The sequence below is a fragment of the Rhinolophus ferrumequinum genome, chromosome 14, assembly GCF_004115265.2.
Source record: "Rhinolophus ferrumequinum isolate MPI-CBG mRhiFer1 chromosome 14, mRhiFer1_v1.p, whole genome shotgun sequence".
NCBI lineage: Eukaryota > Metazoa > Chordata > Mammalia > Chiroptera > Rhinolophidae > Rhinolophus > Rhinolophus ferrumequinum.
In genome coordinates, this window is record NC_046297.1 from 38,013,095 (window position 1) to 38,157,273 (window position 144,179).

Genomic DNA, 144,179 nt, shown 5'->3' on the forward strand with positions numbered 1-144,179 from the left:
TTTCTATGTATTTTTGATCTCTTCTTTAATTTCTTCTTTGACCTGGTCATTCTTAAAAGTATGTTGTTTAATCTCCATGTATTTCTGTTTTTTCCTCCTTTTTTATTGCAGTTGATATCCAATTTCAAAGCCTTGTGATCAGAGATTATGCTTGGTATGATTTCAATCTTCTTAAGTTTGCTGAGGCTGATTTTATGTCCCAATATATGGTCTATCCTTGAGAATGTTCCATGTACACTAGAAAAAAATGTATAGTCTGATGTTTTAGGATGAGGTGCTCTATATATGTCAATTATGTCTGTTTCTTCTAATGTGTCATTTAGGGCTACTATTTCGTTATTTGTTTTCTGTTTGGATGATCTATCTATAGCTGTCAATGATGTATTTAAGTCCCCTAGTATAACTGTGTTTTGGTCAGTTTCTCCCTTTAGTTCTGTTAGTAGTTGCTTGGTATATTTCGGTGCTCCCTGATTGGGGGCATTAATATTGAAGACTGTTATGTCTTCTTCTTGTCTAATCCTCTTTACCATTATGAAATGTCCATCTTTGTCTCTTGTTACCTTTTTCACCCTGAAGTCTGTTTTATCTGACATCAGTATGGCTACACCTGATTTTCTCAGGTTACCATTTGCTTGGAGTGTCAATTTCCACCCTTTCACTTTGAGTCTATGCTTGTCCTTGTAGCTGAGATGTGTCTCTTGGAGACAGCATATGGTTGGGTTTAGTTTTTTTATCCAATCTGCTACTCTGTGCCTTTTTACTGGTGAGTTCAGTCCATTTACATTTAGGGTGATTATTGATGTATAAGGATTTCCTGTCATTCTCTCTTTAGTTTTCTGGTAAGGCTGTGTCTCCATTGTTTCTTTGCCTTTTTGTTGTCTATTATTTCTGTGTGGTGGTATTCTATGATGTTTCCCTCTGTTTCTTCTTTTATTTCAGTACATTTTTCAGTTCTGGATTTTTTTTTTTTTTTGAGTGCTTACCCTTAAGTTTATGTAAAAGAAAGTTTGATATTTAGAGTACTACATATTCTTCAGCACGCTTACTTTCTCCATTCCCAAATTCCAGTTCAGGCCTTTACTCTCCCCCTTTTTATGTTTTGGTTGCCACAAATTGTCCCTGTTGATGGTGGTCGAATAGCCTCCTTTAGTATTTCTTGTAGTGCAGGTCGTGTATTAGAAAATTCCCTCAGCTTCTGTATGTCTGGAAAGGTCTTTGTTCCTCCTTCATATCTAAAGGATATCTTTGCTGGATATATTACTCTTGGCTCATAATTTCTGTCTTTCAATAGTTTGAATATTTGGTTCCACTCCCTCCTGGCTTGTAGAGTTTTAGCTGAAAAATCTGATGATAATCTAATGGGCTTTCCTTTGAAGGTTACCGTCTTCTTTTCCCTGGCTGCCTGGAGGATTCTTTCTTTGTCGTTTTTAGACAGCTTCAATACAATTTGCCTTGGAGAAGGCCTGTTGGGATTGAGGTAATTAGGTGTTCTATTTGCTTCTTGGATTCGAGGATCCAGTTCTGTCTACAAGTTTGGGAAGTTCTCAACAATTTGTTTGAATATATTCTCTGTTCCCTTCTCTGTTTCTTCTCCTTCTGGTATGCCCATAATTCTTATATTGCTCTTTCTGATGGAGTCAGAAAGTTCTTGTAGAGTTCTTTCATTTCTTTTAAGTTTCAAGTCTCTTTCTTCTTCTATCCGTGTCATTTCCAGGTTTCTATCTTCGATGTCACTGATTCTTTCCTCTAACTGGTCAACTCTAATACCTAAGCTGCCTATTTCATTCTTGATTTCTTCTATTGAGTTCTTAATCTCCCGAAATTCTATTTGGTTCTTTTTTAAAATTTTAATCTCTTTCATAAAATGCTCATGCTGTTCTTTGATTGTGTTTCTGAGTTCATTAAACTGCCTTTCTGTGTTTTCTTGCATCTCATTGATTTTTTTAAGAACTGCAATCTGAATTCTCTGTCATTTATGTCACATATTTCCATATCTTTCAGTTCCTTTTCTGGAGACTTTTCACTTTCTTTCTGAGCTGTCTTGTTGCCTTGGTTATTCATGGCAATTACTGATTTATTATTTCTCTTCCTAGACATCTACAGCAGTGGCTTCTGCGACAGATTGATAGGAAGAGGTCTTTCTTTTGTTTTCCAGTAGGTGTTGGTAGAATGTTTTATTTTCTCTCCAAGTGCAGCCTTTTTTTCTGTCTCACACGGTAGTGCTATGTTTTCTTTGCACTATTCCAGCTTCTCACACAATGGGGGGATTCCCTGGGAGACAGGCTTCTCCTCTGTTAATAGTTTGCCTGGGTCACCCGGCACAGTGTCCCAGTGGGTATGCGGAGAGCTTTTGAAGTTCCAAAGCTCTTCCTGCACCAGATTGAGAGCCCGTATGTTTCAGCAGTTCTGTTTACTCCTGCAGGGATCCACCCAGATAGGTGGGGTCAGGGGCAGGGTGAGTTGTGAGAGGTGGCCCCGAGCAATGGCAGCGACCACCATCACAGCCCATCCTGCTTCCACAGCTCCCTCCCCTTTGCGGGAAGTAGTTGGGCTGCAAATCTGTGTCTGCAGTCCACAGTTCTCAGAACAGCAAATATTCTATTCTTTTGATCTGAAATTGCTACTGTTCCGCTTTTAGCACTGGGCAGGTGGGTGTGGAGTGAGCTCTGGGAGCGTAGGGAGGGGGCGGCTAGTCTCAGTGCCTAAGGCTTTCATTCTCTGTGGCAGTAAGGGCTTAAACTACCGTTTTCAGCCTTCTTCCCTCAGTCTTTTCTCCGAGGTCTCTGCCGTGAGCATTGGGTTCAGCCATGTTATACGTTGTCCCCTCAGCCCTGTGGGCCATAAACGGAGCCCGAGCTCTTCCCTCTCCCGCAGCCGCGGTAGTTCCTGGATGCAGCAAGCTTGGAGCACTGAGCTAGGTCAGCGTCCTGCACCTGAGTGGCTCAGTCTCTGCCTTTCTCCCCTCCTCCCCTGCTCGTGCGATTTACCCACCTTTAGGTGAATTCAGCAGTGGACCTCTTCGTCTTGCCTGTCTGCTCTGCAGGGAGTCCTTTGTGGAGTTATAGTTGTTCGATTAGTTGTAAATTCCAGGGGAGATTTACAGAGCATCACCTCATGCTGCCATTTTGATGACGTCTCCAGACAGATTGTTCTTAATGGGAGCCCTCAGTGCAGGCAGGGGTGCAAAGAAAAGGCCCTCGTGAATTGCTTGGAGCATAAATTACTACAAAATTTTAAAAAGCAAATTGTCTTGTGAAATTTAAAAATTTATCCCCTGTAACCCAAATTGAAAATTCTGGGAATTTTCACTTCCCAGAATTTACCCAAACACCTTCCTACTCACAAAGTCCAAACCTCTCAATATGGCGTATACCTTCCAAGTTTCATCTCCCACATCTCCGAGATGACATTTGCCACTCCATCAATTTGAAACTGCCTTTTGTTCCCTAGGCATACACCTGCACTTCCATGCCTCTGAGCATTTCCTGTTTATTTTCTTCTTTTTGTAAATGTCTCCACCACCTTTTTGTTTTGGATGACTTTGCTTACTCTTGGGGAATGAGCTAATTTGTCAGAGGATCTTCTCTGACCACTCTCCAGGTTGACTTAGTTTCCCTTCTCCAAGTTTCCATAACACCTGGTATATATTTTGTATAGATAATTTACACATTTGCATTATCTATATCTATCTATCTATCTATCTATCTATCTATCTATCTATCTATCTATCATCTATCTATCTATCTCCACCATCTTGGTTTCTCTCTTTATATTCCCCATACTATGGTTTTCAGCTAGGGAGCAATTCTGTCCCCCAAGGGACATTTGGAATGTGTGGTGACATTTTTTGTTTGTCACAACTTGGAAGAAACCAGGGATGCTGCTACAGATCTTGCCATACAGGAAAGTCCCCACAAGAAAGAATTAGTCAGCCTCAAATGTCAATAGTGCCAATGTTGAGAAACCCTGTCCTATACCTACCTTCCACCTAGCAAGGCACATAAAAAAGCACACACGTGCGCGCGCACACACACACACACACACACACACACACACAAACTATAAGTAAGGGTAAAATGATTTTAAGTATAATTTCTTCTTCCATATAAAGGGTGTAATATCTATGGCGAAATTTGGCATGGAAGATTAAAAGAGACAACATATGAGCAATGTCTGGTACAAAGCTGATACTGCGTCAATATTAGTTCATCCTAACAATAAAGTGCAGAAATTAAATTGCAGACCCCAGAATGTTTTGGTGTTGAAATGAATCTTAAGGACTTTGTTGTCAAACGCCTTCATTTTATAGCTGAGGAGCCCCAATCTATATAAATGCTAATGATTTGTCTAAATCATTGGTATCATATGAGTTTTCAGTTTAATGGCAAACCACATTTAAAATGCATGCATAAGAAAGGAATTATAAACTGACTCTTGTAAAATAAACAATTAATCTTTGGGGAGTTTGGCTTGTAAATACAATTTTCATATGTATGTATAAAATTTTCTTTGAAATAGGTAGAATAGTAACAGAACAATGATTCAGTTGAATAATATTACCAGAAGTTTCACAGAGATTTTGAAATTATATTGTTGGCATTTATGCTAAAATAGGCAAATGTATTAAAATACAAAGTTAAACAAATAATACATTATTTCAACTATAGGATATAGTCAGAATCCAGAATAACTTAAATAGTTTGTCATAATACATAAGCCCCTCAAATATTAACAGGCTTTCTAGAATCTATCCTAAAAATTAACTACCTTGTAATGATTCAGTTTGTCTTCCTGGCTCAATTGCTAATCCATACAGTGAAATTCCTTAGCAAAATATAATTCAGAGGCACCATCCAATCTGAGATCTCAAATTCTAACATGTTATGGCTTTTAATATGAACACCAGTATAACCAGAATTTAAACAAATTATGGCAAATAAAACATTTATATTTTAACATCTATAGACTTTATTAGGTGTTCCTTATATAATCATCTGGTATGTTTAAAGAGTGAGCAATCAAATAAAAGGAAATATGGTCATAACTGATTGGAGTAATAAAATCCTGAAACTAAATAACATCTCATAATTCATTGCACAGCATATATTAGATTTCATTACATCAGTATATAGCTTAGTAGTAAATTCTCCTGATGGCCATAAACCTCAAAGGTGTTGTCATCCTGAAAAATGAAGGGGAGGGAGGTGGTGTGGCTACAGAATGGATAAATCTTTAATAGAGCCTTGTGGTGTACCTTTAAGTTGTAAAGTTGTAGTGCATCGCCACCCAGTGGCAGAATTTTGTACCTTATTCTAATAAAAGGACTTTTCCCCTATATTTCCTAGTTAAGTCTCATTCCCTCTTTAACTATATTCACCTCTGATACTGTAGTTCCTAATATTTATGTCACCCAAATAGTTAAACCCCATTCATTTGCACTTCAACCACCAGGCTGTCAAGTATTTGTTTAGTATAGTTTTTATATTCATCTAGCTTTTAAATTCTAAAATACTTTGGTTTTTAAATTCTAGCTTTTAAATTCTAAAACACTTTGGTTCTTTCCAAAGTCACACTTAGTCTGTTAAGAAACACCATCCTGTTTATGAATGGCTATAGAAACTTTGGGCTTTGGCCTAGTTTTTATTCTTATTACTGAATCTTTTAGGAAGTCAGAACAGTACTTACTGTGCACCAGGAACTGTTGTTTTAAGTGCTTAATGTATAATGTAGGCAGTTAAGTTTCAAAACAACCCTATAGATTCTTTCATTAGCTTCATTTTAGGGTTGAGAAAACTGAGGCAGAGAAGTTAAACCATATTTCTAGAATTACCCAATAAGTGAATGGATTCAGATCTGGGCAGTCTAACCTAGAAGTGACTCTGAATCACTCCATCATTCTGTCTACAGGATGATGAGCCAAATGGGTTATACGAACATAACACCAATTGGCAATGTATGAGATTCAAACTTATTTGAAAAGTTCTAAGAAAGGAAAGAAACTGAAACACTGGGTAGTGCTTGGTTATCTGAAAATTTATATTACCGAGTTAAGTCTAATGGGGAGGCATCTTGACACACAAATATTTACTAATCAATTGACCCTTATACATGAAGTCCCTCATTAAAATGTCCCTTAACATTACCGTTTACCAACATTATTTATCAGTTTCTTTGATTTGCAATACTGCTATAACAATAAAATTAAAACTAATTGCCAGTCAAATCATGTATCTTACAAAATATTAAACATGATAAAGAACTGCTTTCATGATGACCAAAACCTACATCAAATGATGATCTAGGCAACTTGGACCAGACAAAAACAAAAAATGACATGATTTCAGAATAGGTGTTTCAGAAAACAATCTGAATATCAGAGAAGGGAGGCTCTTAGGAAATTTAATGAAGCTTTCTAATATTTTAGCAAAATTTTAAGACAGTATGTCCATGTGGTCAAAGTCAAACATAAATGTGTGTCAACATTACATCTTATTTTGTGGAAAAATACATATACACAAAAGGTGCACACATACTTTTTATTGTTTTTGAAATTTTAACTATAACACGAAACTTGTTTTTCACACTATTGTTTTGTTCAATCCCAGACATTCCCACCACACACACCAGTGGCTTATGAAACACTGTGTAAGCTGCAAGTTCCACACAGTTCCTTCCCCACTCACTGTGGTTCCATGCTCTTTCTTCTATCAAAGAAACATTTTATAATTCAGGGGTTGGGAATGATGTCGTTACCTAATGGTTCAATTTATATTTAAAAAAAATTAGCCTATAGCCTTAAAACTTTTAACTATTATTAGCATCCAAATCTTACAATACACTTTGTAACAATCATTTCCAAAGTGGGAAAGTCACTGGGATATGGGAGAAAGTATAATTTGTCTTTATATTTTCCCCTATTTTTCTAATGTCTATTTTGTTTTGCTTCGTAATACACAGGAGCACATATATGTAACTTATACAGACCCATATTGGCGTTGGATACATAATTTTCAAAATATGCAAACAATTATGTTTGGAGAGCAGTAGTTGAAGAGAGCTGTTTCCCGATCCTAGCAAAGTCGGGGGTGAATCCGCTCTCCTTTTATTAACTTTTGAAGTCTGAGAGCCAGTCTGTTTGCTTCAGATAAAATGAAGTCACTAGTGCTTGTTTCTTGCTCCAGTCCATCCCTACAAGTTAGGATGTGATGGGGCTTCTAAGTATCTCCCTAATCTACAAAGGTAATATAAAGGTGACTATTCTACTTGGAAGAATGACATACCTTCAGTAAATTAAGAAGTTATCTAATCAGTGAAGAAAACTGATTAAAGTGGCTTCTCTAAGCATCAGTAGGCAGTTAAATACTATCTGAAAAATATCTTATACGTTTGGAAAGAATTGAACAGATAAGTGAATTCAGTAGTTATCTATGAATAAAATTTAGGACTCACTTCTGGTGAAGATGGCAGAGTAAGTAAATGCTCTGCTCGCCGCCTCCCACAACATCAAAATTACAACTACATTATAGAACAACCACTCCTGAGAATTACCTGGAAACTAGCTGAACAGAACTCCTATAACTCATGATATAAAGAAGCCACACTGAAACTGATGAGGGGCAAACTTGAAATGGGCTGGTCTCACACCCATGTGTGGCAGTTAAGAATGTGGAGGGATATGTTGGCTGTGGAGTTCCCCCCTGAGGAGAGGTCCCAGACCCACAATGGGCTCTCCATTACAAACCACCAGTGCCGGGAAGAGGAGTCCCTAGAACATCTGGCTGTGAAAACCAGAGAGGAGTCTGTCCAAGTAAGGGCAGCTGGAATCCCAGGCTATCCTCTTAAAGGGCCCACCTATGGACTTACTCACTGATGGACTCACTTGCGATGGACTCAGTTGCTCTGAACTCCAGCACTGAAGCAGCAGCTGGAAAAGCATCAGGGACATATGGGAGACACTGAATTGTCTGGTTTCAGGGCAAGGCTGAGAGGGGCAGCTCAGGCCAGCACAGAAGTGCTGGTTCAATTGCTCTTTTATTGAACCCTCCCCCTACACAGGTGGCAGGTATATGCTGGCACCAAACCTGAGTTTCCATCAAACAGGCTAACACTGCTTGCCTCACCCTGGTTATTCCGAGAACCAGCCCCCAACTTGCACAGGCCCAAACCTTCTTCAGAAATTGTACCTCAGAAGCGGTTGGCTTCAACCCACACTGCAGACTTACTTAAAAATCTCTGAAAGGTCCACAAATCCCAAACAAGCAGCAGTGTACCCTGTAGCTCTTGCTAAGTGCCTCACAGAACAGCACTAGTGGCAGCTAGCCTCAATTGGCAGCACAGCCTCTCCCAGGTGCCTGCAAACCCAATACAGGTAGCTACCAACCACAGATTACTTGATAGATCCTACCAGGTGGCCCAGCACACAGTATAGGCAAAGCTGAATTTGGCCTGCATGAGAGCCCCTCCCAAGAGGCTGCAGAAGCAACACACCCAGTGGCTGGCTTCAGACCACACCAGAGCACTATCCTATTAGCTAACCGAAAGGGGGGATTTATCAGGCACCAGAGCCACACAACAAATCCCACTCTGTGGGGTCAGCCCCCATACAATAGCTTGTCCACAGTAGTCATGGCCAGTCTTTATACCCAGTCACTCTGAGGTGTCAATCCCATCCATTGACATGCCAACAGCAATCAAGGGTCATCTACAACAAAAGGGCACACACACAGATTAGATGGAGAAGATGAACCAGAAATTTGGAAGACAAGGTAGCAGAAAACACCCAATTAGAACAGCAAAAAGAAAAAAGAATTAAAAAAAAATTGGGATAGTTTAAGGGACATCTGGGACAACATCAAGCGTAACAACATTCACATTATAGGTGTACCAGGAGAGAGCAAGGGATTGAAAACCTATTTGAAGAAATAATGATGGAAAACTTCCCTAACCTGGCAAAGGAAATAGACACACAAGAAAGCACAGAATCCAGGAAGCGCCGAGTCCCAAACAAGATGAGTTCAAACAAGTGCACATAAAGACACATCATAATTAAAATGGCAAAGGTTATAGACAGAGAGAATCTTAAAAGCAGCAAGAGAAAGGCAGTTACTTACCTACAAGAGAGCTCCCATAAGACTGTCAACTCATTGCTGAACAGAAACTTTGCAGGCCAGAAGGGAATGGCACAAAACATGCTAAGTGATGAAAAGCAAGGACCTATGACCAAGATTACTCTACACAGCAAGGCAATCATTTAGAATCGAAGGACAGAGAAAGAGCTTCCCAGATAAGAAAAAGCTACAGGAGTTCATCACCACCAAACCAGTAATACAAATGTTAAAGGGATTTCTTTAAGAAAAAAAATTAATAAATAAAAAATATGACTAAAATGGTGAATAACTACGTATCTGTCAATAATTACTTTACATGTTAAAGGATGATATGCACTAATCAAAAAACACAGAGTGGCTGAATGATAAGACAAGATGCATACATATGTAGCCTACAAGAGACCCATGTCAGATTAAGACACACACAGGCTGAAAATAAAGGGATGGAAAAAAGGTATTTTATGCATATAGAAATGAAAATAAAAGCTGAAGTAGCAATACTTACATCAGACAAAACAGTTGAAAACAAAGGCTGTAACAAAAAGACAAAGGACATTACATAATGGTAAAGGGATCAATCCAACAAGGATATAAACCTTGTAAACATTTACACACCCAACACAGGAGCACCTAAATATATAAAGCAAATATTGATGAACATAAACGGAGAGATCAACAGTAATAAAATCATAGTAGGGGACTTTACCACCCCATTAACATAAATGGATAGATATTCCAGACAGAAATCTAACCACTAGGCTGTACACTGAAACTAATATAACATTGAATGTCAACTGTAATTGAAAAACGAAAAAGAAAACTAGAAAAGAATAAGGTTTAGAATTCAAAAACTCCAACACAAATTATAATAGACATTTATTTAAAGTAATACATTTGCAGCCCAGATAATTCTAAATTGTACACTTCAGAGTTATACAACATCATAAAAATACTTTGAGGATAGCTGCATCCAAACATTTCCATTACATGATTATTTCTTTGCCCATTCTTCTCTCTCTTTTCTTTCCCGAATAACCTCTTTCAGATAGGGTTCAAGGTAGAATTTATCCTAAAGAACGAATAAAAGAAAAATATCACATGCCACCATCATATACTGATATATCCTAAATACTCAATAGGTCTTAAACATCAGAAGAAATACATCAAAACTAATTTCCAGGGCTTGCCTGGTGGCTCAGGTGGTTGGGGCGCCATGCTCCTAACGCCGAGGTCACTGGTTCAATTCCCACATGGGCCAGTGAACTGCGCCCTCTACAGCCAAGATTGTGAACAACAGCTCTCCCTGGAGCTGAGCTGCCATGAGCAGCCGGAGGTTGGTATGAGCTGCTGTGTGCTGCTGCAGACTGCTGTGTGCTGCAATGGGCTACCATGTGCTGCCATGAGTGGCCGGTGGCCAAGGTGAGTGGCTGGTGGTCAGTGTGAGTGGCCAGCAGCCATGGTGAGCAGCCAGCAGTCAGTGAGAGCTGCCGTGAGCTGCTGTGAGTGGCCGACCGACGGCAGACGACCGACTGCCTCAGCTGGGGGGAGCGCAAGGCTCATAATACCAGCATGGGCCAGGGATCTGTGTCCTACACAACTAGACTGAGAAACAATGGCTTGAATCGGATTGAGGCAGGGAGGCAGAAGAAAGGGGGAAAAATATTTAATTTCCAACTTAAGAAAAAATATTCTCAAGCAAAGAACTATCGGCCTTTCTAAAATGTAAAAACCCATAAATTGGTTGCTTTGATAGGTTATGAGAGGAAAGTCTGACAGAAAAAAAAAATGAGAGTCTACAAGCTTTTGCCTAGTTTCAATGCAGTTCAAGGGGCAGGGTTTGCTTCACAGAATCCTTCCTGGGAGCTAGAGGGCCACTCAATGGACTGATTACATGACCACCACCATTTTTTCACCTGAACAGGAAGCAGAGTGTAGAGGGAGAACAACAATAGCCTGGGAGGCAGCCAGATTCTAGTCCCTGGATCTCTATATTAGAGACTTGCTTAGTAATTTTGGAAGTCTCTTCACCTTTAAATCTCAATATGTCTGTCTCTAAATTGGAAGTAAGATTTGCTCTATTAACCTCACCATATTGATGTAAGGATATTTATTTGTTGCAGCTTTACGAACTCTAAAGTGCTACACAAATGAATGTCTGTCTGTTTATAATACTCAATCCTTAATAGCCAAAATTATTAGATACAAAGAAGCTGTTCTACCTCCTCATATTTTGTCCACTGCTCTTTAGGCAAGATCTGCTGCCTCATGGTCAGGTCCAATGCTCTCTTGATTCGAAACACCCTGTCATTATACAAGTTCTCAGGAAGCCTTCTTATTGCTTCTTTTACATCTTCATCCACATGTATTGTGTCATCGCGCATTAACCCTGTGATAGAAAACCAGAGAGTTTGGGGTGGCCAGATGGCTCAGTTGGTTAGAGCACGAGCCCACATTGGGTAGTGGGCTGAGCCCCCTGCAACTAAAGATTGAAAACGGTGACTGGACTTGAAGCTGAGCTACGCCCTCCACAAGTAGACTGAAGGACAACAACTTGACTTGGAGCTGATAAGCCCTCGCAGAACACACTGTTCCTCAACATTCCCCAATAAAATAAAATAAAAAAGAGAAAATAAAAACAAAATACAAAACAAGAGAATTGTACCGAGTATGTATCTCAAAATTCAGGAATTGAAAAATAAATAAGTAAAATATCTTTATGATTTATAAACTTAAGATGGGTGAATATCAAAAGCTAGGTATGATGAAATTCAATGTATTTCATACATAATAATGGGTTACTTTAATAGGTTATTTCTAAAATTTTACTGTGGAAACAATGTATGAGCTTTTTAAAACCCACTGCCACAAAATTCACTTTATCTAAAACAATTAAAATATTTAAAATGTTTACCTTGTTTTTAAATACACATCAATAAACCACATCTCTACTGTCTTATACTTTAAATCTGAGATCAAGGTGTTAAAGAAACTTAAAATGATATTGTACTAAGGAACCAGTAACATTTAATGATGCTTCCATCAAGCTTCAGTAACAAAAAATAAAATTCATGGCAAATTATAAAGTTCTAAAAAAGTTCAGGCGTCAGATGGCTGTAAAGATGTCAGACATTTTAAATATTTGAAAAAAATCCCTACTTTCAAAGTTCATATAACTTAAATTTTAAAATACTAAGTGGAGGAGTTGGGAGAGGGAGTGTATAATAAGAATCATGTCCAGTTAGCATATTTCAAGAACATAAATTATTTCTATCTCAAACATTTGAGAAGATATCATCCCTCTCCTCAAAATAATAAAAAGAAAATGGCTGTGATTTAACATAACAATTAAAATGTGACCTAATTTTAAAATCTTCTAAAGTACACAAGTACAATTAGTTAAAGTTACTTTTATGGACACAATAACTCTTGCAAAAACACTCCTCTCAGAAAAAGCAAAAAGAAAAAACAAGAAATCAGATACTCACCCAGTTTATTGAACCCTGCGGCATTGTAATACCATTTTCGAATACCCTCTAGCCACCGGCTTGATGCTGCAACTGATATTGTCACACTGTTAGTTGCTACAATTCACTTATATTTAAAATGAAAACATTGATAGGCAAGCAGCCACTACTCTTATAGTTACTCTGTTAGAGAATGCAAACATAGGAAGGAATTTCTTTTGAAAAGCATATACTCTATATATTGTAGATAAAAATTTCTTATTTTATCTATGAGCAAATGTGACTGCACGTAAAAACTTGGGTAAGTCATGGAAAAAAAGAGTAAACTCAAACATCTAATGGACAGGTACAATTATTGCCAATCAAGCCGCTCCAATTTAAGCATGCCATCCTTTTATGACCCCCACCACTAACAAATTAAAGGGGTAGAGTTGGGAAAAGGAACTTGGAAGTTCTCCATCATTCATTGTTTCTGAAGTAGATTACAGGAAATAGTGTAAACTTTTCTTTTCAAGGGAGTAGAGCTGTATGAAAAGAAAATTTCAGGAAAAGGATTTCAGGATAGGCTGGCAGGTCTAAACGACCCTCATTCTCCAAAATTTTTATTCTGCATTACCTGTTTTACACTTGGCTATCCTCTTTATATGTTATTTCTGGGAGGATTTTGATACCATTGGTTAGTCATTTAATATTAATATGAAATAGCAAAAGAACTCTATTTCCCTCCTCCCAAGCAGCTAACTTTCCACCAAGGGAATACATATTTGAAAATGGATAAGGAGAAAGGGGTAATGTTAAAACTCTTTACTCTTTAGGGTGTAGGACTGAACCTGATAGGGTAGCCCAGTAGTTGCTAAGGGCAACAGCATAGTGACTAATGTTTAAAGGAGAGATGTATTACAGAAGGGGAGGTAGAGCAAGTTTAAAATTTCCTTTAAATTTTTGTCTAGGGCTAGCCCCTTATAGAGGAAAGAAAAAGCAAACACTTCTCCTCACCCCTACTCCTTAGTACATCACAGATTACAAGACTTTGGTAAATATCCTCTGAAATTAAGCACCACATATAATATTGCTTCTAGCAAAACAAGTATCAAAAGAGCCAAGAGTCTACAAACATACTTGTAGACGGCAAATTAATTGTAAATATATTTACCAGTGATGATGATAATAATATTCACTGAATACTTATTTTGTGCCAAGCACTATCCTATTTGTTTTACTCACATTAGCTCGGTTTACTTACAGCACACCTGTCCTTGCAGACGGCAACAAGGCTTACAGAGGTCATCCCAGCCAAGATCAAAGTCAGCTAGTGATACAGAGTTGAGACCAGGCCTATCTAGTTCCAAACACTGCATAGAGGCAGAGTGCCTTCAATATTTGTAAAGTTAATTAAATAATGAATTCTTAAGAGTCCCCCCGCCCCCCAAAAAGTTCAATGTCATTTAAGTTAATGAATTTTTCTGGCAATCTGCTGTTTCTTAATAGCTTCACAATTGCTGGGGGCAGGGAGAAAGGGTTTAAAAAGCTACTCCAATTTACACCGACAGAGGGCAGAAATTGGCAAAAAAGAGGGGGGTAAAATTCTATTTGATGCTCACGTTCTGTTTGAAATATTCCAGCAATTTCTGCATTCTATTCAATAATATTTGTTCTAGAGCCTACAAAAAAATACAAATTTCTCCAAGTCTACAAATCAATCTGACGTTCCAGATAAGGTTAACTTGAAGATCTGCTGTAACCCTTGCTCATCTACCCCTAAATCCCAGTTTGAGAAGCGCCTAGGGATGGAATGAGGTTTCCAATCCTATATCCGCCGGTCACTTTGCCTCCTCATCAGCGTAAAAGGTAAACTAATATCCCCCTCGTCGAGCTGGCAGAACTTATCGCGTTAATGCACATGACAGAGCTCGGCTCACAGTAAGCACCCAGTTCGTTTTGGCTGAAAGTTATCCACTAATTACGTATCTGCTTGTGCCCTTGAACTCTTCTAAGGCCGAGCGGAAGGACTGCCGAACACAGGCAGCTGGAACGCCAGGGCTGTCGGAGCCATCACCCCGCACCTTTACCAACAGCAGGTCCACATACCAACCCTTAGGCGAGCCTGGCGTGGGGAGAGCAAGGGGGAGGGGGAAAGGGGCCCTTTAGGCTGGACCGAAACCACCGCCTTCCGTTACGCCGCAAAGCTAGCCAATTAGAGGGAGCAGAGGAAGAGAACCAAGTTGCTGCGAAAATAAAAGGTTGAGCGCAGCACTGCCCACCAAATAGGACATCAGTTACTTACCAGCAGGCCTGCTCGCCATTTTGGCCCGTGAACGACGCGTTGCCTACTGGGTAAGTCCTTGAGGGCGCTCTGGGCCCAGTGCGCAGGCGCCTCAGGTCGCCTGCGCAGGCGCAGTTCTGACGGCCGACGTTCGGCGCCTGTCTTGCTTGCCTCGCCCGAGTTCTATCAACGGAGTAGGCTGGGCATTTTGCGCGCCCGGTTCCAAGAAGCATTCCCATCATGTGACGTGATGGGAAAAACCTTAGGCAAGGAATTAGGAAACCGGACTATATCCTGGGTTCTGTTACTGACGAGCTGTGAGAGCTTGGACAGTATTAATTGCACCCTTGTGCCAAACAACGCGCTAAGCGTTTTATGGGCATATTAAATTTAATTCTCAAATTTAATTCTAATTCTTAAGTACTCCTTGGAGAAAGGAAGAAACTGAGACTCAGAAAGGTTGGGTAAATTGTCCAAGGATGCATAGCTAGGAAGGACCCAGGTTCCTCTTCCAGAATCTGAGAATTCAGATAAAACTTTGGGACTCCTTAATTCTAAGGCCATAGGCTACACTACTAATCCAGGATACACTAACCCTATTTGGCCTTCAGTTTCTCCAGCTGAAGATCTACTTCCAGCCATTTTAGTGGAAGGTTAAAGGTCAGTTCAGGAAAAAAATTTATTAGATCTAAGATACATAGAAGACTGTGCATGCAACTAACGTAACAGCAAGTACAGTTTTAAGGTCTCAGTTCCAACATGTTAAGTCTAAGGTGTAAAAAACTAGGGACAGAAAACAAGAGACTACGTATGACTAATGCTCATTCAGTTACTGGTGAACTTCTACCATCATTACTGTCTTGGTCAGCTCAGGCTTCCATAACAAAATACCACAGATTGGGTAACTTAAAAAACACAGATTTATTTTCTCACAGTTCTGGAGGCTAGAGGCCCAAGATCAAGGTACCAGCGTGGTCAGTTTCAGGTGAGGACTCCTTCCCTGTGGTTTCTAGAGGGCTGCCTTCTCACTGTGTCCTCACACGGCAGGGAAAGAGCAAGTTGTTTTGTGTTTCTTCTCATAAGGGCACTAATCCCATCATGAGGGTCCCACCATTATGACCTCATCTAAACCTAATTATCTCCCAAAGGCCCCATCTTCAAATGCTATCACTTTGGGAATTAGAGTTTCAACTTAGAAATTTTTTTTTGAGGGGGGACACAATTCAGTCCATAGTAACTATCCACCAATATCTTTTGTTTACTTTGGTCTTAAGCTGAGAGCTGGGACAGAACTCCATCTCACTGTAAGTTCAAAAGGTTAGATTTAATGGTCTTAGTCACATTCCAGTTCTAAAATTCTGTTGCCTTCTTCCTTTCTCCTTCTCTGTGCTGCCGTAATATCTCACATTAGTCAGTTCTGGATGCGTAACTTAATGAATGCATACATTAATGATGAATGGTTGCTCCCAGACTACACTAGTGAAAGTGAAGTCTGAAAAATGTGAAGAAATGCAATACATGTATATGTTGGCATATTGCCTTATGAGAAGTACTCAGTAAACTCTTCTCTCTTCCTCCTTACCCCTTAAGTTTCAGCTTACTGGTTATAGGGAGAAGGTGCAATAGAACGAAGAGTTTGTCAAAGGATCAGATACCCAAGACTGTCACAAAATCCAGCTCCTATAGGTATTAAGCTTAGAGAACCTGGATGTTTGCTGGTAGTCATTAGTGTTGATTCAAAAATGATTTTTGGTTTTCCTCCTGACACATGGTAGGATTGCACTTCTATGCCCCCTTAAAGCTAGGCATGGCCATGTGACGCTTTGGACAAGAAAAATGTGAGTTTTTTAAGACCAATTCTCCACATTCCTCTCGCTTCCATAGACTGATTAAACCCAATATGGTGGTGGCTCCATCAACCTCTATCACTAAAGATGTGAAGCAGTGTTTTTGGTCCCTAGTTGGACATGTATGAGATGAAAACTTGTGTGGTTTTAAATCACTTGGTGTTTTAGGACTAGTCAGTAAGCAGCACAGCTTAGCCTGTTCTGACTAACATAAGTAGGTTGTTAATAAAAGCAACACAAGGTTCTGAGCCATAGACCAGGCAGGATGGTTCCAAGCTTTGTCTCCCAGCTGTACCTTCTTCCTTCCTTCCTGTTTATTGATCTCATCCAGTAGAGAACTCCATGAAGGCACATATCTATGCCACACTCACCACGGTATTCTAGGAACTCACATGTATGTTGAGTGAATGAGTAAAATCTGTAACAGGAAGGCCTTCACCAATTACAAATTTAGTTTCTCATGAGGTTTCAGGACATCTAGCACACAACAAAATACTGGTGCACAACAAAGTACGCCTAAAGTTAGTAGTTTAAAACACTATTTCTCCCAATTCTGAACTCAGCTGGGTAGTTCTATTCCATATGGTATCTGCTGAGGCTGGAAAATCCAAGATAGCCTCTTCACTCACATGTCTGGTGTTCAGCTGGCACTGCTGGCAAAGCTGAGATTTGGCCAGGAATCTGCTTCCACCTTATTTCTCCAGTAGACACTACACCTCTTCACAAGAGGACAAGACCCAATGTGCAAGTGCTTATCAAGTAGAGGTTTGATAATGTCCCATAGACTGAATCGCATTGAGCCAGAGTTTCCTCCTTGTAGGAAGGAAACTATACAAGAGTACAAATACCAGGTGTTGGTTCCCTAGGGGCCACCAGTGTTATCATTTTACTAAATCTTGAGATCCTAAGGCAGATAACTGACATCATGATGCTTCATTCATTTTCCAAATAATCAGGCACAGAGGTTAAATCATTTGCCTAGGATTACATAGCTAATCAGCAAATAGGAAAAAAGCATCAGTTCATGCTATAAATCTTTGTGCACAGGCAGTTAAGTCAAAGGCTTTTTATGGTTTTTTACTATGTCTCATTGCCCTCTACTTACCTTCAAATTACTTTCCTCCGTATCCTTTCCCTTTCCTGATTCTCAGTAGCCACCTGTGGGTAATTTTGAAATTTGTGCTTGGGAAGACAACAGTACAGATAATCTAAAACTGCATGTGTTTTGTAGCATTATCTAAGTGAGTAGTAGATGTTAGATAAATAATATAGTATGCTCCAGAAACTCATTTAACATTTCAAAGAAAATAAAGCTATCTTGTGATGAAACCACTTTAAAAGACCTTTGAATATAAGAAGATCCTCTACTTTCTCATCTTCTCTAGAATGACAATGGGCTAGCCTATATTAAACCAACTCCTTCTCTAAGCTTCCTATATTTTTAGTTATCTCCTTCCCCAGAGGAAAGGAAATGGTTGAGTTACAGAAGAATTAAGTCACTAGGAACTTTTAAGACCTACAAGAAGTGTACCCAAATTTACAATACCAAGAAATTGTTTCCAATAACAATTGAGGTTTGAGGCATTTATTTTAAAGTATATTAATTTATTCATATATCTCTCTCTCTATATATATATATCTATATATTTCACATTATTACATTTTAACATTCATTAAAAACTAAAGAGTTTTTAAGAATTTTTCAAAGTCCTGTACCGAGGCTTTGGCAATCTCTTCACAAAATACTTCATCAGGCATTGATACCAGTTTGTCCAAAGAAATGTAGTTAGGTTTTGCTGGATCATACTGTGCTCTTCCTAAATAAGCCAGAAACATGTGTCTTTCTTTGACTTTAAACAACCGTGTATTAAATACCTAGAAAAGAAAAAAAGTTTTTAAAAAAACATTGTGCCCTGAAAGAAGAACTATTAAAATGTTTATCTGGCTAAAAATTTTTACAGTCTAACACATATTGATCACATGCTCAGTAAATATGCTAAATGTCCAGGGTTTAAACCCTATAGCTTCCAGTAAGAAATTATGATTAAAAAGGGATTCAAACCTCACAAACAGAACAATTATAAAATAATAAAGGGCTACACGGTAGGCAAAGAACATTGACTCATCCAGAGGCAGGGCAGAAGTTGTTAAAAAAGCAAATCCTCATGCTCAACCCCAAACCCTTTGAGAGTGGGGCTCACAAGTCCTCCAAGTGACTAACACCTGCCAAGCTTGGGAAACAAAGTTAGAGATCAAGGTCTATGGCATCAAAAAATATGTAAAATTTCATAATCTGTGAAGCTTCCCTATTCTTTTTTTTTTTTTAATTCCTGCTGCTCTCTGACGAGTATAAAAATGAAATGAACTTGGCATCGAGAGGAGCAACTAGAATGTCTTACTTGCCTCAGGGTTAAAACTCCTAAAGAAGAGAGCAGCGGCAACTTTAAAAAGGAATCAGTGGCAGCCTAAGTCCCTATAGCCAGCTACAAGAAAGAAGGGAGACTTGGAGATCTACCCAGACTTGAAAAAGAGCGCTAAGCTGAAGAGACATCTGTGATGCCCTGATGAGACCCAAATGAACCACATTCAGTATTATGTCTCAGGTTCTTTTCTTGGCTATACCTCAGGTACACTGAGAACACTTCACATGGCACATAACCTCTGGGAGCCTTTCCTTATATTCAAGTGGAAACAAAATAATAATAGACCACTTGGGAAGACATATGCAAAACAATTGTTGAAAGCTGAAGTACAGTGACCAAAAAAAATTTTGATGTGCTAACTCAACATGGGATTGGCTTGCTTTTGAAACAAAACATCTTTTTCTCTCTGCAAAAACAAATTATATGCTGTTGTGCCTTTATTTTGGTAACTAAATTCTTATTACTGCATTGTTACTGCTCATAAAGACGTAGGAAGCTTCTTTGACTCTTGGCTTACAAAATTATCATACAACATACAGACAAGACCATAAATAACTCTGAAGCTCCTAAACTATTAATTATAAATTTCCTAAATATAAAGACACTAAAGCAGATATTAGTTTATGACCAGATATTATGTTCAAGGTTATTATCTTATTAGAGATTTGTGTGATCTTTCCAGTCCAAAAGCCACAGTTCAGGATTGGGTTTTTCTTTTTCTTTTGTTTTTTTGATTGTTAACCACCAGGAGTCACTATGCCATAGTTAGAAAAATTTCATCCTGTTAATGATCCATTAAATTATCAGAGATTAAAACAACAATAACAACAACAACAAAAAACACCCTAAAATCCCCACCCTGGGAATTACTCTTGTCTTAATGTGGACTCCAACTCTGCCTTCACAGAAACCGACAGTAGGAGAGGAGAAACAAGGTTTTAGGGGATACTGACTATAACTTCTTTCCTTATCTACTGATTTCCTTATGTCATTATCCTAACTGCTTTTGTTATCCTTTACCTTCCATGATTGCTGCTTTGAAATGGCTAAATTATCTATACCTATTAAGTTATAATTGTTTCTCATTCTTAATTAATTATAAAATGTACGAGTATGTGCTAACAAAAACTTATTTGCATGAGAAAATTACTTTCACACCAATTTTTAAAGCACCAGCCAAAAATTTAAAGTCTATTATCAGTTTCCTGACAACCCTACTGTCAGTTAATGTATTTTCCCATTACTGAGGTGTTTTTTTTTTTTTAATCTCCCAGCAATACTACCCAGATCCTAGGATTCTGAGAGTCCCAATATGAAAGCCACAGTTCTATAATGGGGCTTCCCAGAACCTAGATTTTGGGGTGCCTAAAATCTGTGTTTTTAAATGAGTGATTTTAATACATCTGGTCAAGTTTATAGTTTCCTCTATTTACAAAGTTTCTGTCCATCTTTGATACCCCATTCAATCTACTGACAACTCAAATGTTACTTCTTAGAATGGCAGCAAATTCTAGTTAAAAGCATGTTTTTAAACTTGACTGTCAGAGTTCTAATCCCATTGCTGCCCCTTTTTACTTGGGTAACCCTAGACAAGTTACTGAATCTCTTTATGGTTACTGAATCTCTTTATGGTTACTTTATTCATTTGTAAAATAGGGATAATAGTACTTACCTCTCATATGGCTGTTGTGAGACTTAAATGAATTAAAGTAAGTAAAGCAGTACAGACAGTGCTGGCAGATAGTAAGCAAGCACTCAATAGCTGTTATTATTTCTATGATTTTCCAAAATCTCATGAATTAATAATTTTATCAGATGTGGTTAAGACTCTAACTTCATGTAAATTACATTTTGTTTAAAACCCATCTTCCACATTAGATTACAAATTCTACAAGAATACAAACCATATCTGACTGATTTTTTTTTATCTCCTTATCAGGTTCTCTTATCATGCTTTACTATAACTGAATTATCTACCAAACCTAGAAAAACCAATTGCCATTGCTGTTTAGTTGAAGATTACGTATTTTACAATTGTTCCATAAGCCAAATTTGCACCATTGCAGGCTTCTAACACTTTTTATAATGAATATATATGCATTTGATGGAACAGAAATATTCTCCATTAAGGGCCCATTCATAGTTAAGTATGATAGGTAAATAAACATTGCTATTTGTGAGGGAACTGGACCAAATGCAATCTAGTTCTGAGAGTTATATTAAAGTCATATTTCTTTTGCCCATCTTTATATCAAGAAAACATGTCACAAATGGAGAAGGATCACTTTAATGAAATTCAATCTTCCAATGAATACTTATTCTATTCACATGGCAAACAGGAAAGAAGGATGACTTTGATGAAATCCAATCACTAATTTGTTCAACAAATATTTACCTACTGCCTACTAACTGCCAGGTATAGTTGTAGGCACTGGGAATTCAGCAGTGTATATCAATCAGACAAGATCTCTGCTTTAAAAGAGTTAACATACTTGAAAACAGGCAGATAATATCACTCCTGAAGAACAGGAAAGTCTGATTAGCTTAGAAAATAAAATTATGGCTTTGGCATGATGGCAAACTGGAACTGTTTTATGCTTAGGTAGGAGATTATTACAATATGTCGTGTTAACTAGTGGACTTAGGTAGTGAATAAAAAGCACATGTAGCACTGAAAGGACCTTTAAGGGAAGTGATCTACTTCAAATTTAAATGGAGAAAAAAACAAGAGAAAATAGATTAGATTCCAATAGGCATAACAAGGAACAAACAGGTAAAGGAGAAAATAGATTCATCACTATTTCTCTTCTGGAGATGGACATGTTTGCCTAGAAGTCATAAACTTCTCATGAGCGATCCCTCCCTCTAGTCTATTTGCTACGTGTGTTTTTGATAAAAAGATGGGCAAAAGAAGTATGACTTTCACACAACTCTCAGGACTGTATTGCACTTGGTCCAGTTCCTTCACAAATAGCAAGGCATTTTCACAAGTGAATGGCACGAGACACCCAGACAGCAGCTTCAGATGGAGCAAGGACGGCTCTTACATAAAGCTGTGCACCCGTTACCTGTGGGAACCTGACAATGATGTGGTGGGGAATGCTCATCACATTGTGCACATAATCGAAAGTCTCCGTAAGTTTTCTTTTATTTATAGTTAACATCTTTGGGATTTTGGTAATCATATGTTGAATTTCATTACGTTTAAAACCTAGTTCAAGACGATACACCTAAAAGAAAGTAGAGTCATTATAAGTCATAAATAGAAATAGTTATTTTGGTACTATGCCAGAGGACACATTGATTCTTTCAAAATTGAAAATAAGCACATTAAAATCTGAAGACACCTATGCCAATGCCCTCAATGGATCGCAGCTTCCTGCTTCTGGGGTAACCTGAATTTCAAACCCCTCTCTTGAGCATGAGCTACTCACAGCATGGCGATCATCAAGAGGATCACCAAAAGGAGCTATCATAATTATGAGATGAAATGATGGTGGGTATGGGAGGTCTGGTCAGGTTGTCTGCATGGGCGCTACACCCATACAGCCAACCAAAAGATAAGTGCCCAGCCAAAGACAAGTGACAATCTGGGCAAAATATTTACAGACCAGCAGTAAGGTTTTCAAAGTGCTTTTTGAGGCTCTGCTCCCAGGTACATTTAAATGTGTTGTCTAACAAATTAGATGTCAAAATTCCAGACAGATGAAACTAAACACCTAAACGTGAGTTAGGCCCTCTATGTGCAGTCATAGCAGCCTATGCTCCCCCACCAATCCCCTGCTTTTATCACTCTGCATGCTATCCCCCACTAAACTGTAAGCTCCACAAGAGCAGCAACTCTCTCGCTAGCATAGCGTGTGGGCAGGTGCTCAACAAATATTTCTATAACTGAATACGAAACACTTTAAGCACCTCAGAAAATAGGCTTTTGATAATAATTTCAATTACTACTGCAGCTCTGTATATTAACTAGTCTGCTGCCTTTGGCTCTATGCTCTTCTCTGGAGAAAAAACAGTAAAAAGCGTCTGGTATGTTCTGTGATATGATAGACCAGCGCTGGTAGTCGGCACAGATGTTATAAGGATAGCCACTGCTCTCTTCACAGAAGTCTTCTGGATCCAGCCTCTGAAACTCATCTCCCACCTGGGGGACCCAGACTCAGACTCTCATACTGGGCAATGGAAGTAGTTTCCAGGTACCACCCAGATACCTAATCTACTCTAGGATTACAGGCATCAATGTCTGCAAGATGCTTTATATATATAACACCTCGTCAACATGTGAAAATATTATTAACTAAAACAAATTGTTTCCTAGATGTTTATTATATCATTTCCTATTTTCATCTTTTTTAGAAATAACTTCATTTATAATATAGTTTTCTTTATTATAGCATAATAGCAAAATCTATCCTCTTCAGAGGACTTAAACATTTGAAGAAAGAAGCTGATTTCTCAAAAGTTTAAAGTCATCCTACCTTCATATTTTCCTTCACAGGCTCCAGACTTCCCGTTAGTAGCCTTGGGAGACGAACTACCAGATCCCTAATCTGTAGTTACAAAACAATCTATCATTACTATACATGCATAGCCAATTATTTTGGAAAACCAAAGCATTACTAGAACTAAAAAACTATAAATTTTTAAATGACCCAGTCAGGGAAGTGCTGGTAACCCCAGAAATACATAAACTTAATTCTGTTTGAGGAAAAAAAAATACTAAAAAAAAGAACTTAAGGAACCAATTTGATGGAATATTATAGAATAACACATCTATGTTTAACCTAACAGGCGAATTCATTCTTGTACAGAAAATACCAGGCATTTATAGAAGGCATCTGTTACAAACATGAGTTTTGACAGTTACTAAATGTAGCTGACATGGAAATATAGAAATGCTCCCTCTTTCTTTACCTTCTTCACACTAAGTTCAAGTTCTTTCTGAAAAAATCCCAATCTGTTATCCAGTCTTTCCACTGAAAAATTCAGCAAAAACGGTGCATTTCTGACCATCTGTGTAATATCTGCCTTATTGAAATTTTTTGACTGTAGATAAGCCACTCTAGAGAAACAAACAAAAATACATGTACATTATTATAGTAGTGTCACACTACTTTCCAAAATACTGTTTTTAAAAAGGCACACACACACACACACAGGGGGAGGGGGGTAAAAAAACCCCCCATTCTATAAAAATGGCCCAAATATGGTTAAAACAAGCATCCATGCAACTCTAGAATTGTTACCATTTATACTTGAAAACGAACTAATTTTGAAATCCACGAACAGATTCCCTTTTCAGTTAATCTGACTTATTTTATTACTTGGTAGGAAAAAAAGAAATAGATTTGATTTAAGAAATTTTTTTTTTTTGGTCTAAAAACAGAAAAAACACAAATTAAGAAAACAGATTCAGAATTCTTTTTACAAAGAAAGACAGGTGTGAGAGGAAATTTTTTATTTTAGTATCTCAGAGACACTGAAAGAAAATATTTTATTTTAGTGCATTTACTAAATATGTATTTTCATAACTAATTTTTACTGCAGTCTGTCAATATATATTTTGTTAACGACTGAGAAATTTCCTGCTAAGTTTCTGGAAACCAAAATAAGATAGTGAAATATATAAAGTCTGATTATAAAATAACATTATTGAGTTTTAAAAATCTATAAACATAGTAAAAGTCAGTTTTATTAAATGCCTAAAATATACCAGGACATTATCTTGTTTAATTCTCACCACAAAAACAAAAAAACCTGTAATCCAGATAAAATTTCCACATTACATTTGAAAAAACATAAATCCAGAAGTTAAATAACTTGTAAGACCACCAGCTAATTAATGACAAAGCTGAGTTGGCAGGAGCGTAAACTGGAAAACAACCTGTATGAGGGATAATTTGTCAATATCTATTAAAATTACAAATGGATATATCCTTTGACCTAGTAATTTCTAGAAATCTGTCCTACAAATATACACCAATATGTATGAAATGAGGTATATACAAGGAGAGTCACTGCAGCCTTGCTGTAATAGTAAAGACTGCAAAAACCCACCATGTTTACCAGTAAGGGACTACATAGATCCACAGGGGGAAAAAAAGGAAGTGACAATAAATAGTTAAGAAAGTTGGGTGCAGAATATTATGTATAAATGCTAGCAGTTGTATGTATGTGTGTTCACGTGCATGTGTGTACATAGATATATGTGTACACACATGCTTATGTACTCACATGGTAGAACATTCTTAGCAGGTTGAACAAAAAACTTGATAATAGTAGCTGTCACCACAGATGGGTCTTGGAAGGACAATGAGGGATAGAAGCAAGTTGATGGAAAGGAGGATTACTTTTTTGTGTGTGTGTGGCAACAAGGACTGGTATCTGATTAAAACAGCAAAACTGCTGTCTACATTATGATAATTTTTCCAATAAAACATTAACATATAAAGCCCAACCCCCGAAAAAATTAATGCAGATTATTCATTTGAAAATTCTTACAAAGAATCAAATAATGTTTTTATACATTTAAATTTTTTTTCACTGAAAAGAAAACAAGTATATCAAATCAGTGCTATTACAGAAATTCTAGAAAATAAGAATGCTGTACATAAACCAGAGCCAGAGCTAAGTTCAATTAGAGCTTAGTTTTCATTGTATACCCTTTTGAGTACATTGGGTAAATTACCTATTAAAAAATTCAAAGTAATTAAAAAAATGTTCCACAGCTTAGTTTAATAGTCAGCCAGGTTTAGGAACTATTAGACTACTATCTATATGAGAATATTCCTTTGCTGTTAGGAGCGTGTGTGATCTTGGGCAAGTAACTTAATTCCTTTTAAGGTTAAGTTTCCTTCACAGAATTAAAAGTACAGAGATAGTATTGTATAGTAACCACGACTCTGGAGTTATACTAACTGGGTTTGAATGCCAGGCCTGCCACTTACACTAGCTATGTAATCTTAGGCAAATTATTTAACCTCTGTGCCTCTCCTGTAAAATGGGGTTATTAATAATAGCAGTAGGAAGCCTCTGTAATGGCCCCCAATGATTCCCCCCTCCTGGTATACATGCTTCCTTGGAATAAAATGTTGGGCAGGAAGAGCAAGTTGGTTTTTGAATGGGAGGGAATTAGTGTTTGAGGCAGCCAGGAGGAACAGATCTGGATAGGTCAGATTGACTTTCCTAGAATCACTCTTTCTCTCCCCTGTATTATTAATAGACTCTATATTACACACGACTGTAAGTCCCATGAAGGGAGAGAGTGTGACTATCTTACATGGCTCAAGTCTAGCTCAGTACCTTGAAGGCATAATAAGGACTCAAATTGTTCAATATAAAGAGTGCGATGTTTTTTTCCTAATTCGGAAAAAAGGCTATTAGACTGATGATTCAAGGAACTGCAAAGCTGTCTGAAATACAGTAAGGCTCGACATCAGTGTGAGAATAGTCTGGGGGAGAAGACTAGAGGCAGACCTGCTAGGAGACTGCTGCAGTAATCTTGATGTGAAATGATGGAGACCTGAGGTAAAGTATTCAAAGTGAAGATTAAGAGAAATGCATTGACTGACTTGAGAAATATAAAAAGGTAAAATTGATTTGGTGATTTATTAGATGTGAATGCTAAAAGAAGAGAGTCAAAGTTAACACCAGTAATTCTGATGTGGGTAACAGGGTGACAGTACTCTCATTCAGTGAAGCTGGGAATACAGGAAAGAACTGATTTAGGTGAGAGGTGAGGGTGATGAATTCAAAACTGGAACTTACAGACAGGGACACAGTTTTGTTCCCAATGCCTAACAACATTCCTATGTCACAGATCAACACTATCTCACTGAAATGATATCACAGATTCAATAAATTTTTAAATGTTGAATGAAGCATGAAGATGTTTATAGAAGTGCTATTTAAAGAAAAAAGGAACAACTAAAATAACTAACTTATGGAAATGATTAAGCAAATTTTGCAATAATCTGCCAAGAGAATATCAAATGTCTACCATCAAAAACTGGCCAGTAAAAAACACAGAAGTTTAGTCTTTCATAACTTTAAGGGATACTTTCAGATAATCCAGTAATTTGTTAATGGATTAAAAAAATATCATATTCCTATTTCTGAAAAGAAACAGTTAAGTACTGACTCAGAAAGACATTTTCATGTTTTTGTTTTCACATAAAAATAATGGGTTACTGAATCAAAAATGTATATTTTAGACACTTAATTTTGATCAAAGAAGGTCCAAATAAAACAATAACATTCATGTTCATTATCTTGGTAGATCCTCGTGCAGCTCAGACTTAAAAAAAATAACTTACACATACATTTCCTTTATAATCACTTCTTGTTATGTGAGGATTATTCTAAAAACCCTACCTGGTCTTAAGGTTTTCAAGGTCTTCAGAGAAAATAGCATAATTTTTAGTAAGGAATGGTCCCAGTTGGTTATCTTCTATACCCAGATCTTTAAGAAATAGGAGTATTTGCTTAATGTCTTTTTCAAAATCCATTCTCAGAAGGCAGTTGGCTGCATCTGGATGTTTTTCTATCTTGGACAAGTCCACTCCTATAATAAATTACAAACACTGTTTAAAGATAATTGTTTAACTTAGTTATTAAACGTCATACATAAAAGTGCACAAAGGAGAACTAATAGGCATAGAAACTTCTAAATGTTTTTAAACAAAATTGGTTGCATAAGTAAAAATAAATTAAAATGAAAATACAGCATTTATTTCAAAGCCATCTTTAGAGGAAAACAGCACATTTGGCTAAATTTCCACATAAAACAAATTCACTAAGTTATATTGACCTAGGATCATCATCTTTATCTATGGTTTCTTGAATGTTGTTTGAAGGACGCTTATGAGCCCTAATGAGTTCCACAATAACTAGTTAACTGGTAATTCTGTAGGGTAACAAACATAAATAAACTGTTACTTTCTTTGAAGGTTTTTTTTAAAATTATTTCCTTTGTTACAAGCATTATTTTAAAATATACTTATGATCCACAGGGGGAATAAAAATGACCCTATGTCTTACTCATCATTGTAATCTCCAGGTCTTTAGCACAGAGACAAGTACCTTGAAGGAGTTCAAGAAATGTCTATGTGAGACCAGGTGAACATACACAGCCCCTCAAGTACACCACAAAGCAGAAAGTATACAATATTTAACCTTCACATATTCTTATAATCTTAGGTAATCTAAGTAAATGAGGGACAGGAGAGAAAGAATAAGAAGGGGATAAAATCCAAGCTGTTATTTTAAATCATTCTGTGGTTATGAATATAATTAGAAGTCAGCATTAATTAGGCAGAGAATCAAAGTAACCCCTAATTCAAAATTCTCATTAAAACTGAGCACTTTACGCTCTCTTTTTCCCTTTTATTTGATTAAAAAAAAAAAAAAACACGAATAGGAAAGGCCTATTCCTTATCTTTAGAGTAAATATTTGAAGATAATGTTAAACCTTAATTTTACACTCAAATTTCATATTCTTTAATATATTTCTTTAGCTTGAAAATAATCTTCAAACTGATTTCTAGATGCAAGTTTACAGTCTTAAATATAAAAGCAATGAAATAAAAACATTCTTTTAAAATGGTATTCATAATTAGAAAAATAAATTATAATTTCGTATTAGATCCAAATATAATTCTAAATTCAAATTTCTTATATTAAATAGGTATTGTTATAAGATAGTCACAAACAGAAAAACATCACACACACAAACACACATACACATGGTATGAAAACTAGAAACAGATCCAGGATGAAGTAAAAATCTGGCATACAATAATAATGGCATTTCAAATCTATGGGGAAAAAGGACTATTCATTAAAACATAACAGGACTACCACCTACACAAACACTTGAAAAAAATTAAGAATTCCTTTTATACCTGAAACGAAAATTAATTTCAGATAGATAGGAATTTAAATGTGTGCTAACTCTAAAACCACTAGAAGAAAACACAGAATTTAAAAAATAATATTATGTTTTACAACATGAAAGTATTAAAGCTAAGTACAGCTTTCTGATTGATCTATATTTGCAAAGAAAACGATCCGGAAAGCTACTTAACAAATTGATAATGGTGGTTACCCTTGCAAAGTGGAACTGAAGATGCAGAGAGGGTAAGAGTTTTTTCTTTTGTAATATTTGTACTTTTAACAACTAGATGTAATTCTTTTATAATTTAAAAATAAATAGAAAAATAAACAAAAATTTTGAATGGATAGATAAATAAATTAGAAACTAATTCCAAAAATCTGGGATAAATTCAGGAAGTTATGCTTTAAAAATAACATGAAAGGTTCAGAGTTCAAATATGACTATGTATTACAGCTTACAAGTGTGCTGAAGTGCCTTGCTCAGCATGAGCTGTCATACCCTGACTGCTGAAACAGAACTCCTGAAAAGCTGCGTTTAACAGCAATAGGAGAGCAGAATCTCATCAGGAGGGCACACTGCTGTGAGCACAAATCACTTGGGCTTACTCACAATTTCATTAACTTGAAAAAATAGTCACTGAATTCCTACTATGGACCAGCCACTTCTAGTAGGCTCTGCGGATATAAAAAAAATGAATACTACATAATTCTAACTTCTAGGTGACCACAGTCTAAGTTGGCTTTACCCCATTAGTTCAGTAACTGCGAACAGTACTGCTGTATTCAGTTAGGGTTACACATACATGCATACCATGTTTCCCTGAAAATAAGACCTAGCCGGACAATCAGCTCTAATGAGTCTTTTGGAGCAAAAATTAGTAAGACCCAGTCTTATTTTACTGTAAGACCGAGTCTTATAGTAAAATAAGACTGGGTCTTATATAATATAATACCAGGTCTTATACTAATTTTTGCTCCAAAAGATGCATTAGAGCTGATTGTCCGGCTAGGTCTTATTTTCAGGGAAACAGGGTACTTCCTGGAGAGCAGTGAGCAATATTTATAGTCATAATGTAATCGCTGACTAATGATTTATCTAAAACTTGTTAATATAAACATATTGGGAGAATTGAAGAGAATCAGGGAAAAGTATGTGTGTATATACAAGAGATCAACCAATTTCTAAAACTGATGAACCAACCAAGAGCACTATAAATAACTACAAAAACATTTAGAGGTTAAATACAAATAGAAAGAGCTATGTAAAAGTTCAGTAGATACCTCTAGGGAATGGGATGCAAGGTGCAAGGTCAGGAAGGATGTAGCAGAGTAGTTTTTCACTAGAAGCCTTCACATTAGTTGATTTCTGTTAATGTGCATGTACTACTTTGATAAAGATTAAAAATGCTAATTTAAACAAAGTAAAAAGAGAAATTAAGAGCAGACTCAAGAAGTACTTGTAGGTTACGCAGACTTACCTAGAAGCACTAACTTCTGCAGAGTCTCAGAATGATCCACATAGTCTCGAAGTGTGAATGAAACGGGGGGCAATGGGGGATCTGCAATAATCTGAACAGCCTCCTCCTCGGAAATTGGCTGCAATGGAGACAGTGGAGGCACATTGTCCAGTCCTTTGAAGCCAGCCATGTAGAAAGAGAGAAGTAAGATAGCTCTCCAATTTGTATACTTAAAGCTATTTCTACAAAGACAACCTCTTCCCTACTTTGCTTCTTTCTTGGGATCATTTCAGGATTAAACATCTAAGAAGTCCCAATATTTTCTACCTTCTAAGAGGAAAGGTTAAGACTATTTAGAGAGATCAACTAGTCTTTCTACAATATAAGAAATTTCTTGGTACATTTCTATTCCATAAGGAGAAGTTCTGTGCAAAACCCTGTCCCTTTCCTTTCCTTTTAATCAACAGTTAAGAATTGTATAGACTGACCTTCATTTTGAGAAAGAGATAGAGTCTACCATAGTTTAACTTGGTCAAAAGTAGAACATCTTCTACTAGCCTGAATTGCATGGATTAAAAGTCATCACATCCTGAAATGTCTTCATTTTGATCTAATCCCCTTTTCTCCAAGTTATTCTCAAATATGTATGTCTTTAAGAGAACTTCTGTGTGATTGTATTTCTACCACCTGCAGTCCTTTGCCAAGTGACTCTCTCTAGTACAGCCTTTATTCTGAGGTTTTGTCTTAAATCAAACGCAGTATGGAAAATACTTGAAACTGTAACATACCTTAAGAAATTGGGACTGTGACCTTTTGTTCAAATGTTTTGCTTCTAATAACTACACTTTCTCATTTCTTATAGCCAGCCTCTCCACCTAGCCTCCTATCCCCCACCCCAGCTTCCTTTTATATTCTACTTAATCTAATATTATCTCATTTGCAGTGAAATATTCCTAGAATAGAAAGCAGAGGAAGGAAGAGGACTGAGTAAAAAGTGACATGAGGGAGATTTTTGGGATGATGTAACTGTTCTATTTGTTGACTGTGGTGGTCGCTACACAACTAAATGCATATGGCAAAATTCATAGAACTGTACACCCAAAAAGGATGAATTTTTCTTGATATAAATTATACCCTAATACATCTACTTATCACCAAATATTTTTTTGGGAATCTAAATAACAAAGTATTTAGAAAGAAAATGCTGTACTTATAGCTATAATCTTACACATATTAATATACAAATTTTTCTTCTTAGTAAAATAAGGATATAATAGAAGTAAATGAATAGAGTTGCCATTGTTACTTTTCTTGCCTGGTACAAAATAAGACTTGAAATGGGCTAGTAATGTAAACAGGTAGCTTGTTCAAACTACCAAAGTGAGGCAAAGGAGACATTTCTGTAAGTTCAGAATTACCTTCTAGAGACAGCTCAGAATCAAAGTTGGGTATCTTTTGTGTCTTCAGTGACTGTTCATTTACGGAAGGAAGCATAGTGTTTTGGGCAGAATTAATCTCTTGCCTAATTGAGATGGTAGACTGGGAACTATTATTCCAAATGGAGGAGGTCCTGTAAGTCTTAAATCCCCACTGGAGAAAGAAATTATCAGAGGACATCCGAGGCTGAGCAGAAAATTCATGCAATAATGTTTTTCCAGGTCTCGGAAAACAATTTCTGAGTTGTGTAGAAGTAATGAAACTATTCAATTTAATTGAATTGAACCACCTGGGTATCCACTGGGTCAATAGGGCCATTTTTCTTAAAGTAGCCTACAAAGGAAACATATAACCATTAAAAAAAGAGAGAAACTTATTTACTCACATGTGTAAACCAAAAGACAGGAACTTCTAAACTGGAAAAATAAAGACATGCTTTATAATTTAAAAACAAAAAGCAAAATCACTGGAGAAAAACATTTAAAACAAAAATCTGTAAATGTTCAAATTATACCTGAACCCAATAATCTCTATTAATTTAATAATTTAAAGAAAATAAAGTAATACAATTATATTCTTCAAATTTGATTTGAAGGACATTTAAGAAACAGATTGCTTACAATGGCACTCCCATAAGACTATAAGCTGATTTCTCAACAGAAACTGCAGGCCAGATAGGATTGGCATAAAATATTCAAAGTGACAAAAAGCAAGGACCTACAACCAAGATTACTTTACCCAGCAAAGCTATCATTTAGAATCAAAGGACAGATAAAGAGCTTCCCAGACAAGAAAAAGCCCAAGGAGATCATCACCACCAAACCAGTGTTACGAGAAATGTTAAAGGGACTTCTTTAGGCAGAAAGAGGAAAAATGTGAAAAATAAAATAGCAATAATTATGTACCTATCAACAATCACTTTAAATGTTAATGGCTTAAATGCTCTAATCAAAAGATACAGGGTAGCTGAATGGATAAGAAAACAAGACTTATAGATATGCTGTTTACCAAAGGCCCACTTTAGATCCAAAGACACACACAAACTGAAAGTAAAGGAATAGAAAGAGATTATTTCATGCAAATGGAAACGAAAAAAAAAGCTGGGGAAGGAATAGTTATATCAGACAAAATAGACTTTAAAACAAAGGCTATAATAAGAGAAAAAGGACATCATAATGATAAAGGGATCAATCCAACAAAAGGATATAACCCTTGTAAACATTTATGCACCCAAGATAGCAGCACCTAAATACTTAAAGCAAATGTTTACCAACATAAAGGGGGAGACTGATAGTAATACAGTCATAGTGAGGAACTCTAACACCTCACTGAAATTAATGGATAGATCTTCCAGACAGAAAATCAACAAGGAAACAGTGGCCTTAAACAATACATTAGAACAGATGGATTTAATTGATATTTTTAGAGCATTTAACCCCAAAGCAGCAGAATACAGTGGTACCTCGGTTTTCAAACATAATCCGTTCTGGAAGACCACTTGAGTTCTGAAATGTTTGAAAACCGAGGCACAGTTTCCCCATAGAAAGTAATGTAAAATGGATTAATCCGTTCCAGACCTTCAAAATCAACCCTTAGAACAGCAAATTTAGCACGAATTTTACTATCTAATGATACCATAGATCCATAATATTTACAGCATTCATAAACCAAAATGTTCGTCAATGGAGACGTTCGAAAACTGAGGTACCACTGTATACATTCCTTTCAAGTGCATATGGAACATTTTCTAGGACAGACCACATGTTAGGTCACTAAACAAGTCTCAATAAATTTAAGAAGACTGAAATCATATCAAGTATTGTCTCAGACCACGATAGTATGAAAGCAGAAATCAATTACAAGGAAAAAAAACAACTGAAAAACACATGGAAGATAACATGCTCCTAAACAATGAATGAGTTAACAATGAGATCAGGGAAGAAATAAAAATATACCTTGAGACAAATGAAAACAAAAACACATGACCCCAAATCTATGGGACACAGCACAAGCAGTCCTAAGAGGAAAATTCACAGCAAACAGGCCCACCTCTAGAAACAAGAAAAATCTCAAATAAACAGTCTAAACTTACACCTAAAGGAACTAGAAAAAGAAGAGCAAAGCCGAAAGTGAGTAGGAGAAAAAAAATAATAAAGGTCAGAGTGGATATAAAAGAAACAGAATCTAAAAAACAATACAAAATATTAGAAACCAAAAGCTGGATCTTTGAAAAGATAAACTACTAAACCTTTAACCAGACTCAAGACAAAAAGAGAGGACCAAAATAAATAAAATCAGAAATGAAAGAGAAATGACAACTGACACCACAGAAATACAAAGGATTACATGACAATATTACAAAACAATTATAAGCCAACAAATCGAACAATCTGAAAGAAATGGATAAACTCCTGGAAACACACAATATTCCAAGACTGAATCAAGAAGAAACAGAAATTCTGAAAGACCAATTACTACTAACGAAATCAAATCAGTATCAAAAAACTCCCAACAAACAAAAGTCCTGGACCAGATGGCTTCACAGGTGAATTTTACCAAACATTCAAAGAAGATTTAACACCTATCCCTCTCAAACTTATCCAAAATAGTCAAGAGGAGGGAAGGTTACCAACCTCAATTTATGAGGCCACCATTACCCTGATTCCAAAGCCACACAAAGACATTACAACAAAAGAAAATTATAGGCCTATGCTCCTGATGAACATAGATGCAAAATTCCTCAACAAAATATTAGCAAACCAAATTCAGCAATACATTCAAAAGATCATAAACTATGATCAAGCGGGATTTATTCCTGGGAGCAAGGTTGGTTCAATATCTGTCAATGAATTAACCACGTAAACAAAACGAAGGATAAAAATCATATGATCATATCAATAGATGCAGAAAAAGTGTTTGACAAAATCCACAGCAACCATTTATAATAAAAACTCTCAGCAAAGTGGAAACAATAGGGAACTTCTGCAATATAATAAAGGCCATAATGACAAACTCACAGCTATCATGCTCAATGAGCAAAAGCTAAAAGCATTCTCCTTAAGATCAGGAACAAGACAAGGATGCCAACTTTCACCACTTTGATTCAACATAGTGTTGGAAGTTCTAACTACAGCAATCAGACGAAAAAAAAAAAAAGAAAAGAAAAAATTTTACAAAAAGAAATAAAAAGCATCTAATTTGGAAATGAAAAACTGTCATTTTTTGCAGATGACATGATACTGTATATAGAGAATCTGAAAAATTCCACCAAAAATCTATTGGAACTGAGAAAAAAATTCAGTAAAGTAGCAGGATACAAAACTAATATTCAAAAATCAGTTGCATATTTATACAACAACAAATTATCAGAAAGAGAAATTAAGAAAACAATCCCATTTATAAGCGCATAAAAGAAATAAAATACCTACCGTGTTTCCCCCAAAATACGACCGGATCTTATATTATTTTTTGCTCCAAAAGATGCATTAGGGCTTATGTTCAGGGGATGTCATCCCGAAAAATCATGCTAGGGCTTATTTTCCGGTTAGGTCTTATTTTTGGGGAAACATGGTAGTAATAAATTTAACCAAAGAGGTAAAAGCCTCACACTTGCAAAATTATAAGACTTTGAAGAAAAAAACTGAAGATACAAATAAATTCATGCATATACTATGCTCATGGATAGGAAGAATTAACATCTTAAAATGTCCATACTACTCAAAGCAATCTATAGTTTCAATGCAATCTCTATCAAAACACAAATGGTATTTTTCACATAACTAGAATAAATAATCTTAAAATTTATACAGGGCCACAAAAGACCCTGAATAGCCACTGCAACCTTGAGTAAGAAGAACAGAGTTGGAGGTATCATGCCACCTGACATCAAACTATCTCACAAGGCCATGTAATCAAAACAGCATGATACAAGCATAAAAACAGACACATAGATCAATGGAACATAACAGAGAGCCCAGAAATAAACCCACACGTACATGGTCATTTAATCTATGACACAGGAGGCAAGAATATGCACTGTGGTAAAGACAGTCTATTCAATAAATGGCATTGCAAAAACTGCACAGATACATGCAAAAATAAATAAATAAATAAAACGAATCTTCTTACACCATATAAAAGAATAAACTCAAAACGGAGAAAAGACTTAAATGTAAAAAACGAAACCATAAAACTCTTGGAAGAAAATACAGGTAGTAAACTCTCTGACATTGCTCTTAGTGATACTTTTTTCTGATATATCTCCTCCAGCAAGGGAAACAAAAGAAAAAATAAACAAATGGGACCACATCAAACTAGGAAGTTCTTCACAGCAAAGAAAACCACCAAAAACCAGAAAAGACAACATACTAAATGGGAAAAGATAGTCACCAATGATACATATGGTAAGTGGTGAATATCCAAAATTTATAAAGAACTCATGCAACTGAACACCAAGAAAAAAAATCCAATTAAAAAATGGGCAGAGGACCTGAACAGACATTTCTCCAAAGGAGACATATAGATGGCCAATAGACATATGAAAAGGTGCTCAACATCATGTCACTAATCATCAAATACAAATTAAAACCACAAGGAGATATGACCTCACACCTGTCAGAATGGCTATCATCAATAAATCAACAAACAACAAGAGTTGGCAAAGATGTGGAGAAAAGGGTACCCTCATGCATTGTTAGTGGGATAGCAAATTGGTGCAGCCACTACAGAGAACAGTATGCAGCTTCCTCAAAAATTTTTAAATGGAGCTGCCTTATGAGCCAGCAATTCCACTTCTGGGTATTTACGTGAAGAAATCCAAAACATTAATTTGAAAAGATATATGCATCCCTATGTCCACTGCAGCATTACTTACAATAGCCAAGATATGGAAGCAACCTAAATGCCCATCAACAGATGAATGAATAAAGATGTAGTACACATGTACAATGGAATATTACTTGGCCATAAAAAAGAATGAAATTTTACCATTTGTGACAACATGGATGGGCCTGGAAGGTATTATTCTAAATGAAATAAATCAAAGAAAGAAAGACAAGTACCATATGATCTCATTTACATATGGATTCTAAACAAAATAAACGAACAAAACAAAACAGAAATTTTTTGACATAGATACAGAGAACAAACTGATGGTTGCCAGGCGGGAGGGGATTTGGGGAGCTGGGTGAAAAAGGTGACGGGATTAAGAAATACAAACTGGTAGTTACGAAACCGTCAAGGGAAGGTAAAGCATAGGAAATATAGTCAATATTATTAAAATAACTATGTATGGTGCCAGGTGGGTAGAGAATAATGGGGGGGATGAAATCACTTCATAAATTATATAAGTGTCTAACCAGTATGCTGTACACCTGAAACTAATACAACATAATACTGAATGTCAACTGTAATTGAAAATAAATAATTTAAAAAAGATACAGATTGATGATCAAAACAACGAGTTATTCAAATGTATTTTATGTATATACAGTTGAACCTTGAACAACACAGGGGTTAAGGGTGCGAGGTCCCCGCTCTCCGTCAGTCGAAAATCTTCATACAACTTTTGACTCTCCAAAAACGTAACTATTGCTGATTAGAAGACTTACTGATTTTTAACATAGTTGATAAACAAAAATTTAGTATTTATATGTATTATATACTATATTCTTACAATAAAGTAACCTAGAAAAAAGAAAATTCATAAGAAAGAGAAAATACATTCACGGTACTGTACTGTATCAGTACCACAAGTTTACATCGTTTGTTTACAAGATGAATCGTCTATGTCAGTACCAACATCAATACTGTCTTACGTGATATAAAACACTGTAGATGTCATATGTATTACTAACGCTAGACATAAAAAATAAAAAGATAACAGGAAAAAGATTCATATTTATTAACAGGTATAAAAGTTCATGTATTGATCATGAAGAAGCATCAATATAATTGTTTTATGGTAGCCTAGCATATAAACTAACAAATCGTTATAAAATTTTTATGACATACAGTGTGACAGTTATATTCATAATAGTATTGGAAACATTGTTACATTAAAAAAAAACCCACTTACCTGTGATAATAGGCCGATAGGCAGTTTCTCCAATTATGGGAGAGGGAGAGGGAGCGAGGCAGGCATATTGAATGGTAATATAATTCTTTGAAAGCAAAGTTATAAAACAGTAAGAAAACTAACACATTATTAATTTTGTATTAAATAATCACTCTCCATATGGCTATGTAAGGATAGGCTATCCAATTCCATAAAAGCCTTGCACATGATTATACATGATGAATACTTAGGCGATGATAAAACAAAAATGTCTCATACAATTCTTGCTGAAGAGTTATTAGGTTTTCACAGGAAGACACACACATACACAACAGATAAGTTCATTAACTGAACGGCATGATGATTATTTACTGTTCATTAAGTTTAAATAGATTATCATAAAGGTCTTCACCCTTGTTGTCCTCACGTTGAGTAGGTTGAGGAGGAGGAAGAGGAGGGGTTGGTCTTGCTGTCCCCGGGGTGGCAGAGCTGGAGAAGGTGGAAGGGGAGGCCAGAAAAGCAGACACACTCGGTGTAACTTTACGGAAATACATTGTAATTTTTTACTTTTTTGCTTTTTCATTTCTGTAAAAATGTTTCTTTGGGGTACCAATCCTTCCACCAATTGCTTTAGTTTCAGTGCCCGTGTCATAGAAAGGTCCACGTCGCAAAAAAAGTCAAAAGCAGTCTTGAATAATCGGAACACTTCTGCCAGATTGTCTATTAGTCAGTTTGTTTTCTGGCTCTGCTTCTTCTATGTCTTCTTCATTGTCTGGCACTGGTTCGGAAGCACTCATCTCCATCAAGTCATCTTCATTCCTCTGCTGTGGTGTCTATTAGCTCTTGAATTTCTCCAAGATCCGTATCTTGAAACTCCTTATCCCTTCTGTTCCTTATTAATAAATGGCCTTTGTGGCATTCTTTTCCCCCCAAAACAGGGCACTTTCATCTGCATTAAAAACCTGTGTAAGCAGATATCCTTTCTCCCCAATTATTTTCTTAATGACATTTGGGAACTTGTGTACCGCCTCTTGGTCAGCAGATGCTGCTTCTCTTGTTATCTTGACATTTTTTAAGCCAAACCTCTTCCTAAAATTTTCAAACCTTTTTGCTGGCATTAAATTCTCCAGCTTTAGATCTTTCACCTTCCTTCTGTTTTGAGTTGTCATATGATGCTTTTTCTTGAATCATATTAGTTGATAGGTATGCCTTTCTTAAACAATCCTGTACCCATGTAAAAGCTGCATTTTCAATACAAAATAAAAAGGTAGTTTGCAAAAAGTGCAAGGTTTTTGTACCTGCTGCGATGGCTTCACAAATTTCCTTTTCTGCTTGCAATTGTCCTTATGCTGGATTCATTTATCTTCAAATGCCGAGCAACCGCAGCTGCTCATCTGATACTATGGCACATATTGAGCAATTCAGCTTTTTCTTGTAATATCATGATTTTCCTCTGCTTCTTGGGAGCACTTCCCGTATCACTAATAGCACTTCATATGGGTTCCATGGTGTTATTAAAGGTTTATGATATTGCACTAAACACAATAAAAATACCCGAGAATCACAAGAGATCACTTTTTACTACGATATGAATTTATTGGAGAGATGAACTACCCATGTGGAGACGATCAGTGTCACATGTTTTAAGTGGATACTTGCAACACTTGAGCTAATCGTAAAGCAACAGGAGGTGGCTATGAAATTTTTACAGTAGTAGTTTGTACTATAGTTCATTTCATGCAGTTATGATTTAATACCACACCTTTACATTTGTTTACATTTCTCTTGACTGTGACTACGAATGGCACTATGTGCCCTCTATAAGTATATCTGTGTGCACAAGTTTTGATAAATTTCAAATTTTTATAATAGATTTGTGTATATATTATTGTAGTAAATGATAAAATAGACTAGTATCTACATATATTTTATGCTTTCATGACATAGCTAAAATTTTTCCCAAATTTTTTTTATATTTCTAGGCTATGTGGTTAGCTTCCGAGTTTCTTCAAATTGTCACAAATCTCCAATTTTTTTTCAATATATTGAAAAAAAATCCATGTATAAATGGACCTGCACAGTTCAAACCTGTGTTGTTGAAGGGTCAACTGTACGTTCATTACAAAATAAAAAACAAGAAGAAATCTACTTTTCTTAAATGAATCATCAAAATATTATCATCGCGATCTGGTAAGTTGTTTCTTGCTTCATCCTCAAAGCCAAATAATGTTGATTATTTCACAGATAAAGCTGTTACTCAAAATGGCATTGAACAAAATGAGTTTTATCAAATTGTTTGTAGGGAAAAGGAAAAAGAAAAGCCTTCAAAAAAAAGTCATAGGAAAATGAAGTGAGAGAATACATAAGCAATCAGCAATGGGTGCATGTATATTTTTTTATGGAAAAGCAGTTGCTTTTAAGACGATTTTCATTAGGAAAGGCTGTCACTACTTTTATTTGATTAAAAAAAATTATATTTAGCCAGCTTAATTAGAAAGGTAAATTTGATGCATATACTTTCACATTAAGATAATACATAAAAAACAAAACCCAGAGTCTAGCATATTAAAAATGCTCTACAAGTGTTAGCTGTTATTACTATTGATTACACAAGCAAATATCAATGAATTGCATGTAACTTTTTACTGTTTTTCTCTATACTGGAATTCAGCTTATTTTATGCTCTGAATTAGACCAAATACTTGAGAGTCTAATCTTCTCTTGGAGATCTGTACAGTTGATCCCTGAACAATTTGGGAGCTTGGGGCACCCATCACCGTGCAGTGGAATATCTGCACATAACTTAAGCTCGCCATTCACATACACAGATTCTTGAATCGAAAATATGTAGTTAGAGAAGTCTCCTAAAAGGGATTTAAAAAAGTGAAAGTCGTACTGACATTCTGAAATGGTTTTAGAAAGGAAAGAAGTATTCACAATAGCCTGTGAGATAGGTGATTTTTATTAAATCTTGGTAGGAAATGAGCCTCCAAACCTGTCAAGTTTTTCCTCAAACATAAAACATTCATTCTTTGCACAGCAAAGTCATAAAGGCACTAAGTTGGAAGCCAGAAGACCTCAGTTATGCTACCTTAACAAGACTAAGCTTCTTGTGGTGGTCTAGCACAATGTATCTATCGCCCATGAAGGGGGTGTTCAATAACCATTCTTTAAAAAACAAAATTTTAAAGGTTACAGGTACAATAAGATAATTCTTAAAATCCCTGTTAGTTGTAAAATATTTTCACTTCCAAGTTTGTGTAAGAATTTCGTCGTACTTCAAAGCAAATTCCTGAAATCCCAAATTCACTCAGAAGCCTTTCCAGCCTCAAATTAATACTCCTCCCACATAAGGCAGATTAACTTTTGAATTCTATCCAGATTCATCAAAATACCTTTATGTATACAATTAATATTTATCCTATTTTTTATTTACAAGTGCACTATCTTATTACATCATTTCATTGCTGTGTATACTTTTTAATAATTAACTGTTAGTTCACGAGAGCAGGACTGCGTCTCATCTCTGGTCCACCCTCCCAGTGATTCTCCATTAGTCTTGCACTGCTCCACTGTCTGTTGGACAGAAATATTAATACATCAACTGCAATTACGGTTAACTCATTTGCCTACGCAGCGAATAGGACATTCGCATATGTGTATAAAATACTACTTAGTGATGTCTTATAACACGACTCTTCCATCAGGAATATTAAAGAAAAAAAAGCCTTAAAGAATTATTTAATCCATTAAAATGTCAAGTACTAATTCTCAACTATGTGCCTTGACAACATGCTAGGAATAGGAATAGGCACTGAAATACAGTTTTTCGAATATTCAACGTCTAACTCTGTAAGGCTAACACATGAAATCAGGAGATGAAAGGCTGCTGGAAGACGGCTTCATAAGTCATAGGGGCTTCTCGTCTCCTATTGCTCCACGCCCTCCCTAGGCCATTGTATTAATAACAAGACCGTTTTAGTTCCCCATATCGAACTTCCGTAGGAAGCCAGACTCTGGGCTTCCGTGTCCTCCGCAAAGCGCGCTAATAAGAAAGGTTTTCGTCTCATCAGCCAGGGGTAAAAACAAAACAAATCACCCTCGACTGGCCCGCGAAGACCTAAACGCCATGAGAGGCCCTGGAACGCAGATTGGACAGCTCCCCTCGCTCTCCAGCAGCTTTCCCTTTACCTGTGGTGAGGCATAGGTTTCGCGGCTTCTTTTGCGATGGCCGCCAGGCTGCCAGGCCGCGATAACTGGCCCGCGAAGCTGCACCTCCGCTCATCCGACTGCCAAGTCCGCGCGCCGGCGCTGCCTCGCCCTCGTGGGCTGCGGCCGGAGTGGGCGAGACCATCTGAGAGACTAGGCGGGGGGAGAGCGGTCGGCACGCGGGGGAAAACGCGAGCTAGCGGCCACAGCTTCCCTTCTCCCGCTCGCCACTTCTTTTAGTGCTTGTCCGCTGGGAATCTGAAAACATCAGGAGTCCACAGAGATGCCTCTTTCAAAACACCAATTGTGGCACGGCCGGCGGCGTCTCCCACCCGAGGCCGCGTTGGCGCCGACGCGATCCCGCCCTCCCGCTCCCGTCTTTCCCTTGGTTCTCAGCCTGTGCTCCGCTCCAGACGCGGCCCTGCTGTTCGGCCGCCTACCCACCGCGGCTCGGCACCTCCGGGGTCCCAGCCTCCAAGGGCCGGGGCCGCCGCCGCCGCCGCCGCAGGACGGGGAGGCGGGCCATGGCGTCCTGCGTGGGGAGCCGGACCCTGAGCAAAGATGATGTAAACTACAAGATGCATTTCCGGATGATCAACGAGCAGCAAGTGGAGGACATCACCATCGACTTCTTCTACCGGCCGCACACCATCACCCTGCTCAGCTTCACCATCGTCAGCCTCATGTACTTTGCCTTCACCAGGTGAAGCGGGACCGCCGTGCGGGCGGGGGATGGGGAGGAAGGGGACGCCCTTGGGTAAGGGAAGGGGCGGGTGGGAGGCCCTACGGGGAGCGTTCCCCGTTGTGGCTCCGGGTGAGGAAGCGGGCTGGCTGCTGCTCGCATACTCTAGCAGACCCCCCCGCCCCCCGCTCACGCAGCTCCTCCGCGGTCCGGATGTCTCGCAGCACACCCATCTCCTCTGCAGCTTCCTTGGATCGGCGTTCGCCCCTACCCTCCCGCCCCCACCCTACCTCTGTCTATACCACCTCTCCCATACAGCTCCTCAGACCACGTCAGGAACATTCCTGGGGCATCTAGCATGATTCCCTCCTACCACACTCAGCATCGCTCCCCACACACATCACGACACCAGCCGCTTCCTCTCCAGTCTCGCTTTCTACCCAGCACATCGCATGAATCATCTCGTGTGCACCATATCATTCAATACACACTGAAAACACCCCAGTCCACAGCGTCTCCATGCACCATACCCAGGTCCAGAACACAACCCAAACTCGTTCCTATGGAACAACTCCAGTTTTCAGCACTACCCGCCATTTAAAAAACATGCACATGTGAAGTGAGGTGCACTACAGACTTTCCCGTGCAGCACCGCCACATTCACTGCACACAAATCATGTAGCATATCCCTTCCCTCAGCCTTAAACCTTACCATCTATACCACAATACAAACTGCCGCTGTAGACACACACATCATGGTCGACCTTTCCCCTTCTAGCACAACCGTACCCATCGTATACATTGCTAAACAGACACCAGCCCATCACACAACACAGTGCACAGTCTGCCCTGCTAATCACCTAATATGCTTGCTGAAATGAGGTCTTGTCAAGCAATTATAACAATACCTGGTGCATAGTAAACACTATGGAAGTGTTAAAACACGTAAACCTAACACTGTGTAGCACAATTCTTATTCTCCTGAAAACACACATGTGTGCACAAATACATACACACTCTAATATACACCTGTGCACAGGAGCTACCCAGCCCAACTCTTGACACCCACATCTTGTAACTGTTCCTCACTGAACAAGTGGCTCCTCAACCCCAGCCCAGGGAACTTAATTCACCCCTGGTTCATAACCACACTCACCATGGATCCTACTTACAATGATTTCTATTTTCTGAATGAACCTCAGTAAAGAAAGGCATGCCTACCACACCATTATGGCTTAAACAACCCACCCAGAGAAGTGTGGTTTTGGAGTCACATGGTTGGTTTCAAAACTGTCTGTGTGTTCTTGGTTATTTAACCTTTCTCTAAACCTCAGGATCCTGTTCTGTAAAATGGGGATAAAATACATACTTAACCTCATAACAGCGTTATGAAGAGTAACTGAATATGTGTGAATGCACTTAGCAGAGTACCTGGTACATGATGCACAATTAATATCAGTTACTTCTCCTAGTATTTTTGTGCAACAATCAGTGGTTCTCAGTCCAGGTCAGCAGAATATGTACAGGAGTATATTCAGTGGTCACAAGCTTTGGGGGAACTTCTGGTATTTAGTGGGTGAGGGTTAAGAATGCTAAATGTATTATAACGCATGGGACAGCATTGTACAAAAAGAATGAATTGTCCTCTACACATGCATGTATGTGTACATAAACGTGTGTACACACATGCACAAAGTGCCAATGGTGCCTCCCTTGGGAATCATTGCAATTTTTCAGATTTTCATAAAACTAATAATATCTTCCCACATTACACTTGTTCTTCACCTCCATAATTCATTTGATTCTTGGTTCTAATTTCTTATGTGTTGATCTACTCACATATATCTGTTTATCTAAGGGTATAAAGCATATGTAACAATTACATACTCAATGATTGAGGAATACTGCTATTGTAAAGTCTTCTGCTAATCTCTGCTGTGGGATAAGACCAGACCTTTCCAGTGTCCAAGCAAGAACACATTTCTAGCTTTGGAGAGAAATCAGTTTTGTCTCTAAATATGGTTACTCTCAAATACTTTATCCTATCCTCTGATTTTACCACTTAATAGCTGTGTGGCCACTTATTTTTGCTAAGCTTCAGTTTTCTTATCTGTATGTAATATGAAAATGCCTAGCAAAACCATACCTGGCTATCTGTCATGAGGATTCAGTTCATTTTTTACAGATAATCTGTGTTTAGCTAAGTGCATGACAAATAGTAAGTGCTCAATAAGTGCTGTTATCATTACATCATTTCATTGTATGTTAATACCTTCTAAATTATATTCGTTGTTGAGTGAGGATGTAGTCCTCCATAGTTGAGAAAAAAGATAAAGGCATTGGAAAAGTGGATATTGCTTTGCTTGGATAACATACGTTCCTGTTTCATATTAACTTCAGTTTAACTTCATCTCATGTGCAGGTTGGCAATTATGGAATTAGTGCAGGAGTTTCTTTGGAAATTAGAAAAGTAATTATGGTATTTTAATTTAAATAATGAGAAACAAGAATGAGCAGTTTGTTTCAACCTTTTATCTTTAATATTATTCTAGACCCTTTCAGAATAGATCTTTATTCCTCTTTTCTAACATAGGAAGTCATATTCTTCTGGAATTTCCCTTTTACAGCATATTCTGCCAAAGCAGTTGATAAATTGCAGCAATGAAAATGTAAGAAATGAATATGAGTTTTAACAGCTTTTCAAAAGTAATAGAAAAGGCATAATTTGAATCTCAAACAATGACCTTTTCCAAAAATGATAAAAATTTTATTTTTTCCACTAATCTTATAAAGAGACAGAAATCATACATTGAAGAACTAATTAATATTAAGTTTCACCTTCTGTAAAATCATAAGAACATTTAATACAGTTACTACTTACTATATCTTACTCATTTTTTGTAATGATTTGTGACCCTTTAAAGTGGAACCTTACAGTGATAGCTCTATCTTCCTCCATAAAGATTGAAAGTAGCGATTTCTTAAATGAAAATTATCCATTCTGTGCTCTTTTGTAATGATTATTTCCAGTACCTGAAACTTATTTTGAAACGGGATTTTAGTTGCATGACTGTTAACTGCAATTCTTTCAGTAAAACTTTAAAAATATGTCTTGAAGTTTGTTTTGCAAAGACTGGTAGTCTAAGAGAATAGGAGATAGAATACTTTTGGGGTATCATATTACCAGTGTATGAACAACAGTACCTGTGTTATGTCACATGCTCCAGAGGCACAGCAAGAATTTAGGATTGTGAAGGATAAGATACCTCACACAGGAGTCTGAGACAAGTTTGGATTTGTCAGGTGGTTCTTTTGTTCAGTAGCAACTAGGCCTACTTACTGTTAAATCATAACAATTAAATCTCCTGTCCCTATTGCTGTCATTAACAGTAAATCCAGATGCTGTCAAATCATTCTCCCCAAGATTTGGAAAAGCTCATTTTGCCACTGTTTAGAATAAATACTTTAATGAATTAAATGCTTTGGCATATATTTTGTAAGTTTGTTCAGCCAGAGTGGGTCAAGGAGAACCTTTGTCTTCAGCTCAGAGTGTAATAATTACTGAGGTGCCTCATATGTGCTCTGCTTTCAGAGGTTTGTAAACTTGGAAATGTTGAATGGCCTTAGTTTTAAAACCTCAAGCTTTAGATTTGAGATGCCAAAATCTACTAAATCACTTCCATAATGGATATCTGCCAGCCTTCCCTGTTCTTTCCCTTTTAGATCCTACAGGTCCCATTAGAAAACATCTCTGATACTGCTGATTCAATTTTCTTGGTCCTTTTTCCTTTATATACATCATATTCTTTCTCTCCCAGTAACAGGCCTGGATGTCCTTGTTCCCTGACACCAGCTACATTACGTGATGGTCCATAGGGGCTATATACTGGGATTAAACCAACCTCTGAGGTGAACAGAGCACATTGTGTTAGGTAGCACCCTCTAAAGAGGTCCAGTAAACAGTGATCTTAACATTTCTCTTCCCTACTTCCTATTTGAATCATATTTTTTATTGGATTTAAATAAGCATCTTTTTTTTCATCCTTTTTTATACTTATTTCTGGTATTTTATGTCCTAATAAGATTATAAATTTATTGAAGGAGAAAACATGTTATATATTGCTTTTCGGTCTTCTGTAGTAAATAGGCACCTGAGTAACTTCAAATATTTATTTGGTTTAGATGATGCCTTACCTCAGAAAGATTACATGCCTAGCAACTGGTGTTTAGGATTTTAGGTGTAGTTCTGTTACCAAGTGTAATACAATTATGACATAATCACTGTAGCCTCAGATTTCTGTAGGGAAATTCGAATTTTTCAATCTTGACAAATCCAGAAGCCAGGGTTGACCAGTCAGACAGGACTGCTTCCTCAGCATCTGGTTAAATTCATTTCAACAATTTAACAAGTCATGTTCCATCTAGCCCAGGTCCCCACCATCCTGGAGTTCATCTAGTTTTATTCACCAGGTCTAACTGGGCCGTGTAGCTTTCAGAGCTGTTTTCCTCTTCCCCTGCTCAGGCCTTAGCTTAGCAAACACTCAATGCCTTTGGATAACGCTCTACCTGCCTCAACTTCATCTCCCTTCAATCCATTCTCCACAGGGAGTCCTTCATGACCTTTTAAAGACAAAAATATGATCCCATCTGTCCCCTGTTTACAGTTTTTTGTTGGATTCCTGTCACCTGTAGAAGTGCTAGCTGGACCCTAATGTTAGACTAGGTCAGCTTCCAGCCCCTCCTTGTACACAAGCACACACAGCAAGCCCAGACAGTTCACCAGCCCCTCACCCAGTGCCTGGCCAGCAGCTCACTCTCTGAATGGAGACACCTCCCTGCACTGCTTGCTTACCCATGAGCCCTTGGCATCCTTCACAATCCACCTGGATGGTCCCTCTCCCAGACACCTCTCTTTTATATACCTCCAGACACCTTTTATTATTATATCTCTCATACTGTAATATTTGTTTCTATACCAGTTTCTTGAGGCCAAATATCTTAATCTTCCCAGGATACACACCCAATAAATGCTGAATGAATTAAATACAAGAAATAGAGTTATCCAATAAGAACTTTAAAAAATATAATTCTTCTCCTTTAGTTAATTTCTCAGCTGTAATTCTTGAGAAGGATCATAACTTTGTATAAAATAAAATGAAAGTTGTCTTCAAAGTTAATACCAAAGCTAGTTAACATCTGTCTATGTTGTAACCTGGGACTAAGTTTTCCATTAGGAGAGAGGATCCTTAAATAGTGACTAGCCTCATAAACATGACCTTACCTTTGTGTCTCACTTTCAAGGACTCATGTTATTTTTTTAATGGGGATGTTTGTGTTCCTATAAAAGTTTATTTGCAAAAACAGGCTATATGCAGTTTTGACCTGCCTGCAGGCCGTACTTTGCCAATTAATAATTTAGAGAAATAAGATCACAGAAAATACCAATTTTTCTTCTTGTCTATGTCTGGTACTAAATATTCTAAACATAAGCCTATAATATCTATAAACTAAAACTATCTCAATTCAAATCTTGGACGAAAAAAATGAAACAAACTTCTTTAAAAATGCACAAATAGTAAAATGAAACAAGAACTTGCTATCTGAACAGATAGATATCAAATAGAAATCACTCTGAGAAATCAAAGTAAATGTTACCCAGTTAAATAATGTCATTACAAGAAATAAGCAAAATACATTATTCTATTCTAAACAAAGTTGATTAGAAGAATCCCACAACTAGATGTCATAGTCAGATTTCTCAGGTTTACAGAAAATGGAGCAGAAAAAAATCTGTAATCATATAATCAGGGGAAAAAATCAAGTTACAGGAATAAACAAAATTAAGTTAATGTTCAAAGTTTTCTACATTATGTCATAAGATATTGAAAAACTATAGTGTTTTATGGAAACAAGTTTATCAATGGATTAAAAAACATAAGGCCAGTTTATAATTTTTGTAAGACAGTACTGTGTATCTAAAATGGGATGGGATTTCTGGTCAGGATGGCAGAGTAAGTAAAGCTATACTTATTTCTTCCCTCAACCACATTAAAATTACAACTAAACCACATCACTGAGAATTGCCTGAAGTGTAGCTGAACAGAAGTGCTATAACTAAGGAAATACAGAAGAAGCCATGTTAAGACTGGTAGGAGGGGCAGAGATGTGAAACAGGCTGGTCCCACACCCGCATGTGGCAGTTAAAAATCAGGAGGGGTAACCCATGAGGAGTGAAGGGTTCCAGCCCAGAGTCCAAATGCTGGGAAGAGAAGTCCCCATAACTTCTGGCAGTGAAAACCAGCGGAGATTGTGGCTGAGTGAGACGGAGAGTGGCTGGCATTCCTCTTAAAGGGCCTATGCCTGGACCTATTCGTTGATGGACTCACACGCTCTGAGCTCCAGTGCTAGGGCAGCAGCTTGAAAGGTGCTTGGGACATGTAAGGAGGAACTGAATTGTCTGGCTGCAGGGCAAGGGCTGGAGGAACAGCTTTCTCAAGGACTTATATTAAACGTAAGGGAAGGAAAAGATGAGAGAGAGAGAGAGAGAGGGACAATCAGCTTAGCAGTCTTAGGAGTCAGGATAAACGTTGGACTTTCTTGTCTGCCCAACCCAGGGATACAGCCTGATCTAAAGATTGTAAGTGAGTGAATGGAGTTTGCTGTGGTTTCCTGAAGTCTCCTCACCCCACTGCCTAACTGACACAGAATCTGAGTCTAAAATTTTTTCTGAGTGCAACCTTTTTTTTTGTTCTTTATTTTTTAACTCAGGACTTTCCTTATATTTTCCTGCTTTTAGGACAGTCTCTCTTCCCTGGGTAGTTCCCTGTACTGATTGAAACGGTGTTTGGACAAAAGGAGTTGTGGTGTTTGAATATTTGATTGGCCACTGAACATCAGGACAGGAAAATCACTATCAGTGGACCCTGTGGGCTCAGGCTATGATTCATCCTCATGTTACCTGAGTCACGGGGCCAATTAACCATAGCATCTCACGCTTTCTGGCACCCCACTATGTTGAGTATGCTTGCTATGTACCAAGCATTGTGCTAGGCACTGGAGGTACCTGGGAGGTGTGAGATGGGACCTCTGCTTTCTGGAGCTTAAATTATGATTTTGTTGTAATTTGTTCATTCATATTTTCACTGTATGTCGTCAGGGATACCCAGCATGCTTCTGGAGCATCTCCTAAATTTAGCAGAGAGGAAAAAAGGAGCTTGCGTCCCTAAAGTGTCTGTTTGTATCATATTGGTCAGTGTAGCAGTCTTGACCTAGAGCCAGCATTCTAGAAGCCCTGGCTCCTACTTCTGCTCTGCCTGGATCTGTGTTGTGTATAACTATAGGCAAGACAAAGCAAGAGCTTCATTTTCGAAATTCTTCAAGTAAAGATAATACCTCCCTCCCCCACCCACCCAAACTGTAGAACAGTTAAATAAACTGGCAGTTGGGAAAGTTCTTTGAAAAGTTCAGAACATCAGAGACTGAGACAGTTGTTAGGAACTGTAGTAGACCTAGGACTTGAGAAGTCAGGGAGCTGTCACAGCTTTACAACTGAAAGCTTGAAGTCCTTTTGGTTTGTTGCTGACTTAGTTGAGCGAGAATCCTGAGGTCAGGAAAAATCAAGATAGGGATCAGGTACCCCTGACTGCAAGTTCTTCCCTGGAAAGTGGGAACCTGATTACCCCCTCCAAAATCCTTATGAACAGTAACAGCCCCATGAACGGGGCCAGTCATATTGTGAACAATCGAGTAGTGCTTTTTTGGAGGGTTATCAGGTTAATTAGGGATAGTTCCAATAAATACAAAAGAAAACTTTTCTCCTGGGCTAAAGGTATACTAAGATAATAATTTAGTTTTATGTTTCATTGCCCCCTTTCATTGTGATTCTCAAGAAAAAGGACCATGTCTGTTCATCTCTGTCTTAGCCCCCAGAATAGTACCTACTCCAATGATAGGTGTTAGCTAAATGAGATGAGTGGACATACATGAAAAGCATTCAAACATAGTGAACTAATAACTGACACTTCCTCTGTGCTAGGCTCTGTTCTAAGTACTTTACACATGCTAGGTTATTTCTTTCGCACAACAACCCTGTGAGGTGAAACTATTATTATCCTTGATGTACTAGGGAGGAAACTAGGGCACAGAGAGGTTGCGTAATCTGCCCAAGGTCACACAGGCCGATGAGTGTTGAAGCCAGAATTCTGGCACAGACAGTCTGGCCCCAAGCCTGTACTTCTGGTCACGGACCAAAAAATACTTGGTGTTTGGAGCCAGGCCCCTTAGGTAAAATACAGATTATGATCATTTCTAACTTTCAGGGTGTTATAAAGATTAAGAGAGCTAACGTGTAAAGTAGCTGGTGTTCCGAGTGAGGCACTGATATGATGGATATCCAGAACTGTTTCTTATCCCTAATTTGGGGTTTCTGGAGTCAGTGGTATGGTCCTGTGCCCTTTGTAGCCAAGTCGCTTTTCATGATTAACTATGGAAAGTTTCTGTATACCTCAGTGTATGGTTATGTCTCCGGATTACTGGGAGTTTAGAGAGGATGAACTCACACCAGGCCTTAGAGAATGGCCATGTGTGGTCAAGTTGTCAGGAGGTTGGAGGGGCAGGTTGGGTGGCCTCATCAGTCATGCATTCAGTTCTTTCTGTGTACCACGGTAAGAGAGTGTGGCGACACAGTCTCCATTCAAGAAACTCAGAGTGTGAAGCTGGGGCTACTAGTCTGATATGACTCAAATTTCTTTTAAGCTCAGCCAGCTGCTCTCCAATCTTTGATCACAGATGTTGATCTTTCTGTTCTGTGTATTTTCAGTTTATCTAATAACTTCGCTGTCCATCTTTGATACTTTTTTTCTTACTAGACAAAATATAAAACTTCCAAACTTCAGACTCACTGCTATTTTATTCAGGTTGCTTATTTTGTTTTCTTTTTTATCCTGAAACTAGCCATCAATTTGATCCTCTCTAATAAAATTGCTCAACATTTACAAAATTGCCATTTCATTGGTTTTATATCCATATTTATTACTGATCTTAAGTTCTTATAAATTTAATGTTGATATGTATTTTCAAGCATTTTTGACTAGTAGATCATTTTAAATAGAGGATGATTTACCATAGCAATTTATTTAAAATTAATTAACTTTTTTGAAAAGAATAATGGATCCACATTACTTGAAATGCAAGATACACCAAAAGGTATGTTGTGAAAGGTCTCCCTTCTGCTCTTTTCTCCTCTTGAGAAAACCTGCATCACTGTTTCTTGGGTAGATTTTGAGAGATATTATTTGCAGCTGTAAGATTTCCAGAGACATTATTTGCAGCTATAAGCTCAAGTTACAAGTTATATACACACATTAATCAAATAATATGGTGAATGTTTAAATAAAAAATTATTACAGTAAAAGACACATTGCCATTAATCCCCTCAAAATACTCTCCCTCGTTTCGAAAACACTTATCCCATCGTTCTTGCTACTTTCTGAAGCAGTTCTGGAAGTCCTCTTTCCGGAGTGTTTTTAATTGTGCTGTCATGGCTGTCTCCATGTCCTGAGTCATTTTGACTTTGGGGAAGAGCAAGAAGTCCCAGAAGTCGCCAGATCCGGTGAATAAGGTGGATGAGGACGCGCCATAATGTTTTTATTTGACAGAAATTGCCGTACCAGAAGCGATGTTTGACAAGAAGCCTTGTCATGATTGATGGAGGATGATTTATGGCACACTTTAAAACATACCTTCTCTCAGCAATAGCTCACACCCAACTGACTGCACCGAACAAGTTGAAACTTGTCACACACTGTTACTGAGGTTCCTTGTGCCGCTTCCCGTATTGAAGATCCCTGCCTTTCCATTGGATGGCCCTTGGCAGCAGCATTAACCATATTTTGTGATCACAACGGAAAGGCTGTTTCACACATTGCTTCTGGTATACAGCAATTTCTGTCAAATAAAAACATTACAGTGTGTCCTCATCCACCTTATTCACTGGGTCTGACACCTGCGACTTCTGGCTCTTCCCCAAATTCAAAATGGGGGCAGCCATGACAGCACAACTAAAGATACTCAGGAAAGAAGACTTCCAGAACTGCTTCAGAAAGTGGCAAGAATGATGGGATAAGTCTGTTCCAAGTGAGAGTAGGGGGTGTTTAGAGGGGGATCAATGGCAATGTGTCTTTTACTGTAATAATTGTTTTTTAAATTTAAACATTCACTGTATTTGTTGATCACATCTCATACATGCCCCCTTTTTTGCACAAATAGCTGTTTACTATCCCCACTGTTCTATAACTTGCTTTTTTTTACTTCATGATATCTCTTAAATTGTTCTGTATCAGTTAATTCATAAAAAGCTTCTTTTTATGGCTCCCTAGTATTCCATTATGAGATGGGGTAATAATTTATTTAGCTGGTCCCCTTTTGGTGGACATTCAGCTTGTTTATAATCTTGGGCTAATATGTATAATGTCCCAGTGAACAACCTTGTACATATGTCGTTTTAGCACAACTGAGGGTATATCTGTGGGATAACTTCCCATACATGGCATTGTGGAGCCACAGGGTATACGCAATTGTAAATTTAATATGTTGCCAATGGCCCTCCATGAAGGTGGTTTAAATTTATACTACCACTAGCAATGTGTGAGTGCCTGTTTACCTGTTTCTTTGTATACTTACCAGCTCAGTCATTCAATTCTGACTTTGTCCATAAGGTAGATAAAAAATGGTCCCTTAGTGTTAATTTTTCCATCTCTTACCATGAGCGAGGTTGAGCACCTTTTCACTTGTTTGAGAGCCATTGGATTTCCCACTCTGAACTGTGTCTTCATATCCTTTGCCCATTTTTCTATTTGTTTTTCTTTGACCATTTGTTGTTCTTTCTGTTAATTGATTGGGGGGTGCTTTGTGTGTTAGGGAAATTAACACTTTGCCTTGATCTGAGTTGCAAGTAATTTTTCCAAGTTTATCACTTTTTCTTTACTGATTTCTTTGCTGTGCAAATTTATTCATTTTTTCCTTTATGACTTCTGAGTTTTGTGTAATACTTTAAAAAGGTCTTCCATACTCTGAGAATGTTGTGTTTTGGTTTTGATTTTTTATTCTCCCATTGTTTCTTCTAGAAGTGTTTTTTTGTTTTGTTTTTTTACTTTTATTTTCTTAATCATCCAGAATATATTTCGGTATAGAGTATGAGTTATGGAATCAATCTTCTTTTCCCAGGCAACAGTTGCTCATTTCAGACTTGCTTTTACTTTGTAACGTACAAATTGTGTGCCCTATCAAACTCTCTGATACTATCCCTGTGCATCTAACGTGAGCCACATTGATGTAGCATGACATAATTTTTCAGGAGGCAGCTTGGCATGAAGAGCATCATCTTCAGCGCCTGTCAGACCTGACTTTGAATGCTGACTTTTCAACTTCTTACCTACACAACCTCGGGCAAGTTATATAACCTTTCTGCACATTTGTTACCACATTTGTAAAATGTGGTTGATAATACCCCATTTTGCAAATGGGTTATGACAATTAGAGATAGTGTTTATAAACTGCCTGTTTCAGTGCCTGGTACACAGTAGATACTTGATAAAAGAAGACCTATTATTATTGTCATCATCATTACCAGTATCAGTAGTGTGATGTTGGTCTGAATGAGGACATTGTGTCCTACCACTCTCTGTGTGTAGCCATTCTTCAGTAGAAGCTGTTTTCCTTGAAATTGGATTTGGGGATTCCCTGCCTAAGCCAAAGGGCATCACAAGTACCCTAGTAAATATTTGGCTGATATTTTTATCAGGCTGGCATTCTTAGGGCCATGTTCATAACTTCTGGGCAAGTTGTTAATGTAGTTGTTAATTTGTTAGAGTGTCCATCAAAATAAGATTGTACTTCACTGCAAGAGGATGGCTGACTCTGTAGTTTGGTTTTGTAATCAGATCTGTACAAAGTTAACAGTCAAGCATTGTTTGTCCAGGATCAGTCTTAGTGCTGTTTGGCAATATGAAGATCTAAGAAACATTTATGACCTGTATGATCTCTTATTTTAGTACCTTATGTTCAATCCTGTCATAAGTCTGGAAATTATTTAATTGGGTGCAGAAACTTAGTCTTAACAGAAGTTGATGTATAAATTAATTTCTGTTTTTAAAACAATATCCCAGGATCTAGTCCTTAGTTATGTCATTCATTATTTTTTCATTCCACACCTCTTCATGTATTCTGATCTCTAAAATGTTTTTCTATGGTAACTTCGTTTTCTAAGTTTTTTTTAACATCTTTCTTTTCCTTTAGTGATGATTAACCTTAATTTGATATTTGTCTTTTGAAAGTTCCTTCCTCAGGTAAACTTAACTTTTCGTATTCATTTTTAAATTTATTGTTACTAGTCTCATCTCTAAAATATTTCCTTCCATTCTGTTTCATCTCTTATTTTCTGTCTACACACCCTACATATTTTTAAAGTGAAACGCTGAACTCTCTCCCAAGCGTATCAGTACTTATCAATTTAGAAAATCTTACTGTTATATTTCTGTTTTCCCTCCTTTGTTTGCTTCTGTTGAGCCCAAATATGTTACTAGATTCCTTTCCCTCCTCCTCTTCCTCCTTCTCCTCTCCTCTTCTTCTTCCTCCTCTTTCTCGTCCTCTTCCTCCTCCTCGTCCTCTTCCTCCTCCTCCTTCTCCTTCTGTTTATGTAAACTGTCAAAACCTAATTTTTCTCCATCATCAATGTTAAGAAATTTTCCATTTGGGAAATTTTACTTGGTTTTAAACAATAAATTTTCTCCCTACTCAATAATTAGTCCACAAATCTACTTAGGGCCTACTATGTGCCAGGCTGCAAGGATATAGTGAATAATTCCCTGCCTTCAGAAGTTTACATTCTATAGGGAAGACAGACAACATATAAACCAACAAATGGAATCTTTTCAGTTACTGGAGTTATAGAGGAAATGAATACAGTAATAAATTAGAAATGACCAGGAATGAGAGAAAGGAAGCTCATCTCTTTTCTTTACAATTCTTTGGCTTCTGGTCTAATTTTAAATCTTATAGTTTGTTTTCTCTTAACAGTTTTTTTTTTTTTTTTACTGGTACTTTCTTTCTACTCCACATTCCCCCTCTTTTTATTCATCCCTTAGATAGCCAACTACCCACTTTTAAGAATTTTGATATAATTTCATTACATTATGCCCTTCTTCCTTATAATCTTGTGATTCCTGAAAAATTTCTTTGCCACAGTCTACATCATCATAAAGGTCATCTTTACTTATTCTTGAAACTAAAAGGCATTTCTCCAAAATGACCTTATCTTTTCACATTCTGGGTATATTTTTTAAAACAAGAACAGTGATCTCAAATGTTTTTCTGACTAGAATGTGTGTTGCTGTGTAAAGTTGATAATTGCCTTTCTTGTAAGAACTGCACTTTATTATGAGATTGTATTATTTTAGGAAATTATAATGAATAGTAAGTATGTGTGTAATGACTTTGCTCAGCAGAATAAATTACTATAGCAATCCCCTAGTTTTTATAACATAGAACTCTGAATGCTGGGTTTAGATTTGAAAGTGAATACTCAATGTTCTTTTTCTGTTTTCAGGGATGACTCAGTCCCAGAAGACAACATCTGGAGGGGTATCCTCTCTGTTATTTTCTTCTTTCTTATCATCAGTGTATTGGCTTTCCCCAATGGTAAGTGATGTGTACTTTATCACATTTCTCCTGTGTATTATGCCCTTTTGGTATTTTTGAGATGCATGTCATCTGGAAGATGAAAGTGAAAGGTGAAATACAAAAATAATCAGAGTTTAGTGTGGTAGTTAGGGGAATAAGCTCTTGAAGCAGACCGTCCATTCAGCTACTTCCTAGCTCTGTTGTCTCTTTAAGAGTGCTTCAGTTTCTTTCTATAAAATAGAGATAACAGGTAGGGACTGTTGTAAGGGTTAACTCAATACATGTTAAATTCTTTGAATAGTACCTGACAAATTACAAGCTCTCAATGAATGTCATTTGCTATTTTTGTTATTATTAGCTGAGTCGTAAATACTCAAGTATTAGTTACTCCATTTTGCTAAGGATGGGGATTAGTGCTATAATGAATATTACTTAATAATTTGTTGTCATAGTGATGTTTTTTATCACAGTAAACTTTGCTGATTATACATTTGGGATATGAATTTTTATCAGCAGGTAAAAAAAGACAATTATTAGTATGAATTTTACCCCCCATTATGATTATAGAGTGAGGCAAAAACTTTGTTTAAAAAATTAGTTTGGTATTCTGCCATTCATCTTTTCCTCTCAGGTGTCCCTTACCAATTGCTTTAATTTTTCTTATTCCCCTTCAGTACCTTCTCCCTAGAATAGTCTTATTCTCTGTAACCATTTCTAAATGCTCATTTTTTTGTATCCTGTTTCTTTTACACTTGCGATATTTTGAAATTGTTTCAGTCTTTCTTATGAGTTATGCTCCATAGGCCCCAATCAAGTTTTAAATATGATGTTTTAAGATGTGTTTCTTCTCTATCTTCCTATGTATTCAGTAGACTATATGTGTAATATATGAAACTCATTATGAATGTTACTGATTGCTACCTGGAAATATACCATGGTAATAGGATTCTAGTACCAATTCCAATGTGTGTGTGTTGGGGGGCGGGTGGTGGGGTTCTTCCCATACACAAGCAATGCTCTGACCACAGCTGGGTGTCCTACAATTCAGTTCAGTTCTAACACTATCTACCCAGAGACAGCATCAGATCCCACAGCTTAGTTCCACAAGACTGTCCCCATTCCACTTCAAAGGCCAATTGCAAGTCTAGGTTGTTACCTGCACTTACTCATATGATTGAATGGCTATAAATCAGAGGTTCCCATGACCCCCTACTTGGGTTCCATTAATTTGCTAGATAGGCTCACAAGACTCAGGAAACCAGTTTATTCACTAAATTACCCTACCAATTTGTTACAAAGGCTATTCATCAACAGCCAGATGAAGAAATACAAAGTATGTGGAAAGGGTGAGGAGCTTCCATGTCCTCCATAGGAGTACTGCTTTCCCGGCATTTACACAGTTTAGCAACCCAGAAGCTATGCAAACCCCATCCTTTTGGGGTTAATGAAGGCTTTATCACATAGGCAATACTGATTAAGTCATCGGCCATTGGTGACTGAAGTCAATCTCCAGCCCCTCTCCCCTCTCCAAGGCCTGGGAATGGGACTGAAATTTCCAACCCTCTAATCCAATGGTTGGCTGCACTGGCGATCAGTCCCCATATTTAGGTGCTTTCTTGTAGTCACCTCATTAACATAACAAAACACTTTATTGCTCTCATCACTTAGGAAATTCCAGGGGTTTTAGGAGCTCTGTGTCAGAAACAGGGAAGAAGACCCTGTTCCAAATACATGTTTCTTATTATAAATCACAGTATCACACATGGCAAAGCCTTCCAGATTTCCAAGATGGTGGCAGTGGAATTTTGTGCTATATTTTTGCTGATCTTTCTGTAGCACTATTTGGTTTTTTATGATAGCACATTCCAACCAGTAAAACCAAGCCTGAACGCTTAAGGGAATGAATTGTTGTAGATAGCCAAGTTATTGGGGAGCCGCGTTTAACTCTCCAACCACTTAAGCTTTTAGATTGAAAAAAATTTTTTTTCAGTGAAAACCTTTCAAGATATGGAAATCTGCTGTCCTAGGCAGTGCAGGCTGCTCTAACAGAATATTATAGACTGGGTGACTTAATAGAAGATTCATCCTGAAGCAAAATTCCTCTCCTGGAGTGAACCTGTGAAACCAGACAAGTTATGTGTTTCCAGAGCACAGTGGTGGGACAGGCACAGGATAGAATGTGTTTTGGAACACATTCGTGTTCCAAAAGGAAGAAATAGGAAAGGAAGGAGGAAGGGGTGATGGGTCACATGCAAGTCCAAAACCTCTGTGTACGCATGCTCTCACTTACCACTCATCTGAAGGCAGAACATGCCCCAAACAAGGTTTCAGACAGACATGGAAAGGGACCATAGCAATTCAGTATTCTCTGTAAGAAGGATTAGGATGTTAGGAAAGGGAGTGCTGAGAGGGAGTCTCCTGAAGCCTTGTGTACATAGCAAACACATTGGGTCTACCTTGTTTTCTAAAGATCCATTTATTTACATTTTATGTTAAGATTAGTTTTCCACTTTAAAGAATGTTATTGAATATTTTTAAGTTTGGGGTGGCTTTCGGAAGTGCCATAGAAACGATGGGGGAATTGGCTGGACCACTAGGAAATGGTGCTTCTGAGCTGTGTGCTTGTCCTCTCCCAGAGCCAGCATTCAGATTTCAGGCCAGTCCAGGCCTGAAGCTGAATGACTGCTTCTCTGAGTGGAATATACATGCCCCTACTTGCTCTAGTCTTGTCACCTCATCCTGTTTCCCCAAAATAAGACCTAGCCGGACAATCAGCTCTTATTTTAATATAAGATTGGGTATAATATAATATAATTATCAGGTCTTATATTAATTTTTGCTCCAAAAGATGCATTCGAGCTGATTGTCCGGCTAGGTCTTATTTTCCGGGAAACATGGTATTTTCTGTTCTCCCCCACCCTTGGCACATGTTCTCAAATTAAGTAATGAAAATGAATCAGAGAAACAGAGCCCAACATTTGTTTTCTCCTTGAAAGGCACTTTTTTGGGAAGTATCTGCAGTGGATAGCATTCCCAGAATGGTTCTGTTTTGGCAACTTCAAAGGAATTTATCCTTGACCTAGTAAAAACTGCCATGCATGCTTGAGTATAGGCCTAAATTGATTGTGTCCATATGTCTCATATGTGTGAGTTTATATATGCTATCTGTGTGGTAGAATTGCTTAACTCCTACAGGAAGCGGTCCTATGATTATTTTTGTACAGAGTCTAAATAACAAAGAAAGCTCTTGATTTTCTCCATAGGGTTTTATAATAGGATGCTTTTGGCGACAAGCAATAGGAAACCCATTTCAAAATGGCTTAGAGAATAAAGAAAAGTTTACTTTTGTACATTATTAAGAAGTTTCTGAGATAGAGTAGTTCCAGGGTTGGCCATCTACTCAGTATCTCAGTGACGTGAGGACCCCAGTTCTTTACCTCTTTCTGATCCACCGTCTTTAGCATGTTGGTCCTACCCTGTGCTTTGCTTCCCTAATGATCCTGAGGTCACTGTTACAGTGCTGGACATACAGTCCAGAACAATGCCAGCAGAAGGAAAGATCATTTCTTTCTGTGTATTTTTTTAAGCATGAAGAAACCTTTTTTAGAAACCCTCCAGCAGACTAGCCCTCAGTTCTCTTTGTCTAACATTGGGCCACATGCCTCTCTCCAACCAGAACCCAGGACAGGAATTTATAGTGTCTAGAGGAGTAGGCACATAGTAGATTGTTAGTAGGTCTCATTGACTGAATAAAAGAACAGGATTATCTCCATCAGCTTAGAATTTACCCCTGAGTTTTATGGGATAGGACTGGACACTCAACAAAATTTCCTTTGCCAATCAACAGGATGAATAACAGGCTTAGGTTTAAGAGGTCCTTTCTTCAGTCCTATAAATAGACATGGAGAGAGAGACCCTGAGATGAGACTGGGTAAGGAAAGGTTCTGACAACCACTTCATACTTCTCTTCTGTCGTTGTCTCTTCTCCCATTCTCTTTTGGTCCCCTTAACATTTTTTTTTTTTTAATACTACCTCCATCTCATTATAGCAACTGATCTTCAAGTGTATCACTATATCCCTGGAGTGAAATTTAGAAATCTATTTCAGTCTCCAGTTGGCTTTGAGATTTCTTTCAACAGGTGACCTTCTAGTATACTTTTCTGGCTTCTGAAGGCTTCCTTGAACTGTTCCTCCCCCTCCTACCCCACCTCACCCAAACTTTCTCTGTACCCCCAGTGCCTGGCCCACAGCGGCCTCTCACTAAATATATGTTAATTAAGTAATGAATCTGTCAGCAAAAGAGTTCACAGAATTAGTCCTCTTTTTTCCTTCACTTACCTGCAAGAGAAACACCGTTCAGAACTTCACAGTATTTTGAGGAGAGCTAACTAGTAGTTACTTCTTGATTTTCCTGATATTTATCCTTCTTTGTCCTTTGGGCTCATTTTGCTTCTCTGAGCTAAAGATGGTGCTAATTACATTTCTTTGAGGTTTGAAGGTGATTTGGAAGGTTCTGCTGTCTTCTAAATTTTTTTGTTGTTGTTTGAATCTTGAGATGATTATGCTAAGTGAAATAAATCACATAGAAAAAGTCGAGAACCACATGATTTCACTAATAAGTGGAATATAAAACTGAAAGCAACAAAGGAACAAGAAAACAAATAAAGAAACAAAAACTCAGACAATAGTTTAGTGGTTATCAGAGGATAAGCGAGGAGGGGAGTGGTAGATGAGGGTTAACGGGGTTAAATATTAATATATAGTGATGGAAGGAGAACTGACTGGGTGGTGAACACACAATGTGATATATAGATGATTGTACAGAATTGTACACTTGAAACCTATGTAATTTTACTAACCATTATCACCCCCAATAAGTCTGAATTAAAAAATAAAATAGAATAAAATTTTTTAAAAAGTTCTTGTCTCCCCTCATTCTCTGTCTCCTGTTCCACTACTTTTTGTTGTTTAAAAAAAAAAATTCTTTCTTAGGTTTCAGATTTGCTCATTTGAAATAATTTTACCTTTTCTAGGTTTTTTTTCTAGAGACATTTAAACTTTTAAAATAAAAATAATCAAATATTTTTGTCAATTATACCTCAGTAAAGTGAAAAAAATAAGGGAAGAAGCAAACTAAGAGGGCCTGAGGACACAAATGTAACTTCTAACTCTTGTTAAAAGAATTATACCTCCCTAAGGTTGGGTCCCTTAAACTTTGTTATTCATAGGTATAACTGTTGCTGGCAAGTCAAGCAATGACCTTATTTCCAATTTCTGAGGTAGTTTTTTCAATGCTAATTAGCTCTTCTCATGACAAAGACATTTGATTTCTGTTTCTTTTGAAATTAAACTTGCTCTTAATATCTGATTAAAATTATGTACTCTAGATGTAGGGACTGATGAAGAAGGTAAAACATGCAGTTTTTAAATGTGCCTCGTAAGAAAACACAACCCAAAACAAAAACAGCACTCATTTCTTCACCACGACTCTAAGAAGCCTTCTGCATTTCTCTGCATGATCAAGGAGAAGAGTCCCTGAACTAGACATCCAGACTCTTCCTGGCAGCTTTTATCAGATTAGAAATAAAGTATAGGTAATAAGCATACCCTGAGATGGAGCACTTCAGAGGAAGAGAAGGAATCCTCCCTTTACTGGAACACTTATAAACAATTGGGAGTAAGATGTGTGGTAAAACAAATGTTCGGGAAGGCTATAGGTAGTGCGAATATGCCTGGGTAGATGCATGCTGAGGAGAGCATGGCTTTGAAACAGGTGACTTGATCGGAGTAGTCAAGTGCAGGTGATCTAGTGAGCATAAATACCAAGGTTCATTAAAGGAAAAGACCAGCCTCATCCTAGGTTTTTAAAAAAGTATAATAATACTTTTAGCAGAATTACTCTCTGATGGTAAAGATGGTCCCCTTAATGAGTAATGCTATTAGAATGCACTTCTAAGAGGTGGGCAGATTTGATGACTCAAATAAAACCTGGATTTGGGTTTTGAAGTTCACTCCTGGAAGGGTCACCTTACATTCCAGGGCTTTACCTCACCTTTTGTAGGTAAAAGATGTAGCTGATTCCCACCTACCTACTTCAGGACAGAGACCTTGGTACTCCTCTGTCCTCTTCTGAAACCCACCACATCAGATTTCTGAATTCTTTTTCAAATCCAATGCATTTCAATTTGCAAAGCTGAAAGGACATTTTTAAAACTTGTATTTTTTGAGAAACATTGTGATATGATATGATGTGTAAGTGGGAAATCTAGAGAAAAGAGGAAAGAATTCATTTAGGGATAAGTCAAGATAAGGCTTTAAAAAAAAAAATCAAACAGCACTGCAGTGAGATGAAAATTCTCTTTTCAGGTTCTGGAACAATGTGTGCCTGTCACAGGGCATCACAGGGTGACAGAGAAAGACCCTTGGGCTGAAGCAGTTGTATGCTAGGTTAAGGAGAGCTGTAAGGCCCCCTCAACCCCAAATTCCTCAACCGCCCCATCCTCTTGTTTACTCTAGAACACACTACTTAGGGTCAGATAAACAAGGGCCGAGTCTGCTTTCAGAAGGCTTCACTTAAAGTAACTGCAGGTGGAAGAGGACTTGGGAGGCCTTTCTACTGGTTGCTACAAGGGATCTTCCATCAGTTCCCTGCCTTTTCCTTGTCCTTCCAGCTTTTTCCTGAACGTTCTTATCAATTCCAGGTTACAGCAACTCAGTACCACTCACCAGCTTTCTCCTCTCCCTGCTCTCCTGGCCCTGACACAGTCGTAGCTCAGACCCTCAGCTCCCCCTCTTGAGCTGGCCCAGGCCTGACAGAGTTGATGGGAAAGTACATATGCGCTCTCAGACCGGAATGGAGTCCTGTGAGCTGTGTGACTGGGCAAACCCCTTGAGGCTCAGTGTCCTTCTCTGTAAATGGGGGTGATGGTACCACCATCATCACCCAGCGGTCAGGAGAACTAAGAGATAATGTGTGGGGTGACTCAGCTCCCAGCCTAGTACACAGTGAGTGCTTAGGAAAAATACTGCTGACTATTTTAAATTAATATGATTACTCTTGAGAGTAACATTACTTATATGATTTTAAGTGTTGTTTGGTCATGGAATTTTATTGCAAAGGAAATAATAGGTCATAAAATTTTAGAGTCGGACCTTGTAAGACGAAACCATTGAGAAAGCTGGGGTCCCATGTTAGGTCTGAAAGGTTAATTCAGTGGTATGGATGAAGTAATATTTTCAAGCCAGACAGCCATCATAGTACAAAGGTCATTTATTCATGATGACAAGTCAAGAGACGTCAACCAAAAATCAGTGAAGAAAAGTATCAGGAACATAAAATTACTTAAAAGACGGCATTTTTAGCCATCAGTTTTGTAATTACTTTTGAAGAAAGTTAACTGCATTCTGTTACCTAAAAGAGGATTCTAGTTTCTATGCTTCATTGTTCTTTTCTGAGAAAGGAGCTGTGGGGACAGAGCCCCAGACAGCAGTTTCCAGGCTCTCGGCCTCATATGGAAAGGTGCTGGCTCAGGTAATAGATGGTCCTCAGCTGTGACTTGTTGGCCATCGGCTGTTACCCGTTAGCCATTAGCCACTGATATAACTGCCGTGGCTAAGCTAGCAAAGTGTGTGGCGTGGTGGTGTGGAGTCCTGGCGTGGCATGGCGTGGCATGGCGTGGTGGAGTGTAGATTATGGATTGCAGAGAGGCGGATTGCAGCCAGCAAGTGGGGTTGGTTGGCAGAGACAAGTGGATGGCGGGTTGCGGATCGTGTGGCTCCTGCCTCCTGTGTCTCCAACCCAGCCGCCAATGAGACTATAGTGGTGTGACTCCCCTATCTATGACTCCGTGTGTGTTCCTTTTTGGCCTCACCATGTCCTTCATTCTTATGTGGAGAGCGGGACCAGAGACCCCACATGACACCCTGCGTGACAGAGCAGATGATTAAAAAGACCACAGATATTCCTTGCTGTCTGAGCCCTTGCTATCGGAACCCAGATAATAAACAGATTTGGATAAACTTTTAAATAAATCCCTCTCTTGCCATTTAAAACTCAGACACCAAATTAATTTTGATAAAGCAGAGTCTCTCAGGAACCTAACCTACCTTCTGAACTCTTACCGTCTAAAACTCAGGAATGAAGAGAATTGGATGATGGGGATACTTGTAACTGATTTTCCTGGTATAAACTTGATTCATCAAAAGAAAGCTGCTAAAATATGGTTCAATGTAGTCTTTGTTAGAAGAGATAGATTTTAGAGTGAGTTTCAGGATAAAAATTACAGTGTAATGTTTGCTTCAGACAGGATTCCAGGTTGTAAGCAACAGAAGCTGACTCTGCTGATTAAAAAGCCTATTTTATAGGATATTGGATGGCTCTAGAAGGAATCATAGAAGGCTAGGAAACTAGGTCCCAGGCAAGCTTCTAAAAACTGCCATGTCACTCAGAACTGGCCTAATGAGGAAACCCCAGTGAGCATAGTCTGTCCCACTGTCACTTCTGCAGCAAATTCTAATGGAACTGCTACTGCCACAATCACCAGTACCGCCTTCACCAGTGTGAGCAGCGCCACCTCCCCCACTACTGTCCCTGCTGGCCAGGGCCTGAGAGAAAAGGAGAGAGGAAAGAAAAGTTGTGCGTATTGACCTTTACTATCGCCAGCTCCTGAGGTCAAGTCTGACATGTGTACAACTGAAGATCTGAGCGCTAGTTATAAAGAAGGCTGGGCAGCAAGCTCTGGCATCTCCCCTGGAGATACGGGATCCATAATGCTGGAAATTCTCCAAGTGTAGGAAGGCTGTCTCAAAAGTGTGGGCAGCCCCAGATAGGTCAGATGCCCATGGCAGTGTTCAACCTTTGCAAGTTGTAACCTTCAGTTGGTGATAAATCAATGTGGCAGACCAAGGCCCAGCTTGCTTGTTTTCTTCCACTTTTTTTTTTAATGAAATAAAAAATAAAATCTATCGGTGTATCACTTACAGTAAAAGTTAATTGTGTGGAATCTGCATCTGTGTAGAGGAACTTGTTTGCCAGGTAAAAGGTATTTTGTTACCACGGTTCATGATCAAAAGCTACTGCACTAGCATGTTCAAGTGCTCAAAGGGTTTGTTTTCAGTCTCACTCCCACCTCACTGATTTTCAAAGCACAGTAGTTCTCTCTGTTTCATTTTCAGAGTCAGAGTCCGCCAGTCCACCCATCTCCCACCACAAGTACACACAATGTCCAGAACCTCTTTCCTCGAGCTCCTGGGTAGCAGGGAGATTTCACTTGTTAAGTACAATATGTGTTACAAACACTTAAAGCTAGCCTGGTAACCTACTACTCACTGTTATAACATTGTTTCCGTGGGAAATAATGGTCTGAGTCTAAAGAAAAAATTTAAAAAACAAACAAAAAACCTATTGTGGAGATTGATGCCTGTTATGACTTTGGCTATGGTTGTTACAATATGGATAAAACATTTCAACCTAGACTTTGACTTCAAAATATCTGTAGAAAAAGAATTTTAACAGTGAAGAACTTTTTATTATTTATGGAGATTGGCAACATATTCTTGTCTCGGTTTGAAATCATTTTGTTCTAACTTATAATGTTCTCTCCATAGGTCCATTTACTCGACCTCATCCAGCCTTATGGCGAATGGTTTTTGGTGAGTTACCCATTAGATTTGAAAATATATTCTACTTTAAAAAATCTTTTTCTGTATATCATCAAAGCAGTTTTATTTGCCACTCTACAGTAAAACTTTATAGCTTTTTACTTCTTGGTGTTCCTAATGTAAATTTTGTGTTAAAATCTTTGCCACAAAATGAAGTACTGGTGATAACAAAAATTCTTATACATGTGAACTGTTTCAACTCCACTTAACCCCTTTCTTATGCTGTTGTCTCTTAATATACACAGGATTTGACATAGGGAATACATAAGGCTTGGTTTTCTTCATGCATCTTCATGTTTCTCTTTGCTAGTGCAAGCTCAAGTGCATCCTATGAGCACGTTGGTCTCGTCAGCACCAGGAGGACTGAAAACCCAGCAATCTCCTCAGTTATGAATGAGAAAAAACTTGGAAAAGGGAGAAGTCTTTAGACAAAGAGCCCTGATTGAATTAAGGTTTAGTGATAAGCATCTAAAATAAATATTGGATGTCTTATTTTCATTTGATTTCTAGTCTAAATAGTCAAATCACCTGAATGGATTTTAAAATAGATCCTCAAAACTGTAGCTATTGGTTTCATCTTGCCTAAATAAGATATCAAATAAATTATTTTAACTTATGAAAATGTAGTCTTACCCAAAAGGACCCTAAAGATGGACATTTTTGCTCAAGATTGCTTGTTTTTCTTTCAATATTCAGAGATCATAAGTAAATTTCTTTGAATTTAGTGGTCAGTCTTCATCATTTGCTCAGCAAGGGTTCACTGAGTACCTCTGTGTGGCAGGCTGCTCTGGCCCTGAGGCTGCACAAGAGGGCCAGACAGCCCAGGAGTGGCACTTGCAGGCTGGAGGGGCTTCAAGGAGGGGAGACAACTATAGCAAACAAACTTAAACAAATCAATGATCAAAAATATCAGCTGTTGCTTAAATGTTAGGACATTTATTAAAACTGTATGAGGTGATAGTGACTGGGTAGCTGCTTTTGCGTGACAGGAGGCTTGAAGGCAGGATGCTTAATCGGAAACTTGCATGCAAAGAAGAAGCTAAGCATGCAAAGATGGGAGGTGCGAGGCAAGGCCAAGAAATTGCTACGAAAATGGTCCCTAGCTAGAAAAAGCTTCATGTGTTCCAGACATGGACCAGTTCCAGACCAGTGTGGCCAGGGCATTGCAGCTCCCCCAGGAATAGTGAGAGAGTGGTCAGAGTTGGGTGTAGATGGAAGCCTATGGGCTTGTGGGCCAGTAAGGATTGTAGATATGAACAGTGGGAAGTCATGGGAGGGTTTTTTGCAGAGAAGTGACATGATTCATTTACAATTTTAAAAAGATAATCCTGGTTGAATCATACTTGCATCGTAATATTGAACTTAATAGTATTGCTGATTGAAGTTAAAAGTTATTTTCAGCTAGTTGACTACATCTGAGTTTTTTCTATTTCAAGTGGTCCATTATAGGTAATGAGCAGTTTTATTTCTTACCTGAGATCTTTTTGGGATTATGGAGCCCTTTGATAATTTGATAACTATAGACTCACACACATACACACACACATGCATGCTCTCACAGACAATTCTGCGTATTATATCTGGGCTTCACAGACATTGAAGCCCAACCATGAACTCCAGTTTAAGATCCTCTGCTCCACAGATACTTTTTTTCTGTCTTAAAGTAATTATTTTGAAAGGATTATAATAAAAAGGTGTAGTGGAGGGCATTTGAGGTGAAAATTTGTAAAAATAGCTGGTACATAAGGACAAACTCGAGGAGGACTACGTACCTACGTGCCTAAAAACGTGCTCCCTGTTCCCTGGGATGCATGACTTTGTGGGCTGTGCTACTCTCAGGCCCCTGTTCCCAGCTCTCCAGGGACCAGGAGCTCCCTGTTGGAAGGCCTGGCATGGCAGCCATTAACAGGGCATTCCATTCCAGCCACGGGTAGTCTCTCCTCTGGAGTGGCTCATTGCAGATTAGCGCTGAGCCAAATTTGGATGGGGTGCTGTGATCCAAGGTCATTTGTATCACAGTATCTACATGTCTTACATTAACATTTTCATTCAGCAGGTTCGACAGTAAGAGAAATGAGAAAGCCACTGGTGGTTGGTTTTTAAACCTTTCTAAAATATATTAACAGGCTTTTGCCTTCTTAAAGTAGATTAACTTTATTTTTAAATGACGTGAGATGATTAGGATACCAATTATGATATGATGTGATAGTAACATAATGTCTGCAAGGGCTAATATCAAGTGTTAAGATGTGGATGAGTGGCCCTGGGCCACCTCTCGCACTTCACCCTGGTCACTACTGAAGTGTCCCCCAGACTAGGCTATCCACACTCAGCCTTGCCGACCTCCATCCACCCTCCACACAGCAACCAGAGTCAGCTTTGTAAAATGTTACCTAGATCATCTTATTTCCCTATTTAAAACCCATCAGGTGCTCCTTGTTTTATCTGACTGTCACTTCAGTGCCACTTTACTGCCTTCCCCTTTCTGCCGTCACCCCAGCCACATGCCAGCTCCCAGACATTTCTCTTTCCAGGGACTTACCTACATACCTTTCTCTGCCTGAATGTTGCATCCGCCCGTCCATCCCCACCCACACACCCTCTGTCTACCCGTCCTTCAAGTCTCAGCTTAAGCATCATTTTCTCATCAACTATCACTGACCCTCTCAATCTGAATTAGGACTGAGTATCAGACTCTCATCCAAGGGAATACAAGATTGTAATGAGGGTTTCAACACGTTGTGTTACAAATCAGTTGTCTGCTTTAGCCATAAGTGATTTGAGTCTAATGTGTTTTGTGCGTCTGACACCTGGATCTTCCTCAATGTGAGGTTGTTTCTGCTTCCCTCAGGACTCAGTGTGCTCTACTTCCTGTTCCTGGTCTTCCTCCTCTTCCTGAACTTCGAGCAGGTGAAATCCCTAATGTACTGGCTAGATCCGAATCTTCGATACGCCACGAGGGAAGCAGATATCATGGTATGTACTTGTCGGTGGTCTCAGAGAAATTGGTGGGCTCTTGGTTGTAGGAGGAAGTTGGTTGTACATTCTAAATTGTTCTTTTGCCATATCTCTTGTGTTGATATATAAAAACCAGGTCTCTGGGCAGGTTGATGAGGTGCGTGATATAGTCAGGGAAATGAAATCCTCACTTGGAGCTAAGGGGGATGGTAGGAAGAGTGGGCATTTCGTCAGATGGCCTTGGGTGTGAATTCTGCCTCTTGTTAGCTGTAGGATTTTGGGCAGCGCACTTGTTAGCCTGCTCTCTTTTTAATAAAGTGAAATAATATTTCTTTTGGGAGTTTACTGTGAATGAAATGAAGTAACATTATCTACGAGGCCCAGCATGCTGGCTTGCACACACCAGGTTTTCAGTGATGGCAGCGGCGGCTGCTTCATCATTGTCACCCTCAGCACCTCTGTTTCCCACTCTGGCCCTTATGCCATGATCCTTCCTACCTGCTTGCATGAAGGGTCAGTTGTAATGATTTAGTCCACTGCACTCATTATTTTTATTAAACCACAGAAAATAACTATTCTTGTCTAAAACTACTGGCTATTTTATACTATAATGCTGTTCCTCCCCCCTTGCCCTCCCCTGCCCCCTGGTAGGCTTTTTTAATGCCTAACATTTGGTACAGTTTGAACAAAAAGCTAGTGATGCTCAGAAAAGGAGAACATGCTTTTGGGCCATAAACAGGCCCTTGTTCAACAAACAAGAAACAATGGGAAGGGACTTAATAAAAGGTCTGAGAAATAATCCTTCCACCGTAGTTGAGATTGGTCAGACTCTTGGAATGGTGTTTCCAGAATTTTTTCTTTAACTTTTATAAAAGACGTGCTATAGCCAAAAATAAAAATGCCAAAAATTACTTTAAAATCTCAGGGAGAAAAGTCTGTTGGGGTTTCTTACTCTAAGGAAGAGGCTGGCGCAGGGTGACTTACAGCTTCTAATGATAACAGTAACAATTATGACGGTTATGGTGAAGACAATAGCAGTGATTGATTGTGGGTTGTCAATTCTGCCAGGTGCTATGCTGGGCTTTATATTGAGTTTGTATAAGCTTCCCACATGCATGTCCGGCATTAATATCCCCATCTCACCCCTGAGGAAAGAAGCTTAAAAAGGATGAGTATTTCACTCAGAGCACAGGCTGGTAGGATCCCTTTGTCTCTGAAACCCGTACTTTCCCTTTGGACTGATCTTCAAGTATATAGTTCATGTATATAGTTATAATCCTAAGTGCTTTGGCGTTCACACAAGTCTATGAAATAGAGATTAGGAGAAGGATACCTCAGATAAGATATTTTCCCTCACAATTTTCTTGGGCTTTTGAACAAAGTAAACTGACTTGTATGTGGATTTCCAGGTGAGTCTCTGTTGATCCCATTCTCACAGCAAGGTGGGGAGGTTAAATCTAATAATGCTTTTGACATGTAGCTTCCTTAGGAATTTGACACCACAGGGACATCCTATTGTCACAATGACAGCCCCAAAAGACCTGAAACTGGCTTTTGAAATCTAGTTTTCAAGTATTGGCAAATTCTTTCTTGCTAAAAAATCAAAGCATGAGGCTGTTTTCAGCTTTTAGGCTTCCAGCTGGTGCTAGAAAACCTCAGTCTTTATCTCTAATATCTAATCACTTTCTACTACTTTAAAGTAATCTCTCACAGTTCTAAGGACTGTGATGGCTCTAGAGAAACACCTTCCCTTTGATAGAGTTGTGGTAAGGAGAAATATCTTCATGCAAGACAGAGAGTCTGTAGTTCCCTGGTTTCCAGGATCATCTACTCTGCTCACTTCTTTAGTGCTGCTACCTACTGCTAATCTTGATAGGTAGGCTCAAGTCCTTGCCTGGTACCGCACGTTGAAATTCAGACTCCCTTTTCCCTTACAATTACATTATAAAATAGGATTTCGGGGGTCATTGAAACCTTATTAGAGGCAGTTTGGGTGTGTGTCTGTATAATTGTCTGGAAAGTTTCCTACTTTTCTAAATATTAATCCTACTCAAAAATATGTGTTCTAAGCTTCAAATAAGCTTTCAAAGCACATCTCATTTGTAAACTGGGTTGTCTGAAGCAGCAGTCTTCTATTTAGTAAATAAGCTTTTCCTGTATGGTAGACACCATGCTGGTGGTAGTGGGAAAAAGTGTAGGAACGTTCCGTCCTCTTGAAGCTTAGAGCCTACAAGAAGCAAATGGAGCAAATATTAATAATTGTTGGCTCCTTTTCTTACACTCAAGATAACTTCAACACTTTCAAAAAATTTTATCAACACATTACCTAATCGTATTTCATTATTACCCCTCACATCTTGGATTATTTTGAAACAGTTCTCAGATATTATATCTAAGATATAGGGACTTTTTTTTTCTTCAATATAACTGCAGTGCCATTTTCAGTTGCTTATCGGTTAACAGTATGCAGTCAGTGTTCACATTTCCCCAATCACCTCATAAAGGTTTTTCACAGTTGATTTGTTCAAAATAGGATCCAGACAAGGTCCACACATTGCATTAGCTACAGCTCTGAAATCTCTTTTTATCTATAGTCCCTCATCACCTCTTTTTACCTTGAAGTTCATTTGTCAAAGAAACCATATTGTTTATTCTATAGAGTTTCTCACATCTGGATTTTGCAACTTACATTTGCAGGGTATCATCTAACATATTTCCGTGTCCCCATATTTCCTGTAAACTGGATGTTAGATGTAGAAGCTGATTCCAGATTCCAGTTCAGTTCTATGTTCTATGGTGGGACTACTTCATAGGTTGTGCTGTGTGTCACACTAGGAGGCACATGCTGTCTGGTTGTCTCTCTTTTCATGACATTAATATTGATCATTGGGGGTTAGGAAGTCAACATTAATTTTAAGATGTGCCATCAATTATAGGTATGGCTTTTGGGAGGGGGAAAAAAGAAACCTTATATTAAATGCACCAAACATTGTAATATATTGGAATTTTCATCCCAATTCTTTAACTGTTCCAGTGTGTAAAGAATGTGTCATAGAACCAAGAAAGCATGATGTGTGCAGTACAATAAAGGGAAAGAAATGGGTGCTGTTAGAACTTACAAAAGGGACCTAATCTAGTCTGGGAAGTCAGGGTAGGCTTCCATGAAGATCTGATGTTTAAGCTGATAACTGAAAAGTGAATGGGAGTTGGCCAAGCAAAGTGAGGGTAGAGGGTTGGGGCCCTTATTCAGGAAGGGAGTATAGCCAGTGAGGAGGCCCTTATTCGGGGGAACTGAGATCAGTCAAGAGCTAAAAGAGAGTAGAAATCAAGAAGCAGAGGAGGGCGGTTCCTGAGGCTGGCGAGATTCAGAGAAGGAGTTTGGATGTTATTCTGAATGTAATTAAAGGCCGTAAAAGGCCATGGAAAGTTGGTATTTAGGACGTCAATTAATAATAGCCCCATCTCCAGTGGAGTTTGGAAACAGAAAAAGTGCAGCATACTGGCTTGATTTCTTCCTGGAAAAAGCACAGTGGAGCAGATAGCTTTAGACTTGGGCCATGTGGCCTTGCTAATACAATCGCCTTTCCACCTGAATTAGTAAGGCTTCTCCTCCCCATCCTACTGGACAACCACAAGCTTTTCCCCAAAAGGAGGGAGCAGACAAGAACTCTCTGTGGCATGTGTAGGCAAATAATGTCCAAAGACTTTGGAGTTCATATGTTCTTCTTCCACGGTTACCAACCTTGGAAATGACAGAGTGAGTGAGAGAGTGGGGGCAGGAGGCCTAGAGCGTGTAGTATGGAGATCCTGCTACACTGAGAAGGATGCCTTACCCAGCCCCCGGCCCCCACAAACACACACACACACACACACACACACACACACACACACACACACTCAAAATGATCTGATTCATCATCTGAGAAATCATTTTGTTCATAGAGAATCAATTACAGGAAGCAAAAGTGAATACAGAGACCAATTAAAAATCTCTATAGTCTTATGATGGAGGTGGGTACTCAGGTACTTATTAGAACATCATCTGTACTTTTTTGAATACCTGAAACATTTCATAATTTTCAAAGCTATTGTGGACATCTAAGCAAGGAATAATAGTGTTGGTGAGATGGAGAAAAGAAATGCTTGGGGAGGTAAACTGAATAGGACTTGGTATTGGGCTAAGTGTTGGGCAACGGGGGTGAGGATGGAGCCATGGAGATCAGCCCTCAGACCAGTTGGGAGGTAGGCAGAGTTTTCCTTTACCTCCATTAAATAATGTTGATTTTAAATTGCTTAAGGATATATTAAAAACAAAAAGATATTAGAAATGGAACCAAAATTCCTAAAAGTTGTGTAATTTTTTAATATTTGAATTATGTAATGTTTGATACATTTTGGAGTTGGGGTCATTCTGTTTTTTCTAGTTTCTGAATTTGACTGCTTCAGCTTTTTTTCGTATAAGCATTTAAGGCTTTACACTTCCCTCTAAGTTCTGTTTAACTGCATCCCATCATTTTTGATAATACGGTATTTTCATTATCATTTAATACCGAATATATTTGAAGTTTCTGTTATGTTGTCTTCCTTAATCCATGATATTTAGAGATGTGTTTTTAAATTTCCTAACTTGTTGGGATTCCACTTATTCCTTTTTTACTGGCATTTTATTATGTTTTTGTTACTGGCCTTAGCATAGTTACCTTATGGTCAGGTGACATAGCTTCTTTAGGATGTGTTAAGCCTTTGTAAAATTATTTTGTTTCTCATTTTAACCCAGCTTTTGCAATTCAGAGCAAAACAGTTCTAATTTATAAGTTCTAACACTTGTCCATTTTTCCTCAAGAATCTTCAGTTATTAAATTTTTTTTATTGGGCAGGACGACATATGTTAGTTGTCAAAGTTCCCATTTATTATCAGAATCCTGGAAGGAAGTTGATTTTTAGAGTATCATTAATTATTTTCCTTTTTACTTTAAACAGGAGTATGCTGTGAACTGCCATGTTATCACCTGGGAGAGGATTATCAGTCATTTTGATATATTTGCATTTGGACATTTCTGGGGCTGGGCCATGAAGGCCTTGTTGATCCGTAGTTATGGTCTCTGCTGGACCATCAGTATTACGTGGGAGCTAACTGAGGTAAGGAGGGATGTGCCATTATCTAGACCCTGTAGTGTGGATAGTCTATATGTAGGAAGAAGAAAGTCTGTTAGTTAACAGTCAGGCAGTCCATTCTCCAGCCCCTGTGGTACGAAACTGTATTTAAACCACCCCTTAGGAATATTTTATAGCTTTCTGAGAAAAAAAGTAACTCCTTGTTAAAGTCTGCTTCTATCTCACAAATCTTAAAGAGAAACAAGTGAAGTAAAGCTAAAGAATGAAGTTGAAATCACAAGTGAGACAAATAAAGGGTACGTAAATGAGATCTGCTTAGAAGTAAATAGTAGTTTACCCACTAACTGGTTTCCAGTTTGAGATAAATAGGATTATGGTGTTTAGGAATTATAGAGGCACCCATGATACTTTGTAACTGAAAAATGGATTCCCAATATAGCTCTAATATCTCAGTAATTGAAAGTATTCTCATTTATTGAATGAAAGAGATATATTCTTGAAAAACTATTAGCAAAATGAAATTTGGGGAACTAATTCATTTATTGTTGAGTTATTCTTATTCATTCCCAAGGAACAAAATTTGGCTATGTGCACAGTATATTTCTCAGTACCAGTCATTATCCTGACCCTAACTTAGAGAAGCATGCCACTTAGATACAGCTTTTATTAATGTGCCTCTCATGGCCCTAGAGTCTAGAATTATAAGTTCAGGATGTCAGCAGGTTTGGTTCCCTTTGAGAGCTGTGAGGGAGAATCTACACCAGTCTTCTCTCTTAGCTTCTCATGGTTTGCTGGCCATCTTTGGTGTTTCTTGGCTTATGGCTCATCACCCAATCTGTGCTTTCCTCTTCACATGGCATTCTCCCTGTGTGCATTCACATGGCGTTCCATTTATAATGCCACCAGTCATATTGGATTAGGGGCCCACCCTATTCCAGTGTGACCTCCTAACTAATTACATGTGCAATGACTCTGTTTCCAAATGAGGTCATATTATGAGGAACTGGACGTTAGGACTTCAACATACAGATTTTGAGGTGACACAATTCAATCCATAACAGTGCCCATCATTGTACATACATCATCCTAAATCCTCACCATAAACCAGAAAAGCCAGTGTATATGCCCCATGTACACCTGAGGGAACCAGAGCTCAGAGGCTTGCTTCATGAGGTGAGCCACGATTGGATTCCGGATGTGTAGCCCATGTTCATCCTCTGTGACTTCCAGGCACCTTCATAACCTGGCCGCAGTGTGACCTAGTGCAAAGCACTTGGCCTTTCACAGCTTCCTCTTCCTCTTCCCTCACACTACAGTCTAGGCCTTCTGCACCTTCCTTTGCCTGCTCCTCAGTGTCTTGTCATCCCAAGTCCTATAGATTCTCTTTTCTGAACACCTTCCAGTCCATTTAAGTCTTTCCACACCTTTGCTTCTACTATATTGAATCCACTCTTGTCTCTTGTCTGAATTACTTGTCTCCTCCCTTCATATTATCTTTTGACAAAGTGACCCTTTTCAGACCTCAACCCAGTCGTGTTCTTGTCCTTCTAATAACGCTTTAGTGTTTTTCCATTACTCTTAAGACAAAATCCAAACTTGTTTTTTGGATTGTTACCCAGCCTACAAGGCTTGATGTTAATTGGCCCCGGCCCACCTCCCCATCCTCCTCGAGACCCCTCTCCATCGTGCTCTCTGTGTTCTTGCCATCTTTGCTTTCTTTGTTTCAAAGACTGTGTACTTTCCTCCCAGAGAGCCCTCCTCCAAGCTGTTACCTCTCTTCCCTATTCCCTCCACTAGCTATGCTCCGTGTTGGTATACCAGAAATAGAGCTCCTGGACCTTCTCCTTTGAAATGCTCAGCACATTTTAGATCAGGGGTGTCCAAACTTTTTTCAACGTTTTTTACCAAGGGCCATATGTGGTAAAATACAACACAGCTGGGCCACTCACTCGAGGTGAAGTACATATTGCCTCACCTGGTTTATTTAAGTAAACTAAATATATTTTTGGAATTTGCTGCGGGCCAATTAAAAATGGATTGCAGGCCGCAGTTGGCCCGCGGGCTGCAGTTTGGACACCTCTGTTTTAGATACTTGAGAAGTGCCTCTTTTCTGCTAAACATTATGCCTTGAGAGGGCAGGGCCCATATCTGCATAGTCCCAGATGCTCTGCCTATAGCATGGCAGATAATTCCCAAATCCCTCGTGAAGGAATGAATGCTACTACTACCTCCAGATCCTCCTACTCAGGTCTCTTACGGACCCATCTCATCCTTAGAATCTGGTACTTTCCAGGAAAGCCTCTTAGGTGGAAGTATGTCCACCACAGCCCATTCCCCTGCATAGCTGCATTTCAGCAAATATGTGTCATCAACTCTTGCTGAAGTTTCTTTCTTCCCTAAGGGCAAGAGTTAATGCTCCATCTCATAGCTGGGAACTTGAGACTGTATCTCATGGGAAGTGACTGGCCCACCTGGGGTCAGAACGCAGCTGCAAACCATCACATGCAGTAGCTGTTTTGCATCTTTTGGTCAGCAGGCATGTTAAGAAGGCAAACTCCTCATATTTGTAATGTTTTACAGTCTACCAAATCCTTTCATGAATAGTTTTATGTTGTAGTGTTCATTATATTACTTCAGCCATTTGTAATTACGGGTTGCCTCTTTCTAGAGAACTCCCAGGCGATGTCTCTGTAATTGCAGACCTTAAAATGAGCCTTCACACAACAGAGCATTCTGCTCTGTACATAGCTGTTAGGCCCTTTGTTTTGAACAAAAGGATTTCCATAATAGACTTCGGTGCCACCTTTGATCTTACTGTTCCCCTTTCTGGAATGTCTTCATCTCTGTCTCTCGAAACCACTCATTTCTGTCCTCAATGATCCCACTCCAATATGTCTTCCTTCCAGAAGCCTTTTCCAATTGCCATCTGTCAGAATGAATCTGTCTTGTCCCCACTGTGTTCCATTTATGTCACCATTGTAATACTTGCCACAGCCTACCTTATTTGGTGGTTCTGGATAACGATCTGACTCTTGCCCTTGAGATCAAGAATCTTGACTTCCTTTTTGTCTCACCACCTAGCACATCACAGGAGCTTAATAAAAGATTATTATTATTGTGAATTGGTTAGTGTGAGATTTGCTATTAAGCTATCAGTTTCCTACATCATGTCATCAAGACCTAACCTTTCTACTTTTATAGCTTACTCACTGTTTTACCCAAATATCTTTGGAATATTTCTATAATGCACAGCTTGAATATAAAGCTGATAACTTTGAGTATTATGCTTATGCTTTGTTGGTAGGTATGAAAACTTTTCTCCTTTTCCCTTCCTTGGTCCTTGTCATGTTGTCATTAGCCAATGTAATTCATCAGTAGAATTTTTTAAAGAGGGACCTTCATTTCTTTAAAGCCCTATGTCAGAAGAAGAGCTGTTTGAAAGAAGTTGAAGAAGTACTGTTTGCAAACCATCCACAATATGAAAAACAAGAACCAGAATACAGACCATGCTTTTTTTTTTTTAATACATTAGTAAAACCTAGTATGTCAACAACTTTTCCTAAAACAATATACAGAGGGTGTCCAAAAAAATGTATACACATTTTAAGAAAGGAAAAAACTATTAAACTTGTGATACTCAATATATATCGATAACAAAAGATGAATACAAGCCATGTATATACATTTTTTTGGTATTATTAAAAGGTATTTTAATACCTTTTGGTATTATTAAAAGGAAATTTATCTTTTCATGTGGTATCCCAATTTTTCTTTTTACAACCATAATCTGTTGTGTTTCTCAGCTTTTCTTCATGCATCTTCTGCCCAATTTTGCTGAGTGCTGGTGGGATCAGGTCATTCTGGACATCCTGTTGTGCAACGGTGGCGGCATCTGGTTGGGCATGGTCGTTTGCCGGTTTTTAGAGATGAGGACTTACCACTGGGCAAGCTTCAAGTGAGTCGTCTTCTTTCTGGACATCAGTCACAGTTTTTCACACTGTATATATAACTACTCTAGTAGCATGCAACGTTAGTATGGTCTTCGATGATAAAGAATAAATTATGCGTTAGTAATTGAAACTCATAAATGATTATAAACCTAATTTCAGGCATTCATTCAGAAAATGCTAAATCATTACTATTTTCTCAAATCCATCCCCTCCTTTTTATTCTTATGCCTCACCTGCATTCAGGATTAATTAGTCCCCTGTCCCCAGATAATCCCTCAAAGCCTCACACCATTGCTTGAGTGATCTTTTTAAGAATGTCCGATTCTTAGTGACGTCATAGGAATGGCGGCAGCAGGGCGCACTTTCTGAGTTCTCCTCCGGATCTTGTTGCAAACGGGAACTATAACCCATCGAGGGAATTTTCGCTCACCACACAATATAGTGGAGAGATTCGTGGATTGCTTGAAGCTAAGAAATTCTTGGGGGTAAGCTAACTGGACGGAGCAAGGAGAGGAGGAGGAGAAGCGGCGTGGGAGCGCCCGGCCGGCAGCGGCGGGAGAGCCCAGCCCCCAGCGGAGCCTCAGCTGGCGGGGGCGAAAACCGAAAACCACGGAGCTGGGCAAGCACGGGATCCCAGGCGGAGCGGAGAGCGCAGAGACCGGGGGTAGGCCCTTTCCCTGCTCCCACGGCTGATTTCTCCCGCCGGGAAGGCGGCGCGCCCTGCGGCGGTCGGGGGGTGCAGTCTCCATACCTGGGCCCCTCCCCCCCGCCCTGCTCTCCCAATCCTACCCCGCCCTTCCAGAGACTGGGACTGGATACCGCGGTGCAGCCCCGCTGTGCCGGGCGCGCACAGGAGCCCAGGCGGAGCGGAGAGCGCAGAGACCGGGAGGCGGGCTCTTTCCCTGCGTCCCGCGGCTGATTTCTCCCGCCGGGAAGGCGGCGCACCCTGCGGCGGACGGGGGGCGCAGTCTCCATACCTAGGCCCCTCCCCCCCGCCCTGCTCTCCCAATCCTACCCCGCCCTTCCAGAGACTTAAACCGGCCCCTGAACCGAGAAGTGGTATCTAAGCCTCACGCTTTGGGAAGCCTGACGGGCAGCCCTGACCCAGGCAGATTGGGCAGTGTGCGTGATTTTGGCTGCGCTAGGAGAGAAGAGACGCCTCCACCCCCAGCCACCACCTTTTCTGGCCTGCGGGAAGAGGGCGACGCACGGCTGGGCTGGGAGAGTGAAGACCCCTCCATCTCCAGCCCCCACCCTTCCTGGCTTGCCTAGGGTGGGGTGGGTGCAGCGGCCGAGACACACCCGGAGATCAGCAGTGAGGCAGGCACAGCTCTGGGCTTTCAGCAGATCAGAAATCTCCTGCCCGCACTCACACACACACACTGAAGAGGTGCCTTAAGACTCAAGAGTTTTGGTCACGTATCTGGTGGTGCCATTCTCAGTGTGCATTTGTGCAGGCAAGGGCAGAAACTGCACTGATATTGTAAAAACTATCATCCAGACCCCTCAGGCCCACGCTTTTAAGTCTGCAGTCCCAAAGTCTCTCTGGGCACCAGGTGACCGGCTCTGCCTGCGCAATAAGCAGGGGGCTCCTTGGTACAGCAGAGAACAACCTGGACATTGCTTGGTGGGCTTAGGCCGAGACTGTCGCTGCTTTTTGTATTGCTTTGTTTTGTCTTGTTTTGCTTTGTCTTTATATCTTTGATATCTTTGCCTCTGTCGAGTGGGGTTATCAGGTGGTTTTGCATGTGAACGTATTTGATATTTTTCTTTGTTGTTGTTGTTGTTGTTGTGCTTGGTGATTTGCTTTGTTCTGAAACTGCCCTGCCGGGGCCCAGCTTGTGAGGCACGGTCAGCAGATCAGAAATCTCCCGCCCGCACCCATACACACACACTGAAGGAGTGCCCTAGGACTCACGAGCTCTGGACAAAGGACTGGTGGTGCTCCTCTCGGTGTGCATACGTGCGGACAAGGGCAGAAGCTGCACTGACTTTGTGGAGACTATCATCCAGACCCCTCAGGCCCACGCTTTTAAGTCTGCAGTCCCAAAGTCTCTCTGAGCACCAGGTGACCGGCTCTGCCTGCGCAATAAGCAGGGGGCTCTTTGGTACAGCAGAGGACAACCTGGTCATTGCTTGATGGGCTCAGGCCGAGACGGTCGCTGCTTTTTGTTTTGCTTTGTTTTGCTTTGCTTGGTTTTGTTTTGCTTTGTCTTGTATCTTTGATATCTTTGCCTGTGTCGAGCGGGGGTTATCGGCTGTTTTTTTTTTGTTTTTTTTTTTTTTTTCCTCTTTGCTGTTGTCGTTGCTGCTGTGCTTGGTGATTTGCCTTGTTCTGGGACTTCCCTGCCGGGGCCCAGCTTGGGTGGCACGGGACTCGGCATATCTGGGGGCCAACTCCAGACCAAATCGGAGTGCAGCCGGGTTTGACCTGCAGGTCACACACCTAGAGGGGGTTCTCGGCAGGCTCTGGAGCCCATAGAGGCCAAATCACATTGGGGTGGTCAACCCTCACGCAGCAGAGTGCCCTGCGGGGGGCAGAGCCAAGTCTCACGGCAGGTCAGCCCAGGAGTTGACCCCACCTGCTCATTAGCGGGAAGCAATTAAAGATCTTCTTGAACGGGGCAGTGTACACAACACAAGACTCACCTTTGGAGCACACGCAGAGAAGGACGACGTGGTGCGAGTCAAATATAAAGGACACATACTACATAAGATAACCTAGCAAGAACTAAGAACTCTAGGGGATCTACCTAATATATCAAAATAAACACAGTCAGCCAGAATGGGGAAACAAAGATACACGTCCCAAATAAAAGAACAGAAGAAGCTTCCACAACTGGAACCAAATGAAGCAGACATAACCAACCTCTCAGAGACAGAGTTCAGAACACTGGTGATAAGAATGTTTAAGGAGCTTAGAGAAGACATAAAGAAGGATGTAGAAATCATAACAAACGAGCTTAGAGAAAACATAAAGAAGGATGTAGAAATCATAACGAAAAACCAGTTGGAACTAAAGAACACAATTACCGAAATTAAGAACTTACTTGAAGGAATTACCAGCAGGCTAGATGAAGCAGAGGATCGAATCAGCGACTTAGAAGACAAGGTAGCAGAGATCACCCAAACGGAACAACAAAAAGAGAAAAGAATAAAAAACAATGAAGATGGCCTAAGAGACCTCTGGGATAACATCAAGCGCAACAACATGCGCATCATAGGAATACCAGAAGGTGAAGAGAGCAAGCAAGGGATTGAGAACATATTTGAAGTAATAATGTCTGAAAACTTCCCCAACCTGATGAAGGAAACCAACATACAAGTCCAGGAAGTGCAGAGAGTTCCAACCAGGATTAACCCAAACAGGTCCACACCAAGACACATTATAGTTAAAATGGCAAAGCTTAAAGACAAAGAGAGAATCCTAAAAGCAGCAAGAGAAAGACGGAGGGTTACATACAAGGGAACTCCCATAAGACTATCAAATGATTTTTCTACAGAAACATTGAAGGCCAGGAGGGAGTGGCAGGAGATACTTAAAGTGATGGAAAACAAAGGCCTACAACCTAGATTGCTTTATCCAGCAAGGCTATCATTTAAAGTTGATGGAGAGATAAAGAGCTTTCCAGAAAAAAATAAGCTAAAGGAATTTATTACCACCAAGCCAGCATTGCAAGAAATACTAAAAGGTCTTCTGTAAATAGAAGAAAGATCAAAACAACCTAACTACAAATTTAAAAATGGCAATATCTATGTACCTATCAATAATCACTTTAAATGTAAATGGATTAAATGCTCCAATCAAAAGACATAGGGTGGCTGACTGGATAAGACAGCAAGACCCTTGTATATGCTGTATACAAGAGACTCACCTCAGAACAAAAGACACACACAGGCTGAAAGTGAAGGGTTGGAGTAAGATATTTCATGCAAATGGAAACGAGAAAAAAGCTGGAGTTGCAATACTTATTTCTGACAAAATAGACTTTAAAATGAAGAACATACTAAAAGATAAAGATGGGCACTATATAATAATAAAGGGATCGATCCGACATGAGGACATAACCTTAGTAAACATCTATGCACCCAACATAGGAGCACCTAAATATATAAAACAGGTACTGACTGACATAAAGGCAGAGATCAACAGTAACACTATTATAGTCGGGGACTTCAACACACCTCTGACCACAAGGGACAGGTCTTCCAGACAGAAAATCAATATGGAAACAACAGCCTTAAATGATACATTGGACCACTTGGATTTAATCGATATTTTCAGAACATTTCACCCCAATGCTGCAAAATACACCTTCTTCTCAAGCGCACATGGAACATTTTCCAAGATAGATCATATGTTAGGCCACAAAACAAGTCTTGATAAATTTAAGAAAATTGAAATCATACCAATTGTCTTCTCTGATCACAATGCTATGAAATTAGAAATGAACTACAGGAAAAAAACGGGAAGACACACCAATTCATGGAGGCTGAATAACTTATTACTAAATAATGAATGGGTCAAGCAGGAGATCAAGGAAGAAATCAAAAGATATTTCGAGATAAATGAAAATGAAAACACGACGACCCAAAATCTATGGGATGCCGCGAAAGCAGTCCTAAGAGGGAAATTCATAGCTTTGCAGGCCTACCTAAAGAAACAAGAAACATCACTAATCAACAGTTTATCTTCACATTTAAGGGATCTGGAAAAAGAACAGCAAAATAAGCCCAAAGGGAACACAAGGAAGGAGATAATAAAGATCAGAGCAGAAATAAATGAAATAGAAACCAGAAAAACAATACAAAAGATCAATGAATCCAAGAGTTGGTTCTTAGAGAAGATAAACAAAATCGACAAACCATTAGCCAGACTCATTAAAAAAAAGAGAGAGAGGACCCAAATTAATAAAATCAGAAACGAAAGAGGAGAAGTGACAACGGACACTGCAGAAATACAAAGAGTTTTAAGAAGTTACTATGAGCAACTATATGCCAACAAATTTGACAATTTGGAAGAAATGGACAATTTTCTAGAGGCGTACAACCTTCCAAGGCTAACTCAAGAAGAAACAGAAAACCTGAATAGACTGATTACCACCACGGAAATTGAATCAGTAATCAACAGTCTCCCAACAAACAAAAGCCCTGGACCAGATGGCTTTACAGGTGAATTTTACAAAGCGTTCAAAAAAGAATTATCACCAATTCTCCTCAAGCTCTTCCAAAAAATCCAGAAGGAGGGAAGACTCCCAAACACTTTTTACGAAGCCACTATCACCCTGATCCCAAAATTAGACAAAGACACCACAAAAAAAGAAAACTACAGGCCGATATCTTTAATGAACATAGATGCAAAAATCCTCAACAAAATATTAGCAAACAGAATTCAGCAATACATTAAAAAGATCATTCACCACGATCAAGTGGGATTCATCCCTGGTATGCAGGGGTGGTTCAACATCCGCAAATCTATTAATGTGATACACCACATTAACAAAATGAAAAAGAAAAATCACATGATCATATCAATAGATGCAGAAAAAGCATTTGATAAAATCCAACAGCCATTTATGATAAAAACCCTTAAGAAAGTGGGAATAGAGGGATCTTATCTCAACATAATAAAGGCCATATATGACAAACCCACAGCTAACATCATACTCAATGTGGAAAAGCTAAAACCATTCCCCCTAAGATCAGGAACAAGGCAAGAATGCCCATTATCTCCGCTTCTATTCAACATAGTTCTGGAAGTTCTTGCCACAGCAATCAGACAAGAAAAAGAAATAAAAGGCATCCAGATTGGTAAGGAGGAAGTAAAGTTATCATTGTATGCAGATGATATGATACTATATATAGAGAACCCTAAAGACTCCACCAAGAAGCTATTAGAGCTGATAGATGAATTTAGTAAAGTGGCAGGATACAAAATTAATATTCAGAAATCAGTTGCATTTGTATATACCAATAATAAAACATCAGAAGGAGAAATTAAAAAAACAATCCCATTTACAATCGCTCCAAAGACTATAAAATACCTGGGAATAAATTTAACCAAAGAAGTAAAAGATCTATACTCAGAAAATTATAAGACACTGATGAAAGGAATGAAGGAAGATATAAATAGATGGAAACACATATCATGTTCATGGATAGGAAGAATTAATATAGTTAAAATGTCCATACTGCCTAAGGCAATATACATATTCAATGCAATTCCTATCAAACTGCCAACGTCGTTTTTCACAGAAATAGAACATATAATCCTAAAATTTATATGTGACCATAAAAGACCCCGAATAGCAAAGGCAATCTTGAGAAATAAGAACAAAGTGGGAGGTATAACAATACCTGACTTCAAATTATACTACAAGGCTACAGTAATCAAAACAGCATGGTACTGGCATAAAAACAGACACATAGATCAATGGAACAGAATAGAGAGTCCAGAAATAAATCCACGCCTATATGGCCATTTAATCTACGACAATGGAAGCAAGAATGTACGATGGAGTAATGACAGTCTATTCAATAAATGGTGCTGGGAAACCTGGACAGACACATGCAAAAAAATGAAGTTGGACCACCTCCTTACACCATATACAAAAATAAATTCAAAATGGCTTAAAGACTTAAATGTAAGGTCTGAAACCATAAAATACCTAGAAGAAAATATAGGAAGAAACTTCTCAGACATTACCCGGAGTAAGATTTTTACTGATATACACCCTCGTGCGAGGGAACTAAGAGAAAGAATAAACATGTGGGATTATATCAAACTAAAAAGTTTTTTCACAGCAAAGGAAACCATCAATAAAACAAGAAGGGATCCTACTGAATGGGAAAAGATATTTGCCAGTGATATATCTGATAAGGGATTAATATCACAAATCTATGGAAAACTTACTCAACCCAACTCCAAAAAAACAAACGATCCAATTAAAAAATGGGCAGAGGACTTGAAGAGACATTTTTCTGAAAAGGACATACAGATGGCAAACAGACATATGAAGAAATGCTCAACCTCGCTAACCATCAGAGAAATGCAAATAAAAACCACAATGAGATACCACCTCACCCCAGTCAGAATGGCTATCATCAATAAATCAACAAACAACAAGTGCTGGCGCGGATGTGGAGAAAAGGGAACGCTTGTGCACTGTTGGTGGGATTGCAGACTGGTGCAGCCGCTATGGAAAACAGTATGGAGGTATCTCAAAATTCTGAAAATGGAACTACCTTATGATCCAGTAATTCCACTCCTAGGTATCTATCCGGAGAAATCCAGAACTTCAATTCAAAAATCTCTATGCACTCCTATGTTTATTGCAGCACTATACACAATAGCTAAGACATGGAAACAACCAAAATGCCCATCGGTAGATGACTGGATTAAGAAACTGTGGTACATTTATACAATGGAGTATTATGCAGCCATAAGGAAGAAAGAAATCTTACCATTTGCAACAACATGGATGGATCTAGAGAACATTATGTTAAGTGAAATAAGTCAGACAGAGAAAGATAAGTTCCATATGATCTCACTTATTTGCGGATTCTAAAGAAAAGAATAAGTGAATGAACTAATCAGAAACTGTTTGGGAGACAATGAGGAAAAACTGAGGGTTGCTAGATGGGCGGGGGGAGTGGGGGGTGGGGGGGAGGGTGAGGGGATTGGAGGGCAGTCGGTGACCACAGGATGGCCACGGGGTTTGAAAATTAATCTGGGGAACGTAATTTGGTGGTTACCAGAGCGTAAGGGGGTTGGGGGGTGGGGGATGAGGGTGAGGGGGATCAAATGTACGGTGATGGAAGGGGAGCTGACTCTGGGTGGTGAACACACAGTGTGATTTATGGATAATGTGATACAGAATTGCACAACTGAAATCTATGTAATTCTACTAACAATTGTCACCCCAATAAATTAAAAAATAAATAAATAAATTAAAAAAAAAAAAAGAATGTCCGATTCTTCATGTCGTTCCCCCATGATGGCTTCTCATGGTCTTTAGGACAAAGTGTACATCTGTGGTCCCTTTCTCCACGCTCTCCTGAGCCCGTGTGCATACTCTTTTATCTGAGTTTGACCTGTGTTCCCATGGGCCAGGCTGGCTGGTCCTTTTCTTTCCTGACTCAGGTCACTTGTTAACTCTTCAGGTAGTCGTCTCTGATTTTATAAACTAGCTGCATGTTCCTCCTCTGCTTCCATGGAGGACAGTGCGCACCTCCATCATTCTTTATCCTGCCTTTCTGAACTTGTACCTCACTTTGACTGTGGCAGGAACCCTGCCATTGATAAAGAGGAAAAGAACAACGGTAATGATAATGAAACTAGTAGTTGTTTTTATTGTGTTTAAATCTTTGCTTATGTATATAACAAAGTATGAGCATTTCCCAACATTTAAATGTTCTTCTAAAACATGATTTTGAAGGGTTTCATTGTGTCCCAACCTATGGATAAATGATAACGTATTTAACTAATTCCCTAATTTTACAGCAGTTTAGTTGCTTCATAGTTTTCACATTTGTAATGAAGGCTAGAGTGAACATTCTTGAACATCTATCTTTGTGTGCATCTCTGATTTTTAAAAAAATAAATTCTTAGAAGTACAATATGCCAATTTATATTCTCACATGCATACACCAACGTATATATATGTTCATTTCACTATTGCTTTGAATTTTATTTTTAAACCTTTGCCAGTTTTATTACACATGAAATTGTGTGATATTTGTGTTTAATTGTGTGAATTTCATTTCTATTTCTATTGAATTCTTTCATTAGTAATTTTTTTAGATTAAGGATATTTACATTTTGTCCTAAATATGACTTTATTTTTTATTTTGTCATCTCCTTCTAATTTTGTTTGTGGTAGGTTTGCCATTTAAACTTTAAAAGCTTTAAATTTTTTTGTTTAGGTAAATGTTAACTGTATTTTCTTCTAGTTCTTTAATGGTTTAGTCTTTTTATTGTTAGTAACTTATTTAATTGATCTCAAATTTATTTTGGAATATGATGTAAACTGGAGATTTTAGTGTTTTTGCAGTTTATTAACCAGTTTTCCTCATCCGTTTTATTAATAATTCTTTCTTTGGCTAGTCACTTGAAAGCATGCTTTTAAATATATTTAAGGCAATATAAAATGTAAAAAAAAAATTGTAGCTGTGCTGGATATTACTCCAAGCAAGCTCTATAATAAACGGTATCTCATTTGAGCCATATATCAATCCTAGAATCGACACTATTCTCTTCCTTGTAGGGATGAGGATACTGAGACTTAGGTTTAGAAATTTGCCTAAGCTAGCAAGCAGTTAAGTCTGAATTTGCATCAGACTGTCTGGTTCCTTGAACACTGCCATAATGCTTCCCTACTTTCATATATTTATGCTTCAAATTTGATTTGAGAGTCATTTTGTCAGGTTACCAAGACAAACTAAACTAATAAACAGAAAATTCCATTGGTGTTTTTTTTTTAAGTTACATTAAATGTACAAACAAATATAGTTTAAGTTGAATCAACCTCTTCATTCTATTAAAATATTCCAATTCTCGATCGTGCTGTATTTCTCTGTTTATTCCCATCTTTCTCTACCTCTTTCCATGAAGTTTTGCCATTTTTTAAAATATAGGTCCTTCATAGTTCTTGTTTATTTTGGGGTAGTCTGTATTTTTTGTTTTTGCTTTTCTGCTTCAAATCTACTTCCTGTGAGATTTTCTCACTACGTACTTGTTGATGGGTAGGTGAGTGAATGAAGGAACGAACCTGGTTTCCTTTCATTCCCCTCTCCTCCCCGCAAAAAGAATAAAAGACCTGGCTTGTTTATACTTGTGCCTTCAGCACTTAGCACTAAGACATAAAGTTCCTTAATATAAGTCTTTGTTGAATTAAAGAGTCTTTACAGTTGTTAAATGCTGTTTACCCTGGACTTCGGCTCTCCTGGACTAGTGACAGGGCTGGAATGCACACCCAGCTCTGAGGCTTGCCAGGTGAGCCTGCACCAACCAGTTGTTCTCTCTGAGCCTAAATATTCTCCTTTGTAATTTGTGGGCTGTTTGTGTCTATCGTGAGAATGTGAGATTTTTTAATTGAGTCATTTCTAGGATTAAAACTGAGAAAGGTTAAAAATCACTGTTCATCAATCCAAGCTGCTCACTCTTCTGAGGAAGAAACAGGGTGAAGGAATGATGTGGGAGACCTCAAGAGTGTGTATTCTCTGTTTTACTAAAATGCTCTGACCTGGGAGGCGAACAGTGAGTGGGAATCGGATCCTCACTGGCACCCTTCTTCTTCCTGGCCTGGTTCCAGATGGTTGTCTGTAATGCCTCTCAACTTCTTTTGTCACCAGTTTGCAAATTAAGGCCTCTCCTGGCTCTGTAGTGACCTGAAGTCTGTGCTGTGCCTGTCATCCCTGAAATTCCCCAACGAGTGGACTGCTTTCTGTGCTTCTTCTCCTGTGAATAGGGACCATTGTTGGAGAGATGGTTCAAATAGAAAGGAATCTTTTTGTTCGGAGTATTGGTTGTAAAATAGTCAATGCACAGGTTTTGTTTCGTTTTGTTTCTTTTTTGTATATATTTTTTCCCCTTCCTTATCTCTTTGGATTTTCAATGCAGCTGTTCTCTTCTTTCAGGGACATCCACACCACCACTGGGAAAATCAAAAGAGCTGTGCTCCAGTTCACTCCTGCTAGCTGGACCTACGTTCGATGGTTTGACCCCAAATCTTCCTTTCAGAGAGTGGCTGGAATATACCTTTTCATGATCATCTGGCAGGTAATTTTTTAGATATCCAGAACTAGAAAAAGACTAAAAACCACCCAGGAATTTAGAGGTAATGCTAGTTCACATTATTTACCAGCTAGATGCTTCAGAAGATCTAACGTTCTGTAGCTGATATACAGGATAATTAAGCAGAGTGATGTTATTACGCCTAAGGTCTTGCTTCATCAGAAAGGCATTTTAAAATATGGATCTTTGAATTACAAATAAAAAATAAATTAAAATTCCCTGAAAAAGCTCATGTCAGCATCTGTTACCCAGTGAGTTGGGCATTGGATTGCTTTTTAGAATGATCATTTTCATGACCAAAGGAACAAATGCAAGGCTATTTTTATGTTACAAATTCAATGTTTTATTTTTAAAATTGTGCCTCAGCTGTTTCACTTTGGGTAATTTGTAAAGAACTAAATAAAGAAGCCCTCTGCTACCTGTGGGAATTGGCGTCCCGGAGGACATGGGTCCTGCAGAGTGGTGTCTGCAGTGGAGAGAAGCTCTTGTCACAAGCAGACCATTACATGATTAAGGTACTTCAGATAGTGAAGGGTTTTGGAAAAGGATTATCAAACATCTCTGTTTTCCAGAGACAGTCCTTTTTAATTGATCCTCCTTGCCCCGGCTAATTGTTCCACAACTTTAGAAGACTAGCTGAGGGAAACCAGCTTTTTCACCTGATGAGTCTTTCAGAATCACCAGAAATTATAATTTGAACACATATACACAAAATACTCCCCACATAAGGAAAAAAATCAGTATGTGTCACTTTCCAAAAAGACAATCCTTGTCCACACATGGCGAATAATAATGCCCATCTTAAAAAATGGAGTTTTTGGATATAGAAGTGTATGTAAGTAATTAGTCATCATGGTTTGGGGAAGTCAGTATGTATAAAAATGGTAGTGTAAATGGACTCAGATTAAGTTTTACCTTATCAGGGCAATGTATAGGAAGGTATAGGTTTTCTTCTGTTACAAGAACTGAAGAGGATTTTGGATTTGTTCAGGAAAGATAGCAGTGTGCTCCTAGAATGGAAGCATTCCACAGGGTACACCTTCCCTGAGTGTGAGCATTGTGGTATGAATCAGCTTTCCATGTGTGGTGTTAATTAATGGACCATTTTTTATTCTATATCCTTGAAGTCAGTGCTATGGGAAAAGACACATGTTTTATGTCACTGAAATGAACCTACTGGTCCATATGATATATTCTTAAAGTGGTAACCTTTCCTAGTCTCTGCCTATTGCTTAATGTGGAGGGGCAATGTAGGCTCCAGGCTCTGGGCATTGAGCTTGTCCCTGCTGAAGTCTCTTTTGTGCTGCTAAGGACTCTTCTGTGAGCTGTACTTGGATGCTAACCTCAGGGGAGATACCCACTACCCCGAGGTGCAACTTGGACCAGCCCTTCACACCCACTTCTAAGAGCTGCCTTTGGTTGAGGATCTGCTGGGTCCCAGGCATCCAGGATTGTGCTGAACTAGTCCACAGTCATCCCTCAGTGACATACCTCAAGCTTCTTTTGGTTATTAAAGATTTACTTTCCTATAGTTGCAATTCTTTTAGACCTGGCCTGACTTCTGTAAGGCTGTGTAAGTTTTCCATGGTATATACAAGTACTTGTTTTCATGATTTCTGCAGTTTTTATATCATGTCTTTCCCAACCATCCCAGCAGATCACACATATGACCCAAGTGACAATTATGCAAACCAGGAAACATGACAACAGCTGGTGCTTTTCCCACCACCCCCGTACCTCCTCCTGGACCCCTGATTATTTGGTGCCCATATTGTACCGACTTTTACCAAGTTTAAATAGCAGCCCTTGGAAGATCCAATGTATTTTCTAAAAATGCCTTGAACATACCAATTATTTTTAGTTGTGGAATATCCATTTAAGGGAATATATGATTATGACTAATGCCTCCTTCTTTTTTAGCTGACTGAGTTGAATACCTTCTTCCTGAAACATATCTTTGTGTTCCAAGCCAGTCATCCATTAAGTTGGTGTAGAATTCTGTTTATTGGTGGCATCACGGCTCCCACAGTGAGGTAATTCTATTTAAGTTTGACTATCATTTGAGCATGTTAGCCTGCTTTGTATTCTCCTGTTTAGCATAAGGGAAGTCACATACACTAGCAGATTTTCCATGAAAATATCATTCTAAAGAATTATATATCCATAATATGAAGAAAATGTTTAGCTCTGAGACCTCAGTAACATGAAGTGAACAATCAACACCACACCATTATTTTCAAACCCCTTTACAATCTTTGCTGCTGTTCTTTTTTCCCCCGTAACATCCTATTAAAAAATAAATGAGTGAAAGTGATGCTGAAGTTTTTTCTTAATGAGAGCATTAAAAACTACAAATGTTTTTATGGTGGATCGGAAGTCATAAATGATATTATTTTTAGAGTGAGACTTTATTACCTTTTTTAGAGCCAATTAAATCAATTTCTTTTAAAAAATGTCCTTCCTGTGGTCCACCAAGACAATGAAATAAGCTTGAATTTTCATGCTATTATTCCCCTGGATTCTTGTAGTGTCATAGAGATGAGGCATTATCCACTCCAGATTGTCCCTTCACATTGACTGATCCTAGTGAACTTCAAAGCAAAACATTGTCATTTTTTCCATTTTTTTTCTATTTAGAACTGGTATTGATCAGTAGAAGCACCAAAGATCTCTGCATAGCTGATACAAATACAAACTAAGTGGTTAAAATGGTTAGCTTTCAGAAGCTCTAGGGTAACTTAATTTATCATTTTTAATGTGCTTGTAGACTACACAAATAGAGGCCTCGCTTGCCAAGGAGAATAGTGTTTTCCTTGGTCAAACATACCCCTTATCCCCATCCAGCACCTCTTGTTCTCATCCATTATTACAATTATATTTGTAATATAAGATTTGGGGATGAATAGATACATATATATATACATATATATATATGTATATATATATATATATATATATGGAGAGAGAGAGAGAGAGAGAGAGAGAGAGGGAGAGAGAGAAAGAGAAAGACAGACAGATAGATAATCTCTTTATATGTAACCCCAAATACTGGATTGAGCAAACCAAAGAAGACACAGTGGGTCTTGTGGAGTTAGGTCCAAAATTCCATTTCTTCTTTTTGTGTGTATTTTGAACCAAACAGGAAAGTAACAGTTGGTAAACCAGCAGCCCTTGAAGTAGTTATAAATGCTGTTTTTCTTTGGTAGATTAGAGCCTCCCTCCCTTATTTAAAATTTAACCTAATTTGAGGCCCACGGTTATTTTCAGGAACATTCAGTTTCTTCATAAAATTAGGAGCAACCAGTAAGTCAATAAGTGGGGAAAGAAATCTCCTATAAAACAGTAACAAATCACATCTGATTTATCACGAAATTTCAATGTTGTTAAACATTTCAAAACAACCAGAGACTGAAAATCCAAAGTTTTGACTTTTGAAAGCTCTTCAAAATTTTTGCCAAACACTATGGATTTCCACACGATTCTTTTTTGTGTAAAAAAAATTAGCTACTTTCTGTGTTCTTACACCATTTGAGGCAGTTCCTATGTAAGGAGATGCTTTAACAAGCTTCTTGGGAAAATGGAAATGCTCTAATCAGTTTTATCACATCCATTCCAGTTAGCAAACAGCAGGCCCTAAAGGAGAAAAAGCTCATAGGCTTCAGGATAAATCATTCACAGCACGTCTCCATTTTCTTTCTTTTTGGTTAGACTTCATACGAATCTGCTTTGAGAAAATATAACTGCGAGCATTCTTTTAATCTGATAATATAAAGTACAGCATAAGGGGATGGAAACATTAGAGGGTAAAGTAACTGAATTGGTAAAAGCAAAGTAGGTAATGAAAATGTGAAGTTAGAGGAAAACCTGAATTCTTTATGGATAGAATTCTTCACTGGGGTCTTTGAGGTGAGGAGGCGACCATTCATGGATGAGCTTTAGGTATCTGAATCTCTTGAAGATTAATGCAAAGTTTTGTGTGCGTGTTTTATATGCCTTTATCATAGCTTTCATCAAGTCCTCAAAGGATTCTGTGACCCCAAAAAGATGATGAGCTCCTGGTTTAGATGCTACTTCTGAAGGGATGGGTTGAGTTTCGGGGTAGTCATGAGACTTTAAGCCTGCACTATCCTATATGGCTGCTACTCACCACGTGGCTGTGAACACTGGAAATGTGGTTAATGCACATTGAAATGTGCTATAAGATAAAATATACACCAGATTTAAAAGACGTAGTACAAAAACAATATAAAATGCTTCTTTATAATGTTTTTAATATATTAGAATAAGTAACATATTATGAAAATGAATTTTATCTGTTCCTTTCTACTTTTTTAACGTGGCTACTGGACAATTAATTTTAAATTGCATTTGTGACTCATATTCCTTTTGGGTGGGTGCTCTTCTAAGCCTTTCAACTCCATGTCATTGCCTCTTTTTTCCTATCTTGTCAGTAACATTCAAAGTCATTGGCATTCACTGACAGTGAGGTGCCGGTGGGGACCCCTTCCAGTTTCTGAGAGCCAAAACTGTATCTTTCTTGCCTGATTACAATCAGCAACCTTTGTCCTGGAGAGAGAGTCAGAAGAGACAGTTACTGACAGTGCAGATGACCCTCGAATTCACCTCTAGAAAGGGAGACTGAAGTACCAACTTGGCGTTACATTGGCACGAGGCTTTGGGAGCCTGTCCCTGAATCAAGACCGCCTTTGCTAATAATCTGGCTCTTTAAACCATGCTCCTCTCTCTACAACACAGCCTGAACTCCTAACTTGTCACAGGAATGTTTCAGCAGGCACCAGCTTCTTAGTCCCTTGACTAGCACTGGACTAGGCAGCTCGAGTATGTGAAAGAAGGCAGGACATTTTTTATACTCACTCTGTGACAGTAATTGAATTCTGTATTGATTTATTGGTCTTACAGAAGCTCTCAGTGAATTCCACCTTTGTCCTTTCAGACAATACTACGCTTACCTCACCGACACACAATGCAAACGCGTGGGAACACAGTGCTGGGTATTTGGGTGAGTAATCTATTATTGTGGAGTTTAAGAAACACTTAAGCCTCCAAATTTCTTTGGTTATTTCTTGACCCTGTATTAAGTACCTTTCAGTATAATTGTCCTATGAAGCCTTGCTGGTGTTTTGATATGTCTTTCATTTTTAACATCACCTTTTCTGATTTAAGTCTATTAAAGTTTAGAATAGTTAATTGACAAATTATAGAGAGTACAGAAACTGTTTTTTTTAAAAAAATAGTATAGACCCTGTTATATGAAATAAAAATTAGATACAAAATGGATTGTTCAAATTTCCTTGAATTAGTTTGGGATATCATCTTGTGATGGGCTTACGCACACTTCATGTTACTTTCGCATGAAAAAGACCCTGCAAAACAGTTTCTTGCTATATACCAAGGTATAATTTTTTTGTTCCAAAGAGAACTAATACATAGCCACAAGGTCACAATTTATTGTCTTGTTACGGATACAAATGTTGTATCTGAATTTACTATTAAGTGATGAAAGAAACCATAGGTTATCTGATTTATATCCCCTCATATGGAATATGAGACAGTCTTCAGTATGTCAGGTAAGTGGTTCTGCTTAAACACTATCAACAATTCACCATGCCATTTAGCAACCAAAGTTCCAGAGACGACTACAAATCCATACACAAAGTTCAGTACCTTGCATAGTTTAGATTCAAGATCTAATCTAGGTTCTAAATTGAATGTGACTATGTGTAGAAAATTTGATGAAAACTTGTAGTAGGGAATAAATTACTACTTTCAACAGAGTTTTAAACAGAATAACATTTTTTCCAATTAAAAAGTAATACATGTACATTGATAAACAGTTCAAGAAGAAACTAAAGATCATCCAAAAAGACAATCATTTAGAAATAATTGCTGTTAACATTGCAGTGTCATTCCCTTCAAACATTTCTCTCTCTCTCTCCCTCTCTCTCTCTCTCTCCGTTTCTCTTTCTTTCTCTGTCTCTCTCTCTCTCTCTCTCTCTCTCTCTCTCTCTCTCTCTCTCTCTCTCTCTCTCTCTCTGTCTCTCTCTCTCTCTGTGTGTGTGTGTGTGTGTGTGTGTGTGTGTGTGTCCGGCTCTCATTCCAGATTTTGAGGGATCATTCAAGTTAGATTTAGGCAAGTCCACTTTTGCCTAAAGACAAAGGGCCATTGTCACCTCTAGAAAGGGAGACTGAAGTACCAACTTGGCGTTACATTGGCACGAGGCTTTGGGAGCCTGTCCCTGAATCAAGACCGCCTTTGCTAATAATCTGGCTCTTTAAACCATGCTCCTCTCTCTACAACACAGCCTGAACTCCTAACTTGTCACAGGAATGTTTCAGCAGGCACCAGCTTCTTAGTCCCTTGACTAGCACTGGACTAGGCAGCTCGAGTATGTGAAAGATGTCTGTGATGTAAACTGATTTTCTTACCTAAAATGATTTCAGCTTAAAGGGTGATAAGATGGATTAGATTTCTGTTTAGTGATCTATCAGGAGAAAGAATGTGCACATCTGCAAGATTTCTACTATACTGAGCAAAGGCCGTGTGAAGGCACAATTGTAAAGTCATAGAGGGAGGCAGGTGGGGACTTTCTTCTTGTCTTTCGTTATTGTCTTTTCCAAGGAGGCAATGATCTTTCCTGAATTTGAGCTCTTCACCACTTACCTGTTCCTTCCCCTTGCATATTTCTCTTCATATTTAAAAGTGCTTGGCAAGATCTTACTCTACTGTGGAGTAGATATGTTCTCCACAGAACTATCTGTTTACATGTTGTGGAAAAGGAGATGTGGATCAGAGAGAGGTAGTGTTACAGTAAAGTTTGTTTCTAATAGAGCAGTCAAAAAATATAATCCCTTGGAGGGAGAAGTGGCGAAGATAAACTAGGCCAGAGTGGCAGAAAATGCTGCTACAGAAAGTTGCACCTTGTTGAAAAGTGATAAAGGGAAATGCAGAGGAGAAATCATTTGGCTAATTTAGTATGTTTTATTGAGAATTGAGAACTCCCAATCTAGTGATATCAAGATGAATGAATCTTGAGAACAAGTGGGCCATGATGAAAAAGAAGATTCCTCTCCATAAATCACATACAGCAGGTCCACCTGGCTGCGTGAACCAGGGCTGCCTGTGCACGGTTGGTGAAGGGGATGCAGGAGGCCTGAGTCTCTAGTCTCTCGTCTCTGAGTGTTTGCCCCTGGGAGCCCACCAACTCCCCTTTTCTGCCCCATCCTTCCCCCACCTCCTTGTTGCCCTTATTGTGTCTTTTTCCATCTCCTATCAAAACAGCAAACTTTTTTTTTCAGCAAACTTTTAAATGTCTGATTTCCTTTAATAACTAGTAACTGATTTACAGCTTTTTTCACTAATTTTGGAGTAATTCAGCCTTTTGCAAGGTGTGGAGATGTGGGAGTACAGAGCAGGAGCGGTCTATCTAGTGACATTCAAGTTTTGCCTTTGGGGAGCTTGCGGGGGGCGGGGTGGGGGGGAGGTCAAGCGGGACCTCCTGAGGCGTCTTTCCCACAGTTCTACATCTTTTTCTCCCATAGAGGGCAGTTTTCTTTTCTGTAAATGTTATACCCTCAAAAAGTTTGTATTAATTACTCACTGATGTAACTAAATACAGACTTAACAATGTAGTCCCCTACAGTTGTGCCAGAGATCTGAGCTTTTAAGCCTTTTATACTTAAACATGCTGTGCCCAGAACAGATAGGACTCTGTCCAGCTAGGGAATGGGGACCCACCAGGGAGAAGGCAGTAGTGTGAAGAAGTAGGCTTCTCTCTTTAGAAAGTCACATCCCATTACTTTAGCTCTGTGGGAGTATGAGGGCCAAACCGATAGGAACAGATCCCCCTGGTATGCTCTTTATATTGTCTTTATCTTCATCATTCTCCCCGTTCCACCCTTGTTATAATTGAGCTTCTGTGCCTGAATTAGCCTGGTTTATAAAGAAAAGCTGTTTGATTACTTGGCCCTAGAAGGAAGGCATCCAGGCTTTGGCTTTAGTGTGAGCGAGTGGCTTTCTTCCTTCCTGAAAGTTCCTGAGTTAGTCTTTCAGGGGTTGGGTAAGTATGGATTGTGCCTGGGCGCCGCCTCGCTGTCAGAACTGCCCTTCATCCCATGAGTTTCCTGGCCTCACGTCATCCCAACCCAACTAGTACTTCCATCACAATGTGTTTGGGGCCTCTGCTGCTCTAACTTGTTCTCTCCCAGCTCAGCTCTAAACCACCAGGACCTCTTTCCATCCTCACCTCCCCTGTCTTCCCCACAGTATCTGCCATCTCACAATTGTTCTCTTCCTCCTGCAGCAGTTGCCCTGGTTTCCTCCTACTCTTCTGTTTCTTCTGGGTTTCCTCTTTTGCCTTCCCATTCCAGCCCCTTCTCCCCTCCACAATGTCCTATAATTGTTATTCTTCTTCCAGGCTTTTTTTTTTTTAAAGGATAAACACAGCCATGTAGCACAGGGTCCTTCCAGGAGGAGTGGAGTAGGAGGTATCATCCAACTCTTGACGTTTCTCAGCACTACCTGGTCACCATCTTCCCATTGACCTTTGCTTCATAGCCTCTCCGGCCTGCCCTCGCCTGCCCTCCGTCGGTACACATCTCTGTTTCAGGCCCTCAGCACCCACACTGCTAGGGTAGCTTTATAGCCGGTTTTCTTTTCCTAGCACCTTCCCCTTCACCCCGTCCTCCTCTGTCAGGATTGTTCTTTCTTTATCCTGCCTCTCCCTGCTCCTGTGCTCAGAAACAGCTCCCTGACAGCCCCAAACCTCTGGCAGTCACTATTTTTAGCAGCTGAATCCATTTCCTCAAATGACATCTTGCCCCCAAACCTATTAATAATATATACATCAAAACAAGTGATCAGAACTGTACTGGGTATCCCACCCATGACCCTTTTGCCCTCTTCTCACCCTCCCCATCCTGCCCAAGGGATTCTTGGGAAGTCAGAAATTTCCAGGAGCACAGTTGAAAGTTTTTCTTATCTGGTAAGTATAGCTCAGCTGTCACTTCCTCCAAAAAGGCATTTCTGCTTACCCTAATCAGAGAACTGGACTCACTTTGGAAGACTTCCTGGTTACCTGTGTGATGGCATAATAGTTGTGTCACGTTATACACGTCTCATTTCCACTGTTGGAGGGACATCTCCTGGCTGGCCAAAGAGTGGCTCACCCACGCCCGGAGCTGTCCCATCTTGTGCAGCTATGGGGCAGTGTTTGTGCGATGCATGCTAGCTGTGGCATCCTCAGAATCCAACAGTAGGTTTTGTTGGCAAACTGAAATCTTCCTCTGCTTGTACACCCAGTTTACACACACTGAGCCTAAGCTTCCATGCCTCGATTTCTGTAATAACCCTGCTTACATTCTTGTTCCACTCACCCAGGAACTCCTTACTCTGGGCTCTATATGAACATCTTTATTTCTACCCTGTCTCTGAAGAGCAGGCTCCAAAGTGTGGGACCTGAGAGTTTGTGTCAGCAGCCAGCCTCACAACCAGGCAGAAGTACCTCAAGCAGCTCAAAAGTTAATTTGACTTCTAACCTTGGTAATTCAAGATAAGAATGGCCACAGGCATCAAAGGGAGTAGCAGCCCTGACTGAATTCCATCGAACCACAATTTGGCCATCTCCTCAGCCTGGTAAAGATCAGAGAGATATCAATTTGCACTGAGTTTAGGTACAGGGAACTCCGCCCCCCACCACTACCTCTCCCCAACCAGGGTTAACAGCTCTCAGTTAACAGCTTCATACAAGTTCCCACCATGCCCAAGCCTTGACCTCAGCCCTAAAGTAGCAGCCATTTGAGTCTTATACAAAAGTAATGTGAACCTTCTATAAGGACATTATTTATAGGACTCCCTCTGGGAGCAATGGATGGTGGTTAGAGTCCATGTGATTGCTGGGTTTATTGCCTCCCAGTTCACACCGCTTCTTGTATTTCCACAGCTACTTCCCTGGTCCTCTCTCTGCATTAGAAGCTTCTACTTCTGCTCTTGCCTCCTCACTGTCAGTTCTCAGTTCAACCGCCAGAACCATCATATTAAAATGTAAATTAAATCATATTAAACCCTCTACCCATATTAAACCCTCCAGGGGCTCCTGGCTCCCTCAGAAGAAAAGCCAAGACCCAGGGTGGCCCTTAAGATCCATGTTACTCTACGATTCAACTCTGCCCCATCCCCTCGCTCCAGGCCCCCATATCAACCCTGCCCCAGGAGTTTTGCTCAACGGTTGCCTCACTGAGAGTCCATGCGTGGACAATGGCTTAGCTAAGATTCCTCAACACGTAAGAGCAAAGTATATCCTAAAGTTGCTGGCTGAAAAGCTCTGGTCTTCAGAACAAACTTCAGGTCATTATGAAGTCAGCTGGGTGGGTCCTGACCAACATTTCCTTAAAATGGAATAGAATAGAAAAATGTCAGAATAAGGGGACAAATTATTTTGTGAAACTTTTCTTTCAGTTGTGTGTGTGTGTGTGTGTGTGTGTGTACTGGGTCACAATAAAAAATATGTTTCATGCCACGTCTCTCAGATCACAGAAGTTTCAGAAACAACTCTAGTCTACTGGTCACCGTGCTTTTTGAAAGGTGACTTAATTGGCTTGACTATCCAGAAATCTCTCATAGTAACTTACTCCAGGTGTTCTGTCTGTTTTAAGGGCACATAGGCACACTTATTTCCTGGGCTTAACATTTTTTGTTGTAGTTCTTCAAGAAGTCCCAGCCAAAGGGATATATTTTTATATCCACTCACAGGCACCCTTCCCCTCACTGTACAGCCTGGAAATAACCAAAGTTTAGCTGCCATCTAGTGTCGGCTCACAGTCTGGACTTCAGGATCACAGTGCAACTCAGACATACGCATATAAGCCTCCTGTGTACCCCAGCTAAAACAATGCTTTCTCTCATGTGCCATGCTTTGCTTGGGGGAGGGGGGAAGGAGGTCTTTACAGATTTAGGCCAACCACTCCTAAGCCATTTGTGATTAGGGCTAGAGGAAAAGATAGCCCCAAACTCTCTAAAGATACATTAAGGAGGTATCCTGCTTTGCTGAAGTGGTTCTGTTTCGGGCGTCCAGTTGTTTAAAGCTATCCACACATTTGATGATGGTAATGACCTTTGATCTGCCAGTGGGTAGAGGGATCAAGAGCCTACTGGGCCCCTTCTTGCCTTTTTAGATATTTTCTGTGCCCCCTATCCTTGATTGTCCAGATTCCATCTCAAGCAAGGAACACTAACATGGACTTGTCTGAAATCAATACGTATTCTTCAGCAGTCTTTGGGATCACATGACTAGGTAGCTGTGTCACCGTCTCCTCATCCGTTCTTTTCTTATGTTCTAAACCTAACAAAGGTCTGATTTTTACATTCATAAATGAAAATGTAGAACACATGAGTGGCTTTTATTCTTCGATGTTTTAATTAAAGGATAAACGACGAAGGTTTTGTGTTTTTGTTTTTAAGATTTTTGTGTTTAGCAAAATTACTTACAGATCAAGAGAAGATAAAGGGTTTATATTGTCAGCAAGCATGGGAATACTGAAATTCTTAGAAGGCTGAGAAGGGATGTGACTGCTGCCTTCAAGTTATTGAAAGATTCACTTGGCAGGCTCAAACTCACCGTGTTCAACTGCAGAGGGCAGACTTAGGGCCCATGGGTAGAAGGAGGCAGGTACCAGCCTGAGACGAGGAAAAACTTCCCAACAGCGAAAGAGATTGAATGGCAGAATGAGCTGCCCACAAAGGTAGTAGGTTCGCGGTCCCTGAGAGGGTTTCAATAGGTGGTGACTAGCTACACTGGTATTAGACCCTGAGTTAGATGATACCAGGTGCCTCCAGCTATTAACATGTATGAGCTGAGGTTTTGGTCTTGGAGGAAGCAAGAAGCATAAAATAGTATTTTGAGGGAGGGGCAGAAGGATGCATAGGCAGAGCACAGAGGATTTTTAGGGAAGTGAATCTGCTCTGTATAATTCTATAATGGTGGATGTATGTCATTATACATTTGTCCAAACCCAGGAGTGACCGCTATTGTAAATTATGGACTTCAGGTGATAATGATGTGTCAATGTAGTTTCATTAATTGTATGTAACAAATGTACCACTCTGGTAGGGATGTTGATAGTGGGGAGGCTGTGCAGGGGGTATAAGGTAAATCTCTAACTTGCCCTCAGTTTTTCTGTGAACCTAAAACTCTAAAAATGTGGTTTTTAAAAAGAGGTAACAGTAAAATAAACTTTTTATTAATAGGTACACACACACACATAAACACACGTGCGCTCGTATGTCTGCAGTTGACTCCTGAACAACACAGGGGTTAGGGACAACAACCTCCTTACCCCATGCAGTTGAAAATCCGCATACAACTTTTTTTTTTTTAATTATTGGGGTGACAGTTGTTAGTAAAATTACATAGATTTCAGATGTACAATACTGTATTACATCATCTATAAATCCCATTGTGTGTTCACTACCCAGACTCAGTTCTCCTTCCATCACCATATATTTGATCCCCCTTACCCTCATCTCCCACCCTCGACCCCTCTTACCCTCTGTTAACCACTAAACTATTGTCTGTGTCTATGAGTTCCTGTTTCTCATTTGTTTGTCTTGTTCTTTTGTTGTTTTTGGTTTATATACCACATGTCAGTGAAATCATATGGTTCTCTGCTTTGTCTGTCTGACTTATTTCACTTAGCATTATACTCTCAAGATCCATTCCTGTTGTCACAAAAGTTCCTATATCATCTTTTCTTACCACCGAATAGTATTCCATTGTGTATATATACCACAACTTCTTTATCCATTCATCTATCGAAGGACATTTTGGTTGTTTCCATGTCTTGGCTACCGTAAACAAAGCTGCAGTGAACATTGGAGCACACGTGTCTTTATGTGTAGGTGTTTTCATATTTTTGGGGTAGATACCCAGGAGAGGGATTGCTGGGTCATATGGTAATTCTATTCGTAATTTTTTGAGGAACCTCCACACTGCCTTCCCTAACGGCTGCACCAGTCTGCATTCCCACCAACAGTATATGAGGGTTCCTTTTTCTCCACAACCTCTCCAACACTTGTTATTATTTGTCTTGTTGATGATAGCCCTTCTGACTGGGGTGAGGTGATACCTCATTGTGGTTTTTGTTTGCATTTCTCTGATGATTAGTGATGCTGAACATTTTTTCATATGTCTATTTGCCATTTGTATGTCCTCTTTGGAGAAATGTCTCTTCAGGTCCTCTGCCAATTTTTCAGTTGGGTTGTTTGTTTTTTTGTTGTTGAGTTTCATGAGTTCCTTGTATATTTTCGATACTAGTCCCTTATCGGAGGCACTGTTTGCAAAAATCTTCTCCCATTCAATTGGTTGCCCCTTTATTTTGTCGATGGTTTCTTTTGCTGTACAGAAGCTTTTAAGTTTCATATAGTCCCATTCGTTTATTTTAGCTTTTACTTCCATAGCCTTTGGAGTCAAAATCATAAAATGCTCTTTGAACCCAAGGTCTATAAGTTTAGTACCTATGTTTTCTTCTATGCAGTTTATTGTGTCAGGTCTTATGCTTAAGTCTTTGATCCATTTTGAATTAATTTTGGTGCATGGTGATAGATAGCAGTCCAGTTTCATTCTTTTGCATGTGGCTTTCCAATTCTCCCAGCACCATTTATTGAAGAGGCTATCTTTCCTCCATTGTATGTTTTTAGCTTCTTTGTCAAAAATTATCTGTCCATATTTATGTGGTTTTATTTCTGGGTTCTCAATTCTATTCCATTGGTCTATGTGTCTGTTTTTCTGCCAATACCATGCTGTTTTGATTATTGTAGCCCTGTAGTACAAGCTAAAGTTAGGGAGTGTGATACCTCCAGTATTGTTCTGTTTTCTTAAGATTGCTTTGGCTATTCAGGGTCTTTTGTGGTTCAAAACAAATCTGATGACTTTTTGTTCTATTTCTTTAAAAAATGCCATTGGGATTTTGATGGAAATTGCATTAAATCTGTATATTGCTTTGGGTAATATGGCCATTTTAACTATGTTGATTCTTCCAATCCATGAGCACAGAATGTCTTTCCATTTCTTTGTATCTTCTTCAATTTCTTTCAAAAATGTCTTATAGTTTTCAGCATATAGGTCCTTCACATCCTTGGTTAAGTTCATTCCTAGGTATTTTATTCTTTTTGCTGCAATTGCAAAAGGAATTGTTTTTTGTATTTCTTTTTCTGTGATTTCATTGTTAGTATATAGGAATGCAATGGGCTTTTGTACGTTGATTTTGTATCCAGCGACTTTACTGTATTCGTTGATTGTTTCTAATAGCTTTTTGGTGGAGTCTTCAGGGTTTTCTATATATAGCATCATGTCATCTGCAAAGAGTGATAATTTAACTTCTTCATTCCCAATTTGGATGCCTTTTATTTCTTTCTCTTGCCTGATTGCTCTGGCAAGGACTTCCAACACTATGTTGAAAAGCAGAGGTGATAGGGGACAGCCCTGTCGTGTTCCTGAACGTAGAGCAAAGGGCTTCAGTTTTTCACCATTAATTATGAGATTAGCTGAGGGCTTGTCATATATGGACTTTATTTTGTTAAGGTATTTTCCTTCTATACTTATTTTATTAAGTGTTTTAATCATAAATGGATGTTGTATCTTGTCAAATGCTTTTTCTGCATCAGTTGATATAATCATATGATGTTTGTCCTTTATTTTGTTTATGTGATGTATCGCATTGATGGATTTGCGGATGTTGAACCATCCTTGTGCCCCGGGGATGAACCCCACTTGGTCATGATGAATGATCTTTTTAATGCATTGTTGCATTCTATTTGCTAGAATTTTGTTTAGGATTTTTGCATCTGTATTCATTAGAAATATAGGTCTGTAGTTTTGTTTTTTTGTGTTGTCCTTACCAGGTTTTCGTATCAGGGTAATGCTAGCTTCATAAAATGAATTAGGGAGTACTGTCTCTTCTTCAATATTTTGGAAGAGTTTGAGCAGGATTGGTATTAGATCCTCTTTGAAGGTTTGGTAGAATTCACTAGTGAAGCCATCTGGTCCCGGACTTTTGCTTTGGGGAAGGTTTTGAATGACTGATTCAATTTCGTTACTGGTGATCGTTCTGTTTAGATTTTCCAGTTCTTCATGGTTTAGCCTAGGAAGGCTATATGTTTCTAAGAACTTGTCCATTTCTTCTAGGTTATTGAATTTGGTGGCATATAGTCCTTCATAGTATTCTTGGATGATCCTTTGTATTTCTGTGGTGTCTGTGATAACTTCCCTTTTTCATTTCTGATTTTGTTAATTAGTGTCTTCTCTCTTTTTATCTTAGTGACTCTAGCAAAGGGTTTGTCAATTTTGTTAATCTTTTCAAAGAAACAGCTCTTTGTCACATTAATATTTTGTTGTCTTTTTGTTCTCTATTTCATTTAGTTCTGCTCTGATTTTTGTTATTTCCTTTCTTCTGCTGACCTTGGGTTTCGTTTGTTCTTCTTATTCTAGTTCTTTAAGGTGTAACATGAGGTTATTTATTTGGGATTTTTCTTGTTTCTTGAGATACTCCTGTAATGACATAAATTTCCCTCTTAAAACTGCTTTCGCTGCATCCCAAAAATTTTGGTAGGATGTATTTTCATTGTCATTTGTTTCTATGTATCTTTTGATCTCTCCTCTGATTTATTCTTTGACTGGTCGTTCTTTAAAAGTAGGTTGTTTAATCTCCATATGTTTGTGTTTTTCTGCTTTCTTTTTGCCGTTGATAACCAATTTCAAAGCCTTGTGATCAGAGAATATGCTTGGTATGATTTCAATCTTCTTAAGTTTGCTGAGGCTGATTTTATGTCCCAATATATGGTCTATCCTTGAGAATGTTTCAGGTACACTAGAAAAGAATGTATAGTCTGATGTTTTAGGATGAAGTGCTCTATATATGTCCATAATGTCCCTTTCTTCTAATGTGTCATTTAGGGCTGCTATTTCGTTAGTTGTTTTCTGTTAGGATGATCTACCTATACCTGTCAATGATGTATTTAACGTCCCCTAGTATAATTGTGTTTTGGTCAGTTTCTCCCTTTAGTTCTGTTAGTAGTTGCTTGGTATATTGCAGTGCTCCCTGATTGGGGGCATAAATATTGAAGACTGTTAGTCTTCTTGTTGTCTAATCCCCTTTACCATTATGAAATGTCCATCTTTGTCTCTTGTTACCTTTTTCACCCTGAAGTCTGTTTCATCTGATATCAGTATGCTACACCTGCTTTTCTCTGGGTACCATTTGCTTGGAGTGTCAATTTCCACCCTTTCATTTTGAGTCTATGCTTGTCCTTGTAGCTGAGATGTGTCCTTGGAGACAGCATATGGTTGGGTTTAGTTTTTGACCCAATCTGCTACTCTGTGCCTTTTTATTGGTGAGTTCAGTTCATTTACATTTAGGGTGATTATTCATGTGTGAGGATTTCCTGTCATTCTCTCTTTAGTTTTCTGGTAAGGCTGTGTCTCCATTGTTTCTTTGCCTTTTTGTTGTCTATTACTTCTGTGTGGTGGTATTCTATGATGTTTCCCTCTGTTTCTTCTTTTATTACAGTATATATTTGAATTCTGGATTTTTTTTTTTCAGTGCTTACCCTTAAGTTTATGTAAAAGAAAGTTTGATATTTAGAGTATTCCATATTCTTCAGCACACTACTTTCTCCATTCCCGTATTCCGGTTCAGGCCTTTACTCCCCACTTTTTATGTTTTGGTTGCCACAAATTGTCCCAGTTGATGGTGGTCGAATAGCCTCCTTTAGTATTTCTTGTAGTGCAGGTCGTGTATTAGAAAATTCCCTCAGCTTCTGTATGTCTGGAAAGGTCTTTATTCCTCCTTCATATCTAAAGGATATCTTTGCTGGATATATTACTCTTGGCTCATAATTTCTGTCTTCCAATAGTTTGAATATTTGGTTCCACTCCCTCCTGGTTTGTAGAGTTTCTGCTGAAAAATCTGATGATAATCTAATGGGCTTTCCTTTGTAGGTTCCCGTCTTCTTTTCCCTGGCTGCCTTGAGGAGTCTTTGTCATTGATTTTAGACAGCTTCAATACAATGTGCCTTGGAGAAGGCCTGTTTGGATTGAGGTAATTAGGTGCTCTATTTGCTTGTTGGATTCGAGAGGATCTAGTTCTGTCCACAAGTTTGGGAAGTTCTCATCAAGAATTTGTTTGAATATATTCTCTGTTCCCTTCTCTGTTTCTTCTCCTTCTGGTATGCCCATTATTGTTATATTGCTCTTTCTGATGGAGTCAGAAAGTTCTTGTAGAGTTCTTTCATTTCTTGTAAGTTTCAAGTCTCTTTCTTCTTCCATCTGTGTCAATTCCAGGTATCTATCTTCGATGTCACTGATTCTTTCCTCCATCTGGTCAACTCTAATACCTAAGCTGCCTATTTCATTCTTAATTTCTTCTATTGAGTTCTTAATCTCCAGAAATGCCAGTTGGTTCTTTTTTAAAATTTCAGTCTCTTTGGTAAAATGTTCCTGTTGTTCTTAGATTGTGTTTCTGAGTTCATTAAACTGCCTTCCTGTGTTTTCTTGCATCTCATTGATTTTTTTCAGGACTGCAATCTTGAATTCTCTGTCATTTAACTCACATATTTCCATATCTTTAAGTTCATTTTCTGGAGACTTTTCACTTTCTTTCTGAGCTGTCTTGTTACCTTGGTTATTCATGGCAATTACTGATTTATTATTTCTCTTCCTAGACATCTACAGGAGTAGGTTCTACAACACGTTGATAGTAAGAGGTCTTTCTTTTGTTTTCCAGTAGGTGTTGGTAGAGTGTTTTATTTTCTCTCCAACTGCAGCCTTTTTTTTCTCTCTGACACTGTAGTGTTATGTTTTCTCTGCACTATCCCAGCTTCTCACATAGTGGGGGGATTCCCTGGAAGGCGGGCTTCTCCTCTGTTAACAGTTCGCCTAGGTCATAGGGCGCCACATCCGTGTGGGGATGCAGAGAGGTTTTGAAGTTCCAGAGCTCTTCTTGCACAAGATTCAGAGCCCGTGTTTTTCAGCAGTTCTGTTTACTCCTGCAGGGATCCGCCCAATTAGGTGGGGACAGGGGTGGGGTGGGTTGTGAGAAGTGGCCCAGAGCAATGGCAGCGATCACCACCACAGCCATTCCTGCTTCTAAAGCTCCCTCCCCTTTGCCGGGACTAGTTGGGCTGCGAATCTGTGTCTGTGGTCCCTAGTTCTCAGAACTACAAATATTCTGTTCTTTTGATCTGACAATACTACTATTCCGCTTCTAGCACTGGGCAGGTGGGGGCGGGGCGAGCTCTGGGAGGGTAGGGAGGAGGCAGCTAGTCTCAGTGCCTAAGGCTTCCGTTCTCTGTGGCAGTGAGGGCTTAAACCTATGTTTTCAGCCTTCTTCCTTCAGTGTTTGCTCCGCGGTCTGTGCCGTTGTGTACAGCTGAGCTATATGCTGTCCTCTCTGCCCCGTGGGCCATAAGCGGAGCCCTAGTAGTCCAAGTTCTTCCCTCTCCCTCCACTGCGGTAGCTCCAGGATATAGGGAGCTCGGAGCCCTGAACTAGGTCTGCGTCCTGCTCCCGCGCGGCTCTGGCTCTACTCTTCTCCCTTCCCTCCTCCCCTGTTTGCGCAATTTGCCCACCTTTAGGTGAATTTAGTAGTGAGCCTCTTTGTCTTGCCTCTCTGCTGTTCAGGGTGTCCTTTGTGGAGTTATAGTTGTTCGATTAGTTGTAAATTCCAGGGGAGATTTACAGAGGCTCACCTCACACCGCCATTTTGATGACGTGTCCACATAAAACTTTTGACTCCCCCAAAAGTTAACTGCTAATAGCCTACTATTGACTGGAAGCATTACCAATAACATAAACATTTGAGTAACACATATTTTCTATGGTATGTGTATTGTATACTATATTCTTAGTCTAAAGGAAACTAAAGAAGAGAAATGTTATTACAAAAATTATAGGAAGAGAAAATACATTCACAGTATTTATTGAAAAAATCTGTGTATAAGTGGACCCTCGCATTTCAAACCCCCACAGTTCCAGGGTCAACTGTATATTATTTTTGAAGAAAGTGCAGTTGTGCTAGAACAATGTCATTTTGTGGGGGATCCTCTACCAGTGGTTGCAGCAGAAATCTTATAACCAGTTGAACTCTTTGATGGAATAATGCATATTTCTGTTAATGTGTATGCTCTGATAAGATAAATTGGTATTTGACTTCTTGTTCTCTGTCAACTAGGGTCATTGGTTTCCTGGAAGCTATTGTTTGCATAAAATTTGGACAAGATCTCTTCTCTAAGACCCAAATACTCTATGTTGTGCTTTGGCTTCTTTGTGTGGTAAGTCATTACTTTTTCACCCAAAGGGTTGGCTAAATTCCCCATTGTGTTTAAAAAAAAACGAAAAACAAAACAGCTCTTGTGCACCAAGCTTCATTAGAAATTCATAGACAGGACATTCTATTTGAAATAACCTGAGATTGGTCACTACTCTGAAGTTCAAGAATAAATACATAGGACCACATGGCATCCAGAATGGGTCAGAGGTGCACCATACACGCATTTATTTCACTTAACAGGAATTCATCTGCTCATGCGAAGAATTTCAGGCTTGCCATGAAGTGAAAAGGACAATTACTGTTCCCTGTAACGTACATGTAACAAACAGTAGTATGAGCGTTTATGTACAAAATGACAGACTATAGTTTATAGGCCACATAAGATGTTTTCGAAGGTAATCAGACTGTGCAGTTTCTGCCCTGCCAGCCAACTTTCTAGGCCAAGTCTGGGTAGGGGGAGCTTCCTTTCTGAAGGGCAGAGCCCTGGGGTCTCCAGCTCTGTTATCCTGGGACTTTTCCCTCACCTTTAACGTGAAGTAAGATCTTACCTAGCTTACACAGTCTGTGACTACCCTTAATTTAATTGTTTTATTATTTTGGAGAAAAGTCTTATTTTACATTTAAGCTTAGGATTCTTTAATTACTTGGTCCAGAAAATTAATTTATAATTACAGAAACCTTTAAACATATTTGAAAGTACATAAGGGTAGGTGACCCCTCATGTACCTATTACCCAGTTTCAACAATTACCAACTCATAGCCAATCTTGTTTCCTTATATTTCCTACTCAGTCTTTACCCCAAATTATTTTGAAGCAAATGCACCTGTAATATTTCAGGATATAGCTCTAAAAGAACACAAGAATTTTTTTTTTTTTAATTTAACGCAACCACCATACTATTATCATACCTGAAAAAGAATTGACAGTAATTCCTTAATATTATCAAATATCTAATCAGTGTTCAAATTACTAACATTTTCTTAAATGTTGTATTTTTTAACAGTTTACTTAAATCAATACCCACTTTTTGCAATTGTTGGCATGCCTTTTAAGTCTCTTTTAATCTATACTATCCTGTCTCTAGTTTTCTCTCCTTCACAATTTATTTGTTGAAGAAATCAGCTCTTTTGTCCTGTAGATTTTCCCACAGTCTGGATTTTACTGATTTCATCCTGTACTGTAATTTAACAGATTTCTTTGTCCTCTGTATTTTCTGTAAATTGGTAGTTGCATCTAGAGGCTTAATCAGATTCAGGTCTATGTTTTTTTTCTTTTGGCAAGACTAAACTTTGTATTTTTAAAGTGTTTTTTATTGCCTTTCACAATGCCTGTTTTTAGGGTTATTGTTAGGAACTCTAACTGTACCAGGGCACCTTGAGCCTTTTCTGCCCTGTTTTATCTTGAACAGTAAAAGGGAATAATGATTTCCTTTGTACTTAAACTCCAGAGTTAATACTCAAATGTATTTTTTTTTCTTTTTTTTGGCCTGGTGAGACTAGATGTAAGGGTTGGTTAAGGGAGTATGTCAGATGTGTCTGGAGATTTTAACCAACTGCTTCTCACATTGCTATCTGGCATGTGCCCCTTAGGTGTGTGAACTGTAGTTTTAACTACTGCCTCAGCTGGTGCCAGAGGGGACACTGAGAGGTGGAGGCAGGCGGGACTACTGGGACATGGGCAGGTGCCCTTCTCACAACAACCCATAGCAGGCTCCCAGCCATCTGTGCACAGCTTCCATCTGGGGCATCAGTGGCCAGAACAGTCTTCTCAAGGCCATGTCAAAGAAGCCCTCTCTTGTCAGTCCACCTGCAGGACACGGCCAGTCTCTCTTTAAGTTTTGGATACTTTCTGTTTTACTTATTTGACACTTAGCATACGTCTTCTTATGTTGGTGATTTTTGATTTGCCTTTATATCTGTGATTATAACCTCATAAGGACATGAACCACATCTTGTCCTCCCATCAGTCTCTCCTTCAGTCACCATGGTCCTTTGTACATGTGGTATTCCTTCACACAACATTTTCTGAGTGCTCTTCAAATTTATACCTGATACTGTACCCCCCACAGATAGATGATGGTGATGATAAGATTTATTAATGCTTACGATGTGCCAGATACTCTTCTAAGCCCTTCTCATGAATTGCACATTTGATCTTTACACTTTTCAGGGAGGTACTTTATTAGCCTTCTTTTATCGATGAATAAATAAAGGCACAGAGAGGTTCACTAACTTGCCCCCTGTTACACAAAGAGTTAAGTGGCAGAGGCAGGGTTCAAACCCAAATAGTCTGGCTAGAGAGCTCCTCCTCCCCTTCCAAGGGTGCCCCCTCCAAGGGTCTCCACATCCAGGTAGGAATTATACATGCAAAGGAATGATATTAATATGTGATAAGGATTAAGGATGTGTCCATAGAACTGAAGGAGCACTGGAGAGAGCACCAGATGAGATGGGGAATTGGTGAGGGCTCCCTGGAGGTAATGAGTGAAGAGGACTTTGAACAGTCACAGTGATGGCTCTCTCATCCTTCAGGTGCCTCAGTTAAAAACCTGAGAGACTGCTTACCGCCCTCTGTCACTCTTCAACTCAGAGGATCATTAGGTTTTAGTCATTCGAACATTTAGCCCAGCTCCACCCTCGTCTCCATTCTCACTGCCTTTGCAGCTGTCTAGACACCTATTTTCTCTCCATCTTGCCCTTCAGATCCACTCTCTACACTGCTACCAAAGCGATCTTCCAGGATTCAGATCTGAATCTCTTTTCCCTTCTTAGAATCATTCCCTTATTGTTGCCTTGGGAGAGCCCAATAATACAATATTTTTCCCCACTGAAGTTCCGAGTAATTAAGACATAGGCAGGGTGGGAGGTGCTTCTGGAGATCAGAATAGCATCTTTATTACTGAGAATCCACATTGTTCAATATCAGCTTTAGATGCATGGCAATGAGAGGCGTCTGAATAGTGAACCCCAGAATTTGACACACTCTCCAGCCCCAAGAAGCAGGCCTCCCCACATTGTGCTGGTGGCCTAACACCTGGACAGAAAGACAGGAAATGCCCAGCTTCCTTCTCGGATTCACCAGTCAGATAGCTCCTCCCCAGGGAAGGAGTGAGAGGTGGGGAGAAGCTGCAGTATTATACCATGAAAGCTCTCCCTCCCTGTAGAAAGAAATACCAAGAAGGATCCCCACCACAAAACCTACCAGCTGAAATAGGAAAGCTTGCGTGTGTGGTTAGGTCCACCATTATCTGGATCATTCATCATACCCATTCGTGTGTATTCTACTCAGCTACCTCAGACTCCTTAGTTACCTCAACAAGTCATCCTTCCAGACTTATCTTGCCGTCACCCATGAAGCTTCTTTTACCTGATGTGAATGCTTTCTCCTCTTCCTCTACCTAGTGAATCTTATATCAAGACCAGACTTAAATTCATGCCCTCTATGACCTGCAAGGCAGACTAGAGGCCAGTCGCAGTTGGTACATATTTCTTTGAGTTCTAATTTGAGTGTAATGTAATTTGCGGTATTTATATCTGTCTCCTCAACATTACATTCTTGCTCACAAAGAATAAGTTTTCATTGTCCTTTTGTCCCCACTGACTATAGCACAGTACCTGATACATAGGAAACACCTCACAAACACGTGGAGAATAAAGGAATGAATTTGAAAGACAGAGACCAGGAGATGTACAGGCAGCGGGAGGAACGCACATGTGCAAAGACATGAAGCTGTGCCAGTGCCCAACGTTCTTGGGAAGATGGCTCCATGTTTGGGGAGCTTGAGTGAGGAGAGCGAGTTGGAGGTGGAGAGGATAGGGGACATCTGTAGTTAGCAAGTTCCCAAGAAGATTTTTCAGTGGGAAACACTGTGGGTGGGGGGAGAGTCTAGAGGGATTGGAAGAAGAGTTCAGTCTGAGGGTGTTGTAGTGACAAATAACTGAAGCTAAACCAAGGCAGTGGCCTTAAAGATGCAGAGAAAAGGCTGGATTTGAGAGGTCAATTCACAGGACGCCATCCCCTGTGAGAGCTGGGAAGGGATTGAGCATGACTCCAGGGTGTCTAGTTTGTGTCTTTGGGTGGCTATTGGAGATGGTAACAGAATGGTGGATATAAAAAGCCCCATGAAAGTAGATGAATTTGGTTTGGGGCATTGAGGTTTAAGGGACCCTTAGAACTTACAGATGAAGATGTCCTGTATCATTGGAAATTCTAGTCTGTCCAGTAACACTGGATAGACTCAGTTGGCGGTGGAGATGAAAGAGTTGGGGCTATGGGTATGTCGAGCATTGCTAGAACCATTGGATTAGTCTGGGGACAGCATTGGGAAGAGAAGCTAGTTGAGGATGGAATTCTGCATAGCAGCCACTTAGAGGCCAGGCCAGTCTGAAAACCAGCTCCTGGAGAGCAGGTCTTTGAAGACAAGCAGAATTCCCCAATTGGTGTACCAATGATGAGTGCCATGGAGGGGGACCTGGCCCTAAATGAGGCCATTGGCTAGGATAAAGAGGGATCCCCAATGCCTTGCACATTTACCAGTTGAAGAAAAAGAATACAAACAAGGTGCCGGTGCTTTTTCACATTTGTGGTCTTTATTAAAGATGAAGATTGACCTCAAATTCAGGAGTGAAGCAGACATCATTCAGTAAGGGAATGTTAAGCTACACCATGCCTCCCACACCACTCAGAGACAAACCCCCTAATTATTCTCCTGGTTCAGTAAGAGAACATATCTGGAACTTGAGATAATTGCGGAAGTAAAGATCCGCATGCTAGTTAATAAGCTTCTTCAACAGCAGTTGTCTGATCAGACTTGGTAAATTTGAATTCTCATTATGATGTGAGAGCCAAGCCAGTTTTACCGCCTTATTGCCGACACCCATGCTTGTGTACTGCCTTGGTTCTCATCCCACATGTTTTCTTTCACTTTCTCTTTTTCTTCCCTTTCGTAAACACAATCTGTACAATTGCTATTTTAAATCCAGGCCTTGACATTTTAAATGGGTACTTACCTAAATATCCACAGGTGTGATTGCAAACCCCAATTACAAGCTTTTGTCTCCTGGGACAAGTATGAAATGGATCTTTTGTACCCAGGTGAAGTGGTAGATTTGGCAGCCACACCAGGCCCTTTGAGTGGTGGTTGTGATGATAAGCTCACCACCTGCTGGCTTGTCCCCTGGTATCCTGCAGAGCTGTCTGCCTGGTTTTCCTGACCTGCCCTCCCAGGGGTGGGGCTGGGGAAGGAAGAGGAAGAGCCCCACTCACCTGCCCTCTGGTGGGCAGAATTCACAATGACAGCTATTCCAGCCCTCACTGCTCCCGGTTCTATTGGAGTAACCGCTCTGGCCAGCCTACCCACCACCACTGCACAGCCACTGACTGGCCTAAGGAGGTGGAACCCGTCCTCCCTAACATCGCCGTCCTGTGAAACCTAGGATGACCTATGTTGCTCTTTGTAAAGGACCTAACATATATATATAGGCTAACACGCTGCAAATTCTAATGTTTCCCATTTTTTCCATGCCGTGAAAATGGTACATTTAGTGGGTAGTGCATGTTAGAAATCTGAGCATGTACCAGAGTTTGGTAAAAGTTAGAAGTAGTTTTCATTTTATAATTTTAATATATTCATTGCCTAATTTTTTCATGGGGGTGTGTGTGAGCTTTTTTTCCTTTAAATTTTTAATCTATAGGTGGATACCAGTTTTCATATGGACTTACTATAAAATGAACTAGTGATCCTCTGTGTTTCATGTTCTCTCTCCACCATGCTGCTATTCTGACTTCATTGATGGAAGAAGGCCAGTGGGAGCACTCAGACTCTTCTTTTTTGACACTTAAGACGATGCTCTGACCCAGCAGACACTTAGTTAATATCGTTGACTTAAAGGAACTTGGCCAGAGCTAGATTACCAGCCATGGTCCTGAGAATTCCCAGCAGCCACGGTGCCACGCTGCAGACTGGGGGCCGTGCAGAGCATATGAGCCTACTGGCTATTGCTGTGATGCTTTTCTTCGGGGCTGGACGAGTGGATGGATGAATGGATAGAGATGTGAAGATATATAGAAATAAAGTGAATATTTATCTCGATAGCCATCCCTAAACCTTGTATGCAGGGACATCAAGAGACCTGTGTTCTGGTTCCAGTTTTGCCACATACTAGCTGTGTGTCCTCGACAGGGCCATTTTCATTCCTGTGAAATGGTGAGAGTTGAAATTAATGATCTCTCTGGTGACCTCTTTAGATCTAAAGTTATGAATCTTAGAAAGAATGAGAATTATTTCCTCAAGGAGAGAAGGTTCCACTGTGATTTCACACTTCTTCCCACAGTTGAGGCAAGGTGATACATCCTCAACAGGAAATACAGTGGAAGAGGTGAAGGTTAGCGAGGATGGTGTGTGTAAGGATCTTCCTAAAGCAAAGCATTCTGAAGAAATTCAGTCATTTTGTTTTGGATGATTCACCTACAGTCAGGAAGGTAAGGCCTAGCTGAAGGACCTTGCCGAGAGTTATCTGTCCTCACTACTGTCACATGCTCTCCCTCCCTTCTTTACTACTCAGTGTAGGCATCCAGGAACTTTTTCCCTGACACGTTTTTAGACTTTGGGTTCTTCTAGGCCAGGGGTGTCCAAACTTTTTTCAACGGTTTTCACCAAGGGCCATATGCGGTAAAATACACAAACAGCCGGGCCACTCACTCGAGGTGAAGTACGTATTGCCTCACCTGGTTTATTTAAGTAAACTAAATATATTTTTGGAATTTGCTGCGGGCCAATTAACAATGGATTGCAGGCCACAGTTGGCCCGTGGGCCGCAGTTTTTACACCCCTGTTCTAGAGGCTGTTCTTCCCTCAAATTAGAGTATAATTTAGGGCAGCGGTGTCCAAACTGTGGTCCGTGGGCCAACTGTGGCCCGTGATCCATTGTTAATTGGCCCGCAGCAAATTCCAAAAATATATTTAGTTTACTTAAATAAACCAGGTAAGGCAATACGTACTTCACCTCGAGTGAGTGGCCCGGCTGTTTGTGTATTTTACCGCATATGGCCCTTGGTGAAAACCGTTGAAAAAAGTTTGGACACCCCTGATATAGGATGTAATGCAGGGCAGGTAGGGATGCTAGGGGGGAAATAGAGGTTATCCCTACCTCTGGGTTCCCATGGACCATGCTCTTCTCATTTTACTCAGGGACTTACATAGCATTTTTATTTTCTCTTTATTTTCTTATCTACATAAACAAGAAAAACAAAAGCAACCAGAACTGGGGTCAGGGTGGGGGCGACTGAGACTAAAAAGCAGTAAAATAGTGCAAAACCAGGGGCAGTAGTGTCCTGCTGTGTTCTGACACTGACACAGTGGGTATTTGTCCTGAATGCCCTCCAGCCCCACTGACTCAGACTGAATGAATCTGCTTTTTCATTCAGAAATCCTCTTCCTCACAGAAGCTGATAAACTGTCCTTATAACTCTCCCCAGTGATGGGGGAAGAGGATGGGCCACAAAACCAGAACCACAGTAGACAATCCTGTATGTCCTCTTGAGCAGAATCTGCAAAACCATTCAGAAAATGCATCCCACTTGTCCCACTTCTAATCATGATCTTGTATTCTGATAGAGTCATAAGTAGTAACTGCGGTTTTATCAACTCTTCTTATCAAAAGTTTTGGGGATATTCCCCCCACTCCTAGCCTGGGGTTCATCTCCACCACATCCAGCCATTTTTTAACTGGTGTCCTAGGACAGATAGCAGAAATGCATCGAGCCATCTTGTGTGAATTCCCATTGAGACCCTGAAGTTCTGGAAAATGGAATTTGTGCAACATCATTTATAAAATGTGCTTGTTTTTCTCTTCCAGGCTTTCACCACCTTCCTGTGTCTGTACGGCATGGTGTGGTACGCAGAGCACTATGGTCATCGAGAAAAGGTACAAGAGGGAAGGCAGAGATGGCCTTTATTTAAAGTAACCCTTGCAGCTTGGAGCTTTAACCCAGAGCATGTTTGCATGAGAATATGGTGTGGCCGGTTCGTGAGAGTGGGCTTCAGTCTCGCTATGTAGAAACTTAACCAGTTCAGAATTCATTCCCTATCCATGGATGTCCATGCTTGTGACTGCCCTGTTCAGTAGGTCACTATATTTATCCTCCCTTTTTAAGAGGTTTAAAACCTAATTATTTATTTGAAACAAAACTTGTGGGGAGAGCCCTGGACCAGTTTTTGGAAGGCTAGGTCTTATTCCTGGCCCTTCCACTTCGTGCAGACCTTTTCCTATGCCCCACCCAGCCTGGAGGCCCCAATCAAAAAATTCTTTCCCTGCCCACTTCGTAGTAGATACGAGTATTAAAGTAGAGAATAGATGTGTACAGGCTTAAAATGCTACAGCAGTCTTGTCCACTGTAATTTTTTAAGTAAAAAGAACAGCTTTCATCCTTTATTCATACCTTGAGTCTAAGAATCTAAAGTGCTTTCTAAATTTATCATCTGGGAGATAGCCTTGGTTTTATAGCTGAGAAACATGAGTACTGGAAGGTTCTGTTACTTGGTGGTGGTGATCCCCAGACTGGGAAGGGCAGGACAGAGCATCTCCCTTGTTTGCCTGCTACCCCTCCTGGGGAGTACTTGAAATTCTGTCACTAAGCCTGCCTCTCTCCCTAGACCTACTCAGAATGTGAAGACGGCACCTACAGTCCAGATATCTCCTGGCCTCACAGGAAAAGTACAAAAGGTATCTCTTTCTTATTTATTGTTTAAAACTTTACTGGGTCCTCTCCCTTCTGAGGCCCAGTAAGGAGATTTAAAATCAGTATTTCTCCTCTGTATCTTGATAAATGTATGTTCTGAAGAGTCTCAAACCTACTCATCACATGACTCCTGTTATTATTAAGAAACATGCAAAGTGCTTGCAGAATCTGTCCAAAGGAACTTTCTTCATAAGAAGAGGCACCATGTAGTTCTGCCATTTCTGAGACAGGAAGATGTAAGGAGGCCCACATGTCTCAAGCACCCTGATGGGAGTGTTCTCTCTGTCTTGGCTTTTATCATGAGTGAAAGGGGTTAGGAAGAATTGTATACCAGGAGGAAAAGCCTTTCAAAGAGGTGGATTGATTTAATCACGTTTATTCAAGAGGCAAACCAGCGTAAGGGATTTCAATCCTTTGCTCCAAGGGAGGAGCATTTTGGAAAGATTTGCAGCCACCTGGTTTTTTTAAAGAATTAGGCACATGGAATAACGACACTGAGAAGGCTCCACTGGACAGCAGTTTCTTGCATATTCTTAATGAGCTGATCGGAAGGCTTGACTAAAGGGAGAGAATTATGAATGCTAGAGACCATGAATTTTAGCTCACAGGATTGCTCAGAAGAACAGTGGGCCTAGGGAGAGGAAAGCACTACTGTCGCAATTGCTCCCCTGAATTCTTTTGGGGTCAAGCTTCTTAGAGCTCTACCTGGGAAAATACTAGTGTTCACTCTGCTGAGTTGCCATTCACACCTTTTTTAGATGGTTTCTCCTGAGTCAAGGAGTGTATCAATAGTCTATTTTGGAATGCTGATAGAAGTGGGCAGAGTGGTTCCCCAGAGCTCCCTGGTTCGCAACCATCCCCTTACATATCAGTCCTTGACGCTTCTGGGCCTTCTCCATTGAAAAGACTAAAAGAAGTAAGCAGTGTAGAGATATATTTCAATGAAAGGTAGATACACTAGTAAAAAGAACAAAAACGAAAGAAAAAATCTTTAGAGTGGTAAAAGAATCTCTTGGTGGACTAAGCCAAATACCACTTATAATGGAGACCAAAACTCTGAGAACTTTTTTTAGTGGCTATCTTGGGTAGAGATTTCCTCTGGGGCTGGGGCTGGATCTGAGCCCTGGGGCAAACAAAGTCTTGGCTTGGCTGCTAGGCCAGGGGTTGGCCATGTACTTAAGAGCAGAGCTAACCCAAGCTTTCCACACCTTTACCTGGAATGCCCACCCATCCCCCAGCTCCCCTGACCCCACCCTCCACCTGGCTGATGCCTGCTGATTGCTCAGCTGATGTAGAAGTCTTTTTCTGAGTTCCCAGACAAATAATATAGTGTGACAAATGATGTCCCTGTAGACTGAATGTCTTGAAGGCATGTGGCATCTTCAGTGTGTGCCCCAGCGCTCTTTTAAGCAGCCAGGACCTGATTTGTAAAAGTGACCTCCAGATCAAATGATAGAGGGCATGTGATAGCTTTAATTTTGTAAAGTCAGGAATCTTTCCCAATTCAGGGATTTGGAAACTCTGGTATGTAGCAGGTCAAGGTTGGAAACAGGTAATGCATTCTTTGGTTGACACCCATGTGCTTTACGTTTTAATTGCCCCTCCTTTGTGCTTTGATTTCATTTGTACACTAACTTTGGTTCCCATCACCATGACCATGATCCACCCTACACAGTGTGAATATAAAATTTTTTCAGGACCCCCACAGACTGCATGGAGCCATCAACTTGCATACCCAGGCACTGGCTGCCTGTCTTAATTTATTAACGAGGCCACTAGATGGCGCGCGAGTATCAGTGGAAGAGCCTATACTTTGCGGGCAGGCCTAGGGAGGCTGGGCAGGGATCTACAAATCTGAGTGAGCCTGGGAACCCCTCAGCCCATAGTGATTGTGTGTTCTGATTCCTTTGGCCAGGTTCTGAGGACAGCCCACCCAAGCATCCAGGCAACAACGAAAGCCATTCTTCCAGAAGAAGAAATCGACATTCCAAGTCAAAAGTCACCAATGGAGTTGGAAAGAAATGAAAGACCCTGGTTAATCAAAGATGTTCCAGAGAGTGCCTAGAACTGAGGGGGAAATGGAATCATTTGGACCTACCTGCTAGGAGGTTAAAACATACAGTGCAAACAGGAAGAGGAGAGGGGACTTTGGGGGTGTCATTATTTGAGGGTGTAAGTCTGGTTTCCCACAGACATGGCCACATCAGGCAGACTACTGCCTGGGGTCCTTCACCAATGTGGGGTCTGTTCTAACGTCAGCACTTGGCATGCGGTCACCAATAACAGTACAGTGTGTTCAAAGGAAAAGGTAGCTATTTACTCACAGTTGCCAAGAGCAGCTTTGTACTTGTGTGTGTTGTGGATGCCTGTTAAACATCTTCATTTGGACAGGGCATTAACTGTACAGTTAATGTACTGTTCACCAGTACTGTTTTTTATGATTTTGCCTTTCCATTTGATTGGTTTACGTTTAGGCTGCTTTTCTGTCTTTTATTTCATTGTTGTTATTTGTTTTTAAGTTAGGGTGTTTAAAAGCCTTCAAAAACCCTTTCTTCTAGAAAAACAAAGGGGAGAGCTTTTGTGTTACGGATTAGCAAACCTCATACCCTTTTTAGGACCTTAAACCCCATAGCAGATGTAAACCAGTCTGAGGAAAGGTTAGCTACCCACATAGGATCCTGGGCTTCAGATCAGAACCTTTTTTTGTACCATTCCGAATGTCACTGTCCAGGCTTATCCACACACAGTGTACAGACATGAACCTGCTCGAGAGGCAGTGCACACCACGGCTTCTCCCCCAGCCAGGTGCCTTTTACATTTTGTGTTCCTTCCATGATGTGTTGCTGACATTGTCTTTTAATCCCATGTGAGGTGCTGGTGAGTATTACCTTTCATCCATGCCATGCTCTAGAATGTTTACTTGATAGTTTTATCACTTTTGATGGCTCCCTGTTTCAAATAAAACAATTCACATTAAAGCCCATCAAAGATCTATCTGTAAAATGCTCATTTCTCTACATCTTATTGATATTTTCCACTGCTGGTAAGTAATCACTCTACTTTTCAAGTGACTTTAGGGTACTAAGAGTGAATGTGTACGTGTTTTATACAGTGAAAAGAAAAAAAATATGTGTCTTTCAGAGTTCTTACCAATACATATGTCCTGTTTCCTAACCTTCCCAAGTGATTAATAGGAAATGAACAAGACAGTCATCTTTTTTTTTTTTTTTAAGTATGGTAATGGTTACATCAACCTAGTTGGATTTTTTTTCCTCCAACAAGTGGCTGGTACCCATCTGATTGGCTTATAGATATAAACTTGCTGAAAGCAATCCTTTTGCTCGCTCATTTCACAGAACACAAAAGTTTTGATGTTTTTTTTCTCCCTTTAAGGAAATCATTAACCATACAAATGTCATGTTTTTCTTTTTCTGCAAAAGAATTCCAGGGTGAAGGGGTTAAATAAATCATACAATCCAGGGTCACATCCTGTGTACTGGGCCTCTGGCAGTCACTTGGCTGAGAGCCTCACAGACTTGCTCCAGCAGCTGACTTGTTGCTAGTACAGAAGGATCCGTAATCGTCAGCTAGCACAGTGACTAAGGGAGCAGACTGAGGGGCCACAGCTCTGAGCTTTCACATGCTGTGCAAGCAGCAGCCCCATCCTTCCCATGGAAGCACTGGAGAGAGGCAGAGTGGTGCTTGTTTCATAAACCCACTGTACTTTTATAACCCATCAAAGAGGCCTTTTGAAAACATAGGCACAACGTAAACATTGTTACTTTGAAAGTAGGTGAGTTTGGTTTGTTTCTCCCTGGATTTTGCTTTTCTGAGTACTGAGTGCTTGTGTATCTCCTATACATGTCTGCCTCAACTCATTCTTCATGCCTGGGCCACATCTGTGAGTGTTTCCAAGTTCATTTTCTGGGAGAGTTGGGTCTACCACTTTAAAGCTCTTCTGAGTAATAGCTTGGTCTAACTGATGAAGCATGGTCCCTTTCTCCCAGGCCAGCGGAGAGGGAAGCACCTGTTTAGCATGTGGTAACTTACTTTCCTGTGCCATACGGAAAAAGCAAAGTGCACACGAGACTATTTTTTCTTCTGTGGCTTTGTGCGAAATGGCCAGGAAAGTTCTCAGATACTTTCCATGCCCCTTTTTTGGAGTTTAGACTTTCTTTTTTCCTTTTAGTAAGAACTCTTGACTATGGTGTTTACAAAACCAGCGCTTTCCATGACTGCCCAGACCCACAGCTGCCATTCCTCCTAGAAACTATACTGCTGGGTTTAGCTTACTTTTCCCACCCATTTCTATGGAAATGGACCTCATTTTGATTGAAATAGAATACATGTTTCAGAATCCTCATTTAATACTGGAAATTACTCATTTGCAAATTATCTCACATCCACCATTCATTACAAACTGCCCTGTTAAAAGACACCATTATTTTGGAGGTAATACACGAAGAATGATTTATGTATTTTTCTCCTTAAGTACCATTATAGTGAGATGATACTTTCCCCTTTTTGTAATTCTTGGTCTTTCTATGGTCTCTCCCTGCTTTCTGTGTCTGTTTTCACCATTTGTAAAAGCCTTGCCCAAAATGCTCCCACAGCGATGCTAGGACATTTCATTGACCCGTGAAGCATTTTGATGATAAAAGACATCTTGTAAATGACAGTTTTATTCTTACTGGGACAGCTTCTATGGTGAGCTCATGAGTAAAGTACTCATCCAGGAGAAATTAAATAAAATTCTTTACCAAATGCTTCAGGTTCGGACCTATTGGTCTTCCCCCCGAAACTACTGCATGGCATCTCTTAAGTGACGCTTCTTGTCAAGGCTCAGAATTTGTGTTGGACCCTCTTGTTTTATTTGTTTGTAGTAGTGCACTTGGTCAGGCCCTTACAGGAAAGATTGGTCACAGAAAGGGAGGCCAGGCACAGGGTAGAAAAGAAAATCTAACTATTGGAAACCAGACAGGTGAGCACTTCAAAAACAGGATTTAACTTGTATGCTCTTTAAATTCTGCTCAATGATTGCTGCAAAATTCCTGGTCCCACCATGGTGTTCACCAGGTAGGCTTCGTGTATTGCTTTGTTATGAAAACAAGGAATCCCACAGGTAGGCTATTGGAATCTTCATTTCTTGTTTATATGATTTTTTGTTTATATGATGTATATTTCTTGTTTGTATGATTGAAATCAAGATGTAAGGAGAGCCAAAACTTCTCTTTATCAGTATTTCATTTGCACATCCATCTCTTTCCTTCATGTGTGTGCATCGCAAGAGTTAGATGTGAGATTTGGTTCTTTGCAGGGATCAGGGTTAGTAATGGCTAAGACAGATACACAGCACGGTCTTGTTGCCAGCCCATAATAATTAGATTATTACGTTTCCCTTCACATTTTCATCTAAACCTGATGCTACAACTATTACAGATGAAGATTGCAGAAATTTTTTAATTGAACTTTCATATTATCTTTGATGCAGTAAGTACTTACGACTTTTTTATTTTGCTATCTTCCATGAATTTAAAGGAATTATTTATTGATGTTTACCAAAGAAGGGGAAAAATAGTTGGACATGAATTTTTTTAGTTTGTGGGAATGCTATATTGTAAAAATCTTTGTCTCTTAGGTTTACTAAAGACTATCTTTAATCCATTTCAGAAATTCATCTGTGACATTCCCTACCCTGACATTCCCTTTCTTGCCTCTGTTGGGTGGATTTTGAAGCTGTCTATCCTATGAGAAGATGTTTGTTGTCACAGTCTAACACTGTCAAAGATTTTCTGTGGGTCCAAGTAGCTCCAAGTCCTCACAGATGTAGTTTATACATTTTGATGCTTGATTGAAAACTGGTCTCTATACAGCATACCTGGCTGGCTGGAGGGGTGGGTGACAGGCAAGCTTCCTGCTCGCAGTGCTGGTGAAAGGGACTCCTAACCCCTCAGCATTGTTGTCCTCTTGGAGTAGGGAGACTGGTGTTGGCAAATCTATCCCCTTCTTATAAACCCAGTGAGGACAGGAACATCATTCAGAAAATAAATTTTCCTGAAAGTTTTGCTTTCACAGCTCATGCAACCAACCACCCAACCTCCTTAGCCATTCTGGATTCATGCTTGAACTTTATATGCCCCAGGTAGTAATTATTTTATATTTGTTACTGGAATGCTTTGAAAACATCATACTCCGAGGGCCTGCAAATTGTGGACATGATAATGCCCAGTGATGGCAGGTTTTCTTAGAGCTGCTTTGCCTCCTGCCCCTCCACATAGTCTTCCCAGGGCCTCAGATACCAATGTTCTACATGGAGTGTGGCCCCTCTCTGGATGCTGAATAAAGGGGACTCGTGGCTTTACAAACCACAGGAAATGAGGTGCGTTTGCCTTTAAAAAATAGAAAAAATTTGGGACTGAAAAGCCAAAATACTGCATTTTCTTGTCTAACGTACACGCACAATAGCCTTAATTATGGTGTTGAATTGCAGACAGGGTTTATGTAATGATCTATACTGGAAAACCTGGATGATAAACCTAACTATTCCCATTCCCCTGACAAAGAGCTATTTTTGTCTCATTCCTGTCAATCTGACTGTATACATCATGGAGTTATTAGGTACTGTATTTTACAGGTGCAACCTGGTAAAGTTTTAAGAAAGATCTCTAGTTTTCAAAATGTTTAGAATCCTCCGCCTTCTCAGAGTGGATGAAATCCAGATCAGGAGCATGGGGATGAGTTCATGAGGGACACTGCTAACAAATCTTCTAGACAATGGCTTTAGGAGCACTGGGAACCTTCGAAAGAGCTCTGGTTGGGGCTCTTGGAACCCCCCTCCCTCCCCAGTCTTCCTAGCGGCTACATTAGCACTCAGCTGACTTTGCTACAGAGATTTCCAGAGTGGCATTTCTATTTCCAGGGGAAAGGGCATCCCTGAGACAACCCATCTCCCCACCATGTGTTCAGCACCAAATGTGTGTTCTTGAATCCTGTGATTTGCTGTGTTATCCCCATTGTCTGCAAGTCTTGAGACTTAGGGAGGGTTAAGTACTTGAACAAGAGAACACAGCCGTTAGGGGATGTCAGATCAACCCAGAGCCTAATGCTCTCTCCAACACTCCAGGCTCCTTGTTTTGATTCTTGTGCATGTCTTATGCCCCTTTACTAAACCAGTGCCTCCATGAACCCTCCCCTACCTCACCCCCGGCCCAGCTTCAGCAAATGGATGGTGAGTCATGCTTTGTGTCCCCTCAGGACGGAGAGTCAGTGTGACTTAGGTCCAGGTGCTCACTCTGTTAGGGATGGCCAAACCTCCAAACCACTCTCCAGATGTTGACCCAGGGTATGATTTTGGCTGGTTGCTTGGTGTAAGGAATAACTGATGTCAGCCTTTTGTGTCTCATGCTCCCTTAAAGCAGGGTCCCATCCCTCCATTTGGGTTTTTTCCTGATGTTTTGATGCATGTTGGAAACTGTTGGAAAGGCAATTCCTGCCGCCTGTAACAGCTCCCTCTGCCCTCAGGAATCTGATTTACGATCTGGTGAGGCCATAAATGTCTGCTCTTCACTTCTGAAAAATAACAAAGTATGGGAAAGAATGTAAATTATAAATCCTGAATTCCTATGTTCAGCAATAATGTAATGGCCTGGGTTGTTGGTTTTTAAATATGGTGTACATATGGCTTTAATTTCTAAGGAGCTAGGTTCCCTTGCCCCACACCATATTTCTAGGGAAACAGATAACAGTGAAATGTCCCACTGAGATACAGTATTTTTTTTAAATGAGAAATAACATTTTTTTCTGATGACTCACTGGCCAAATAGTTTGAAATACCACTCTTCACAGAAAGGAATGGGATAGTAGGTGACTGTGACATCTCTACACTTGTCAGCCTGCTAAACTGGTGTTACGCTGCTCCAAACCAACCCCTGGTGTTCTTACTCAGCAAGCATCCCACCCCCACCCTCCATCCCGGCAATTTTAACTTTCGACGAGGAGATTTTCCTGTAAGATTTTTGAAATTCTCTTCCTGTTCCTCTTATCAGTCAAGGTTCTGCTTACTAACTGGGAACAGACTTACTGCTGCCGAAAGTGGTAAGGGCAGCCACAAAGTCGTCCTGAAGACCAAAGAGTAGCATGGGTTTGAATTTTCATTCCAGTGGCGTGTCAGCTCCAGGCTTAGATTTCACAATCTGGGCAGAATCAGCTCTGTGCTCTGCTGTGGTGGGAGGGAGCCTCTGGTCACCACGTGAATTCCTGCTGCCTTCATCGACCACAGAAGCTGCTGCCTGAGAGTGCTGTGCTGGTGTTCAGCATTTTTCCCCTAAAGCCCAACCTCGTCCCAGTTCAAACTGATGGGTGGGTGAAAGCTGAAAAAACACCCAGAGTTTCAAATTTCCCAAGCTACTGTGGTAAGAGCCTGTGTCTGCTAGAGCATCTACCAAAGTCGATAGGATTGTGTTTTCCTTTGTGTGTTCAGTGTACACTGACAGAACAGTATGCATGAGAATATGTTGCTTAAAATCACAAATGTGTCCACCCACAGCGATATATAATCTCACAAACACCTATTCACTCCTGTACTCACCCTTCATGTCTTCCTGTGGTTTTCTTTGGACCACATTTGATTCACAGGATGCCAGGCTCAGCTCTAGTGTGGGACTAGCCAGACCACACATAGGGCACAGAGGAGAGGGCTATGGTTCTCAGAAATGTCCAAAAGAATGTATACATTTTGGCCACCTGGATAACCTCAGCTGCAGGTACATTTTCAATGTTGTGTCTCTGCCAGAAGTTTCTGTGTATACATACCTAAATAATTGCAACAGGAGAAAAGATAAGTTCAAAAGTGATGGCCATAGAAAATGTATGTGTCAGAATGATGGTTAATTTTATGGGCTCAAGGATGCCCAGACAGCTCATAAAAAGTTTCGGGGTATTATCTGTGAGGGTGTCTCAGGAAGAGATTAGCATTTGAATTGATAAACCATAAAGCCCAGATGACCCTCACCCATGATATGTGGTGGGCATCATCCAATCCATTGAGGGCCTGGATAGAACAAAAAGGTAGAGAAAGAGCAAATTTGTTCTCTCTGCTTGAGCTGAGACATCCACCTTCCCCTTACTTCAGAAATTGTTGCTCCTAGTTCTCGGGCTTTCAAACTCAGATCAGGACTTACACCCTGTGACCCTCATACGCCTGGCCTCAATTCTCAGGCCTTTGGACTCAGACTGAATTACACCATCAGCTTTCCTGGTTCTCCATCTTGCAGACAGTAGATTGTGGGCCTTCTTGATCTCTGTAACTGTGTGAGCCAATCCCTATAACAAATCTCATATGTGTAATATATATACAGAGGGTGCCAAAGAAATGTATACACTTGACTTGTATTCATCCTTTGTTATCCATCTTACTGAATATTACGATTTTAATACAGTTTTTTCCTTAAAATTTGTATACATTTTTTGGCACCCTTTGTATATTTGTATACAGTTGACCCTTGAATAACACAGGTTTGAACTATCAAGGTCCACTTATACATGGATTTTTTTCCAGTAAACATGTAAATATATTTTGCTTATAATTTTCTTAATAACATTTTCTTTTCTCTATCTTACTTTGTTGTAAGAATACAGTGTATAATACATACAACATACAAAGTATGTGTTAATCAACTGTTATTGGTAAGAATTCCCAGTCAACAATAGGCTATAAATAATTAAGTTTTGGGGGAGTCAAAAGTTACATATGGACTTTTGACTGTGTGAGGGTCAATGCACTCCTAACCCCTGAATTTTATCTGTATATCTATCTAGATATATAGAGATCTGCTATTGGTTCTATTTTTCTGGAGAATCTTGACTAATATAGCCAGCCTTTTACTTGGACTAAGGTTTATAAGTTAAACTTATAAAGGGAAATGACAAAATCAGAGTTCTTGGGAAGTGAATACTCCAAAATGTGATAGTGGCATGTAAATTGATTTGTATTATAATTGGTTTTTGAGATAACATTGCTGTGTTCAGCAGAAGTACCATTGAAGTTTGGAACAATGGTATAAATACAACTTCCCATAGGCTGCTGCAGAGCTGGCCAGTGTCACGAAATCTACCCCAAATGAGTATTAATAAAGCTGAACAAAGGACAAAAACAAAAGTCTGCATCATATGCTGGACACACTGCCTCTACCTTTCTCACTTGTTTTATTCCAACCCTTGGTTTTTAAAAAATTATTGCAATTAGTTGCATCTTGTGTAAGAAAATCTTTTAATATCCAGCTGCTTAGACTGGAAAAAGGACAAAGAATATTCAGGTAAACCAACATTTAGGCTAATAATGTGCCAGACACCATACTTGGTGCTTTCGACAGGTTATCCGATTTATTCCTCAAAAGATCCTCATTGGTGTTGCCCCCACATTACAGGTGGGGAAATGAGAAGTTTGAAAAGGTTTGACTCAGGTCATCTATTTCCAGAATGCAATGCAATTTTTTGATTTATCCGACTGAGAGGCGGTAGCATAAGAACTCTGGCTTGAGTGCCAGATTTCCCCAGTTCAGATCTTGTCCCTAGCTCTTCCAAGCTCTATGACTTTGTGCAAGTTATTTCATTTCTGTGCCTCAGTTCCCTCCTTGATAAAATGTTGCTAAGAAGATTTAATAAACTCATTCTTGAAAAAGCATATGGATCAGTGTCCAGCCTGTCATAAGTGCTCAATAAATATGTACTATTTTCATTATTATGCTGACTGCCCCTTTAGCGGCAGGGGACCATAAGCAGTTGATTGAAATTAACTAGGCAGGAGCTAGTGAGGACCTGAACTAGGACAGCCTCAGGATGGACAGGCGGGGACAGATTGGAGAGTCTGTACAGAGAGAAGCAGTGGGGATGGATACCCAGAAGAAAGGAGTTAAGGATCAAGTGCACGCTTCTTGGCATCTCAGGTATCAGCATGGTCCGACCAGCATCAGCTCTTGCTCTTCCCCTGCACCCCCCTTCACCCATGCCCCCCACTTATACTTAGCACTATGGAGGCCCTGGCTGTTCCCCACAACCAACCAAGTACACCACATTTCAGGCTCCTTAGCATTTTTTACATGCCTGGAGCATGTACCCCTGGCATTCTGCTTGGTGAGCTTCAGTCATCCTGCAACTCTCAGCTCAAACATTCTATGCTCTGTGAAAGTCCCCGATCCCTGGCACACATGGGTGTGATGTAATCCACCTCTTCTATAGCAATTATATCTTGGGTCTCCTCGACTTGGCCCAGGCTCCTCAAAGTGTTCATCCCCAATACCTAGCCCACAGCAGGTGCTCAGCAAATGCTCTTTGAATGAGTATATAAGGTATTTTGTCCTGTTTTAACATTGCAAAGGTTTTAGACACAATATGTGCAAGGCAATTTCTCTGGCACGGTAGCTCTAGCTACATTTATTATGTTTTTATGTTCATAAGAAACCATGAAACTATCTTCCAAAGTGTCTGTACCATTTTTTATTATTGCCAGTAATGAATGAGAGTTCCTGTTGCCCCACATCCTCACCAGCACTTGGTGTGGTCAGTGTTCTGGATTTTGGCCATTCTAATAGGTGTGTGGATATCTTATTTTAATTTGCATTTCCCTGATGATATGTGATATGGAGCCACCTCCACTTCAGCTGGCACTTTTAACTGTCCATAGTTTCTACATCCTGGCATTTCAGAGGGCTGCCTTGCTTACTTTTTTTGTTAAGACTTCCACCGATAGTGGAAATTGATATCACCCCTTTGGAGTGTTAATCAGAAAAATATTTTCAAGTTTCTTAGAACATCTGTTATTTGAAGGTGATGACTGAGGACCACTGCTTGATTCTCAGCACCAGGGCCGGGACAGGTGCCAAAGGCATCTACTCTCCTCCCTCTAGTACCCCCTTTGATAATGCCACATCCAAGAATGCTATGACTTTCTCCCTTGGATGTAGGTGCATGGGTGTAACTCAAAACTCCAGATTTTTGTGGAGCCTTCCATTTGGGGTTCACAATTTTAGAGGGCCTTTCTAAGAAAAATAACATAAAAATATTTACTCTTGAAATTTGATAAAAGCAAATGCCACATGACCTTGATGCTAGGCAACCTCCAGAAACTTGGAAGAGACCAAGGTTAGTGAAGGGGGGGACTCAAAAGCATAAGCTTCATTAACCTCACAGTAAACCTGCCTCTACTAGAACCAGTACAATTGCTTCACCTGCTGGGGTCTCTGTTTGAGCCACATCTTGGGTTCTTCCAATTAATTGCTCACATCCTGAGATGCCATTACCAGCAGGAAGTGTATCTTTTTCCCCTTGAGCTTTCCCCACCCCACCCAAATTCTCTAAAAACATTAGGGATCTGTTCCATGCTCTGAAGCAGTTCCATCAATCCTGAGCACTGTGATTCAGGTGCTCAACCAAACAGGGCAGTGGACAATGCCATTCTGCCATGGCACTTTTTGTCAGTCCCCATCCCACAGTAGTGGTGTCCCAGCTTGGGTGGCCAGATGGTACCGTGCCTGAAAGTCATTCCCATAGCACAACACTGTACCAGGAAGGGGAACTACTGAACATTCAAGCCTCAAACACAGTCTGGTCCAGACTCAGCTCCTGGCCCTGATAGAGCCCAGTTAATCAGTCAGGCACCTCCTTCTCTCTCAATGAGTCTTCCTTTGGGGCCTCTGTATCCATTGCTGCCAGGACCAAGTTGATCCATCCAGGACAGTCCCATAGCACTGTACCACCAGGAAAGAGTGGAGCTTTCAGCCCCCCTCATGCCCTCTGGCCTCTCTGTGGCTCTGTCACCGCCTGTCTGGAACAGCTTGTTGATAGAGGGCATTGCAAATGAGTGCCTGGCCAGATCACAAAGACAGAACTATAGAGCTCTGCTGCAACACGCCACTTTTGTTTTGTGGTCCTCTGTTGCAACAGGACACTTTTGTTCTGTGGTCCCAGTTCTGTGGTCCTTTCCCCATGAGCTGACTAGATCTGCTTTGTCGGATCTGACAGTTTACAAAGGAGTTTCTGCTCCCATACAAGCTGATATGTTCCTGACAAGACTCACAGACCCTATGTTTTTCAGATGGTGACAGCAGTGTTCATGCGGGTTCTTTCTGGAGCCACAGCGTCTAGGCTGCCAGGGGCTGCATCTGCTGTGTGTCTCCAGAAGATGTTCTTCCTTCTGCACCGTGTTTCCCCCAAAATAAGACCAGGTCTTACATTAATTTTTGCTCCAAAAGATGCATTAGGGCGTATTTTAAGGGGATGTCTTATTTTTTTATGTACAACAATCTACATTTATTCAAATACAGTCATGTCATCTTCTAGAACATCGTCATAACGTACTAAATGTGTCCGTCTGGCTGATGATCTTAACTGGAGCTTATTTTCAGGGTAGGTCTTGTTTTCGGGGCAACATGGCATCTTGCAAGGCCTGTTTACTGCTTTAAAGAAAAAACAGCCCCAAAGGAAAGGCACTTCCATTGGTGATTTTTCCCAAACTGAAATAATTAGCTTTCATCCTGCTAACTTTATCCTGCTGTGACCAGTTTAGTTTGGGGAACTATTTTTGCTTTGAACGCAAATTTTCTTCTCTCTAGCATCTGCTCACCACAAGCAATGACAGACCAATGAGTAAAATGTTTTATCCCCTGAACAAAGCACTTATGTGTTTTTCGAAAATGTGTTTCCTCAAGAAAGCCACCCCCATGTGCAAGATCCGCCTTTCCAAGCAAGTGTCTATATGAATCTGACTTCTCTCTGGGGTTAACTGAGCCCAGAATGAATCACTCAGCTTCAGGGAGAGACCAACCTGATGTTCTGCAAGATTACAATCCCGTAGTCAGCCTACTGATCCCTTCTGCTGATTGAAATCAGAAGACTGGGCTGTATTAAAAATGGCTGAGGAAATGACATAGAATAGCACATTTTCACTTCCTTCTGATCCAAAGAGAGTTGTTCCCAGATGCTGTTTCTACAGTCCACTTCTGACTTGCAAATCATTCAAGAAGGAGGTTGTGACCTGGATGGCAAATAGCCCTCATGACATAATCTTCTCTTGTAGCACATACACATGCAGACAGAAGAGATATTTTGGAGGAGGGGGCCCAAAACCCCTCCTCCCTACAGTTCATAGGTCAAGACACCAAGGTTTCCCTCATACCCATTAGGATGGCTATTATCCAAACAAACAAACAAACAAACAAAAAACCCAAGATAACAATTGTTTGTGAGGATGTGGTGAAATTGGAAATGTAATAATATAAAATGGTGCAGTTGCTCTGGAAAACAATGTTGTGTTTCTTCAAAAATTAAGTATAGAATTACCATATGATCCAGCAATTCCAATTCTGGGTATATACCCAAAAGAATTGAAAATAGGACCTCAAAGAAATTTGTATACCCATATTCATAGCAAGTTATTTACAATAGCTAAAATGTGGAAATAACCCAGGCCCATTGACAGATGAATGGATAAATAAAATGTGGTATATACATACAATGGAATATTATTCAGCTTTAAAAAGGAAAGAAATTCTGCAATATGGTACAACATGGTTGAAGCTTGAGGATATTAATCTAAGTTCAATAAGCTAGTCACAGAAGGAAAAATACTGTGTGATTCCACTTATATGAGGTAGTCAAAATCATAGAGACAGAAAGTAGAATGGTAATTGACAGGAGCTGGGGGAAGAGAGAGAAATAAGGAGTTGTTGTTCAATGGGAATGGAATTTCAGTTTTATAAGATAACAAGAGTTATGAAGATGGATGGTGTGCAATATTATGAATGTATGGAAAACCACTGAACTGTACAGGTGTTTGCAAAGTGCTAAAGATAACTTTTAAGAAGGAGGTGGGAAGAGATTTCAAAAGTCACATACAGCACAAGAAGGGGAAACAAAAGACTGGTGTCCACTGTTTGGAAAAGAATTCAATGTGATTATGTCTTTCCCTGCTGCAGATCCTTCTGTGATTTCCCTTTACTTTTTACCATGGCTCATACGTCAAGCTCTGGCCCTCCTGTGTACCCTTTCCCCCTCTGTATTCCAGCCATTTTGACTGTTTTCATTACTTGAATATTTGTCAGAGTCTTGACATTTTGCCCCCACTATTCCCTTAGTAAACTTTTCTGCATCCTTTCATTCTCAATTAGAACATCACTTCTGTACGAAGATCTTTATCCACACTCAGACTCCTCCATAGCACCATCTATCCCCTTTTGCATCTCTTAGTTCCCATTCAGTGTCTATCTTCCCTGTTAGGTTATTAATTCCAAGGCTGTTTTTGGTTTGTACACTCTCAGACACCCAAAACCTAGCACAGTAGGTACTCAGCAATTATTTATTAGATGAATGAATTCTTTTTTTAATTTATTATTTTTTGATAAATTAATTCTTTAATGAACACATGATAAAGAAAAGAGGATAAGTCAACACATGCATAGCAAAGGGACAAAAGAAGAGAGAGAGATATGGTTAGTCAGGAAAGACTTGAATGAAGTTAGGGATCATTTAGGTAAGTCTAGAAGGAAATGATACAAATTGTAAAGAGAAGTCAGGAAGCCAATGGGAAGCAGTGGGAGAAGCATGAACATTGGAGACAGGGTCAGTTAGGAATCTGTCTTGACCTTGAGGCTGAGTTATTTAGATTGCATTTATACAAGGTATGATAAAAAAATACGGTGAATGTTTAAATAAGAAAGTGATTACAGTAAAAGATGCATTGCCATTAATCCCCCTCAAAGTACTCTCCCTTGCTTCGAACACACTTATCCCATCATTCTTGCCACTTTCTGAAGCAGTTCTGGAAGTCCTCTTTCCTGAGTGTCTTTAGTTGCACTGTTGTGGCTGCCTCAATGTCCTGAATCATTTTGACTTTGGGAAAGAGCCAGAAGTTGCATGGTGCCAGATTCAGTGAATAAGATGGATGAGTACACACTGTAATGTTTTTATTTGACAGAAATTGCCGTATACCAGAAGTAATGTTTGACACGGAGCATTGTCATGATGGAGGATGATTTATGGCACACTTTAAAACACACTTTTTCTTAACCGTAGCTCACACCCGACTGATTGCACTGAACAAGTTGAAATTTGTCACACACTGTTACTAAAGTTTGACACACCACTTCCCATATTGAAGATCCCTGCCTTTCTGTTGGATGGCACTGGGCAGCAGCATTCACCATATGTTTATTACAGTAAAAGACACATTGCCATTAATCCCCCTCAAAATACTCCTCCTCACTTTGAACATACTTATCCCATCGTTCTTGCCATTTTCTGAAGCAGTTCTAGAAGTCCTCCTTTGTGAGTGTCTTTAGTTGCGCTGTCATGGCTGCTTTGATGTCCTGAATTGATTCAAAACGTTTACCTTTCATGGTCATTTGACTTTGAGGAAGAGCCAGAAGTTGCATGGTACCAGACCTGATGAATAAGGTGGATGAGACCACACCCTAATGTTTTTATTTGGTGGAAATTGTGGAAAATATACCAGAAATGATGTGTGACACAGAGTGCAGTCATGATGGAGGGTAATTTATGGCACACTTTAAAACATACCTCCTCTCAACCGTAGTGCACACCTGACTGACTGTACCGAACTAGTGAAAACTTGTCACACACTGTTGCTAATGTTCAACGTACCTCTTCCCATATTGAAGATTCCTGCCTTTCCGTTGGATGGCATTCAGCAGCAGCATTCACCATAGTTTTTGATCACATCTCATATGTTCTTCATTAACAGAATGATTGATATTCAAATGGAAAAAGGCAGAGCATACATTGATAGAAGGGAATTGAAGCCCACAATAGGACCTAAGTGTGTTAAAAATGTTGTCTCTAGGTAAATATATAAATATCTTGGTGCTGAATTTTAGAGTCATTGTTGGTTAAACCCTGAAAAACAAGAAAGTGTCTTCAGAAAGGAGAAGGAAATAGATAGATTTTGAAAGCTTCAGATCAACAAGCTTCGTATTAATCCACACTAAAATTCTACAGCAGGTTACTAAAGGTGGTCTGTGACCCTCCTTATAGAAGAAAACATTAATTACTGAATATTGGCTGAGACTCACCAAGAATAAGCCATGCAAGGCTAGTGTATCATTTTTTCACAGGATTAGCAGATTGGGAGGTCAAGTGAATACTATAAATGGGCAAATCTCATAGTATAAATCTGACCTAAGCTAAAGAAGAATTAAAAAAAAAAAAATCCTACCTCAATTTTGAGAAACCCAGTATGCTATTATAGCTCCTCTTGGAGAATCACAGTGCATGTTAACACATCAAAGTTTCTGAGAAGTCCTGCACCAAAGAAACCTTTTTAACATTACCCCACAGAGCTAGTGTTTCATAGAACACACTTGGAGAAAGGATGGCTTGGGCAAATTTCAGCAAAGTGTTTTGTAAAGTATTTTGTTATATAAACTGTGAAGAAGGTAGCGAATGTGGGGTTAAAAATAGCTCATTGGAATCACAGTTGGCTAGACAACTGTACCTAAAGAGCATTAATTAATCAATTAGTAGCTACTCTATGGGAGGTCTTTAATAGACTGTCTCGAGGCTCTGCCCTGTGTCCTGGCATGTTCAACATTCTCACAGTGACTTGTATCACAACACTGAGGACCTACTCTTAAAATTTTCAGATAATCTAAAGTGAAAACAGCAGCTGACATGCTATATAACACGTTGAAATACTGTCTCAAAACTAAGCGAAATCCAACAGAATTCCCCTGAGGTTTGTTAGAATCAATAGCGTAGTAAAAGATAGATGAATTCTGACTTGAAACCAGCTCATACTCATATGTAAAAGAGCTGGGATCATAGCTAGGCTAGGACAGATGCGTGATATGGCTCCTATGCTTCTAAACTTAGTGAAGCCATCCTGGGCACGTAAGATGGCTTGCAAGGCAAGCAAAGCAGTCAAGATGGTCTGGCGACACTGCGAATGATATTCTTATGTTACATTTTGAGAGGAACATTGACAAATTGGAACACATTTAGAGAATGACCAACATCAGGAGAGTCCTGGAGAACATGTACTCTAAAGAGGAAAGTCTTAAACAACCACAGATATTTAGATGATCTATAAAAGAGAAGATAAGGGGCATGCATGTTGATAACTGACTTTGGAAGGCTATATAGTATAGTATAAAAGAGGTGAGTTTGTGCTCAAATCTCTGCTCTAGTACTTCTAGGCTGTGTGGCCTTGGACAAATTTAACATCTCTTAGATTAAGAGCCCTTTAGATAAGAAGTCATCATCCCTATTTAGTGGGGTTATTGTGATGGTCCTAGAGCAGAGTAGGCGGTCAACGCGTGCTTCTCTTCCCTTTTTCCATGTGAAGAAGGGCAATCATAGCAATGAGAAAGATGATCTATTTGATGTGGACCCAGAGCAGAACTGTGGTCTAGTGACTACACATTCACATTTTGAACTCATCTAGGTATATATCTAAATCTTGGTTCTACTTCTTGGCCGTGTGACCTTGGGCAAGTTACTATCTTGGCCTTCATTTCCTCATCTGTAAAATGAAGATAGTAATAACAACTTTATGAGATAAAATTAACAGGATATTTTAAATTCTCAGAAAAAGAGTAAATGTACAATAAATATCAGATATCATTATATTTGTAGTTGCTGTTAGAGCGAACTTAAATCTACTTAATACTCACACAGGGGTTTACACAGTAAGAGGCTTAGGAATGAATTGGTTTTCCTGTACTTACTGATTTAAAAATATTTTCTCCTAAAGAGTTGTCTTGGTTATCATGCCCCAAAACCTACTTAAGCCTACTTAGTTCCTGCAGCATTCATGATGGTGACAAAGAGAGATCAACTGGACATAAACATGAATGGAGACATTGAAGTGGGGCCATTTAGCCTTGGCCAGAAAATTGATGACAAGGCCAGAGCTAGTGTGAAACCTCCTCATGGGGAACATCTGATATGTAGTCAGCCCATGCTGGAGACCAAGTGAGCTGCCAGTTGTGGTCATTTGATAAATGGCCCTTCCTCTGGTTGTTGTGCTCTACAGAACAGGGAATGTCCAATGGGCATGCCCTGGGGGTCTTGTGAGCATCTCCACACAGGGCCTTGGTTAGTGCCTAGTCTGACATGGGCCATGGCCGGGACTTAGAGATACTTGACCAGGAAGAGAGGGAAGGAGGAGAGGGAAAGAGGAAAGGAAGGAAAATGAAGTAGAGATGTTTTTAAAACAGTTTTTTAATTGTGGTAAAAAACAAACAAACACGTAACATAACATTTACCATCTTAATCATCTGAACTACAAACTTTGTAGTGTTAAGTATATTCGCATTGTTGTGCAACAGATCTCTAAAACCTTTTCATCTTGCAAAATTAAAACTTTCATTAAAAAATTCCCCATTTTCCCTCCATCCAGCTCCCACTCTACTTTCTGTTTATATGAGATTAACTACTTTGGATACCTCATATAAATGGAATCATATATTATCTGTCTTTTTGTGACTGGTTATTTCAATTAGCATAGTGTACCCAAGATTCATCTATGTTGTAGCATACGATAGGATTTCCTTCCTTTCTAAGGATGAATACTATTCCATTGTGTTTATGTATATACACATACATCACGATTTGTTTATCCATTCATCCATTGATGGACAACACTTGGGTTGTTTCCACCTCTTAGCTATTGTGAATAATAATGCTATGAACATAGGTGTATAAATATGGACATGCTTTTAAAGGGATACAGAAGTTAAGAGTTTGGAAAAATGGAGGGGGGAGATTTGGGGAAATAAATTTGTAAAGACAAAGGAGAAAATCAAAAGCAATTCATGACCAACAATGGCAGTTTTGAAAGGAGACTGGTGAAATGTTGAGAGAAAAAGTTGTTAGTCATGAATTGTTGAGTTGTAAGGGACAAAACTCACTCAAATTTGCTCAAGAGAAAAGAGGAGATTATAAAAATTCAGAAGTGTGAAGATGACATGATGCTATGTATATAGAAATAGAAAACCCTAAAGACTCCACCAAAAGCTATTAGAAACAATCAACGAATACAGTAAGGTTGCTGGATACAAAATCAACATACAAAAGTCCATTGCATTCCTATATACTAACAATGAAATCTCAGAAAAAGAAATACAAAAAACAATTCCTTTTGCAATTGCAGCAAAAAGAATAAAATACCTAGGAATAAACTTAACCAAGGATGTGAAGGACCTATATGCTGAAAATTATAAGACATTTTTGAAAGAAATTGAAGAAGACACAAAGAAATGGAAAGATATTCCGTGCTCATGGATTGGAAGAATCAACATAGTTAAAATGGCCATATTACCCAAAGCAATATACAGATTTAATGCAATCCCCATCAAAATCCCAGTGGCATTTTTTAAAGAAATAGAACAAAAAATCATCAGATTTGTTTGAAACCACAAAAGATCCCAAATAGCCAAAGCAATTTTAAGACAAAAGAACAATACTGGAGGTATCAGACTCCCTGACTTTAGCTTGTACTACAGGGCTACAATAATCAAAATAGCATGATATTGGCAGAAAAACAGACACACAGACCAATGGAATAGAATTGAGAACCCAGAAATAAAACCACATAAATATGGACAGATAATTTTTGACAAAGAAGCTAAAAACATACAATGGAGGAAAGATAGCTTCTTCAATAAATGGTGCTGGGAGAATTGGAAAGCCACGTGCAAAAGAATGAAACTGGATTGCTATCTGTCACCATGTACCAAAATTAATTCAAAATGGATCAAAGACTTAAGCATAAGACCTGACACAATAAACTGCATAGAAGAAAACATAGGTCCTAAACTTATGGACCTTGGGTTCAAAGAGCATTTTATGAATTTGACTCCAAAGGCAATGGAAGTAAAAGCTGAAATAAACAAGTGGGACTATATGAAACTTAAAAGCTTCTGGACAGCAAAAGAAACCATCGACAAAATAAAGTGGCAACCAACTGAATGGGAGAAGATTTTTGCAAACAGTGCCTCTGATAAGGGGCTAATATTCAAAATATACAAGGAACTCATGAAACTCAACAACAATTGAAAAAAACAAACAAACAACCCAATTGAAAAATGGGCAGAGGACCTGAAGAGACATTTCTCCAAAGAGGACATACAAATGGCAAATAGACCTATGAAAAAATGCTCAGCATCACTAATCATCAGAGAAATGCAAATAAAAACCACAATGAGATATCACCTCACTCCAGTCAGAATGGCTATCATCAAGACAAATGTTGGAGAGGCTGTGGAGAAAAAGACAAGTGTTGGAGAGGCTGTGGAGAAAAAGGGACCCTCATACACTGTTGGTGGGAATGCAGACTGGTGCAGCCACTATGGAAGGCAGTGTGGAGGTTCCTCAAAAAATTAAAAATAGAATTACCGTATGACCCAGCAATCCCTCTCCTGGGTATCTACCAAAAAAAATCTGAAAACATGTATACATAAAGACACGTGTGCTCCAATGTTCATTGCAGCTTTGTTTACGGTGGCCAAGACATGGAAACAACCAAAATGTCCTTCGATGGATGAATGGATAAAGAAGTTGTGGTATATATACACAATGGGATATTATTCAGCGGTAAGAAAAGATGATATAGGACCATTTGTGACAACATGGATGGATCTTGAGAGTATAATGCTAAGCGAAATAAGTCCGACAGAAAAAGCAGAGAACCATATGATTTCACTGATATGTGGTATATAAACCAAAAACAACAAAAGAACAAGACAAACAAATGAGAAACAAGAACTCATAGACACAGATAATAGTTTAGTGGTTACCAGAGGGTAAGGGGGGTGGGGGGTGGGAGATGAGGGTAAGGGGGATCAAATATATGGTGATGGAAGGAGAACTGACTCTGGGTGGTGAACATACAATGGGATTTATAGATGATGTAATACAGAAGTGTACACCTGATATCTATGTAATTTTACTAACAATTGTCACCCCAATAAATTAAAAAAAAAATTCAGAAGTGGGTGTCTTGTGGTACCGAAGTTGAGGCCTCAGGAAAGACTAGAAACAGAAACTGGAGGTAAGAACCATAGTTCCTCTCTTCATCCCTGCAGAACCTACATTCATTCTGTTAACAGAAAGTACTGATGTTCTAGGCTCTGTGACTACAACTATAAAGAAAACAGACTTTACACTGGGAAAGATGAGTAATAAACAATTAAATAAACAAGAAATCCCAAATTCTGTAAATTGTATGAAGGATAAAGTGAATACTGTAAGAAAGAATATAATAGAGGTGGGGGTTGGGATGGGACCTGAATTTGCCCCAGATGATCATTGATTGCAGGCTACATTGAAATGACAGTCACACGAAATTTGAGGCAGAGAGGCCAGTGTGTTAAGGAAGTGAGAGAAGATCATGAGCCTGGAGGGCGGTGACTGAGGGGAAGTATAGCAAGTGGAAAGGAGTGTAATAGCCGGCACCAGAAAACACAGAGCCTTGTTGATCATGGAATGGATTTTTTTTCGACTAGCAATGGGAATCCATTCATAAATTTTAAACTAGGGAGTGACATTATCTAATTTATATTTCTAAAAGAGCCTTCTGGCAGTCAGGTGGAGAGTGGGAAGAATAGGGGGATAAGATTTTTACAGACAGTGGCTTGGGCCAACGTGGAGACAGGGGAGATGGAGAGAAGGCCAGACTCAGGACATATTTGGGGTGCATAAGTGCTCATAGCAGCACTATTCATAATAGCCAAAAGGTGAAAATGACCCAAATGCCTACCAACTGATGAATGGATAAACAAAGGTAGTATATTATTTGTGGAATATTTTTCAGCCATAAGAAAGAATGAAGTACTGATACAAGCTACGATATGGATGAACCTGAAAAACATTATGCTAAGTGGAGGAAGCCAGTCACAAAAAAATACATATTTATGATTTATTCATATGAAAGTCCAAAATAGGAAAATCTATAGAGACAGAAACATGAGTGGTTGCCTAGGGCTGTGGGGAGGGGTAATGGGAGGAGAGGTGATAGCTAAACGGGGGCGGGGAGTATTTTTGAAGTGAAGAAAATGTTCCGAAATTGACTGTGATGATGGTTGCATGTATCTGTGAATGTACTACAAACCACTGGATTGTGCTCTTTAAATGGTGAATTGTATGGTATGTGAACTATATCTCAATAAAGCTGTTAAAAAATGACTCTTACTTGGAAGGCAGAACTTACAGGACCTGCTGCTGGTTTGGATGAGGAGGATACAGTCATCCATCTCTATTTTCTCTGTGCTTCTGCTTCATTCCCTTTCCTCTTTGTGGCCAGACTTTTTCAGTGCACAAGGAGAAACTGGCTGTCAGAGCTTACTCTACATTCCATCCAGGCTCAGTGCCTGGACAATAAAAATCTCTGTAACCCAGTTTCAAATCCCCTAGATGGAGCCTTGTTTGCTCAACATGGGTTAATGCCAGGGCAGCAGGGCTGCCTGGTCCTTCAGCCAGGACCACCCCTAGCAGGGCTGTATGGGATGAGCACTTCCCACCCTCAAAGGTAATAAAAATCTATTTTCAGATTTTTCAGACAGAACCAACATATAATGTGCTACATACAATGTCAACTGCTTTCAACATTCCTAATCTCGTTTAATCCTCTATCTACTCTGTATGAAAGCATGTGCTGACTGAAGAAAACATCCTCAATTGGTGTATGCAACGTTTAGTGTATGCATAATGTCACATCAAAGCCAAAACTGGTAAAATTGTTGTGGTGGGAAAAGAGCTCCTGGAAATGGAATTACCAGGCACAGAGTCTGGCTATCAGAGGGCAGTGTTTTCAGTTCACCAAAACACAGGGATCCTACCTCCTCCAGGTTAGTGAGCTGCTTTAGCCAACAGAGATGTTTTTTAAAAATGTTTTAAAACCAGTCTGATAGGAAGTGAATTTGTCACAAAAATGATTTTGTTCTTAAATATTAGCAATCTGTGAATTCCCTACTTAAAAATCCTCTCTGGTCTTTATTATCTGACATTAACTCTTTAGAAAGAATGATTATGAATGCCTCTGACTGAAGGTGAGAGTGAGATACAAGGAAAATCTATATATATTTTTAATTAATCCGTGCTTGTGAAGCAGGCAGAACCCAAATCCAAGCCATATTTTCTAAAAAGCTTTTCCCTCTTAATTCTTAAATTCATGTGAAATCTAATCCGTATGTTTCTTACTCATTTACACTTAACTCATCAAAGAATTTCCTCTGAGAAACTATTTGATGTCCAACTAGACTTTAGAGAGTTTTTTTTTTTTTAAAAAAGGCTTTGTTCTTAGAAACGAAGAAGCTGCTGAAATTGTATATGCAAAGAATAAATGAACTTGAACCTCAGAAAGGTTAACTTTTGTTTTAAGCAGATTCTATATTTGGAAGAAAAACTTTAGGAATGTGCTCTTTTTCTTTAAAAAAGTTTTTGGGAGGGGCCCCCAAATGGATGCTTAGATTTTCGTGCCCAAATGATTTCCTCTTCAACTGTTGGTAGGCATCATTGGTTCATAAAGTCCATCTCCTTAAGGCTTTCTGAGGTGGTCTTCAACTTTTTAATTAGAAGAAACAGCACCTAATTTTTGATATTTAGCTGATAATTTGTGGAAAATCTGCCCAGGGGAAGATGCATCCTTCTGAGATTCCAGTATGTGTGTTGGAGAAAACAAAGTTTCTTATGAAAGAGGTGCCATGAAACCACAGGGCCACCTCCGCATCCCTCCTACCAGGACCATGCCCAAGCCATCTCAGAGAAAGTGAACTCATGACCTCTCTCAGGTCCCAGACTCCAACATGTCTTCCTTGATTTGCTAACATTTATTTTTATCTTTAATTCTTTTCACATTTTATTCATATCTCTTTGCATAGCTGTTTTGTGAGGCTGTGAAGGATGGGAAGAAGCAGAAGACACTGCTCCTGCCCCTGAGAGGTTCATCATTTCATTGGGAGAAGAAGCCACCTCAGCAAGAAGTTTATCAGATGTGTGGTTGGTAGGTATTCCAGAACTTCCAAGAAGGGAAGGATGGTCAAGGACAATAGTGCAGGAAAAGTTTCCCAGAGCCAGTGGGCCCTGGGGAGTGGGAATAACAGCCTGAGAACTCATGTGGCTATGCCCAGAGGAAGGCACAAGTTACCCTGGGCTGCCATCAATTGAACACTTCTCCAAATTGATGTGTTAAAAATATTTCCTTGGCCAGCCTGCTGGCTCAGGTGGTTGGAGCGCCATGCTCTTAACGCTGAGGTTGCAGGTTCGAGTCCCACATGGGCCAGTGAGCTGTGCCCTCTTTTACAGCTAAGATTGTGAACAACAGCTCTTCCTGGAGCTAGGCTGCTGTGAGCAGCTGGAGGCTGGCGTGAGCTGCTGCCGAGGGCTGCTGTGTGCCACCATGAGCGGCTGGTGGCCAGTGTGAGTGGCCGGCAGCCATTGTGAGCGGCTGGCAGCCATTGTGAGCGGCTGGCAGCTGGCGAGAGCTGCCATGAGCTGCTGTGAGCGGCCGACCAACTTCCTCAGCCGGGGGGGGGGGGGGGGGGGGGGGGGGGGGGGGGAAGCGCAAGGCTCATAATACCAGCATGGGCCAGGGAGCTGTGTCCTACACAACTAGACTGAGAAACAGTGGCTTGAACCGGAGTGGGGGGCCAGGGCAGAAGAAGGGGGGAGAAATGTTTGCTTGATGTTTATCTGGAAGAGATACTTTCTAGTTCCCCTTGTGGTCTGTTCTGGGGACAACTGATTGCCTGGGATAATGTGAGATATGGACAAATATTTGGCTCAGTGTTTACAGAAAATGAACAGAGCTGAAGAAAAGAAACTTAGTCTAGAGAGCTAGCATTGCCTCATTTTCCCGTACGTTCTGGGCTAGTACTCAGTGTCTTACAAGCGTGTTCTCATTTATTCTCTGTAACAGCACTACAACATAGGTATCATGATGCCATTTGATAGATGAGGAAGGAGATACATGGAGGCTAATACACTTGCCCAAAGGCAGCTAATAAAGAGTGAAGCTTGGCTAGAACCCAACATAAGGTTAGGATGGATTGGGGGGAGGAGAGTAAATATTAGAGTTGGAGAAAATAAGGAACCACTGAGAAACATGGAGATAAACGAAGGAGAAGTGAGCTAGAAACAGGGCATATGACAAAGACCATGGGCAAAGAAATAACAGGCTTTAATGGCTCTGCCACATGTGAGGGTTGGGAGTAGTGTTGGAGGGAAAAGAAAAGAAGTTTCTGGTCCTGAGAAACATGGGTAACATGGAAACCTGGATGTCAAGTGAGGGCATAGGTTTGAGCAAAAAGATGCTGAGTCTGTTGTGTTTGAGGTTCTGGAAGAACTGCAGTTTAGGCTTCTGGTCCATGCTGGAGAGTGGTCAGTGCTGGACTGGAGCTCTAGCCTCATGTTGAGGTACTGAAGGCATAGATGGGACCACCAGTCAAGGAAGCAGAGCAGCCCACTGAACACTGAACCTTTGGGACCACCCTGTAGTCCTCATAATACACAATACAGGGGGGTCTGCTGCCTCTGAGGCAGAGCATTGGAAAATAGAGGGGATGCTTTTGCTTGTCCCGGTGCCTGGAGGATGCCACCCATCTTCAGTAGGCAGGAATTCAAAATGGAATTCAGTATACAGGAATTCAGTATACAGGAATACAAAATGTCCTATAATGCAAGGGACAATTCTGAAGAATGAAAAGTTACTCTGGGGTCATCTTGATTTCTGAATATCCTTTCGAACATTCATTTAGGTGAAAAATCTATTTATAAATCTCTGAACCTAGAATTCAACTACATTTTCCCATATATACATATATATTTTGCTCCATTTAAATTTACACTCACTTTCACAAGAAAATAACCTTATAAATAAAAAATTTGTACTTGGTTTTGTTGGAACTTGACTGAGTTGTTTCATTTCAGAAAAGCACATCTCTGATGGCAATATTACTCCAAGAATTTGAGTTATTACTCTGCATTAATAGCTAACCCATTAATGGTGCTTTCAAGCATCTGGATATTTTGTCTTCAAGCACTCATGTCTAATCATAAGTTGAAATATATTTTAAACCATAGATTCCTTTCCTTTATCT

The 144,179-nt window shown here is 39.5% G+C and overlaps 3 protein-coding genes across 5 annotated transcripts; 1 reads left to right on the forward strand and 2 right to left on the reverse strand.

Annotated features, from left to right (window-relative positions):
* Positions 1-9,959: 9,959 nt before the first annotated feature.
* Positions 9,960-14,987, reverse strand: LOC117033558 (cytochrome b-c1 complex subunit 7). 2 transcript variants are annotated; one of them, XM_033125673.1, is made up of 4 exons: positions 14,856-14,944; positions 12,593-12,664; positions 11,327-11,493; positions 9,960-10,176 (listed from the first exon to the last, which is right to left on the reverse strand). In XM_033125673.1, the coding sequence occupies exons 1-4, from the start codon at positions 14,872-14,874 to the stop codon at positions 10,099-10,101; spliced, it is 336 nt and encodes a 111-aa protein (XP_032981564.1). In that variant the 5' UTR covers positions 14,875-14,944; the 3' UTR covers positions 9,960-10,098. The 2 variants fall into 2 exon arrangements, with proteins under 2 accessions (XP_032981564.1, XP_032981565.1); XM_033125674.1 differs by lacking the exon at positions 12,593-12,664 and having other exon boundaries at positions 14,856-14,987.
* A 3,255-nt stretch (positions 14,988-18,242) lies between these two features.
* On the reverse strand, positions 18,243-42,417 carry MTERF3 (mitochondrial transcription termination factor 3). Of its 2 annotated transcripts, none has more exons than XM_033125877.1 (8): positions 42,142-42,417; positions 32,281-32,311; positions 30,480-30,597; positions 27,481-27,670; positions 24,022-24,169; positions 23,586-23,657; positions 22,173-22,334; positions 18,243-18,556 (listed from the first exon to the last, which is right to left on the reverse strand). In XM_033125877.1, the coding sequence occupies exons 1-8, from the start codon at positions 42,153-42,155 to the stop codon at positions 18,362-18,364; spliced, it is 930 nt and encodes a 309-aa protein (XP_032981768.1). In that variant the 5' UTR covers positions 42,156-42,417; the 3' UTR covers positions 18,243-18,361. The 2 variants fall into 2 exon arrangements, with proteins under 2 accessions (XP_032981768.1, XP_032981767.1); XM_033125876.1 differs by lacking the exon at positions 32,281-32,311 and adding an exon at positions 31,877-32,228 and having other exon boundaries at positions 18,262-18,556; positions 30,480-30,632.
* Positions 42,418-42,534: 117 nt separating this feature from the next.
* Positions 42,535-120,070, forward strand: PTDSS1 (phosphatidylserine synthase 1). The gene is made up of 13 exons (XM_033125875.1): positions 42,535-42,862; positions 56,445-56,536; positions 66,126-66,170; positions 69,031-69,155; positions 74,118-74,276; positions 78,056-78,207; positions 88,841-88,982; positions 90,918-91,030; positions 93,952-94,017; positions 108,237-108,336; positions 116,193-116,261; positions 116,990-117,059; positions 118,991-120,070. The coding sequence occupies exons 1-13, from the start codon at positions 42,684-42,686 to the stop codon at positions 119,098-119,100; spliced, it is 1,422 nt and encodes a 473-aa protein (XP_032981766.1). The 5' UTR covers positions 42,535-42,683; the 3' UTR covers positions 119,101-120,070.
* The last annotated feature ends 24,109 nt before the right edge of the window (positions 120,071-144,179 follow it).

Coding starts and splice junctions, on each gene's coding strand:
- LOC117033558 (XM_033125673.1), bottom strand. Junction 11,494..12,592: donor CGCAGGGTTCAATAAACTGG/GTGAGTATCTGA, acceptor TTTCTATCACAG/GGTTAATGCGCGATGACACA. Junction 10,177..11,326: donor AGTGGACAAAATATGAGGAG/GTAGAACAGCTT, acceptor TTCGTTCTTTAG/GATAAATTCTACCTTGAACC.
- MTERF3 (XM_033125876.1), bottom strand. CDS start 32,213: ATGGCCCTATTGACCCAGTGGATACCCAGGTGGTTCAATTCAATTAAA. Junction 24,170..27,480: donor CTTGAAAACCTTAAGACCAG/GTAGGGTTTTTA, acceptor TTGTTTCTCTAG/AGTGGCTTATCTACAGTCAA. Junction 22,335..23,585: donor CTGTGAAGGAAAATATGAAG/GTAGGATGACTT, acceptor ACTTTCTTTTAG/GTGTATCGTCTTGAACTAGG.
- PTDSS1 (XM_033125875.1), top strand. CDS start 42,684: ATGGCGTCCTGCGTGGGGAGCCGGACCCTGAGCAAAGATGATGTAAAC. Junction 88,983..90,917: donor TTTTCATGATCATCTGGCAG/GTAATTTTTTAG, acceptor CTTCTTTTTTAG/CTGACTGAGTTGAATACCTT. Junction 116,262..116,989: donor ACTATGGTCATCGAGAAAAG/GTACAAGAGGGA, acceptor CTCTCTCCCTAG/ACCTACTCAGAATGTGAAGA.